Source organism: Glycine soja, chromosome 5 (genome assembly GCF_004193775.1).
Source record: "Glycine soja cultivar W05 chromosome 5, ASM419377v2, whole genome shotgun sequence".
Taxonomy (NCBI): Eukaryota; Viridiplantae; Streptophyta; class Magnoliopsida; order Fabales; family Fabaceae; genus Glycine; species Glycine soja.
The window spans coordinates 41,596,697-41,722,320 of record NC_041006.1 but is presented as its reverse complement, the minus strand read 5'-3'; the positions used below and the strand labels follow the sequence as shown (position 1 = coordinate 41,722,320).

Below are 125,624 nucleotides of genomic sequence, written 5' to 3'. Positions count from 1 at the left end.
GTCAATTGTGACCGCCTTCGGTTAACATATCAACTACATTCTCTTAAGTGTGAACTTTCCTAAGCAAAACCTGACCAGATGTCGTCAACTCGCTAATCTTGTAGAACCTCACATCAATGTGCTTGGTTTTAGCATGATACACCTGATTCTTTGCCAAGTCAATAGCACTTTGTCTATCACAATGTAATTGAACTTCACCCTACTCAATGCCTAGCTCCTTCACTAGCCTTGCTAACCACACAACTTCCTTGCTAGCCTTTGCTACCGCCATATACTCCGTTTCAATTGTTGACATTGCCACAAGAGATTGAATATAGACTTGCAACAAACAAGCCCATCTCCAAGAGTAAAAACATACCCTGCTGTAGGTCTTCTGTCATCCAGATCACCAGCATAGTCAAAATCCACATATCTTGCAACTGAAGGACCACCCTACTGACTACCAAACATAATATCATTGCCTATTGTAGCCTTTAGGTACCTCAAGATCCACTTCACTACTTCCCAATGCTGCTTGCCTGGGTTAGACATAAACTTGCAGACTTGGTTTACAACATGTGCCAAATCCGATTTAGTGCACACCATAACATAAATCAAGCAACCAACTATATTTGCATAGGGAACCTTTGACATGTATTCCACCTCAGCATCTGTCTTCAGACATTGATCTACAGAAAGCTTAAAATGTTTTGCCAATTAAGTACCCATAGGCTTTGCATTGCTCATGTTGAACATGTCTAGCACCTTCTCAACATAACCCTGCTATTAGAGCCATAACTATCTCAATTTCCTATCCTGTGAATCTCCATCTTGAGAATCTTCTTGGCAGAACCCAAGTTTTTCATGTCAAACTCCTAGCTCAACAGTGATTTCAACTCATTCACATCATGCAAATGGTTACCAGCAATTAGCATATCATCAACATATAATATTAGAAAAATAAGAGTCATCATCAAGGTTTCTCACATAAACACGACAGTCATACTCACATCGCTTGTAGTCAATTAGAAGCATGTAGGAATCAAATTGTTTGTACCATTGCCTTGGAGATTGCTTCAATTCATACAAAGACCTCTTCAACTTTCAAACCAACCGACCTAGTTCACCTATACTAAACCCTTTTGGCTGCTCCATGTAAATTTTCTCCTCTAGATCATTGTGAAGAAAGATCACGTCCATTTGCTCCAAGTGCATCTCATGACTGGCTGCCAAGGCTAACACTATCCTAATAGAAATGTGTCTCACGACTGGGGATAAAATCTCATCATAATCAACCCCCTTCTGTTGTGCATATTCCTTTGCTACTAAACGAGCCTTAAACTTTTCCCCTTCTTTTGCACTTTTGACTAGTGTTGAAGATCTTTCACATGGAGTAAAAATGAAAAAGTTGAGCAACTTATAGGTGAGGAGAAAACCTATAAACCTGAACCTTAAGGTTTTGAATTAAAATGCGGTGTCAGATTCACGTATATGGTTACTCATGGCCCATTGGTGTGAATCTCCTCGATATTTATCCCTTGATTTTCCAACAATTGATATCAGATCCGATGGTTTAACTTGGTAATGTTGATGAATTGACAAGTGCACCAATGTGTCCCAAGTAGTAAAGTTAAAACAAAAGTCCGAATATCAAATCCATATGAACTTTGTTTGTACTTAGATAAATAAATATTTTATTAATAAAAAGAGTTAAAAAAAATTGACTTGAAAATGTTATGAGAAAAACAATAATTTAAGTTAACAGAAAATTAAATCAAACATGAGGAGAAATTAAATAAGAATTTAAATTAATTAATTAAAAACATAAAAGATGAGAAAATCTAATATTATTGTAAAAGGAAATTCAGAAAATGAGAATGTTGGAAACTTAGCATACGAGAACTACTCTTTGATGTAATGTTAAAAATTTATTGGCTACACGTTGATAGCAGAAGCGAATCCAAATATAATATTGTTATACAACAAGAAAACTGAGTAAAAGGCACACCGTTCTCATCTTCTTTGGTTTCTTTGTTCTTTCCTCCATTTCCCCTTTCGTTCGAATCTCTGTCTTCGTACCGTTAGGCCCATTTTCTTCCCGCTTGTGCTTTCTGGTCTGGGGCTGATACTCTGATTGTTCATTTTAATAATCTGTTTGAATCATTTGTAAGCTTTGATCTGTATACATTATGATAATTGAAAAGGATATACGGTATATCTTTTTGATACTTAATGCATTGCCCGCCTTTTAGTAAATTTTGCGGGCATAGATTATATAATGACTTTTATGAAATTATTTTGTAATAATTGACTTTTATGTTAAAAATAATTAACTGTTTTACCAAATAGAAGTTTTTTCCCCGGGAATACAAATAAGTATACGAAAAGTGAAAATGTGAAACTCAAGGGCAAGAGGATTCGACGGGGTAGTCGTTGCTATGTACGTAAGACCATGGGGTGGGACCAAATTCCCAATTAGTAATCAAATCATTTCATTTGATTAATCACATGAAACTTTGAGATTTTACCCTTTGACTCGGGTTCTCTCAGCTCTTAATGTTTGAATACGTTAGACCATTCAAAACTAAGTTGAAATACCAGCTAGTGTGATTTTAAGTAAATATTCATATGTTGGATCCTAAGTTGAGGAACTGATTGAGTTAAAACAACTTTATATAACTTTTTGTGTTGAATAAAAAAAATTATACAAAATTTTATTACTAACTTTTTTTGAAATAAAAACTTTCAAATATAAATGACGAGGTGAGACTAATCTTAATATATCAACAGCTTCCCAGTAAAGCAAGTATAGCACCATAATAAAAAAGGCGGGTAACGGGCAATAACTAAAGAAAACATTGAGTATGAAATGATACCATATGAATCAATTTTTTCTGTTCTGTTGGGCTGCTTCAGCATACTGCTCTGCAAGTTTCTTTACTTTCTCGCCTTCCTTTATGAGAAAATTAGCATTCTTTGCTTTGGAATGATATTTCATAACCTTCTCAGTCGTTTTTGCAACAGCCCACTTGTATTGGTCAGCCGTGATTACACCACTCTTGCACAGTGGTCTGATGTGCTCCTTGATGTAAGCTTCTACCTGTACAAACTCCAGCATTATTACGGAAATATGGCAATTATACAGGAAAATATAGAAAAGGAAGAAAATAAAAATGATAGTACAAGCTACTGCATATTAAAAAAAATAAAGAAAATAAGATACTTATGGGAATATTAATTTTGCAATACCCTTTTAGTTACATGATTTACAGAGTCAGTCTGCTTAGCAATGACATTAGATTTCTCTTCCTTCTTTTGGGAATTTTCACCACCCTCAGACACATTAGAAGATTTGTCAGTGATGGTAGTAACAGAAACTTTTTCTGTGAGATTCTCATTCTCAAGTTCTGAAGCATTTACTGCATCGTCCAAGACCTCTGTTTCGTCATTATGGCAATCATTGGCCACACTTAGATTTTCTGTCTTGCCATCTCCAAGTAATGATCTTGATTCACTGACTGGAAATTTTTTTATAAGTGGTTCTTTGTCTGGGCCATATAATTCTTCAAATTCTGAGTCAGGTGGCTCAACAGCAGCCTCACAGGGTAGGAGCTCAGAAGAAACAGAAGGCTGGCCCATCTCCTCATCAATTGTAGAAGCCCTGTCCCTAAGGACTGCATCATTGTGACAATTTGGTGAGCAGGATGCATCTCCTGGCACTTCAATTCTTTCAGACCCCTCCCAGTCTGCACAATCCAAAGCGATATCTGACTTTTTCAAATTCATCGTGGAGAAAACAAGTTTCACTTTTGACTCATTTTGCTCTTGTTTTGGATTTGAGACCTTTGTAACACTAGCACCAATATAATCTTCATCTTCCAAATCATACTCAAAATCACCATAAATATCCAGATCAGGATGAGAATCTAGTTCAAGTATATTATCAGGCCCTGACATATCACTATTACATGTTTCTCTGCTCTCATGTGGACTGCTAGGTGGGGAATCAGACAACAGACCAGCATTTTTCAAGGCTGTTTCAACTTCCGGGTCAGTTGAAAGATCATCAGTATTAAGTTCCGATTGTTGATCAGTAAGCATTGCTGATGAGGCTGGTGGACTTGTATCTGTGGCTACATTGGTTTTTGTGTTATTTGTGCGATGCAAGAGCTCTTGTGAACTAAGGTTCAAATACACAAGTTTGCTGTTTGATCTGTCAGCAACTTCTTTTTCAATATTAACTGCATCTGCAACAGCTAATTCTGTATCTGCAGTTCTGCGAATCACAGCCAGATTTGTGTTCCTCAATAAGCGCTCTGTCAGGCGGTAAAGCTGGGCCTGCACAAAAGTAACAAAGTTTAAGAGGGTAAAAAAGTAACCAACAGAACTGTATACATAAATAAAGCAACTTGAATGAATGTTGCACTCTATGTCTGATCAGTAACTTGATCTTTTGGAAATAGCCATGCTCCATTACTTAAATGTGATTCAACTCCACTAACATGCCAAATGAGGAACACAATTAAATTATTCTAAATTTGTATAGTGTTCACCAGTTTTAATCCCAACCCTGAAATCTGGCAACCAGTCAATCCATGACTTTTATCTATTGAAAATTAATTATTCAAAGATTTAAGATTCTATCACTTTTTCTGAAAGGAAACTTTGGGTTGCATCACTCATCAAGTTATATTAACAATGGAACAGGAATAAAGGAGAGGGATGGGAAAACCAGTGGCAATCAGATGTTTGTGTTAAACATTTGAATACAGCAGATAACTAAATGCCAAATTTAGTTCCAAAGTAAGCTGAAAAGAATAACTCCCCTAAGGAATTGGAACTTATTTTCTCAAACCCAATGTCACTGTGAATTGCCATCTATTGGTGCCTTCATTAACTTATTTTTATTGTTTTTTTTTCATCTCAAGTTTTCTCCTCTAATCTAACGTGTAAGTGTAACATAAAATGGAGGAAATGAAAGGTACAGCATACCTGCCTCACTGATATAGGAATTTTATTGTGGCGACAAGGTGCCAATACTGGTCTCATATCAATTGGCAATTGGGCCTACTCACAATAACAGAAAGAAGTAACAGTGAATTGCCATATACAATTTCTGACAATGTCAAAGGTAAAATAAAACAATTTTATACAAAACTAATAAGATCATTTACATACAAGCAAAGGATAATTTCCTTTAAAAACTGCATTGTCTTCCTGATTTCCATTTGCTGTGTTCCTGCTTGTGGCAGCTGTTTTCCTCGCAAGAACCTCCAAGGCCCATTTTCTTTTATCACTCTTCATACAACCTAATTTAAGGCCTAACTCTTTTGTGCTAGTTTTGGCACCAGCTGATGAAACCGATGTCCTTTCTGAGTGATTGTTTGAACGTACTTTACCAGAAGTTGAATTATCACCAACTGGACCATGTACAAGCTTCTTATCTACTTTTTTTTCAGATGAACAAACGCTGTTCTTTGATAAAAGATTATATACATTAGTTGCTTTAGTATTGTTATCAACAAATAGATTTGGTGCTTTGTCTGATGGGTTGTTATGCTTAGTTTGCTCCGAGTTAGCAATGGTTTTAAGCACAGAGAGAGGTTTGACATCCTCTTTCCGAGGGAAAACAGATGTATCTGCTAAATACAACCTGGAAAGAATAGGATTCTTGGCCTGACATTCAGAAGCTTGCTTTGATTCTGGACTGTCTGAACCTTTTCTTAGTAGATCAAGAACTGATTTTAAAGTTTCAATCTTTTCAGGCTTTGTAGCTCTCATGCAACGATATTTCCAAAACTCAATTTCACAGTCCCTATCCCACGCACGCTTTCTTCTTCCATTGGAAGTCCCAAAAATTTTCTTGGTTAGATTTTCACGCACTTTTCCTTTCTGCAACATTGACTTCTTTGCCTTTATAGCTGCAGGGGATAACTTGTTTACAAGTTCAGTTTTAGGCCCTGTTATAGCAGCCCTAAATGCTTCAAGAAGCTTGGGATCAAAATGGTTATCCTCAAAGTTTATAGAGGATTTGTTACGGACAGCTTCTCTAATTTCTTGCCTTAGATTTTGAACTACCAAGGATGATTCTCCATCATCAGAGACTCTCTTCATGATCTTTTTAACCCTCAACCCAGCCATATTTCCTTTGTTTTCAGATAACTTGTCACAAGCATTAGTGTCAGTACGTCCCTTGGATTGCCTCCGGTTTGTCCCTTTAACTATATTCATTATATTTGATTTGACAATGGCCTTTGTTGGAGAATGCTTTAAAGCAGGGCATTTCTGAGCATTTTCTAAGGGATGAGCATCTGCAGAGTCATTAGTACTGGTCATTTGACTACCGGTAGCTCTAATTTTCTTTTGTCCAATTTCATCCGGAAGTTCAGGCTTGTCATCTTCTTCTGGAAGTTCAGGCTTGACATCTCCATCATCAGCCTTTATATAAACTTGCTCATCACTGTGAAGTCAAGGACAAAAATCAGGGAAAAAGAACAAAGAAAAGAAAGTCAAATTTTGAACTCCTCATGTGATGAACATAAAACAAGTAACAATTAACACATTTATTTCGACAGAATATGCATTTAAATATCATAGACAATTGGTGCAGTTTTAATAGCACACAAGAGTATCAAGAATATCTAGGCACCAGCTCCTATGTCTTTCTGTTTGATTATGACTATTAGAAAACATCAATATTCAAAGGGCTCTTTGCAACCGGCAGCACCACTTTCATGATGATATTTTATGCCAACAACTACATCTTTCAGGCTTTAGAATAATATACGACTTTCTATCTATTTTGTTAAGAAGTGCCCCATTAGCTAGGAAAATAATCTAAGTAGTTGTTATAAGACTTGAGCAACCCTCTCCTCTCGAGCTAGCTTTTATGATTGAGTTAGGCCTGGTCCATTTAATGGAAATACTTGATTTGGTAACTGTTAAGAATATAGGCAAGTATTATGGATTAAGGAAGCAGCGACTCCTAAAATCAAGGGGTGACTAATTGGGAGCTTGATTCTGGGTGGCCAATTCCTATTAATTAGGATGTTGATTGCAGGGTGATAGATTGACAATTAAACATTTGTATACCCTTAACCCATCCTTCTATTATAACAGATGCAGTAGGGACACTCCCCTTTCTTGAGGTGTTGAGTGTTAGACACGTTAATTCCCACACCAACACCAGTATGGCACATGTTAGACACTACTCATTCAATGTTCACTTAAAAAAAAAATTATTGACCCAAACATACTATATGACTCAAACACTCAAGTCAACACCTCCATCTCCATATGGACAGACATTTTAAGAAAACTAGTATTATAAAAAAATATTTAGTTTTTAGCATTAAGAAAAAGTCACTTTAAAATGTAATATAAAATATTAAAAAACAATGTCTCTTAGTATGTTTTGTGAGGCTCATTATAATAGAAAGGTGCATATACAAGAATATACAAATATTGGTTACTATTTTAGATCTTTTATGTTTCTCATATGTATGTGTGTTTTATAGAAGTGTCCCACACTCCCACTATCCTATATTTTTTACATTGACCATGTCAGAGCATCTGTGTTAGTGTTGGGTCTAGTGTCCATGTTGGAGTCATCTGTCAGAGTATAATAAGCATGAGGAGTGAGGACTAAGGCAAAGTGTGCTTCATCCCACAGCATTTTTACATTCTCTCTCTCTCTCCCCAACACAATGACCATGGAAAACTACTCATTTAATATGATATGATACAAATTTAAATCATTTCTTACCTATAATCAGTATGCTTTCTCTTTCCACCAGCCACTCTGGCATTGTCCTTACAAGCATTGGCTTCAATTTCATCTCCTGAGATAATTTTATTATCGACATTATAAGGTTTAAAAACCGGTATAAATGCTTTGAAGCCACCAATATGATCAATGGTTTCCCACAGTCCAAGTGTGGACTAAAATAAAGAAAGCAACAGGAATAATATTCCCTGTATGGTGAGTACCTTTCAAAAAACATTCTTCTGAACTCAAGCACAGGACATCAGTTGCTTGATCTTTTGTTTCATTCTTGTCTGCACTATCAACTATAAGCACGTTAAGATTATGACAATCAGTCTAGCTTACAGAAGAAGAGCACAAAAAGTTGATTTATGATATACTTTTCATTCAACCAAAAAGCTAGTGATATACAATTTAATTTACCAGATAAGAAAGAGCCCACTGACAAACCAAGTTGAAGACCCATTTCAGATTCAATTCTGGATGGACTAGTTTTGGTAAGGGACTCGTTGAATAACTTGGTTCCGTCAAAGCCACTTGGGTCATCCCTTGCTCCACTGACACTTTTCTTTAAATCATTATGCACTAAGGATTTAGAAGTTATGCTACAGGATATGTTGTTTGACAAAGACAGTTCCAGTTCTTCTTCCTCCATGATTCGTAACGTATTTGTCTCTGTCTTCACTTCCCCACTTTGCTGACCATTTGTGTCAGACATTAAAATACATGATTCAGTCATTGGGTACCCACCAACTTCAAAAGACAATAGGCTTTTCTCACTTGTTGCCGGAACCCATATTGTTTGGTCAACCATTGAAACAACAACAGCTGTCTCTCCTGTATCAGCAACAGACACAGACACTTTTCCTGAAAAGGAATCCTCAGCATGGCATTCACTGTTACTATTACGATTATCTGCATTACATTCCACGGTTGTCCTCTCTACTGAATTGGATGTTCCTTTAGAAACTTCATCAGCAACACATCTAAAACAAAACCCTGAATTAGAAGACTAAAAGATAGAAAAATATATCAAATCAGCAGCAACACATCTAAAACAAAACTCTGAATTATAATACTAAAGGACAGAAAAAAATATCAAATTTTGTCAGCAAACAATTTTATAATTCATGTGATGGAAGCTTACCTAGGGATTTTGTTAAAGACACCCCTTTGCTAGTTAGTTTTATTTTGTTATTGGATAAAACACATTCTTTTCATAGTTAATTACATCGTAAATAATTTCTCTTTTGTTTAGATTACAATCACCTGACCATGTTTTCTGTCATAGGGAACCATAGACTTTAAATTAGCAGCTACAACTTATTACACTCTATATTACTATTTATAAGATAGTAGCCAATATGTACCAAGGATGTTAATAAATACAAACCATATTGAGCTTTGAGATTAAAGGAAAAGAAAAAGCAATTAGAAGAACAAAAATACCCAGCAGAATGACCAGTTTACCTGGGGCATAACCATGTACTGTCTGATGTACCTTCAGTATCAAATCCCACACAGAAGGCATGATACCTGTCAATAAAAGACACCTATTAGACTTAACTATGCTTCTAACAGTGTTTGTTATGAACTTATCACAAATACTTTGACAAGTTAAGAAACACTTTTTTCTGCCAAATGTCCCTTACAGATGAGGTCTAAGCCTAGGCAAACATGCAATTACACATAGCTGACCAATCCAACCCCAACATCCTAGTCATAAAAGATAATAATAACCTACTGAAATTTTAGTCAATGACATCTTAAACAAAAACAAAAATCATTTCAAACAATATATCTGAAACCTATTAACCTAATCTGTTGATTTAAGTTTACCATATATCACATGAATCACAGGCTATTGATGTATCGAGATCAGAATCTCCTTCAATAGTAGCCAACCCATTGCGAACCTTGCAGCCATCACCATCCAAGCAAATAACTGCCTACAAAATGATGAAATACATAAGGATTAGTGTTATGCATTAAATGTTCAAAATGGCAAGAATGTTGACAATAATATTAGTCCATGAACAAATTATCTGCAAGGATTTTCGTTATTTAAAAATGTTGAGGAATTTATAAATGTATTAATTGTGTCGGAGAATCAACTTATGATAAGAATCAAAAGATATTTGCATAGAGGATATATGCTCATGCAAAAATACAAGAAACACTAGAAGTCAAGATTTTTTGCCTGCAATTCTAAAATTATATTATATGGAAAAAAATTACATTTTCATCAATGTAGTAAGAGGGAAATGACAGTGTGTTATTCTTCTCTTCAATGGACCAGTCATCATCTCTGCAGTCATGAAGGAAAACAGTTAAGATTATATAAATTTATTTACTGCAGAAACATGATCAAACTGTAAAGCATTTATTCAAAATTGAGTAATGAAACTGTGAAGAATTTACTTAAAATTCAGTCATAGTGATGGACGGCTAGAATTATGCAAAATTCATGACTTTCAACTCAAACACCAATTCTGAAAATCCTAAGCTTAAATTGAGTAATGAAAATAAGGCTGTCAATCATACACACATAATAGAGGAAAAGTTACCTGAAGAATGAATCATCTTCAACTTTATTGTTTCCAATGGTATCATATACCTTCACAATCATGAGTTTCACATGTTTAGTCAAGCACCAAATTTAATAGTATTTTCAAGGTATTAGATGCATTAAAAACACAAAATTTCATAATAATATTAATCAAAACAACAAAGTAAATGGCCTAAAACAGAATTAATAAAGTGAGCAAATTCAATTGTAACCTGAAGATTTATACTAAAGCAATGAAGATAAAGCAGCATTCCGCAATTTTATATCACTCACTGGAACACAAGTGATTAACTGAAACTCATTCTGGCAAAGTGGGCAAAGATTAGTGATAGTAGCCCAGTTGTCAATGCATACAAAGCAGAACCTGTGAAATAAATGTACCGAGTCAAAATTTCAGATATTTCAACATACATACTGAAAAGTGAAGAAAATATTATCAACATTTAATGGGACCAAGTGGAGGAAAAGAATGAAAATTTAACATAACGAAATCATGGCGCAAACTAATAGAGGCTCTCCTACAGGCATGACGACAATCCCCTTAAACATATACATTCAACCAGAAGACTCTTCTTCCAAAAGGTCATATAACACATTCCAATATAAAGAATAACTGCACTAAGTAAATTGGAGAGGCTAATGTTACACCAGTAACCTTAATGCTTTTACTAAGATAGTATACTATCAATGGACAAATACGTAATACATGAGGAAAAGAAGCTGAAGTTTACACCAATGAAAAATGACCACAGAAAGAGTAATCTACTACAATATAAAAACAAAATCTTCTAATGGATACTGGATAGTATAGAATGTCTGTGTATCTGAGAAATCCCTTTCATTTGGGAACTTACGTCCATGAAAATCTTCACATTACAACACCACTTTTTGGCATAACTTCCCCTACAAAGCAGAAAGCAAGTACAGAAGGGGGGGGAAAACACAGGGAGCATAAGCAATAAGCAATAACCAATTTAACACAGTTTAACCAACATCACCCATGTCCATAGTTCCGGAAAGATAACTAGGCCTGATCACGGTTCTGTTATTCTTACAGATGAGGCGTAAGGCAGAATCAATAAAACAAATTGGCACTACCGAACCAACGAGATCGAGAAGATGACAATTAAAAGAGAAAAAAGAAAACAAATATGTGAAGTCTTTTTTTAAAAAATAGATACCAGTGCTGACAGCAATCCAGAAGTCCCCTGTCAATAACCATATCCATACATATTCCACATCTTTCCCCTTCAACAGCTACATCATCCTGTTAATTAAGAAATACTAGGTGTTCGGTTCAGGTGAAACATATACCATAAGTGAAATTAAAATTATAATAAGCTGGCATGAAATTATCAAAGCTGCAACAAAAATAAGCGCAAGCGAGGGTTTAAGAGGCATTTCATAAGGTCGAAACTATGCAGAAGAGAAGAGAGCGATGAGCTTACATTATCGTTGGCGTAAAAAGCGTCCTGCGTGAGTGTGAGCATGTCACTGGTGACGAAATCCGCTTCCATTGCACTAATTTCACTGTGAACTTTGCGTCAATTAGAGAAACGAATTCTCAATTGGAAGGAGAAAGAGGAAAAGGAATGCGATGAGAATTGGTAGAGAGAGAGTGTGTTTATTAACCGACTAATAATTGTTTAATCCATTACCTGTAACTGTAATTGAAAAAGTGTATATAAAGGGAATCGGTGAAGAGAAACCACGTTAGTATTTGGGTTCAATTCATCCGATCTGCCTCCGAAACGTTTTGCTTTGAAACTTGAAAAGCTTAATACGTTGTCGACGTCTTAAGCATCACGTGAGCATTGAGCGCTTTCGCACCTCCTGGACATTCTTTTTTATTCTTAGGCCAGTGAGAATTCAGTTTAGGCCCAAATGATAGCCCTATGCATTAGGCCTTAGGCTTTGTCTTTCTGCACCCTTCAAAAGGTCATTCTACACCCCCTTCCTTTTAATATTTTCAAAATCCTTAAACTAATCTTATACACATATGCACTTTATTTTTTTATCCATATAATTCAAAGACAGGTATTAGAGGTTTTACAATAACTCGGGCATCTCTTTCCTAAAATATTTGCGGCAAGTCATCTTAATTCTTTTGAGTTTTTTTTCCCTTCCTTGTTGTTTACATAAGAATATATTTTAACTTAGTTATAATAAAATAAAATGAAAATTTGCGTTTTTGGTCCCCTATTTGTCTCTAATTTTGATTTTAGTCCACCTTTAAATTTATTCACAAATTTAGTTCCCCAATTATGTTAAATTCTGTAAATATGGTCCCCAAACTCAAATTTAAACGTTGATTGTTACAAAGAAATATTGACTATTATGTATCACATTCTGATTAGGCATAATTGGGGACTAAATTCATGAATAAATTTAAAAGAAAAATAAAATTGAAATTGGAAACAACTAGGGAACTAAAAATGTAATTTTCCTTAAAAAAATATGTTTTCATTTTATTTTTTTAATACCCGTTGTTCTATTTTTTACATAATTAGTGACAAAGAACTTATTTGTATTTTTTTTAAATGTATGTATTTTGAGAAAAAAATATATGAAAATAATAATAAATATAATGGACAATGTGGTTAAAAGAAATCGTTATTTAAAAAAATTAAAGACAATAAATACAATAGATATTGGTCAAAAAATATTAAAACCACCAATAATATAATTTAAAACGCTCTCATTTTTATCAAATAAAACAACCAAAACTCACATAACAAAAAGTCATAGTCCATGTGAAAAAAATACTAGATACTCCCTCCGTCTCATTGTAATTATCGTGTAAGAAAAAAAAATCAAAATAATAATCATTTTAACTTGCATTGTAACATTAATTATTTTTTTTCACTTATATCTCTTATGATATTAATAATATGATTTACAAAAACAAAAAAAATAATTAATGACATAAGTTTAATTTTATAAAATAACTATTTTCTTTCATTTATTTATCGAATTTTCTTATCCTATATAAGACAACATAAGTTGACAACTATAATGGGATGAGAAGAGTAATTCTTATTTAATAAACCCTAAACCCTAAATATAAAAAAAACTAATGCCTACGATCTTAGTCTCTAAGTTATGTTAAGGTGTCAGCAACATGACATATAAAAGAAAAGATTGTCAAATTAAGAAAGGTGACGTTTTAACCACTCACCCCCACTTTAGTTCCTATTTAAATTATACATATTATTATAATTTTCATTAATACATTAAACAAAGTCATTAGTTTAGTGATTAAATATTTTGTTAAATTGTGGGGTGAGAGGTTCAATCCTCACCTTTATTAATTTGATAATTTCTTTTTTATGTTTGCACGTCATATTACCATGTTGTGAACTAAAATAAAACTTGGGAACTAAAGATCTGGCATGCTTGAGTTATTGTGAATTTCCTCTATCTTATTAAATGATGTGTCTATCAAGCCCATTTTCGTATAAACTATAAAGTGTAACGTTGAATATCATAAACATAATAATATTTACAAAGCAAATGGTCGCAGTGACTCAGCACGTAAATCAATCAATTAAAAGGAAGAACGAGGATCCAATCGTGCGAATGAAGCTGTTATAGGTCTACTTCTGAATATTTCTGTACCTTTGAAGGGCACAACCATCTATTCTCGTTTCTGTAAGTCGCTTTTATACCATTTAATGGTCTATGTTTTATTATTCTTGCTAACTAAATTCTAAGATGTTTGCACAATGTATTCTTCAATATACGAGGACGGTTATTACTTAATACTGGTCATCATATCATGTCATAGCAAAGATTCACTGCTCTTTTTTGACTTTTTTTATTTTTCATTTCTTTCGAATCATTAATTCATTGGCATTCGATAATATCAATGGAAGTGCAATTAAATGATAAGACAAATGATCAGATGTTATCAATAGGGATGAGAATAGGTCAGGTCAAGTTTTAAAAGGTCTGAATCTAATCTACGATTAATTTTTTAGGTCTGAGTCTAGTCTATAATCTATCAAAGACTTTTATTTTGACTCAGTCTGATCTTTTTAAAAGCTTAGTTTGTCTTGATAGCCTATTTAAAAACATTCTTCACATTAAATCTTTAATATTTCTAGTTATTTTAAAAAAAAAAAAAAATAACACACCTTCTATAATAAGCTAAACAAAGCCTTAATATATAATTTGCCTTAATTTTTAATCTAACGTTAATTTAGTTGGTGGTCCTTAATATATTAGCTGCTTTTGCTTGAAGAAAGCTAGACCAAAGACTAAGCAAAAACTATCCACCATTCTTGCTTCGGAAGCATCCTGTAAGCAGAGAAAACAACATTCACCTAATTTACTATTTTGAGCTCTTTTTAAATCCTACCTCTTGGAATTTTCATGAAATGCACCATGACTTTGCTATCATTATCAATCTGGTCATGGCCTTTACGTTGTAGTTTATGCCTTTATGGCATGCCACTTGTCACTAGACCTAACTAGTACCTCATGCTGTAAGCATAGGACTACATGGGAGGTGTTAGTTCTTCTTGTTTTTGCAAGTTGTCATGTCAATATGTCACAGCATGCATGATCTCATTGCAAACTGCTAGGTGACAAACCAAAATTTTAGCAGCATATGTTGTGCACTCATGAGTTACTTAATTATGCTTGACATTTTGTGAGGATATACATGTGAGTTTCCATATAGTTTCACTCTCAGGTGCCCTTTACCGATTGACAGTTACTGTGAATGAGATTGAGGCTTTGCTTTGCACGTTAAAGAAGCTAACTAGTGCGTTGTTGATGATGACTTCCTTCACAAGGTATTTCCATTTAAGCTAGTACTAGTAATAGGGATTCCATTTTTTTTCCTAATTAACTAAATGAGCTGATATTAATATTGCTCAATGCCATCATAATTTATTAGCATTTTGATAGAACTTAAGTTAGAGGTGCCAAATTCATGAAGATTTTTACCTGCAGGAGGAGTTCCATCTTGCACCTTTTCATAATAGTAGCAAGCAGAATCTATTTGCAGGTAGGGTGCGTACTTGTGCCAAATCTTATTTATTTTTCTTATGTCCTATTAAGTGCACGAACATTTGTCCAAGAAAAATGATAAATGGTTACTTTACCAAATTGTACCAATATGAGGTGCTTAGTGTTACTTGCAGTGTGAGAAATTTTACTTTTGCTACTAGGAGAGAGACAGAAAGAGAAGAAAGAAGTTAGATATGAGACGAGAAATAAGATTAAAAAAAATATAAAAAGTGTTATAAATGTTTATATAAAAACAATATATTATAGTTTTATTGGTAGATGACTTCTTTTTCAATTCATCCACATATAGTCAGTCATTCATAGCCTAATTAGTCAACTTGTCGTTCATCACTTTTCATATTAATTATTTTTTTACAAAATAGCAATTCTGTATATACGATTGTAATAATGATGAAAAAAATTAATATTACTACCAAGTTTTTGAATTGATCACCGAATATCTGAAAGTTAATTTGAGTATCAAGGTAACCATTATATGTGTTTGTGATGTGCATATTAAATGAAGACATGACTCTACAACTTAGCAAAAATTAATAGTAAACATGTTTATCGGCAAAATGCAGGTATTTAATATGTTTGACACATCAAGCGTAATGGAGTAATTGGCTTTGGGGAATTTGTTCGCTCACTGAGTGTCTTTCATCCAAATGCATCTGAAGAGAAGAAAATTGAATGTATGAAATTATTTGTCTTTAATTATCACATAAACCAAATGTTATTTCACTTCTATGATTTTTTTTGTTATATAAGTTGAGCAGAGCTTTGCCCTCTACTTTAGAGTTGCATTTAGCTAAATTTCAAAGTAGTTACTAAAAGTGCAAAATGTTAATCAATTCACTTCATCTTCTCATATTTCTTCCTTTCTCGTATTTGCACAAAATATCAATTTAGTCCGTAATTGTACTAACTTAATATCATTTTTTTGTTACAACTAACGTGCGTAATATCAAATTAAACACACACTATATTAATAATTGAAAACTATTAAAAAATACAAAACTATTACAAAATACAAAGGTAGGTCTTATTTTTTATTTAATGAGCTCTTTATTTTGTAGTGTTTAATAAATTTCAATTAATAATATTGAGTGCGTCTAGAGGAATATATTAGAAAGTAATTTATATTTATCTCCAACAAAAAAGCGTAGAAGTGTCAATAACGTTCGTCCAAGTTGCCTTTCGGATAAGTTGAAACAATATGCATGAAGTGGGTGTTAAAATATGAGGAGGAACAGTCGTGAAGGAAACGAGTAGCAGTGTACGTACGATTGCGATTCGAAGGCCAAAATAAATTCAAACTTGAACGTGTTCTTGACAGACAACTATTGACTGGATATAGTAAGTAGTGTTCCTAAGTAATTAAACTTTTGTTGTTTTTCTTTGCATCTGCAGAGAATGCTTGCTTTGGAACGTAGGAATTGGAATCAGATTCGCGCCTAATTACTGAACTGATGGGGGGCAATGGAAAAATGACCATTAATTACAACGGAATATGACTGAGGGGCATATCACGTCACCTCATTCACCTGCCCCGGTCGTCGATCTGCACTGCATGTGCATCGAACAATTCCTTATCTCAAACAAATGGAGAATAGAGGCCGATCCACTTTGGTGGCACATATCGCAATACTCTTTTTTCCGCAAATAATTTATCCAACACTTTGTGTGAAGATGAAAAAGAGAAAAGACAAATTAAGTGAATTTGGCAGGAGGATTCCTTTCTGGGGTGGTCAGTAAGTATTCATGAACATTGCTATTCGTTAAGAAAAAAATTTCAATACAAATTGTAACGAAAAATGGTAAGCCAATCACATTGCTATTTGTTGTTTAATTAGAAAACATCACGGTGGTTTGAATAGGCAGCCAAATAATAACTGGCCATGTAATTTGATAGGTCAATAAGTTTATTTATTTTTATCATATTCCACATATCCTTGATTAATATTATTTATTTGAAACTAGTCTCTTTATTAACAAAATAATACTTTGGGAAAGTTAAAAAAGAATATAATAAATTGTATTCAAGCTCTCCTTCATCTGCCACAAGCCTTCTAGGCTTCAATTTATAAAAGGAAAAAGCAATGTGAACAATTGTTTTATTTTTCAATAAAAGCATGCACCGTAAAACATTTTTCAAAGCATTCAAATTAAGTTATTTGCGTTGCAGGCTATAAAGCTAAAGGAGGTTAGTAAAAATTTTCAACAAGTATGGTGCATTTACCGTAACTTTTTGACTGGGCCCTAGAGAGACTTTTTAATTATTGGCTAAATTATCCATCTAATCTAATTCCTATAACTCCCGCTACTTTAATCCTTATACCTTGATATTTAATGAAGATTGATCTCTTTCATTACATCTATGTTAACTCTATCAAGGTATAGTTAATGTGAGAGACATATATGAATGGCGTAACTAAAATTAATAATTAAATTAACCAATTTTAAGAATAAGTTCCTATATGAAAATTAAAAAAAGGTGGGAGTCCTTATAGTTTTTCTTTAATAATACAAAAATATTCCGATCGTTCCCATGGAGAATAAAATAGAATTATTTTTTATAGTACGATCGATGCAAAGCAAGTACTACTTAACTATGTATCAAGTCCTCCCCGCCCAGAGTATAGGAACACAAAGAAGTCTAATTGATGGGGTGTTGTTGCACCAAACAGCGAGTCGATCATAAAGATCCAGCAGTTCTTGCTTCCCAAACCTATTGTAAGCCTTCTTTCTAATTTTTACATTCATGGTCCAACATTGCTGTTCTGTTTTTAATCAATTTCTTATTCGTCCAGTTAATATTTCTGAAATTGAAGCACTGTATGATCTGTTCAAGAAATTAAGCAGCTCCATCATCCACGACGGGGTTATCAGCAAAGTAATTAAATTAAGTTCATATGTTCAAGCTAAAACATGCACCATTACATCGACGCTCCGTATGACTTGTTGAAATTTCACACGCACGATACATATCTTTATCTTTTTAACGCTTACAATGACTCTTCTTATGGGGATATATGGTAGTACGTATACATGTTAAACAATATTACAACATGTTAATAGCGTGTGAAATTTCAATAAGAAACTACTGGTTGAATCAAATTAATTTGCCCTTTACTATATATAGTTAACATTAATGTGGCAGAGGCTTAATTATCAAACAGAAAAATATATATCATGAATATTATGCAGGAAGAGTTTCAGCTTGGCTTATTTGGAAGCAGCGAGAAACGGAGCCTCTTTGCCGACAGGGTCAGCAATTTTAACTCTTGAAATTTAGAAAACATCGTGTGATAACTGACTGTAACAAAAATAGGATGATATGTGATCGGTGCAACAATTGATATTGATCTTACAATTCACTGCTGTTGTCTAAATATGTTGACAGGTCTTCCAATTATTTGACTCAAAAAATGATGGGGTGATAGAATTTGGAGAGTTCGTTAAAGCTCTCAGCGTCTTCCACCCAGCAGCGCCACAAGCACAAAAAGCAGATTGTAAGATTTCTTCTCAACTCGATCAAGAGAGTGTGCATGTGAGTCTGCATGCCTTAATTTGCATTAATCGAAGCCTTGGTGTCTAATATTGTGGCAGTTGCATTTCGACTCTATGATATAAGTCAAAGAGGCTTTATTGAACGTGGCGAGGTAAACAACATGAACTGTGTCAAGCATGAGTACTTACCGTTACCCTAATACATCTTCACATGATTATATCATCTGAAAATTTTGTATTCATCTCTCTTTTTAAATTAGTAAAAATTTGTATATATTTAAGAGGAGAGAATTATAGACAAGATTTCCACATAATATAATAATGTCATAATGTAATAAATGATGAGTAGAGATAAATACAAAAGATAATGTTGTATAAATATTATATATCTTATACTTTTCAAAAGAACAATATGCTATTTGGTACGCACGAATCTCGTTTTTTACAAATGTCACGAATTAAGCTATGAGAGCAGTATCATTTTTAAAAAAAATATGAGAACATTATTGTTTGCGAGGAATTAGCAATGGATTTGCGACAGACTGTTTCCTCGCTTGCCTGCAAGTTTCTTGTAGTGATATAAAATAAGCTTCAGTTAGAAATTACCCTCTTACAGATTTTATGGAAATATTTTCGTACTAATGAGCATCTCCCTTTTCAAAATATGTATGGAAGGTAAGAGAGATGATCCTGGCACTACTGAATGAGTCAGATTTGGTTCTGTGTCATGACATTATTGAGGTCATAATTGACAAGGTATCGGTACTTTCCTTTGGTTGCTATTTAGGTTTATATATTGTTGAATCATATAATATGGTGTGATTTATTATATTATTAAATTTAATTTTTCATTTAAACTTAAGAATTTTTTTAAATTTTATTTATTTTTAATTTAATGTGTTTTAAAAAGATATTTTAATTTTTAATTAATTTCTAATCTTCCTAATTTTAAATCTAACCTTCCTGAGATCTATCAATATTTTCCACCGTTGCGTCATCATCAGCTATCAGAGCACCGACTATTTGTGTTTTACTCGGCTTCTTCTCTGACTTTAGCATATTCAAGAGAAAAATCGTGGGTTATGGAATGTGAAGTTTTGGCCATGAAATTCAAACTGGTCAAAAGGAAAGTCTACTAAACCAACGGTTGATGAGTTTGGAGTTGAAGTAGTAGTGGCTTGGATCATGTCATTGATATGAGATTCAGAATTTGACAAATTAATTTGGGTTCCCTCCAAAGCTGTTCACCCCACTCGAAGACAAGGAAAAGTAATTATTTCTAATGTAGCACGGGACATATATATAAGAAGGAGAGCTGAAGTTTTCAAGCACGGGGGAAGGGAAAACTTGGCTTTCAATTTTGATGTTTGTGGACAAATGGAAAGAATGACTGGTCAGGGGAATCTAGGTTCTCTGTTTGGACGCAGGGAATTAAGATTAGGGGAGTTCGTGCTTAGATAGGTGATGACCCATAGTGGGAAAAATTTATTAAAAAAAATGCAGCTAGACTTACAATTAATTAAGAAGACTGGAAATTAGTTAGAGATTAAAGTATCTTTTTTAAAAAATATTAAACTAAAAAAAAAACAACTTCAAATTTATAAAAAGATTCTTAGATTTTAATTATAAAAATTAAAAATTAAACTTAATTATCTGTGTAATAAAATAAATCACGTAAGATTTTATGATTGAACAATATATAATATAAATTAATGTGATTTGTTTTAAATTCACATCAAAATAACTGTGCTTTCATTTATCCTCTATTTAATTTCTCTTCGTTCTTTGGGGATTAATTAATTATATTTTCTTAATTAAAACATATGAAAAATCTGGCAGCTGGGATTTTGTGATTAAATATCTACCCCTTTCCATTATTGTTACATTGCACAGACCTTTGAAGAAGCAGACTCAAAAGGAGATGGAAGGATTGATCCAGAGGAGTGGCAAGAATTTGTAGCTCGAAATCCATCCTTATTGTTGAGGAACATGACAATTCCCTATTTGAAGTAATATGCTCTTTCGATTCCCTTTGATCATAACTTTCCATCCTTATTGTTGAAGTAATATGCTCTTTTTCACAGCCCTCTCTTGAGGCTCCCTACCAATAAACAGAATCTTAAATCACACCGAAAGCTTGCCCCCACATAACAAATTAATTATTCAACCGCTTATTGCACATATATAACTTTATGCTAAGCTAACGAGAGTATATATACTATCAATGGAAATCACCTGTCGTTATTGTGTGTCCCCCTTTCAGCATTCAACCGATGCCCCCAATGGATGGATAATTTTAAGTTTTTACTTGAATCACTAGACCTAAACTTTAGCTTGGCATTTCAACCTACGCAATATATATGTTATTTGACTTAAATGTATAACTCCGATCCAAGGCTTCCAGAGAACTATATTAGTTTTGGATTAAAATATATTTTTAATCTCACATAATACTTTTATAATTTGTTTTTTTATTCAAAATAAGTTTTTAATAGTCTTTTTTTATTTGATATTCATCATATGTTAATATGATAATATTGATTCATACTCCATTAATCAATTTGATATTTCTATAGTTAAATTCTATTAGAATGCATTAATAATGTAAATATTTTTTTAGATTATTATCAAAACATGAATGGTCAATGTGTCGTATATTATAATATTATTGACTTTCACAATAATTACTTTAAAAATTATATATATTTATAATAATTTCTAGTTATAAGTTAATAATATAAAAAATTATACTAATAATATATGAAAATTAAACTTTCTATAATTTACATGAATTTTATGAGTTTAGTTTTAATACATTGTTGTGTAATTTTGTTATATTATCAACAAATTAAATATCAGTATGACTTTAAAAATTATTACATAAGTTTACAATCTTATCATACATTATTTTAGGATAAATATCTTCTATAAAAACCTAAAACTAAAAGTATATTTTGCATTAATAATTTTAATCATCATTAATTGACAATTATTTCACGCCCGCAAATTTCTTTTAAATATATTCAGAATTTTCATGTGACTAATCTTGTTTTTTTTTTATTGTAATGTTATTCCTTGACATGGTTGGTTTATCCACCTACTCATTTGTTACTTACTAGGTTAAAATAAGATTGATTATTAAAAAAATGTTATAAAAGAATTTAAAATTATTCTAGAAAATTTTCAAAACTTCATTTTATTCCTGAACGATTTTTCAAATTAGAGCTAACAGTAGTTACTGGGCCTTGCAGGGATCTTACTACACAGTTTCCTAGTTTCAAGCTAACATCAGGCATTGAAGACTGTACGAGCAGCTCATCCACTGAGAAAGATATCATCTTAGAAGGACAAGTTCAACGGTGTCAGCATTAATATTGCTGCGCAAATAAAGGAGATAACCATTGCAGAACATATACACAATTCCTGTTAGCAATACATGGAAATTGTCCATTGTCCATTATCATAGTGGTCGTATTTGTAATTTCAGCCTCATTGTATTTGTAATATTGCGCAAATTTTTTTCTAACACTTTTAGTTTTTCATTAATTTAAAAAAAAAAACATTTTTAGTCCCTCTAAATTATTTTTATCTATTTTGAGTCTTTCATTTATTTTTTATGTTCCAAATTAATCCCAAATATACAATAAATAAATGACTAAAAATAGGTAAAACAAAAATTAGTTTTGAATAATAAAAATAAACAAAGAGATTAAAAATACACATATATTTATAGATCCATTTATTAGATTCTCGTTAACATATTCACAAGGGCTCGCTCAATGTTAAATTTAAATTTGAACTTCAATTTCGTCGCGGGTTTGTATCTTATTATTTTCATAAATTAATTCATTACTTGTGCAGTAGAAAATAACTTGGTTCGTGGGAATAAGAAAAATAATACATCGCATTTAAATATAAATATAATTTTAGTATAACTTTTTATGCAATTTATTGTAATAAAACCTTAATTTTAATTAAATATTATTAATGATATTTAAAGTGTTTTATTCAAGATTTATAACATATTATGCCGTGAATAATAAAAAAAATACAGTACAGTAAAAGTAGTGAACAACATTAACCAGTTAACACATGTGCGACTGCCCCACCGACCATAACGGTCAAAGAAGAACAATGACGACGTGAAAACTGAAAAATAAAACATTATTCTGCAAACATGTTCCTGCACTCCTATCGATGACAATTTTGTTTGTTTTTTACCTGGACACTGGACAGTGCTCTTTAAAAAATAAATATTTCTTCCTGTTTCCTATTCATTCATAAAGTGTAATCACAAAAATGCAAGAAAATTCATGATCTTTCCGTACTTTTTTCGTTTAGTTTATTTTAAAAAATAGTTATTTATTTTTGACAAATTTTTAGAAAAATAAAAATAATGATTGTTTTCTAAAATTAATTTACACTCAAGAGAGCACTTAATCAACCATGAGAAACACAACTAAAAAAGTTAAATTTCGACATTTTATGATAATTATGAGCCATCACTAAAATATGCATTGTAAATTGTCGAATAGTCTATAATGATGGTTTCGTAATTGTCTTAGTAGGTAAAGAATTTTAAAAAAATTATGACACAAAATTATCTTAGAATCATAAAATCGTCTTAATATATATAATATTTTAAGACGGTTGCTAATATAACCATTTTAAAATGTATGAGATTCTATGACGATTTTTGATATAATCATCTTAGAATATCATACATACCAACTGTCTTAATATGTAAAGGATTTTAAGATGATTATGCAATTAACCATCTTGAAATGTTTTATCTTCTAAGATAATTATTGATACAACGTATTAAAATGCCATTCATTTTAAGATAAATTTTGATCTAATAGAAAACTTTTTTTTTCCAACTATTTTACAATTATTAATATCCATCATCAAAAGTCATGTACATTTAAGGCTTGTTTGACAAATAATGTATGTTAAACATACATGCATTTCATTATGTGTGAATCATACAAGTTATGAAATAACTAAAATCGTATTAATTGAGAAAACTTTTGCTATACAATTTTTATTATTGACGGTTGAAAAGAATATACAAACTCGAGTAGCATATATGTTATATAATTTGTATGTACACCTCATCGTAATCGTACAAACTAAAAATATATGATCTTTAAATTAAGCCTATCTTACTTTATTCTACACGACCGTGATAAGAAGTTGACTTTGGAAGTTGGTCTAACATATCTTAAAATCCACTTCAGAGCATTTCAATGTTGGGTTTAGCCAAAAATCTGCTAACAACAACACCAACTGCATGTGTTATATAAACTTTGCATTGTTCCTTCACCAGATAATATTATCTTTACCAAGAAAAAATCTGATTGAGTGCATGTTTGGACATAAAGGTGATAAATATATATTTGAGGTAAAAGTATTTTTATAAAAAGGTCAAAATTATTATTTTATTTTTTATTTTATTTTTACCCGTTAGATATATTACAATAATTTTATTTGTAAACAAAATATGCATTAAGATATGACACATAAATATAGAGTTCGCATTAGCTAGGCTCGAGCTCAAAAAAGAATAATTGGCATATGAGGAATATTTGGGCCAAGGAGCATGTGAAGAAGAGTCATCACAGTGAAAACATATAAATAAAAAGGTTGAATGATGTTGGGGCAAATAAAATCTATTCACCTTTGTTCCATTACTAGACTGCATCATCAGTGATAATGCAGATCTCAAAGTCATGGGACACCAAATCCCATATTCCTGTAGACATTACTGAATTTTTTAAACATTGGTTTGCTTATATCGAAAGCTAAACCTATATTTTAATTTATAAATTGAAAGTATTATTCAATGAATACGATCTTTAAGGAGCAAAAAGCAAACAAAAATTGAGTGCATCGGAAATTATCTCGTGGAGACAAAATAAAGCAAGTATCTATTTCCTTGGCTAGTGCTTTTGTGAACATGAAGGTATTTGCTAAAGACGCTGAACTTGAATTTCTAGGAATTAACCAACGCAAAGCCAAATCCGTGATAGATACACTACCTAGCGTTGATTGCAATGGGATGTACCATGCACTTCGCCAAATGAGGATATCCATTAACCTTCTAAAATCATTATTAGTCTACAATGCCATGTACCAAACTTAATTTATTGTTGTTTATTTTAAAATAGAAAAAGAGAATCATAAGACAATGAGGTTTAATAGTATTTTTGTTTCTCTACTGTACCAAATATGCAATTTTACTTTCCTTAATTTCAATTATTCTCATCTATTTTTATTTTTTAACTATTTAAATTATTTCTCTTGTCTCCAAATGTTATCGAATAATTAAAAGAAATGTAATAAAAGCATAAAGTATAATTAACTATATATATTATTTAAATAAATATAAAAATAGAATGTATAAAATATGATGAAAAGCATTTTTTTTATTTTAATAAAAAACAAATTCTTTATATATCTTCCTTTAAAAATTTATGCAACTCAATGATATACAGGTTTTTAAAATTGGATCAGATATGGAATCAGTGAAAATATATATTGATCCAAGGTTCAATAACTTAATTTTATTTAAATTAATAATAATTGAATAATATTATTTTAATTTTTAATATAGTTTATTAGGTAATATTAAAAATCATAGCATAATATTTATATTTTTTTATAATTTTATTAATATTAAAAATCAAATTACTCATCTAAATGTCAATACACATGACATATAATATTCAAAATAAAATAAAATTTATAAGATAAAATATATTTTTATTCTTTCTAAAATTTTAAAAATTCGATTTTCATTTCTCTTTTTATTTAATATTTATTTAATTTCTCTTTTGACCCTTCTAGTTTTGCAATGGAATTTTTCAAGCGCTATTTAAATTATTTTTCATCTTGAAAGATCAAAAGTGTACTTTTAAAAATTAAAAGACAAAAAAAATAGAAGAAAAAACTATAATTAAATTTTTAAAATTTTAGAAGAACTAAAAATATATTTATTTTTCTTTATTTGACTTAACACGTTTCACTATCGTTTCTTAGTTCGACATTTGTACGGTTTACCCTCGTTGCAAGTGCAATGTTCGTGCAACGGTCACATACATGCATATAAAAGTACTACACTGTCAGTTTCCACTTTCCAAGTTTCAACTTTCAATCAATTGATTTTTTAAAATATAGAATAAATTTTCAATTTAAATATAAACAAAAAATGTTAAATTAGTTTATCTAATTTTGTTTACTTTTATATAGAAAGATATTCATATTTCTTTAAGTATCTGCAATCTTATTTATTATACATGATACTCACATTTGAATTAGCTTAATGGTATTTTGTAAATAATAATATTATATATGATTGAATTAATTAAAATTTGTTTATTTTTTAGTGTATAAAAATTGACATCTTTTTCTTACATTAGAGTCCAAAATGAGTATTTAAATAATTTTTTTCTTACTAGTAGGAAAATTTTGGATTAGTAAGGACTAGAGAGCATCTTAAATTTTATTATTGTGTTGAAACAATTCAAAGATTGTGATTAATTTATGGTTTAATTAGTTATTTATTTTTGTACTTGCATTTTTTTAATTTATATTTAAAAATATTCTTATTTTAGTTTCTACATATATTATTTTTAAAATTTTTTAGTCTACACATATTTTAAAATAATATGTGTAGACTAAAATTAATTAAAACAGTATTATAATAACTAAAATGATATGTTTTTAAATATAAAAAGTAAGAAATAGAGTTTTTGTGACAAGAGTTAATTAGTCATTTAGTAAAATGGTCCTTTATTTTTAGAACAAAAGATCAGTTTAAATAAGACAAATGACTAAAATGGTTATTTAGTCATTTTTTCAGTCTTCTTTTGACATGACGCAAGTGCATATTTAAATAAGCATTGTCAAATAAATTTTAAATAAAATTAATTTTAAAATAATGTGATTAATATTTTAAAAGTAAGTTAATAGAAAAAATTTAATATTTATTTTTATTTAGCGTAAAGACTACCTAAAACTATTTTAATTGGGAATTAATTTTGAATTAAAAACATTTATTCAATATTTGAAATATGAATATAAATACTTAACATAATTAGGGCAGCTAGAATTTTAGCATAATTTTAAAAGATTTAACATAAAATCAAACACACATTAACAATGATTTAGTTTGAACGAAAGATGAAAATATAGGGATAAAGAAGCATAGACATAAACACCTATATCTAGTATATTTGAAACCTTAAGAGAGAAAAATAGAAAAATAAAAAAGAAGAAATGGTGTCAAATAGTTGTTGTTAATATATGAGGGTATCCAATTATTGTTCATTACTCAAAAACAAAAGAAATAACTTGATAAAAAAAAAAAAAAAAAAAGCAAGCAACAAGGATCATGTTCCCGTTATAGGAGAAGGGTCAAAACTGTATAAAAGGCAACGGCTACAATACCCTTCACCTCACACTCCTCTCCTTTACAGCATCACTGGTTTATCGGACCAGAAAAATTCGGCCCCTCACTTGTGTGTTGTGGTAATAACACATAACAGACCGCATACATCATTATCGGAAAATTCCACAATCCCATTCCTCTTAATTCTTCCACAATTCTTCGTCCTCTCTGCAATTTAAGCTCTTCTTTCTCTCACTTTTTCCTTTGATTCTTTCCTTTTGGTAAGAGTCCTCTCTCGCTCGCTTCCCTTTGTTCCACCATTCCTTCGAGAGTTATTTTTATCTATTATTGTTGAGCCCCCCACAACTCACACAACACAATTCCCTTCTGGTACCTCAAGAAACAATTCTTTTTCGTTTTTGTTTCAGTCCCATTAGTTGAACTACCTTGTTTGTTCTTACTTGTTTTATGGATTTCTAACATTTGTTCCTGTGATATACCAATTCAAGTAAAGCAGCAAATAGGTAAGGTGAGGAATTTTCGAACCAAAAACAAACAAAAATTTTTAAAAAGAAAGGAAAAAAAAAAAGTGATTGGATTTGAAAGATGTCAATTGCTTTGAGTTCAGTTTGCAAAGAAAAGGTACATTGGGAAGGGCAACCAGGACATTGTTCTGGCGAGCCAATCTTGATTTACCTCACAGTGGATGGTGCTGTGACCCCAATGCGTGTGTTTGAGTCTGATTCCATTGCTTCGGTGAAACTGAGGATTCAGCAGTGCAAAGGCTTCGTGGTGAAGAAGCAGAAGCTGGTTTTTAGTGGCAGAGAGCTAGCTCGCAATGGCACCCTCATCAAGGAGTATGGTGTCACCGATGGCAATGTTCTTCACTTGGTTCTTCGCCTCTCTGATCTTCTCTTCATTGTTGTGAGGACCGTTTCTGGGAAGGAGTTCGAGTTCCACATCGATAGACACCGGAATGTGGGGTATCTGAAGCAACGCATTAGAAAGAAGAAAGGGGAAGGTTTCATTGATCTTGAGGATGATCAAGAGCTTTTCTGCAATGATGAGAAGCTCGATGACCAGAGTCTCTTCCATGACATATGCAAGAGTGATGATGATGTGATTCATTTGATAATTAAGAAATCGGCTAAGGTTAGGACCACACCAATTCACAAGGATTTGAATCTCTCGGTGGAGGCACCAGCTAAGAGAGTAAAACATAAATGGGAAAAACATGTTCAGATAGCAAAGGTGCCACCTGATGTAGGTTTCTGGTTGGAGCCAATTATTGTGAACCCTAAGATCAATTTTTTTCCTTTCCTTTGGGACATGATAAACTCCACATTTGAAGGTTTGAAGAAAGGAAATCACCCTATTAGGTCCTCTGAGGGCACTGGAGGGACATACTTGATGCGAGATTCAACAGGTCAGGAGCATGTTTCGGTTTTCAAGCCCATGGATGAGGAACCAATGGCGGTGAACAACCCAAGAGGTCTTCCAAATTCATCTAATGGTGAAGGTTTGAAAAGAGGGACAAAGGTTGGAGAAGGAGCCTTGAGGGAAGTTGCAGCTTATTTATTGGATCATCCCAAGAGTGGACCGCGTTTGGCGTCCGGTGAAGCAGTGGGGTTCTCTGGTGTTCCCCCTTCTGTTATGGTGCAGTGCTTGCACCAAGAATTTAACCACCCAAATGGGTTTGCTTGCTCCTCAAAACATGTTAAGATTGGGTCACTGCAGAAGTTCATGAGTAATGATGGTAATTGTGAGGACTATGGACCCTCGGCATTCCCAGTGGAGGAGGTGCATAAGATTGCTGTGCTTGATATAAGATTGGCTAATGCAGACAGGCATGCTGGGAATATATTGATCAGAAAGGAGGCAGATGGCCAGATAAAGCTCATTCCTATTGATCATGGCTATTGTCTACCAGATAAAGTAAGCATTTCTTTTTCTTATTTTTGGATTCATGTTGAATCATCTAAAATCACGTTGAACTACCAGCTAATACGATTTTAGATAAATGCTCCTATGTCTGGTACTGTGTTGAAGAATTGATTGAGTCAAAAATCAATTTTCAATTGAAATAACTTTTATTTTTACTAATATTTTTATTTTAGAATAAAAGCATTCAAACACAAATTATTTCAATTAACTCATTTTTTACCATTATAAAAATCTTGCAAAATCAATTTCATTCAAAATTAATTTTTTTTAAGTGCTCACCCAAACACACACTAATTCCATTTTTTTCCTGAATTTCTGCTATTATTTTGCATTCCCCTTTTGGCATCCACAGAGCTGATTAGATGTGAGAATTTGATAGATACTAGGAATTAGGGTGTTGCATTGATACATCCTAGTCTACTAGAGGTCCACATCCTATAAATTAAGATTTTATTCTTACATAGCTTGAATATGGAGTAACTTCATTATTCTTTCTGCAGTTTGAAGATTGCTCATTTGATTGGCTTTACTGGCCACAAGCACGTCAGCCTTACTCTCCTGAGACTGTGGATTACATCAATTCTCTGGATGCTGAAAAAGACTTGGAACTTTTGAAATGTTATGGATGGGATATTCCACTTGAGTGTGCTAGAACACTTCGCATTTCCACAATGCTACTAAAGAAAGGGGTTGAAAGAGGCCTTACTCCCTATGCAATTGGAAGCATTATGTGTCGGGAAAATTTGAACAAGGAATCTGTCATTGAAGAAATTATTGGGGAAGCCCAAGATTCCTTGCTTCCTGGCATGGAGGAATCGGCATTTCTTGAAGCCATCTCCCAAATCATGGATTACCACCTTGATAAGCTTGCAAACTAGACTCTCTTTTTTTGAGTTATAGGTGTATTTGTATGTATGTATTCAGTGAGTGAACTAGTCCATTTTGGGATGGACTGCAGGTTTGCATAAATTATGACATATATATATATATATATATATATATATATATATATATATATATAAATTATGGCTTGATGTGTCCTGGACATAGGCCTCAATCATGCTCTTGTCTATTTCTAGCTACTCGAAACTGTTTCTTCGGGATTGTATTGCAATTTTGAACAGAAATCAAAAGGTCTGAGCAAGATTGTATTACACTGAGGTTTCATCTGTCATAGTGGGAGTGTACGAGGTGTGACAAAGGAGCTGGATCTGTCACGTGTATATAAATAAAAAATGTAATGTTAGGTTTCAACCCTAAAAAAATGTAATGTATTATAGGCTTATGAAATGAATATATTATATTTTTTTCTCTTCGAAAAAATGAAATGAAATTTTTGCTACTTGCCCGCATCCTAGTTGGGCTTGGGCCATAAGAAAATGGAACAAACAAAATATAAATAAAATAAAATATAAAAAGTATGAATATCACATAAAAGTATAAAATTTATCTTCTATCACACTAAGGAAACACAACCTTAGAAAGAGAAAAAAAAAAGAAAGAAATATGCAATGATATGTATAATAAGTGAAGGTGTCCACATTATTTTTTTTTTCTCTTTATGCTTGTGAGATGCTAGGCATATTTTGGCATTATGATCAGATCTTGATTCACGAAGAAAAGCAAAATAATTCTACTAGCGGTCAAAAGTGAAAAAGATAATGACAGCCATGTGGTCTGGTCATGATTCATTATAATAACATTGATTGTGCATAGTAAAGGAGAGACGCCAATTTGTGGTTGAGACGTAGTCGTCTAGTTGAGGTTGTTCTTGGGTGGGATTTCGCCGGTTAGAGAGAGAGTATACTATGTAAAAACACTTAGATTGAATATTAATCATAACTTGGAATTTATTTTGATGGCTAAGATTAACAAATTAATGTACACGACTTGTTTAGTAGTCATATAATTATTTATTAAGTTTTCATTTTAATAATCCATATATATTTTTAAAAAAATGACAAGCTATAGTTGTGAAAAAGACAATAAATTTCAACTAAGTTGACAACCTCAACAAGCTAAAGTATTATATTGAAGAAATAGGTAAAAAAAAATATATATATATGGGGGGACTATACCAACACCCATGAGCAAAGAGGTATCAACAAAATCTATATAGTTAGGAAAATGTAACCTATTGTGCATATCATCAGCTATACAAAAAGAGGAAACAGAGTCCCACCAAGTGAAAGTATTAACTGTAATACCATGGTCAACTAATTTGTCAACGCAGGTATTACCTTCCCTGCAAATATGAGAAATCTGAAAATGCATGAGTGGTCACAAAAAGGCTACTGAGGGAACGATTCCTGAGTTTCCAAGGGACGAGAATAGGTTTGGTGAAAGATTGAATGACTAAAGTCGAGTTTGTTTCAAGCCAAAATCTTACCCAAACCTTTTTGCCAAGAAGTTTCAATGGCCAAAATAGCTCTCCACAGTTGAGCAATGAAAATAGCTCTCCCAGGATGCCTTTTGGCAGCTCCATCAGAATTCCCTTTAATAATTCATATATTATAATTGTATGGTTAAAATGTTATTTGTACATATTTTAAATGACAATTGTTCTATAGAATGAATAGAAATTGAGAAGAAAAAAAAATGAGATGAGAGAAGTAGAAGATAAAAAGTGATTTCATGTTATTTGGTTGAGTACAGAAGTAGAGAGGACAAAAAATATTTGTGAGATCCACCTAAAAAAAATCCTCCTTTGATAAAGAAAAAAGAGAAGAAAAAGAGTAAAAAATTGTAAAATCTACTAAAATTATAATTATAATCTTTTTAAAGAAAACTATATATACAAAAATAAATATTTTTTTTTTATAATTTTTTCTTCTTATTTTTCTATTCAACCAAACAAGTAAAGAGAAAATTTAACTTTTTTTCTCTCTTCTATTTCATTTTTTAATTTTAACAATTCAAACACATTAAAAATCAACTCATTCTTTCTATCCGACTTCTTTTCTCTCCACTTCTTTCTTTATCCAAACAGAGGCATAGTGAGAGGGATATACCTAATGAGAAAATTATTTCACATGCACAATCATTTTTAAAACTTAAGCATATTTATAATAAATGTTTAATATTAGTAAATAAAATGCATTGTTTATTTAGAAATGTTTCAACGTTGCACGAAAATCAATATAAAAGTGATGAAATAAAAAAAAAAAAAGAGAAATTGAATGAAAATACAAATGTAAACCAGCTAGCTTTCCATCACGGAGCTCGATTGCCCTTTAATATTTTGGTACAGGTAGTGCACAATTGTCAAACCAATATCTGACACCCTCAATATTAGTCTTCCAAAGGTCAGGAACATTAGGATGTGTACAGTGTCAAAAGCTGTCGTATTAAAATATAGTCATATTCAAGTACCACTTTTTTAGGTAATATTCATATAGATTTACTGCATTATAAATAGCAGTATAATTTTAAAAGAAAAACAATTATCTGTTAGGACACTCATTTAATTATAATTTATCATATATAATAAATTTATTAATTTTTAAAATAATTTAAATATTAATTTGTGATTAAATGATAATATAAATATATAAATATTAAAATTTAATTTAAAATATATACATTTATAATAGAACAAATGTAAAGAGAAGAAGAACTAACGGATCCTTTGATTTGGTATCTGTAGCCCCTTGGGTGTACTCAGGGGCAGCACCTGGTCATTCCTTGGGCAGGAATTAGGATCATTTGGATATAGGGCGATTGAGCCTTAAGCAAGCACTACGAGGGACGTTGCATAACAATTGGGGAATAACGAACCATGATACGTGTAAGGAAATCTCAGACTAGGTAACTACGTTGTGTTGTGTTAGTTATCCGTAATCATTTTTGAAATATCACTACTTAATCAATACGCTTAACAATATATAAACCTAGGTTGAATCCTAAAGAAGATAAATTATACCATGGTTTATTTCAATCTGTTAATAGAAATCGCAGCAAGTTGCTTTTAATTCTAAAGAATTCTAGTGCGGCAAAGGGACCACCGCCATCACTTCATGTACTCCAACAGCAAATAGTCAACAAAAGTGTCCATAGTTCACTTCAATACAAATATCTTGTTTCGGTAATAAACATCAATTTATGAACCAGAAAATACACCTTTTAATGCATCCTGTCGTATCTTTATTTTCTTATTAGAAGAAATTCAGAAAATACCAGAAGGACTAAAGTTAAAATAGTTTCCAAATATTCAAAGAATTTTAATATTGTCTTCTTAATCTCAACTTGACTATATCACTTTTCTTAAAATGATTTTGTTTTAGAATTAAGAGTTCTTTAAAAATTTCTGAGATATTTAGTAATTTTTTTTAATTATAGTATGCTTATAATCAACTCTTAAACACAAAATGAGTAACTTTACATTTAATTATCAGAAATCAATTTCTACCTATAAAAGTTAAAAAATATATTTACATATGCCTCGAAGGAAAAAAATGCTACATACTTTACTAATGAGACGTGAGAATATCTAGAGATGAAATTATGTTATGCTATTATATATGTTAGACTCTTGTTTGTTATAAAAATATAAACAACATAATTTTATTTTTAATTCTTTAACTAATATGTAGACATAAGTTAATATTTGTGTACTCTATAAAGTAATAAGAAGGAAAAAAGAAAAGTCTTGTATCATCATATCTTAATTTATTTTCTTAAACCATGTGGGGTTTAGTTTTGGTCTCATCCTTAAATCATGCGCATTCACATCCCCATTCTCATCCGCATCCTGCTCTCAACATAAAACAACACTCTGGCTCTCCCTCCACCGCCCCAGGCCATGGCGGCCGGAGTCTCTGCTCCGCCCCCCGCCCCGCAGGCGCCGAGGCCAAAGCGGCCTCGGCCTCCGTCGGGGCGCACCAACCTAGCCTCCTGCGTGGTGGCCACCATCTTCCTAATCTTCATCATCATCGTTATCCTCATTGTATACTACACCGTCTTCAAACCCCAGGACCCCAAAATCGCCGTCAACGCCGTCCAGCTCCCCTCCTTCTCCGTCGCTAACGGCACCGTCAACTTCACTTTCTCCCAGTACGCCTCCGTTAGAAACCCTAACCGTGCCGCGTTCACCCACTACGACAGCTCCCTCCAGCTCATCTACTCCGGCAGCCAGGTCGGCTTCATGTTCATCCCCGCCGGCGAGATCGACGCTGGCAGGACGCAGTACATGGCAGCCACCTTCTCCGTCCAGTCCTTCCCCCTCTCGGTGCCGCCCAGGATGGGCCCCACATTGGCCAACGGCGACGGAGTGGGCTTCAACTATGGGCTTAGGGTTGAGCCCACTATGGAAATCGAGTCCAAGTTGGAGATGGCGGGGCGTGTCAAAGTGTTGCACTTCTTCACCCATCACGTTTATGCCAAAGCCGGTTGCAGGGTTGCCATTGCCGTAACTGATGGATCTGTCTTAGGTTTTCACTGCTAATTCTTCTTCTTCTTTTTTTTTTTTTTGTAACTCTAGACTTTTTAATAGTAAAAAAGTAAAACTGTAATTGTTACTTGTTAGTCATGTTAAGTAACCAAACCCAAGGCGTCACGATTAAAATTGTAAAGATGATTTTCAATTTTCCTTCTCGAATGCAAAGTTTCGCCATTTTGTTTGTCGAATTGGGAAATTGTGGCGTTTCTAAAAGAATTTTTTTTCTAGTTTAGAACCAGAAAGTTGTAAACTATTCATTTTTATTTTATAGAACAAGCCGAAAGACGAGAGGGGAATAAGACATTTAATTTATAATGCTAATACGTGGATACCATAGGAGAAGAGAGAAAAGTATAAAAAATTGACAAGTGATACAATGTAGTAAAGAAAAGCGAATTAGAAAATGTGTTGATAGTTAGAGGGTAGCAATACTATTTAGAAAGGAATATGGGTTAAGAAATGTGAAGATTATTTATGTATGTATCTTTGCTTTATTGGTATAAGTTAAAGCTTAAGTAAAGGGTCGTAGGGGGAGGCAGCAAGTGGAGGGGAATGATGAGTTTGAAAGGCGGGGAGGGAAACTTTATACTTTTTTGGGAAGTTAATTAATTGTAGGTTAAGCAAAGTTGGATACCATGCTTGATAGTGATACTAATTTGACTATGTCACGGCTTTTGTATTGGTTGTGGGCATTGGAATCAACTGAATCAGATTTGGGTGAGAAAAAGAGGGTTGGGGCAGGCATGGCGTAGGACCGGCTCTATTTAGGGATGTTGATTTCTGTTGTCTGTTTTTCCTCATATGTTGATGGCCATGACATCTTGAAAAACAAAGATAGAAATACAGTAGCACGTCTACTTGTATTGATAATTATGTCGGTCTTTTTCTACTTGATTAATTTATTTGGATGCGACTTTATTGAAACGATGTAGTTTTTTAAATATGATAAGTTGTAATTCTAAATGACAAATTGCAAAAGATAAAGTGTTAACAGTAATATTTATGAATTGTGAAATACTTCCTCCACTCTTTTATATAAGAAATAAATAATTAATAATCAATTTATCACATATAATAAAAATAAGGATTTTACTTGTATGTGAAAATGGCCGTTATAAATAATCTTAGGTGACATTTATACAATTAAATTAATTTGAGAGAATAACAAATTCACATTGTAATTTTAAGATAAATTTTTAAATCATAATTTATATCTAAATATTGTAAAATTGAATTTTTATTGCGACAAACATGTTCTCGCAAGAGTTGTTCACCTATTTTTCCTTTATATCATCTATGAGTGTGACTTAGGTAATAAACTTATTTTCTTTTATATTTAGTAGTATTCTCAAAAAATTACATGCTTGTCAAGATATTGAATTGATGAGTTAATGATTGAACCATAAATCACTAATTCAACCTGTTTGATTTGATATATATGAGAAGAAGAATCAACTTATTTTAAGAAGAATTATTTATTACAACAATTAGATTTATTGACTTTTATCGATTCAATTATATTTATATATTATTAAGATTCTCAGTCAATAAATTATCAAATTATGTATATTTTAATATATTTTAAAAAATTTATGTTATGTCTATTTAAATTTATACAAATCTGATAGTAAATAATATTGAATTAATATAAAATTTTATACGTAAGGATACATTTTTAAATGTAGGGATCCATATGATATTTCCGAACCCCTCTTTCGGGTGGATATAAGGGATCCCGAGCTTATCTTTTCACATGGATTTCTAGCCATTTATTATTATCATCTAATATAGCATTAATGATCATTAGTCCTTATACATTCTTCCAAAGGACTTGTTCATTTTTAAGTAAAATTCATTATTAGTGATGCTTGTACATTTTCCATAACATCAAATTTGACGTGATTTTGTTGCATTACTCCTTGAACTAAATATGGTAGTGTTCTAGGCCCCTCATCGTCCCTGAATAATAATTAAAAAACTTTTCATTCTAAAAGCGAGGTATTTCCACAATTGAATTGTAGAAGTCATGTGAATAGTTTCTTGAAGAATGAGGTTTATTACAATAGTACCCTACATGAAACCTATCTTAAATATAGGGATCCATATGATATTTCTAAGGTTTGTTTCCAGGTGGATACAAGGATTCCGGGCTTATATTTTCATGTTGATTTCTAACGATTTATTATTATCATCTAATTTTAACATAACAATCTTTACTCGTGATACATTCTTCTAAGGACTTGTTCGTTTTTACGAAAAATTCGTCGTTAGTGATGGTGCTCGTACATTCTCCATAACATGAAATTTGATGTACATTTTATAATTACGTTTGTCCATATGTGTGTGTCTTATAAATTGAAACTACTGATACATTTTTTGTATCATTATGATCCAGGGTTATGTTGGCTTGAATATATTCCTTAACATAAATTATACTCAGGCATTTAAATTGTGAGCAGTTTTGTGTTTCACTTATCTTATTTTTGAGGCTGAGGGACCAAAGAGTCGTTGGTGAATACTATGACATGACATCCTTGGTTTTGTTTCTGTTTTGTCTTACCATATGATGCCTAATGTTCGACCGATCCTGTACACCAAGGATCGTGTTCTCTATGAACAATTCGATAATGCTATCCAATTTCTTATAGTCTGATCCCTTTTGTTTAAGGGATTCTGCATACAATCTCCTCCCTTGGTAATCGGAGATGATATAATGAATAACAGAAAAGGTGGAATAATTCATTCTTTTTTTGTGAAAAGTACTCAATTTTTGCAAGGATGTTTAAGAAACAAAATAAAAAAATAACGATAAATAACACCCCATATTTACTGAGATCACAAGCGAACAGTAGCAATTCTTACTGAAAAAGGCTGACATCGAGGTCAATTGAGAATGCCAATCTAGGCCCATCGACTAAAAATTTCCCTGCAGGTATAACTACGTGCTCCTAAGCTTTATCAAACAAAATTTCAGCCAAATACTTTATATACAACATTAATCATTAATGAACAAAGAATAAGCTAATTCGAAGACCAACTGCTGTTTTGATTTTCAACAATAACAATATAGTATCATTTTTTTTTTCTGGTAAATAAAAGTTAAATGCTTTAAGGCCGAGAAGGTTTCCTCAATCCAAAATAGGCCAGAGCTGTAGAAGTCACAACAGCCACTTATCTAACAATTTATACAAAATGACAATTCAATCATTCATAATTTACCTTGATCATTCCTAATGAATTTCATCAGTCTATACAAAAAAACTAGAACCAGCACCCCCCAATGTATCACAATAAATAAATAACTACAGGAACTATTTGTAATTGTAGAGCTTGCGTTCTAGCTGCAAGTCTGGTTTCCACCACTGGTGAATCCCATGGGCTTCTTTGAAATCACGCGAAGGAGTAACATTAACTGTCAGAGAAGCTGAAGGAATGAGGTGAAGGGGTTCAGATTCCTTCCCAAATGCACTCATCAGTAGGCCACCAAGTGAATTTTGAGTTGCTAACCTTTCAATGACGCCTGCTCCAATCTCATCCATTTTTCTTCTATGTTCAAAGTAACCAATATACTCTGAGCAGATATGGTCAGATGGATTCACAAACAAACCTGGGACCCAGGCAGCCAAAGCAGCAAATGGATCAACAGATAAATCCTTCGGCTGCTTGGCTTGCATAGCAATGGTGAGTCCAGCTGTTATCACGCTGCCCGCAATTCGAATCCCATGTTTCACCCTCTCATCCTTAATTCTTTCAATTGGAGCAGATACAAATGGTGGGTTGAAAAGAAAAGATTCGATAAACATGCCATTCTTGGCCATGGTTTTCCCAGTGAGCATTGCCATTGCTGATCCTAGAGAGTGTCCAGCCAACCAAACATTTGAATCACCTACAGTTGCTACTGTGTTTTGAACAGCTTGAATAGCTATTTCAGAGCGGGAAGTTTGATGAAGCCCTTGCTTGATAAAGTGGATATCCAGCTCAATATCACGAGAAACTGAATGTGATTTGGTTAGAGTTCCTCTAAAGGCAATTACATAATGTGGACTTCTATATAAAGTGTCATTATATTGAGATGATGGAGGCCTGAACTCATATATTGCACCAAAGATGGAGGAATCAACATCATCTACTAGGGGACGGAGCAGCTTAAAGTGAAAGAATGTCCACCAAGGTGGTGCAAGAGCATTTTGCCCTTCACGTTTTTCTTGCCTGTCCCTTTCTAGAATGTAAACTCCTTGGACCAAACTAGCAGCAACTGACATTCGATGATATGCATTGTCCCTGAAATAGATGATATACTATTTTGTATAAGCCAAATTCTTCCAATAGGGGGGCAAAAAACACAAATCCTCCTATACAACTATCAGAATTCTAAAGAATTTCCACTATCGAAGCTCTATGCAAAAAGAATGTATTAGGCTTTAGAGAAACGGAGTGCTTGGTAAAAAAAAGTGCAGTCTAAAGAAGAAAAATAGGTCTTGAAGGACACATACATATCCTCTCTCAGAAACAGGATTCGGTGCATTTATGCATTCATGTCAATATTGGACTGTTCAAATTTAGGATGCATATTTAATATTTTTAGTCTGATTTATGAGGAAAAAAAATGCGAATAGTCTAATCTTAATCCAACCATTACAATTAGCTAACTGCGTGAATGTGTTAAATTTCAACCTGCAAAGAATCAAAGTTCACATATTCCCCGATGTCTAGATGAGAACACAAGGGTTATGTTCACATTAAGGTTTTAAAATACGGTCCACAGCCATGATTTCAGTCACAACGGTCAAGGCTTTTGTATTCAACACAACCGCAATTGATGTTTCATCAACTGCATTTATCAGAAGTTTTTGCAGCATCAAGGACCACAACCAAACCGCAATTTAAAACCTTTGGTGTGATATTAGTTTCACCATATTTCCCTGATCATACACCGTTATGTATACAATCACGCAACTGATACTCACATCAGAAATCATACATGGTGAAGAAGAAACAATCTAATCTAAAAGTACACAAATACACCCCCCCCCCCCCCCCCCCCCCCAAAAAAAAAAAAAAAAAAAAAAAAATTAAAGTGGGAGATTGGTTTGATAGATCTTACCATAAGACATAAGTTAGATGCAAAGGTCCTGAGAGGTCAAAACTTTCTCTCTCAGATTCCATGGCTTCCTTCTAATGGTAACTTGAGAAATTGTGAAAAAGGAGAGAAAATAGATCGGTACTCAGTATCTGTCAGCAGCTGAAAAGCAATTAATTGGCCAGCATAATGATATTCAGTCAAATCAAATAAATGGCATGTTTGACAATATGAGTTTAATTTTGAAGAAGAAAAAGCAATTCAATTTCACATGAATATTATGGTGCATTCCACACTGGAGATTCTATAATTGAAATTTAAAGAAGATTTGAAATTCACATAGCATTTGTAGAAGGACGGATTGGAGGAAGCATATTCGCATCGCAGCAAAGAAAATGGAAATGGAAGTTAACGTTAGAATCACGATGCGAATCCGAGTCCGAGGATCTCCGCTTCAACCGCATCGCAATTTTGTGTTAAATAGTCAGTTCACGTCGTAGGGTCCAGTGATTCTCCTTAAGTTAGATTACATTAATGTTTTTTTGACAGCTAAAATAGTGTAAAAATAGAGAAATGAAAAAAAAAATATTAACTTAAGTTAAAAATAAAGGTACAGAGAAAATGTTATAGTCTCTATTATCAAATAATAATGTTAATTGGTAATGTCATAATAACATTAAGATTCATTGACTTTCCTAGTTGATAAATTGACTGTGTAAAAAGTAACATAAAAAACATTATAAACTTCTAAAAAATCTTATTTACCAAACACTATTAATAAAGTCAAATAAAATTGTACTAACATTTTCTGAAATTTTTTCAGATTGCAACGTAATATCAGTTTTGTATTTCTACAATAACTTTTTTAATTATTTAGAAAATATTAAACTGACTCTTCACACATTTTACTAATTTCATAATTATTTGAAAAATGTTACATCATATATCCCGGTCATTATATATATATATATATATATATATATATATATATATATATATATATATATATATAATATGAAAAAAACTTTCAAACTATGAATGTAATTTACTCTTCTTTTTTTTATTTTATTCTCCTTAATCTTAAGTATGTAGCCTGCCCATAGCTTTGAACTTTCAGGTTGGAAACCAAAGGTTTTGCCAAGAAATCTTTTTAAAAATTGGCTTCAAAGGATCGTGACATCTAGTTGCTTGCTAATACAAACACCAATTCACCGTCAGCGACAAAGGACATAGTTTTCTTCTCTCATGATAGTTTTTCTCATAGCATTTGCCATCGGCAATCCCATCAATTTACCATGTTAACTTCAGATATTTTATCCTTTATTAAAACAATTTAAGCAATCTACAATATATTTAAGTAACAAGCATAAGTTTATTCTAATAATGAATAAGTCAAATAACTTATATTTTTATTTGTACTTAATTTTGCTTCAAATTAAAATATTGATTTAACTTTTTTTAATTAATACGTATAAAATATTAAATATTATTTAAAATCATAATAATTTAAAAACGTCAACAAATATAAAACATTACATAAAGTTGATTTTCAATATTTTCATGTTCAAAGTACTTCTAAATTTTCCTTGCAAAAAATATTTCTAAATATGCTCTTCAAATCCGCTTGAGATTGACGATGATTTTGTTTATCATCACGAAAATTTGATTTTTTCTTTGCAACATGTTCAAATAAAATCGAGGCAAGAACCATTAAATACTTTGTTGGTCAATATGCCATTACTTACTTTCTCGTTCATCTTCAAGCAACTTAAATTACCACAATGATTATTTAATAAGATATTCATTTGTGTAAATAAAAAATAAATATTTATCATTAAATTTTATTATAACATCAAAATTAAAATAGCAAACAATTTTTTAAATAAAATTACATGACATTGATACGCTCATCTATGTGACGTGTGTGAGAGAAGAGTAACGACAAGTAATTGAGTTGAGTTGGGTAATTACTCATAAAATTGTTGGCTCTACAGATATAATAATATAGAGAAAACAAAATTGTTTCGGGCAACAAATGAATCCGAAGCACCATTTGTTTCAAAGAGGAATGGACAGATTATTCATACTGTGATTTGTGAACACATCTGAATCTCAAACAAACAAAAATGGGCAGTGGAGATTTGGAAGGACTGAAAAATGAAAGATATAGGGACACTCAATTATATATAACCCAAAAAATCATTTTTTTTCCTTTTTCAGAATCGTCTCATCTATTCAAGAGGACAATGCAACAGAATAAGATGAGAATGAAAAATGAGTATGAATAAGAAAATAGTGAACAATGATAATGACACTGCTGGCTCTCGTATAAACGTGATTTGACATACATATCTCTACTTAGACCAAGCAACTGCATCTATTTCAGCTTGTGCACTCCGGTATAACTCTAGTCTCTTTGCGAGCGCACTACGTCGTTCCATAATTGCAGGATCCTCATTCAGTAACGAGGACAGACGCTTGATCTGCAAAGAGGATTTATGCAGACAGTCAATACTTAATTTTTTTGGCCCATATCAAAACCAAATATATAAGAGAGAACTTAGTTAATGTGAGCAATAAAAACTATAAATCCAGATTATATAATATAAGTATATATGGATAATTAAGATTAAAAACTAATGGTTACCTTTCTACGTAAAAAAATCATGTGCATTTATCTCATGTCTTGTGAGAACTAATTATTATTAGTAAGAAATAAGAACAATAAACATTTTTTTTGTAATAATAAACATATATTATTTGATCACATGTGAATGATTAAGATTAAAAGATGAATGCACATGACTTTTCAAGGAAGAATAAATATAGATCATTAGATCTTATTTGGATGATCAAAATTAAAAGAAACATATACATAAATGATAAAACTTTGGAAAGGAAGATTTATTCTTACCTCCATTTTGCCTAGCTCGGTAAAAAAGTGATCAAGTAGACTTCGTTTTGCCTCCCGCACTTGACAATAGACGATGGACTTGGGAATTGAATGCCGCAGAGTAGCACAGACCATATTGACATATGACAAAATTGTGGTTCCTGTTTATACAGTGTGAGTGTGAATGTCTGTAGTTCAATGTATTTCGATGGACATACCATATCAAACTATGAGAACAAAGCTGTAGTATAACAAGTTTGAGACTGCAAATGGTAAGACTTACCAATTCGCCTTAGATATGAATCATTATATCTATCAAAAATTGAATGTGTGGGATTGCCACCCTTATCAACATCTTGAGGAAGCTTCCGAAAGAAATCAACAGTCAGATAGCCACACTCCATATCAACTAGCTGCAGTGTTGCTCTTTTGCTTTCATCCCTCATTCTTTCGAGTGAATCAACAGCTGCAGCCCCAACCTCAACCCGGAGACCAGGATACTGCTTCAAGTCCTGTAAAATCAGCCAAACTATGTATTAACTGGGAAAATTGTGAACCCTATAGAACTAAGAATTAATGGAAAGAAAATATTAAAGCCCATGTATATGTAAAGTAAAAGTCAGTAAAATTCCAAACCATCTTAGTTTAATCATAGATAATTACAAAATCATGAAGAGGTCAAAGGTCATCAGTTCCACATTAAAGACTTATCACCATTACTTTGGAAAAGATAGATGCATTAGCATTCACAAAACCAATACAAAATTCGTCTAACAAGGAAAGGCAGGTTCATTGTTATGGAAAAGCTAAAACCATTTGAGAATTGGCAAAGAAAATACTGAGAGTTAGATATTAATGCACAACATCTCCAAGCATACATATCTTAATACTTGATCAAAGAAACCCCCCAAAACAATGCATGTTTTCAGATTCTAAAATTGAAGTTTTATCATATTGCTATACAATCATCTATACTCTATGGTAGTAAATGTTGGATTTTAAATGGACAATATGAAAAAAAAAAAAAGTGGTAGTAGTAGAAATAGTATGCTAACACAATGGCATTGTCTTAAGAAAGACAATGGAAGAAATTATTTAAAGAATCCCATGATGTATCTTTGAAATTTGGTTTTTAAATGAACTAAATGCCATTGTCTGATCCATATAGCCAACCTCACCTATTGGGATAAGGCTGCTATTGTTGTTTTTGTAAATGATATTAAAAACTGCACTTTGTCACTAGAACACTTGTAACAAACATCATTGACTACGAAGTATGAAAACTTATCAAACACAAATACAGCAGCAAGAAAATACAAAAGAAAAACTAAATAAGTACTGCTAGGAACATACCAAAGTTTCACAGTAGCTTTGTGAACACCAAATACAGCATAAAGATATACAATGGGAACATAAAATAAGTACTGCCAGGAACATACCAAAGTCTCACTCATAGCTTTGTGAACCAAGTCCTTTAACAGGGAGTGAACCTGGAAGCAATCAATTCAAAATGACACTTGAATGAGCATGAACAGTGGGATCAGCAAAAGATTGATGTAGAAATACATAATACTTCAAAACATCAATTTTGAAAAATTGACCAATTTACAATTTTTTTACTAGATTGAAGATGAGGATAAGATTTTAGTGATTTTATCTATCCAATAACGAGGCTAAGTTGTAAACTCAGAACTACAAGGAAAAGGAGTGTGCCCTTTAATCAAGTATTTTATTTGACCACATGCTTTCCACCACCACCATCACCAAGACCAGAGATCTCGATAAAACTTTGTGGTACAAATAAATTTCCATTGACGAGTGACTATCAACGGTTAAATTTTGATAATTCGAATATGAATATCATACCGCATCAACAGCTGCCTCAGCAGGGCCCCTAATAGTTATTAGAGAAGATTCAATTAGACGGCGGTATCCTTGTTCTGGAGCTATTAGATGAGGCTGATACCCATCAGCTTCTGTAATAAGTTTCCTTATATTTTCCATTGAAAGCTGCTTATCAAACTGCAACCTTTTTAAAGCAGCAGGGAGCTGATTGTCAAAGACATTATAAATTTTATCACCTCCAGGCCGCCTGTAGGAACATTGCAAATTATTGAAATTAGTTTGAATCCAAAAATGAATGCAGTATGGAGTTAACTTTGAAACAGAGAAATTTCAAACTAGAATACAAAAATGTAACACGTACACGCCATCAAGATGGTCTTTAAATATTTGATCAAATGAGCGGCATATTTCCATGATAGCATACAACTTTCCCTGCATGTGATGGGCAATGTGTCATTAAAAAATTTCACTAAAACACCAAGCTTGAATCCCTCAAAAATAGAATCACACTATCTTCCACCACCACAGCTACCATAAATGAGTTCATCAAAATCAATGGCGATATTGTGGGAATGGATATTCACAGACATGCACAATGACAGAAGTTAAGAAGGAAGGACAAGGCCTTTTGAGCAATGGACTTCTTAAATAACCATGGTTTTTAAAACTGAAAATTAATAGTTAAAAACTGGTTGAGCAAAGGAGAGGAAACTTACCCCAGCATCAGCTGCAACAGGTTTTCCTAAACGAGTTAGTTCAGCTTCAAGTTCGGCAATTGTTTTGTTAATTAGGGATTGAATGCCAGGAATTTTGGACTTGATTACTGTCTCCAAATGCTGAAATATAAAACCAGAGTTACATAATTACAAAAACAGTACATTTTATGATGCTACAATTTTCATTTTATACCTTTGAGAGCATCTTCGCCAGATGTTCAGAACCCATTCTGTTTGCAAGGTGTTTATATTCAGGGGTACTATTAAAGTACTCACGTTCTCTACGCCTAGCAGCAATCATGTCAACATTCTTGTTTATGTCTTGTTGTGATCTATTCACAACACCAATCCAGGGAAACTTTAACCTATATGCTCTTCCTTCCAATATCTGAGCAAGAAAAAATGTTATACACATCAGTATTCATCATGTATTTAATTTTTTTTCCTTCTTAGAATGAAATATCAGCCTTACTGCCTATTCATTGGGGTTGTCATAAATTTGAGAGGTGACTGAGGATTAATGAAACTATGCTCAATTATACAGTAGAAAGAATATTTTAACATGAAAAATCAGAGCCTTGTAGACACTTCATCCAACTCCTAATCAAATATGACACAATGACTAGAGTCCATTGAAATAAAATAATTCTGTTAAAATAACACACATGAATTCAGTTTCAATTGAAATCAAGCTCATATTGCCAATTAAGGAAAAAGCTCACAGTCAATTTGGGTGACTGATTGTTCCAATAAATGAAGATCAATCTCGGGAAACAGGGGAAACCAGTAGAGCAGCATTCAGGAGGGAGGTATCAAAATCTAATTTTTCATATTCCATAGATAATAACAGTAGAAATATAAAAGATCTTCATGTGCCTTTCCATATTGTTGAGCATCTTTGATCTTACAATGAATTATCACCATGCCATTTGTATTGGAATTATGTTTGACTTACATCAACAGCATCAGTACCCTTGTCCATAAGATCAATCTTTGTCAAAACTCCAATGGTCCTATCCCCTAAAAATTTGAAATCAATAAACCAAGAATTAGAACACCAACAAATTACTGCCTTTAAGCTGTTCACTTCAACTAAACATTTTCAATAAACCAGCAATGTAAACAATTAGAATCAAGATGAGAATTTGGCTCCTCTATAGTTAAGGTGGCTCTGCCAAAGCAAGGCGGCTCACTTCAAAGGATAATGTGTAGTTATAACTTTTGATTTTCTTAATTGATAATGTGATAAATATATGCATATGTATAACAAACTATTAAATTTTTAAAAATTCAAAAAGCTAATTTTCTAAAGTGCACCCCTCACTTTAGAGGAGCTAAATCCTCATGGTGAAACTTACATTGTAAATATATAACACGCTGAATCCCAGTAAAGAATGAAAAACTTCATTAAGTGCATGCAACATGAACAGTATTCAAAGATGATAGAAAAGATTAAAATTACCAGTAGGGTCCACTTCACGGGAAATTTTAATTGCATCGGATGTCGCAAGATCTTGATTGGCTGGTGAAATAGCCAAAATTATACAGTTCGGCTGCACATTAATCTCAAATTCAGCACAAGCACATTTTCTTACATGGAAATTTTTTTTTTCAAAAATGTCTACTCTATGTTTTTGCACAATCAAAAGGTCAGAAAAAATATAAACTAGGTTTTTACACAATCAGCGAGCTTTCTAAGTTAAATTTCCAGATATGCATTATGTTTGTAAAAATAAAAATAAAAATTGTTACAGGGAGGTAAATATCTATATGCTCGCTTGTAAATTTTGTTCCTTAGATGTACTATTTCCAATTACAAGCTAGAGCATTCAAACGAACCCTACCTTCTCAATGTAGGAGCGAACCATATCCTCAATGTCTTTCACAATACTATCCGGTTGACCCTCTATTTTTTTGCAAAAACATCCGTTAGTATCTCATGCATCATAAAATTTTAAGAACTCTCACCATCTGTAACCATGGACAACAGAGACATGTCAATTAGTTGCTTACCTACAGCTACTTTCGTAAGGCCGGGAAGATCAATGAGCGTCAAGTTAACAACTGCAAAAATCCAAGGGGTCACCCCGAAGTCAAACAAACAGACGTTACAGATCGCAAGATAATGCTACTAATCATTGTTCCTGACAGATCAGATCTAAGATAAAAATGTAGGACGATAATATAGAAAAACGAATTTCAAACGCACCATTAGGAGAGTATATACTAAGATGAATGGGAACACTCGAAATTTGTTTGGTTCGTCCTGTCTCTCTATCAGTTTCGTCCTGAATCTCCTTCCTCACAGCAACTACACAAATTAGAGATTATCACTAACAGCCATACATAGGAATAAGCATTCAAATCAAGCTTGGAGAGAGGCATATACATATACATAAACAATAATACAACCATTTATATACCTATTTATTTAAAACAATAATAATAAATAAACAAGAGGCTGAGACAGAGAGAATAGAAAACTACCAAAATCGGTGAACCTCTTCCTCGGGAGGTGGAGGAACTCTGCGTACTCCCTGCTTCCCTCGTCAATCTTGTGAAGCTGCAACACGAGAGGTCGTCGCGTAACAATGCCTGCAAAACGATTCGCACGCGTAAGTTTCAAATCACAAGCATCGATTTAAGGCAAACAGAGAGAGAGCGACGATGACCTGATCCACGAGGTAAGAAATCTTTGCCGACAACGCTCTCCAAGACGGAGGACTTTCCTGAGCTCTGACAGTGAGACAAACACGATTCGATATGAATCGTTATGAGATGAAAAGAGAAGAGAGTAAGAGAGAGGGATCGGAGGTGAGACCTGGCCTCCGACGACGGCGATGGCGGGAAGAGAGTCCCATAGTGTGGGGAGTGCACTGTTTTCTCCGTGGTCGCCTAAGGCGGTGCAAGCTCTCTGGATTTTGTTGACCAAAGAGATTAGGTTCTCCATTTGGATTTCTGAGATCTATTGGCTGGATCGGGTTCAGATGTAGATCGCCGGTGACGGTGACGGAGAGAAGAGAGAGCTAAAGCGTTGTTGGTGTCTGTGGAACTTGGTTTGAAAAGGGACGTGATGCCAATTGCCAACGGGATACTCGCTTTTACGACGGTCTTTTAATATACCAATGGAAATGGATTTTACTGATTCCACCGCTATATTCTCGCTTCCGCTCTCCTCTCTCTAATGGAATTTACTTTTTTTTTTATTGTGCTTAATTATTAATTTTAAATTTTAAATAATTCAATTCCATTCTTAAATTTTCAAGAGATTCTTTTTATTTTTTAAATTCTTAAAAATTTAAGAATATTAATTTATTTATATAAATTTAAAAATTAAATTGATTCTCAAATTAAATATTTAAAAAAAAATTAGACTAAATTGAACCATTAAAATAATCTAAACAACAAATTGATAATTAAGTCTTAAATTGATTTATGTAACTACAGTTGTTAAAAATAAAACCCAAATACTTTCGTTTTTAAATATTATAAAAATAATAAATAAATAAGTGAATAAAAACAACTTAAGTATTGAGGAAAAAAATGTCAGAAGATTAGTTTACGATTCTTATGTCGACAATAAACAGAAAATTAAAAAGTATAAGTGAGACAACTACTTGTATAAGAAAACGAGAAACTAAATTTAAATTATACAATCTATAACATTACACCTAGGTGGGAACTTTCATTACCGATTCTGACCTTTTTCTCTTGATGGGCTTTTTGTTGGTCTTGCGAGCTCGTGCTCTTTTTGGTGGGCTATTTAACCATAACAACAATTTTTTTTAAAAAAAAAAACTCATGTTACTTTATCTTTAAATTTTATTATTTTATGATTTAATTCAATAACCATAATTTACTCTTTCTCATCTTCTTGTAATAGTTATGTTATTTGTACAACAATTTATAGCATAATATATTTTTTCTCTTTATTACATCATTAATCATATTCTCTTTCTCCTATCTTTCACTATTTCCTTCTTTTTTTGTTGTTGTACAACCATTTTTTCTCTTCTCATGATAAAAGTCTTTTTCTGTGCTTGATTTCTCTCTCTCTCTCTCTCTATATATAAGAAGCATATATCAAGTGAAAAGAAATATTTATATGAAAGAGTGAAATGAGTAAATTAAATTTGTATAATATGCATAAATTATTAGAATTAAAATTTATTTAATGATGATGTGACAACTTAAAAAAGTTACACAACTTTATCTTTTAATTTTAATAATTCATAATTTAATTTAAGTTTAATAATTCATTTGATTTCATAGTTATACAAACTTTATTTTTTAATCAATTTACTTAAAATTATCCATTTTAATCCTTATTCATACTAGTTATAATTTCATGTAATCCGTATTAGTTTGGGGATATTAAATAAAAGAGATTAAAAATGATACGTATATGACTAAAGAGATTAAAATGCTATATAACTATATATAAGGACTCAAATGGATAGTTTTAAATTATAGGGAGTAAAATATAAAATCTATGTAACTATAAGTATTAAATGACTAATTTAACCCTTAATTTAATAGTCATAATTTACTCTTCTTATTCTCCTATAATAGAGTTTTCTCACTTTACATGCCTTATATATTTGATGTATGATGTATTAGGTAAGAAGCATAATTTTAAACCACACAATTATATATAAATGCTTAAGATCAAAAAATAATTTAATAATCATATCACTCATCAAAGAAGTCACATAACTACTAAGAAAATTTTAGCTTAATCAATTGAACATGTGTGTTAATTTTTGTAAATTCTTTAATACTTATCTTCAATTTTTAATAATAAGGAGAGGTCGCATAAGTTTAAAGTTATGGTGTTGAATCTTAAATTAGTAAAATATTTATAAATCCCATTAAAATGTACATGAATATGTGGTAAGCATGCAATAATATTCATTGAGATGAAATGGTAAGGAATTAAAGTATACATTCATATCGTTTAAAAATCAATATAGATAGATTAGAAAATAAGGGAAATATATTCTTCATATTTTCATTTAATAAAAATAATTTTAATGCTTTTTTATAAATTATAATTTTGGTTCCCTTTTTTGTGATTTTAGTTTTCACGTTTTAGAAAATCTGCAATTTTAGTTTAATCTGAACTTTACATATATTTTTTTATTTTAATTAATGAAATTACTTTTTTTTTATGTCACTTTAAAAAAATATTAGTTCTAAATCCAATTGGAAAAAAAATAAAAGTTAGTTATGAATTCTGCTATGTTAGTTATTACAGTAAGGTGATGGAATCGTGAACTTTACATATATTGTTTTATTTTAATTAATGAAATTACTTTTTTTATGTCACTTAAAAAAAATATTAGTTCTAAATCCAATTGGAAAAAAATAAAAGTTAGTTATGAATTCTGCTATGTTAGTTATTACAGTAAGGTGATGGATTAGCCTGGGTATACTTTTTTTTTTAAAATATAGAAAAACTATGGATATACATTAACCCAATGAATATTATAGCGTATAATTTATCCCTATTCCTTCTCTCATTTATTAATTACTGCTTATATATCTTTATGGTATCAGAACTTGAATGATCAAGCATAACTCTGCCTAGCTAGTATCTTATCTATTACATCCTAAACCTCAAATTAGACGAGGAAGGGTGTGTTCGTTTTAGTATTAACAAGTCTCAAACGCTAGCTGAATCCAATGTCACAAGATTCTTGGATTGATCTAAGCATGCATAAAAACGTGTGCTGACTGCAAACAAACACACATGAAAACTATCTTACGTGGAGATAATAGGCTGTTGCAACAATCAAGGGTTATCAGCTGCATAAGCTTATATCAGAAAATTGAGGCCAAAAAGGTTATTGAATGAAGAACATGAACTAACTAGACAGCAAAAGCTAGAGTACCTAAACTGGGAGCAGCAGGACAAACAATTAGTGTCTTTGGCTTCTAGCATCAATGGCACCGAGTCTTCACACAAAAGAATGGTTGGAAGATACTTCAAACTTAACCTTTTAGACCAAAGCCAAAATCAAACAACTAAAACTGAAACTAAGTGTCTAATAGATAGGAGCAATATAATGAATGACTATAGTTTTGAAACATAATCATAGTAACACGAATGGGTAAGAAAAACTATCTGTTTTTGAAACAAAATTGACTATAATGACTTAGTATCGTCTTAGTCTAATTTAAATCTCCAAATTGATAGTAACACGAATGGGTAACAAAAGCTATGGTTTGGAAACATAATCATATTGACTAGTCTCAGCATAGTCAAATATCAATCATATTAATTAGTCTAACTATGGTTTCGAAACATGATCTTATTGACTTAGTTTCATTCAGCTTAGTCTAATTTCAATCCAAATTCCAAAGCGCGTTGCATAATTTCTCCATGACTCATTCTTCGCATCACTTTCCAAGATGCCGTGATGTAAAACTTCAAGTTGCACCCTCCTTAGTATGTGCTTTACAGGATTAAATAAAGTAGAAGGGCTTGTCTCTAATGGACAGTGTTCACCTTCTTGAACGGATCACAAGCTGTAGAGGTGGCCAAGGTGTCCATTCAGCTCACAGTTGAAACACCAATAAAGCCCTCAATCCATATATGCATATTGACCCTTTCAACAATGATAATATAGTCTTTTTAACTTCAGTATGTAGATGTACACAAAAGAGAAACATCTAATTTGACAATCAATCACTTGAAGCTTGACTAAATATAGATTCCTAGTCGTGACTAAATTTCCTCATTGGCTAATAAAATTTCCAAGGTAACTAACACCTTTTACTATTATTTTCTTTGCATGCCCCGGTTGGCACTTCAAACTTTTCTAGACCAAACCAAATTATTAGTATAAATTCACTCCTTCACATTCTCTTATTGTATCTTCCCTCTCCTTCGTTCCTTGATAAAAAAACTCAAAACTCACGCTTGTAATCTTGTTAATTAAGAATGATTCGCACCATATTTGCTTGCTTTAATGGAAAAGTATCACATAAAAAAGTGAAAGTAGAGCCACTGGAAGTCACAAAACCAGTTTACAGAGATGAGTTAACCAGAAAACAAAGGCCAAGGAAGGCAGTGCAGAAAACTGTCCGGTTTGCAGAATCAGAACCTACCATTTTGGGAGAAGATAGTGAAAAAGAGTTTGAGAAAACAAGGTTTGGTAGTGGTAATGAAGTAGGAGAAAAAGAAGAGATGAGAGTGAGGATTAAATTGACAAAGGAAGAAGCGGCACGGTTGCTATCAAAATGCAACAATGGAGGAGTTCTCCAATTCAAGGATGTTGCTCATGAGCTTGCGTTCCTGGTTAACCGAGTTAACATTGTGCCCGATGCACAATGCTAACTTCTTCATTTGGATGAGTGATTATTTATTGCAACCCTTCTCTTTTCCGTGTAATTATTATGATTTATTTTTGTAAAAAAAATCCATATATATTATGAGAATTATATTCTTTTTTCATGATATTAATGTCCACGAAACAATGCATAAACCTCATTTCATGGTTGCAGGGCTCATTAAAAGTAACTTAAGCATAATTGTTACATTAAGATACTCTTAACTGTTGGGAGTTTGCATAGGTCTAATATTGCTGAAATTAACATCTCCGGCTTAAACCTCATATATGAAAAAAAAATCATTAGAAGAATTAGATTGCGAGATTATGGCTTCCTCATCCGACGATAGTTATAAAAAAATCCAAGAGAAAATAAAAGGAAAATCAAAAGCATATAATGCTATGTAAAACTTTATTATGGATAATGAGGTAAGGTAAGATTATACCGGTTAGTCATACTCTATAATGTGTGGTTTAGATTTACAAAACAGGATGCAGTCATGTTCATGAAGAACATGAGAGAATACCCATTCAATATTCTGTGAGTTGGAACCTAAAGAATCACTAAGTAAACTAAACCACTACTTATTTACCACTTTATTATAATTCATAATAAACTAGGAAATGATTTAACTTCCACCTTAGAATAGCTAAAGAAAAACTTTAGGGACCTATTGGGCGACAGGGTTCAAAAAGACCCCAAAAGAGAACATATATACTATATCCGACAATCATCGACATCAATTGGAGGAATCTGCAGATGCACCATAGCCATAAGGGTTTTTGCTAGCCCAATTCCATTGATCGCGGCACATATCATCGATGCTATATTTAGTCCTGCACGGCGATAAATTTGTGAGAAAAAAAGAAAAAGGGAGCGGAAATAACAATTAGAGAAACCTTGCCCATTTTTTTATTTATCAGAAGACGAAAACATTTCCATGTGTAATTAGTTGCAAAATTGAAAAGACCGAAAAGAGTTTTGAATAGACGTGAAAGTATTCAGTCATTTAATATCGTGGCGGTGATATTCACAAGGACGGTGATGACTTAATTTGGGCACGGATTGTGTGCTTTTGTTGGTTTAAATGTTGCCAGCCTAGGTGGTTTCTTGCTATTTGGTGACATTCTTTCTCTAAATAGTGGGTAACCATTTATTGTGGCTGTTGTGGTTTACTTGTAAACTGCACAATCTCTAATATAAATTTTCTTTTCGCTGATAAAAAAAAAGGATGGTGATGACAATGAACAAAATCATAAATGTTCAGTTCAGGCAGAAAACTGAGAGCCTTAAGTTGAGCTAAATCTCATGTCATGTAATTATTCACTTTGAAGCAAATTAATACTTACTTCCAATTAAGTTCTCTTTCCGCTTTCTCTGTTGATGCATAAACAATTTCAGCATCTCCAGGTCTCCGACCAGCCATTGCAAGTGGAATTTTCTGAACATTAATAAATTGTAAGATTATATTAGTCAGGTACTGAAGAATATCATAAACAAGTTGGTTCAAGATGTTTTAGGTTTATCTATTTAAAACACTTAAACATGAAATTGAACAGATCCGTTGCGTAGGAAGGGAAGATGTTTGCTTTCTAAAATTTTAGTTGCCCCCTTTCATGTTGTTGTGTCTACCAATCAGAGAGACAAAACATGTAGTTGAGGTTCAAAAGAATCAGGAATGCACCGGGACAGATGCATGAAAATTGACAGTCCAAAAAAACGACTAGGTTTGAGTTTGATTCACATTTCTTCCATTTCGTTGTATCTTATCAGAACACATGATAATAGAGATTTAGTATGTCAGATGAATGGTTACTCTATCAAATTTGAAGTCCCGGGAAGAAAGAAAAACAACGAAAATGAGAACCAAATTGCATTTATATAAAACTGCCAAAAAATTGCAGCAAGGTTTATAATATACTACATAGATAATAGATAATAGATACAAGAAAAGACATGAAGTTACAAGTCTGTTACCTTTCCAGAGGCCTGTTCAAAAGCGTTTACCATCTCCAAAACAGATGTTCCCTTTCCTGTTCCCAAGTTATAAACCTCACAACCTGTATATACAAACAGTACAAAATTTTACCAAAGTAACATGACGACAACAACAAAGCCTTATCACACTAAGTCAGGTCAGCTACATGGATCACAGTTCGATTGGATAAAAGACCAGAGTTTCAACATAAAAAGAAATCCAAAACAAAAATGGCCAATAGGAAAATTTATCACTGCCTTATAGAAATTAATCATTCAATTCACATTCACAATAATTGCTAATGCCAGAGTTTACCAAAAGAACACAGTAAGTTATTAGAAGAAAATAATAATTAGGAATAATACCTATTTTAGGATCATTGAGTTTACGCAATGCCGCAATATGCCCATCTGCTAAATCAAGAACATGAATGTAATCACGAACCTGAAAAAAAAGGTCCGTTCTGTAAGATTCTTGAAGAAATCTAAGGCAGATCTTAGGAAATGGGAATATAGGCATGTAAGAATGGCCAAACTGTGACTATGGTAGCTCAGGATGTCCAGATCATCAAAATATTCCAAAAAAGTGTATTGTTTCAGGATATTAATCAAGTGTTAGTTGTATCAGTTATGAAATGAGTTAGTTAGTTAGGTTGTTACAAATGTTTATTAATTGTTAATGACATCTCTAATAGGCCCTATAAATAGAGCTCATATCATCAAATTAATGGGATATCGCTGTGGAAGTCTTATCTTATTCTTATGATTTTTGGCCTCGTCAACTTAGGTCACTTGTATCTCTTCTCAATTTTCTAATATGTATAGGGTGTGTGTGAGCATTGCATTAAATCTTTCAAGGAAAATGTTCACTAAACCAAGTCAAAAACAGTGAGAACATACTCCAGTGCCGTCAGTTGTTTTATAATCGTTTCCAAAAACAGTCAATGCAGGGCGTCTGCCAACTGCCACTTGTTGAACAAAGGGCATGAGATTGTTTGGAATTCCACGAGGATCTTCACCAATATAACCACTGGGATGTGCACCAACTGGGTTGAAGTATCTCAACAGTATAACTTTCCAATCAGAATCTGCACGGTAGATATCACGACAAATTTCTTCGATGATAAGCTGAAAAGAGAAAAACTCTCATTAGATATCATTGTTAGTATTCAACAAATTATAATTATGAAATTAAAATGCAAAACCTTGGTTCGTCCATATGGGTTTGTTGCTGACAAAGGGAACTCTTCGGTACATGGGACCTCCTTTGGCCAGCCATATACAGTTGCTGAAGATGAGAACACAAGCTGAAATCATTCAAAGAAATATAAAATCAGTTAAATAATCAGATTGCAGCATCAAGAAAATATAATTAATGCGTAACCAATTCCACAAGACACTTCAAAATAGCAGGGGATAGGAGAGGAAAAGGTCTACACTTCATCATAACATGAAGCTTCTATTTATTTTTTTAAAACAAACGGTTGCAATTTAACGGTTGACACTTTCCCACTTCACTGCCAGTACTAAATGAATATGACATTTATGACCCATTAAGGACCCTGATTCCGGTCTCACAAATTGAAATGCTATGAAAGTGTGACATATTCATGAATATAATTATATTTGTCAATGCAGTTGAGGCAAACCACACAAGACCCAAAAAGTAAAAAAAACAAATGAATATACCTTCTTGCATCCGTGGGCAGCCATGACTTCAAATAGAACGATTGTCCCTATCAAGTTGTTGTCAAAGTAGAGCAGTGGTTTATCCACGCTTTCACCCACTGCCTTAAGCCCAGCAAAATGTATCACAGCATCAAACCTGCAGGAAAAAGACACATACATGAATGAAAAACAGTTACAACTTAACAAACTAGTACAAGAAAACATGAAGCACCGACAAAGAAAAGAACAATCATTTTTTTCTTTTTCAATTATAAAAATTTCTGCCAAATCCTTACTTATTGGTTGAAAATATTTTCTCGAGGGCAGCTCTGTCCCGCAAGTCTAGCTGCAGCAGGAAAAATATAATGAAGAGTTAATCATCACCTCAATAAAGTAATTGTATAGATAATCAAAACCAGAGTTCGCAACTAAACAGACAAAAAATTGGCTTAAAAAATCACAGAAACATCAATTGGACTTGAGAGGGAGAAAAAGAAACATACAAATACGAGTCTAATTGGAAACGAAATTAGACATCATGGAAAGTAACTGAGCAATACTTCCTACTTTCTTCGGTGTGCAAACTTATTCCTTATAAAAAAAAGATCCGAGGTAATATTGGATTTGGATCTTAAACTCACATCACATCAAAAAGTACATTATGTACTTGTCGGGTTAATTGTGAAACAGACAGAGCTTCGTATGATTATGAAACACTCGTGATTTTAACATGTCACCGTCTGTTTATAAAACTATAAACTATGGAATAAAGCGAAGCGCAACACTTTTGCTGCTTTTACCTGTCGGTGGGGCCCACCACAATTTACAAAGCGGAATAGGCCCCGTAAAAAATTTAGAAAAAGCATAGTATTACTACACAAACCCAAATATTGAATCCAAAAATCGAAAAAACAAATCTTAAACACAAATCAAACAAACAAAAAAAAAACACAAAATAAACCAATTTTGAGGGCCGTGCAACCAATCAAAACAGAGTTTTTCTCCGGCATACCTTGGAAAAGGAAAGGTTATTTGCGAATTCTCCGGCGAGTTCCTTGACTCTGTTGATGGCGGTTTCGGAAGAATTGTCGAAATTGTCGACGGCGAAGACATGGTAACCGCTGAGGAGAAGCTGAAGGACGGTGTGGCTACCGATATAACCGGCTCCTCCGGTAACCAGAACCGATTGGGAAGGCATAGTGGAAGAAGCGTTTGGCGAGAGAGAGAGAAAAACGGAGCGAGCTAGGAAGATGATAAGTTAAGTGAATGAATGAATGCGTAGACGTAAACAGAAGAGAGAAAAAGAAGGGTGAGTTTGTTACGTGCCAGGACGTTTTTGGAGCAGGCGAGAATTCTGTGAGTGACACGTTCATAAATAAAGTCGTAACTTACTACTTATATAGCCAAAATATCACGTCATTTTCTTCTTCTTCTTCTTCTTCTTCTTTTTTACAATATTTATTTTATATTTTGTAGTCGGGAGTTCCAGGTCATCCACGTGGAGTTCCAGTGTGTTTGGTTCGGATTTTGTCTTTTGTTTTTCCTATTCTTTCCACTGCAGTCTTTACGATTTTCTAATGATTTTCTTCTTCTTCTTCTTGTGAGTGTGATTCTTTCTTTTATAGGGTTAATGATTGGCATAATAATACATGTTAATGACAGTTACACTCTCTGGTTGGAGTTTTTGTTTGTTGCCTCGGTAGCTATTATATAATGGAATTATGGCCTTAGTTGTTACAATTTTCATATTATTGTTACTGTTTTGATTATATATTGTATTCCTTTTTTTAATTCTTTCGAGCATTATTGTACTCTAAGGATCGGATAATTTATTAATGTCATTTAAAAAAGTCTAACTCTTTTTTGTATTTTTTGGTACTAGAGAGGATTTTTCTTCGTTAAAGGAAAGTTATTGGCAATAAAAGAGGATTGTTCTATAACATTTATTTAAGAAGACATTTATTGTTAATTGTTCCGTCCTTTTATATTGAAATTTCTCTTCGTCTATCAAAATTTAATATACTAGTTAACATAAATAAGCATGCTTATTGACTTTCGACTTTGTACAACAGATATGCAGCGCTTAAAATGTGTAAATCAAACAAGTGGAGCTGTGCTTAACTTAGGTTCAACTCCATTATTTAATGACTTTAATTTGGAGCTGTACTTTACTTAGGTTTAACTCCATTATTTTACGATTTATTTTTTTAATTTAATTAAGTTCAACTTATTCAGTTTATAAATCAAAATTACCGAGTTACTAATTAGTCCAATTTTCAACTAACTTCGAATTAGTTTTGTCAGTAGTTAGCCTTAAAATAATTAGAAATCAAGTTTCGTATGCATGGTGGGTTATGAAAATTTATCCGTGGATCAAATATCAACCCGCTGGGTAACTTTTTTATTCGATATATATCAAAAAATTAAAAATATATATAATATAACTAATAAAATATTAGTAATTTATGGTTTATATTTTAATATTACATAATTACTTATTATTATAAATTGTTTTGTTGGGTGTTATTATTAAGTTTCTAAGAAAACTGTTGTTATTTTTTAGCCTAAATATAAAAATTGTCAAATGATCATGAACAACTAAATAAATATGAATGTATAAAATATATAAATATTAAATTATATCAAGATGAACATGATAATTATTAGTTATTATATTGTTATTAAGTTTCTAATCCAATAGTTTAAGCGGATCAATCGATCCATTGATTCTTGATTGAGTCAATTCGACCAAAATCACCAGATTTAATATATTTTTACAACTATACGTTGATACGATAAATCTAATAATATTAATAATAATAAATTGAGTTTCATCAATTAATAGTGTAAGTATAATGTATTTACTTAGCTAGAATATGAATTTTTTTATCAGCTTATCTGAGTTCATACATTATATAGTCCCTCAAATTGATTGTGTGTGTATTATTGTTCATATATATATATATATATATATATATATATATATATATATATATATATATATATATATATATATATGCCACGTTTTATATATCCCCAGACATAATCGTTAATATCTCTATTCAATATGAGCCAGCATTGATTAAGTAAATTGTGACTCTTTATGAATAACATGAGATTTTACCATATGTTTTATATCATTTTATTTTTTTTATAAATAAATAAAACATTATGAGTTTCACTTTGTGATTTCATGTTACTATAGCTTTTTTGTATACAGAGAATGACGAAATTGACCAATTCACGAGGATAGCAATACTAATTCTTAAATAATTCAAACTTAGATACCATAGTTTGTATATTTTTTGTACTACCTCTATTTTCTGATTCTTTATATAAAAATGGAAATATTTTTATTTTAATTATAAAAATATAAGATTACTTGTAAATCTATTAATTATTAATTTTGTAATACTTTTAAATGTATAAATATGATGTATTTATTGGATTATTAACAATATGAGTCATAATCATTGGTTAAAAAACTTATTCCTTGAACTACAAATAATCTCATTGATTAAAAATAATTATCACTTAAACTATTTGATTATATGCTTAATTTTGAGAAGAAAAAAAGTAAAATTATAAAATTATTAATTATAATTAACTGATTTAATTATTTTTAATTGATTTTGATGAATTAAGTATTATATATAGACACATAACCGTAGTACTATTATTTTTTAATTAAAATAAAATCTTTATTTAATAATTTGTAATATAAAAATTAAATACTCTAATTTTAATCTGACTAAAAGGTTTTAAAAAAATGCATGTGGATGGATGTGGTATGTTTTGCATAACTCCCAAAATCCTATGGTGAGATTGTGACTCCTTCCCGTAGACTTGTGCGGACCAAGCTGACAATGACTTGTTTATATTAGAAAATACATATAAATTTCGTTAACTTTTCAATCAGCCAAGGCTTAGTTAACCAGTGTTGAAATTGCATCAGTTGATGTTCCAACAGTTAATGCTTCAATGCCCGATGTTAACGCTTGGCACTCAAAATATTTGTCTCAAAACTAAAAAAATAAAAATCTTAATCTTTTCATAAAATTTCTTTTTTCTCAAAAATATTTGTTTATCTAATTTTCAAGCATGCACTATACTCCATCAACTAAGTTATCTACTGTTTTCCTTCGGTTCACTTATAAACTAAGTTTTGTTGTCAGCATATGTTTGTAAGTGTCATAAATTATATTTTTAAGGAAGTGTCATAAGTTGTATTTATAAGTTTTAAAAAAAATATTCAACTAAACCGCGAAATATTAAATATTGATTTGATTTGGTTGATATATAATGTTATATTAATCAAATCATACTTAATCACATGTTAATTTTATGCTTGCTGTGAATGACTTTTTTTTTTTACTAAGGGACATGACTTTTCTTTTAAAAATCAAACGAAATCATTTAAATAAAACATAATGTTTTATATTTATAATTCTCTCTTATCACATTAACAATAAAAAGTTTTCATTTAAGGTGTTATTTATATATAGGAGTGGGATTGAATGACACTGAACTCTATTTAAATAAGTTTCTCAATGAGATCATGTAGAAGAAAATAAAATAAAATAAAAAAATCAAATAAGTTGACAAAGCTAAAGTCATTTAGCTTCTAAAAAAATATATTTACTTTATTTTTAACGGGATATTTTTTATAAAAAATCTCCCATGAGATTTTTTTTTCATATTTGATTATTCTATAAATACTTATACGTATTCAAACATGTGTCAGATTAAACTTTAGCCCCAAATTCTATATATGAATTTTTTTATTTGATTCAAATGTTAATATAATTATTAACCCTTTTATTTAATCTACCATCATCACAATCCTATATAGGTGACAGGTGTAGTCACAATAATAATAGTAGCGATGAATTACATAAATGATTAAATTTTTTAACTTTGGAATTAAATAAAAATAGATGACCAAAAATTGATGTCAAAATGTAATTTGCCAGGTAGTGTTATTTGATCCTCACACACGCACACATATTAGTTAGGTAGTATATATCAAACATTAAATACTATAAGGATTATATTTTTCTCTCGTCTTATTTTTATCCGACTACTATATTTTATCATGTGCTATCCAATGATGTGAGACAAGTCTATTAAAATACATATTTCAGATACACATTATTAGTTAGTTAGTATATATCAAACATTAAATATTATAAAGATTTATTATATCTTTCTCTTATCTTATTTCAATCCAACTATTATATTTTATCATGGGTTATTTAATGATATTAGATAAGTTTATGAAAATACATATTCCAGACACACATATAGTTAGTTAGTATATATCAAACATTAAATATTATAAAGATCTATTCTTATCATGTGTTATTTATTTAATGATGTTAGATAAATTCAATAAATACATCAAAATGTTTCTTAAATTATGAGAAAAAATAGTGGAATTGAAGAATTATTATTATTATTATTATTATTATTATTATTATTATTATGATGATGATGATGATGATGATGATGATGATGGTTAAGTTATAATTTTGGTTTTTTTATAATTTTAAATTTATGATGTTAGTCTTTTATTTATAAATTAAAATATTTAGTCCTCTTATTTTTTAGAATAAATATTTTTATTATTTTTTCAATTGATCATCCAAAATTAAATATTGAGATGTGACATATCGATGCTTATATAGATTATTGATGTGACGTTTATATGACAATAAGTTAAATAAAACAGAAAAATAATGATGATAGAAGTTGAACACATGACCTTTATTTAAAGACAAAACAAAAAAAATTTAAAACACTTGTTTTGTTTAGTTAATTTTATAAATACCATTTTACATGTATCATTAGTCAAGAATTATTATTTTTTGAATTTTATAAATTTAAAAATAAAATAAATTATTTAATATTTAAATATATTTAGTATTAAATTTCACATGTATTTATTTTTATTATAAAATTTTATATAAATATAAAATAATAAATTATTATATATTTTTTATTGAATTATAATTTTTTAAAAATTACATAAACTAATATATAGATTATTTAAAAAATTATTTTATGTAATTTATACAAATTATGTAAATTTAAAATAATATATCAAAAATACAAAAAATAAAAATAAAAATTTATTACTTTTTTATAATTAAAATGAAATTTTTTATTATTTACATATAAAAATAAATTCACATAAATTTTCTAAATTATATAAAATTATTTTATAAATATACATATTGAGTTATGTAATTTCTTGAGTTATATAATTGATATTAAAAAATTATTTACTAAATATTCTTATAACTAAAACGAAAATATTAACATGTAAATGTCCTAAAAAATTAGATATTAAAATTTTATTAATTTATATAATTAGAATAAAAATAATTTACATATTAAAAAAATTATGTATTTTGCATAATTTATATATTATTTGATACAATTATGTTAATTTATATAATTGGAGTAAAAATAATTCGTTTTTTAAAATTAATTTATAAAATAATTTATATATTAATTTATGAAATTTAATTATAAATTGATAAAATTGAAATGAAATAGGTAAACTATTCAAAATAAAATATATTTAAGAAGATTTATATGTTAAATATTCTTTTAATTTATAAATTTTTATAATTTGAAAAAAAATTCTCCACTAGTGATCCATATAAAATAATGTTTATAAAGTTAACGTGTCTTAATGATTTATTATCTTACATTTAAATAAAAAGGTCATGAATTTATCTGTTATTATTTTTTTCTACTTTATTTAACCTTTGTCACATAAGTATTATGTTAACGATCTATAAAAATATAACATCAACACTAATACATCCTGATTTAAAAATACTCCTACCAAGATCTTTTTTTATTTTTAACTTTATTTAATCTTTTGTTATATAAGTGTCATGTCGATAATCTACCTAAGCACAATAATACTAATATGCTATATCAAAGTTAATATTTGACTTTAAATGATCAACTGATGAAATAATCAACATTGTTTATTTTTAAAAAATAGGAGACTAAATATTTTGATTTAGAAATATTTCTATTAAAATCCTTTTTATTTTTTACTTTATTTAATCTCTTGCTACAAAAATATGATGTCAACGGTTTTAAGTAAGCATCATAATATATTACATCAAAATTAACATTTATCTTTTGGACCAAAATTATAAATTTAAAATTATAGGAGATTAAAATTATAATTTAGCTTTAACTTAATTGGTGCGTACGCTATGCTCTTTAATTCATTTATGAATGTTTAGCTTTGACTCTAAATGTTAACTTTACAAGCTTGATTCTTCAAAGTCAACATGCTTGTATTTTCAAATAAAAATATCCTCTACCTCCCAAACCTTTTGCCTTTTAGGGATTTCGTGTTCATCGTTCCTAAACTCAGGATTTCTGAATGAACTTTTAATCTAATTTTTTCCCTTGCATGTGTCTTACATAATTTTAGATAACATTAGTACGTCAGATAATAAAAAGAAATGAGACTATATAATCATTTTTATAAAACTATTCATTTTTATTACTCAGTTTATTTATAAAAAAATCACATAAATTTTACTCATTTAATTTTCTTAAAATAAAAAATATAAAAAGTAACAAAATAAAGATACATATGTTTTTAATTTAAATTAAAACATCTTGAGAAATTCAATTCATTTTAAATTATAGGTAAATACATCTTTATTTTTTTTTAATATTTTACACCCTATTATTATTTAGAAATGTATGGAGCTATAATTTATCAAGCAAAACCTTATTCATCAGTAGCAATCAACATGTCAACTTGATGAGGATGATCCTCAACCCAATAATATTTCATCATAAGAAAAGGCTAAAAGGCTAATTTATCTGTTGCCAAATTTGATGATCGCCTAGCAAATCCAAATTTAATGTGATGTATAATTTATTATGTTTATCGTTTGAATTTTTGTCATTTCTTGATTTGAATAAAGTTAGGTCGTGGCTCTATCTCCTTGGAGCTGCCCTCACTACAAATACAATCATCATACGCCAAGTGTCTCCTTTGAGTTCCATACCGGCACATTATAATAGAGTTGGCAACACTTTAGGTAAGGAAGAAACTTTTAGCTTTATCGTTGTAGGACCTTCTCTGCTCCTTGAATTAGTGCCACAGTATCTAGAAGAACATGGAATCAGAATATGAAGAACTCCATAATCTAACCTTGGGAGCAAAACAAAAAGCATGAACAAGGACAGCCCCAAAGGGAATAAAAACCAAAATAAAAGAAGACTGATAAGACATAGAATCATCTGAACAATCATTGTATACAAATTTGACCAAGGCTGGCAATGGTAGTTAATTCATAATAGTTCAATTTGGGGAATCCTATTCAACTTCAAATGATGGAGAATAACATAATTAACATACAATATAGTACGATTAATAACATAATTAACATACAATATAGTACGATTAATTAAAATAGTATAAATAATTAATGAAAACTTTTTTCTTAACCATTTCATTGTAGTTTTAAGGGTATTTCAAAAGCCACAAGGTCTACATTAGTATAGTTGAACATTGTATTTATTATTTATATATCGACTTTTAAAGTGATTGATCCAACTGATAAAGAATTCGGTTTCCATAAAATCTGAAAACTTTTGTCTTATGTGATTTTTTTTCCAAGTTGATGTAAATGTGAAAAATATAGGATGACATCTACCGGTTTGTCTCAGTCTTTAACTCTTGAACATGCAATTTTATTGATTGTTTTTTATGACCGTTTTCTTGATGTGGGATTTGTTTGAACTTAACTTTATCATATTACCATTCCAAAACTTGTGGTATTTCAGAGAAATTATGCATATAGCACATGAATAAATCAACTATTAGGATTAAGTGTATTAGTTTGACAAATAGTTAATTTAATTTGATAACTTGCTAATAATTAATTCAATTGAATAATAAAAATGTAACAATACTCAAAGGGTTGGGTTGGACAATACTTTCAAGTTTCCATTGGATTTACACGTCTATTTTTACTTATATAGGTTCATACATATTAGTAACAAGTGTAGCTTACTGAGATTGGTCTAGTATTGATTTTTTTTTCATGCTTCTAGTAATGAAAAGATTAAATACTTTGCATAAAATCGTAAGTTTAAATCTTGTTATTATCATTGTATACCAAAAAAATATTGGTAAAAAGTGTTGTTTTGGATGTGAAAAGGAACAAAAAGAAAAGAAAAAATAAGTTATAATAATGCAATAAAGATTATACTTAGCATTTTTTAAAAATTTTTTAGCAAAGAACACTCAATAATTTCTAGTAAAAACTTTTAAAATTTTAGATGCGTAACTTGCTTCTCAAAAAATTTCCCGTTTGAGTAAAGAACACTTGTTTGTTAAAAGAAGAGAAGTTGTGGTACTTTGAATAAAGACGATACTTTCAAAAGAAGACGATAGTAAAGTAAGTTACGATAAATTACTAGAAAATTGTAGTTTTACTAGTTTGTCAAACAATAACGTTTAAGCCAAGAGGTAGCATATTCTCTTTTTGGATAATTCATTTTTCAAAAGAAAAAAGAGACTCCAGTTTGACCTGTAGGCTGTAGTATGTAAAGCTTCGAAAATGCCCAACCCACCGACGTTGTCAAATTCAAAATAAGTTCGTTACAATTTATTATAAAATAAATAGGTGTCATTGTGAGAGGTAGCCACGATGTGGTCCTAATTGATTGTGAATAATGAATAATTTGTATTTCAACCTGGGTTGGACTAGCCCTTTGTTTTGCTTTGACCCCTGGGTTAGAGAGCTGCGAGGGCGCATTTTAGTGGCAACAAATATTTGCATTAGATGACAGAGATGATCATATACAATGCAATCCTTCTGGTGACATAATGGTGATTGTTCTAAGACATCAAAATTTCAAAAACTTGCCTGCTAAAAGACACAGGTGACTGGATATTGCTCTTTTGCTCAATCAAGAAAAAGATCATTGGGCTGGGAGGTGAAGCTTGCCTAATGATACAGCACACGAATCAGATGCATCCATACAACTCAATACTTCGTCCAAAGGCATGGGCTAGGAACTAAGAAGTCTTTCAGCCTCATCATTGGCTTCTGCTTGTATTCTCTGCGAGGTAAAGTGAAATGAACACTTACAAAACAAAGCACAGACCAATGCTTCACACCTGGCATGAAAATAGTCTTCGAATAATAGTCTTCGAATTCCCTGATCCCAATGTTAACTATGCTTTGATTTGGTCATGTTTATAAATTTACTGCAATATTGAAGTACCATTTGTAAATTTTTGTAAATTGCACAGTTATATGCTTCGATGACTTTGTTATTTCTGTTTTGGTATATAATACCTGCTTTTATTTTGTATCATCATCAGACTTCTTTTGTACATACCTTGGATATTTAGTTTATGATTTGCTTTTGTTTGGATATTTAGCCTTTGATTGGCTTTTGCTTTGGTTTGGATATTTAGACTTTGCTTGACTTATGCTGTGATTGATTAAGTTTGTGGATGAGTTAAGCTACTTGTTTTGGATATTTTTTGGTTTTGTTCTTTTCTCTTGTTGTTTTTTGGCTTTTTGATGTTGCCAAAGGGGAGAGAAACCAAGGGTAGATTTTATCTAAAAACTAGGCCATAAATTCCAAATTTAAGGGGGAGTAAGGATGAATGCACGCATTACAAATTGTATATCGTTTATCTTATTTTCAGATTTTTGTCATCATCAAAAAGGGGAAGATTGTAAAAGCATATGTTGTATGAAGCTTTTGATGATGCCAAAAAGATGAAAGCTATTCAAGATTGATCAAAGTCAAGATCCAGAATTCAAGAGAATAATTGTTAATCGTTTCTCTTGAATTCTTGATCTTGACTTTGATCAATCTTGAATAGCTTTCATCTTTTTGGCATCATCAAAAGCTTCATACAACATATGCTTCTACAGTTTGTTATGGACATAGCCTCACCAGGATAGAAATCAGGGGCCCTTGGACTGAATTTAAAGGGGCCCACCTTTCTATATACATTAGACAGAGCTGCCACAGCAACAGTTACCCTTTCGCCTTCTTGTGCTGGCAGATCAACTGTTTCAGTTGCAAATCTATGAGTGCGAGTCAGACCAGAAGGGGTCTGCACCTAAACAAAAGGAAAAGAAAGGATAGATGTTAAGAGGTAATATATGTGAGACTTCAGAAAAATGAAGTGTTAGGTAAGGATATCAGTAATTGACAAGAGGTTATTTCAGTAACAAATTAGTATTGAAAGGAAAAAACAAATAAATGAAGCACTAGTCTCTCAAATCTATGAGCCCATTTCCATATTGATAAGAAAAGATAACCAACTAAAATATATTCACTTGTGGAACAAATCAACTGGCTGAAACAATCAATCAAGATGGGAACAAGTAATCATAGAAAAGAAAACAAGAATCAACCAACAGGCTTAGAACATTGTATAAACACGAGAAATGCCGAAAGTTAAAGCTGGGAATGAAACCTTTACCCAGTGCAGGTACCTCCAATGAGGTCCTGGCTGGGGGAATATCACAGCAGAAGTATTTCCAACATTTATTACGACTCAACAGTCAACATTGGCATACAAAAAATTATTTTGAAAGATCATAATTATATATTTTCAGTTTGCAGTGAAATTTTCCACTACTAGACCAATTGGCATGTATTTGTAAAAATAAAAAAGTAGAGGTCTGAAAAAGATAAGACATCAAAAGGTATTCCTTGTTTCACTGGGTGCTCACTACTGAATAATCAACTTAGTCACAAATTTTATAAGTTCTCAACTACAACTATTCATCAGAAGACAACCTACTGATCAGATGTCAAAAGGTGAGTGGAGAGTGCATACCACAATAGAGTGAACAGCAGCAGGAATGCTTTGCTTCATCAATTTCACGTATCTTAACCCCCTTTCCCATGCGGTGATGTCCATGCTGCGTTCGGCAGGAGGTGATCCTTAGAAAAAGTGAATTTTCCATGATCAACACCATACACATACATATTGTATTAAAAAAAAGACAAGCATTGGCTACAACAAAATGAAGAGGGGGAGGGGAGAGCAAACACTGGAACAATTTATGTATGGTGCTTGCCATGGCAGATATAAAATACATGGATTAATAGAAATCCAAAATCAAATAATGAAAAGACTTTTTTTTGTTATATGACCAACCCCAACCTGATTTCTTCTGATTCAATACTGACTATGTCTCCCAAAACAAGTTCGTATTGGCAACGACACTTTGCACAAGATACTATCTGCAGCAGAAATGTTTGTGTTGACCTTAAAACTATCATATAATCACAATTCACAAGTAGTAAAATACAAAAGAAAATCACGAGAGACCTACCCTGTGTTTCATCCAAAAACAGATGTCTAGGATAATCAATAAAAAGATAGTTTCGCAAATCTCAACAAAAGACCATAGCAGAAAATGACTTCGCATTAACAAGAACAACTCACTTCTAGTACTGTACACACTGAAGAATGACCCTCATTGACAACATTAAAACAAACATCCTATCAAGGAACTCGTGAGTAAGAATGGAATAGAAGTTTGGCAATGATGTAGTTGCGTCATCTTTTTATCAACATGCCCAAGGGAACTAGGTTCAGTGTGAGAGGGGAATGTACACAATTTTTGCACACTGAATGAAGCACAAGCATACCCCATCCTTGATAAAAATATGATATATCCACGGAAACAAGGATCAGTGAACTACATAGATAACCAAAGTAATAATAGAATGAACATTGGGCAAAGGCAGGGGAATACCAGAATACCTTGTTGTGGCTGTGCAACACCTACAGCTATCCGACAGCTAGGGCATTTGACTATTTTCCCAAACGGAATCTGCAATAACCAAAAAGGTTAACATAGGCGTCAAAGACAAGTCCAGTCTTTGCGACAGAATATATGCGAAGTGATTCAGTGTAATGCCATTTCCTCAGAGAAAAAAGTGTTGAAGCGTACCTCCTCACCAGGAGAAACGCCGACTTCGCAAATATATCTAATAACCCTAAGAGCGTCAGAAACCCTTAACACGGCCGCTAAACCCTGAAGAGTTGTCGGCGATGATCTGCAAGGCGTCGTCGGAGGAAGAGTTGTTGGTCCAATAAGTTGGCAGCGGTGACGTTGGAGGTTCCATTGTGGCTCTGGCTCACGGAAGCTCGAATGGTTGGGGAGTGAGGAAGTTGAGAAAAATAATAGAGAGGGAAAAGGAGTGTTAGTGTTGGTGTGTTTGGGGAGAGAAGAAGAAGGGTGGTGGAAGGGCAAAATTGGAGTTGCGTGCACCGTAAAAGAATGGAGGTGCGGGGAATCGAACCCCGTGCCTCTCGCATGCGAAGCGAGCGCTCTACCATATGAGCTACACCCCCTTTATTTTTTACCCTAAAAATAACATAAATAAATAAAAATTCACTCTCCTAACAAAACTAATTTAAGAACGTATCAACTGATATTTAGAAAACACAATTCTTCTTCAAATTTGTAAATAAATTCTCATCTAATAAAATTTTATTAAATAAAGATTTAGCTAAATTTTTAACTTTAAAGTGCATGCAGAGACACAAGGTATCTTGTAAAACTAAGAACAAACCTTTTTTTTTTCTTAATTTCTCAATAATTATTTTTTTTAAAGGAAACCATATTCATGTTATTGTTGGTGATTATATTCGTCACAGGGGTTACTTAAACAGAAAATCCAAACGTATTATACTTTTTTTTTTTTTACAGAAACAAACGTATTATACTGATTATGCTACTTTATGATAAGGGTAATCAAAATAAATAATTTACAGTAAAATAAAACCATTTTAAGAACGTATAAACTATTATTTAAAAAATGCAGTTGTTCTAAAATGGTTCAAGATGACTCTCCAAAACTCAACAATCAAATTTATAAGTTCTTATTTAATAAAAGTTTATTAAATAGTAAACATAAAGACAGACACAGAAATTATACAGTAAAACTGAAAACAAACCTTTTACACTAATTTTACAATAATTATCAAATGTTTTAAAGAAAATGATGATAGTATTGCTGGTGATTATTCGATGTAAGGTTACTTTATTTTTTAAAAGAGGCAAAATTTCATTCGAATTTAGGGAACTTTTTATTCGCATTATTTGTTGTTTAGCATGTCGGCATTTTGTTATAGTTTTTTTTTTTTTTTCTTTCTTGGTACAGCCTTATTTTAATTTATTGATTAAACGTTGCTTTGATGGAAAGTTCCATTAGTTGAAGTTAATTTTCTTTTAAACTTCATTCTCCATCGTCAGGGCTTGGTTGAATTTTATTTTGTTTAAATAGATTTTTATGGCTCCTCTCGTCCATAAGTTTGAAATAAGATGATCCTTATTATTAATCTTTGGAGAGAAAAAAGAAGAGAGGTTATAACAGTGTAAGTGTAACACAGAAACCACCAGCACTCTCGATCTACAACTACATCAAGTATATATATATAAAAAGGGTATTTACTGTGGAGACCGAGAGGACGATGAAGAAGTGGGAGACAAGGAAAAAAAAGAAGCAGTGGAAGATGCCTCAGGCGAATTCCTGCACAAGGGACACGTGGCATTCAATCTGAGCCACTCATCTATGCAATCTGCGTGAAAATAATGGTTACATTCGGGAATGCTCCTCAAGGTCTCTTTGGGTTGATATTCAGAGAGGCAAATTGCGCAGGTGTTGTCATTGGGCTTCAGTAAGCGCCCACTCTCCCCAATAAGAGTTTTGGGATACTTGTCAATTGTGGCACCGTCCAGTCCCATTACGAAAGGGACGGGTTCTAGGGAAATTGTCACCGGAAGATCCGCGCTACGTCGACGATTTGTTAGCTTGCCGCAGATACAGCAAGAAATCCCGATTAGACACAAGAGTCCAGGTATTCCCACTCCTATTGCTAACCCATATTTGGCACTTCTTGAAAGACCTGTGTATATAAGGAACATCTCATCATACTATTCATATTAACTGCTGTTAGCTTTTACAGAAGCTTTTTCTTTTTTTTTTTTTGTAAATTATAAATATCTATTTAAAAATTTTGTGAGGTCTGCCTCCAAACTCATCACACTTCCTTTGCTTCACACGCTCAAACAGAACCTTGAGAATTTATTAATAATATTTTATAATCCATGCCTCACGCTTTGAAAGAAACTAACTCATCTCTAATAGTATTTCTTCTAGTTGTTGTCATATTCTTCAACTAATCATGAATCATGCTTCTTGTGTTCTATTATTCTATCACTATCCATGACTACGTGCCAAGTGTCCTAATTTTATTTTAAGCAAACGATGCCTCTAGTCCATTTTCATACAATTGAAAGTCAAAATATCAAATCACCTAACCGCTTACCTCTTAATAAAAAAAACAAGAAAGGAAAACCTCTCACGGTCATAACCCCCCAGAGACGGAAGATCTAGCTAGTAAATATCCATGTTCCCATAATATATTACCGTACTTTGATCAAACTGGTTCCCTCACTCCCATGAAAAAATCTCCTTATTCAAAGTTTGGCAACAAAAAAAGAGACTCAGTCGTTTGAAGTTTGGCAACAAAAAAGGAAATCCACTCGTTCTCACTGGACATTTTCCCTATTTAATTAAAAACATTATTCATATTTGAAAACTCCAATAATATAACACCCAATTAATATTTTTCATTCTTTTCTATCTCTATTTTCTTATCACATATAATTGTTACTACTCAGTACTAGTTTGCCGATCTCTTATCTCTCTCGTCCAAACATATATTGTCTTAATTAAAATGTTTCTTCTAAAATCTAAAGTACGAACGCATTTATTTTTATTTCCTATATATATAGTGTCAACTTCAAGCACAGCCAAACCATTCATTTTCTTTTGTTGGCATTAAACCTGAAGTTGACAAAGCGATGCTTATTTGTTTCCTCAATCGTGAAAGCCACCCCTTACCAACCAAACCACAGATTAGACAAACAACCTCAACCATCCGAAATAAACGTCAACGTCGCATGTTGTTGGGAATTAAACATAGCCACAGAACGAAAATTGAACAGGAAAAAGAAAACACGCGCACAGACGAACATACCTTTGGTGGAGTCCCTAGCGAAACACCGAACTTGAGGGGTTTTAGTTTTCTCCTTGGAGAACCCACAAACTTGGCCACTGAGTGCACAGTTCCTACAATCGGGTTCGGTCCAAACCAAATCAAGATCAGTGTTGAGATCGGGCCAGAAGGGCCACATGGGCATGTCCAACACGGGGAGAGGGACAAGAGCCCGAGACATGACCTGGCACTGTTGAGACAACGAGGGTGACGACATAATAGGTTGCGACCACGAAGCTATGACCGAGTAGTTGCTGTTGTTGCTCAGGCACGAAATTGGCACCAAGGGGTATTGAGACGAGTCCGTCACGTTGGAGGGGCATCGCAGGAAAGTGAGGTTAAAGGGAATTGTCCCATAAATCATGGGGTTTAAAACAAAAGGTGAATCCGAAACCGAAAGGCTCCACTTTTGTAAGAACCGTTTCGGGAGACACCCATCTGGGTCGTTGACTCGGATGCTTTGGGATTCGTAATCGATGCTTTTGACGGTTAAGTTACCGAAGCCTGGGAGGGTGAGAATGGTTTGTGTTCCTCCGTGGAGGCACGAAAGTTGGAAGCTTTGAACTGGGTAATACCTGCAGCCACGATCTTGGTTGGATCCTCTCAAACCGAAAGGGAACTGAATATCTATATCGCCGCAACGCAAGGTGTTGCAGTTGATCTGTTTGCTCCCTCTTGTGCTTTGGAGATTGGAAAGGAAGATGCAAAAAGCACATAATAATATGGCTGAGGGAGCCATTGATTTGAGAGGGTGGGAAGGGGGATAATTAAGAGTGGAAAGTGTGGGGGTGGGTGAGGTTGGTTTCTTTAATTGTGATTCATTAGAACAAGTAACCAAGGGAGGAAAGAAGTGGAAATGGAAGCCCCAAGTCAAATTTTTTAATGAACTACAATTGTCAACAATGGTCAATTCGGAGAATAGAGTAGCAAGCGTTCTTGCGTGGCATTCTCATTGAAATGGTCCCGCACCTAATTGACCAATTCCAAGAGACAGAAAGAAAATGCTGCTGGAGCCGCTTCTCACCACGGATTCACTGCTTCACACTTCAGCTATCCTTAGCGGTGCGTTTGTGCGATTAAACTTTCTTAGCAAAATTTCAGTCTTATTTAGCAGAACAAAAAAAAAAAAGTCTTCCCACACCAGTTGAAACAAAATACTAGAAAAATAAAAATTTCTACAGTATATCTTGAAACTTAAGCTGCACATAAAACTTATAAGACAATTTATGACATTTTTATGGTAAAATACACAAGCAAGATGAATCCCCTTGTCACCCTCAAATTGACACAGCAACTCATCTGATTGATCCTTTTGACTAGTAAAGTTAAGCTAATTAAAGGAATTGTCTAATCATATTAGTTAGACTATTCATGCATTCCACCAACTTTTTTTTTTATATATATAAGCAAATTAAACCTTATTAAACAGCCCACCTAGGCACAAGGAGTTCTGAGGAAATTCCACCAACTTTTTAAATTCAATAATAATAATAATAATATTTTTATTTTATTAACAAATTTCTAGCACATGTTTAAACTTTTATTATTTCATCTGTAAAAAAAACAATAGTTTATAAAAACTATAGTTAGAACATTTAATGGAAAAAATTAGTTAAAAAAATTGTACAAACTAAATTAACATAAAATTTAATTGTTCTAGACCTCAACTCAAATTTGTAATCAGTCATTAAGTTTACCCACTCACCAAACAGCCCAACAATATTTCATTAGATCTAGAGCTCACACAAGGGAGGAAATAAGCTACACAATAACTACATAACTACTCGCAAGGCGCCAATAGATAATTGTGTAACATTGTTCATCAACATCAAATAATTACCTTATCACATAAATAGATCTCTGATAAGACAAACAGTAATATATATGTTAGACTAGCCTATAAAAGGTGACACCATTTACGACACCAAGACTTGTTACATTTTGAAGGATCACAATATATTCACAAAGTATCTATTCATTACTTGGGTTAGTGTAGAATATTGATATCGTTTGTGAGAACGATTTGTTCTTATTCCTTGTTCACCCTCAACATGTGCTTATGAACCTCCAAACTTCTATCATCATATGAGTGAAAGTGGAAACCAAAAGGGACAACTTTGGTAGTCATCATCAATGTGGAATCAAGACAAACATATTTAAAATTTATCACTCAAATTGATCAAGAGATGCAAAATACCCCCTATGAATGGAATGAGAGGGAACTTGCAAAATGCATCAATAGTGTGGAGCTTCTAGGTAAAATAAAGTAAGGGAGAAACAGACATATGCAAAAGTAAAATGATAGAAGAAACAAAGAATATAAAGTGACAACGTGAAAAGGTATTTGCTATAGGAAAAAGGAGTTATGATGTTTGCAATAGCCATATGAACAGGATTGCAAACATTTGGGCACACTCACCAAAACCCTGAAACAAAACAACTACGTTTTAAACAAAATTGAAATTTTGGATTGGTTGTGACTGGAGTTGATTGAGAAAGTGACCATTTTGTTAAAAAAAATTAAGATTTTAACTATTTTCAAAAAATCTTTTAAATATAGCTTGTTGACATGTTTAAATAATTAACTGAGCTAAATATGTTTATAGTTTATACCTATGTTTAATTAATGCAACTGACTTTGCTATCCTGCCATGTCCTTTATAATTTGGGCTTGGTTTGTATCAAATCATTGCAATCAACTATTTGTATGTTTGGGCCACGGCCCACGATAAACAATTTTTATTTTATTATGTATAATTATAAGTAAAATTACATAGTTGATCCTAAAATTATATTAAAAAAATTTAAGAAACTCCTTAAACTAATATTTTTTAATTTAATTCATAAACTAGAAAATTATGTCCTTAAGATTAGTTTATGATAACTTGAAACCACTAATATGATAATTTATAATAACAGTTTAAAAATTTCACATACTCCGCTAAAAGAGTTTACATACTAAAAATGACTTGCTTCTCGAATAGGCAGACAAAGTTTTTAACTAGTAAAAAAAAATAAAAAAAACTTGCTAAAATACATTGCTAAACATAACCTTTATGTATAGAGTCAAAAGAATAAAGTTTAGAGATCAAAATAATAATTAAACCAATAAAAAAATCAAACAAATTAGGATCTCAACCACATTTGGGAAAAATCTCAAAGTAAAAGGAGGCCATAGAAGGACAAGCTAAAAGATGATGGTTCAGCTAGGAACAAAATTAAGCAAGCCGAATATGCACATACACATACAAATTTAGTGGGCACAGAAGAACGGGATAAGAGTTGATACTTGGTACACTATTGTCCGTGTAGGAAACTTCAATTACCAGTGACAAATCAGCCTTTCAAAGTCTCCCACAATGTATAAAGTTAGTGGAATGTAATTTGAAAAGTAATTTCTATATCAAACTGGAACAGAGGACCAAAAGAGCTACCAGTCTGAAAGTGTTTAATCAAAATTATTAGTAGGCTATTTCTTGATTCAATCTTGAGACATTATTTTTCATGAACGATTTTCTATTTATTCACACCTTACAACACAACACTAAATTTCATTCACACCCTATCAACATCAAATTCCTATGAAAAATTCAAGAGGAATCTGTAGAGTGAAAGCCTATATGAAACTTTTGAGAAAGATGGTGCACTGCAACAACTATTCGACAAAATAACAAAAACGAAGAAAACGAAATATAAAATTAAATTAACATAAAAGAAGGAAAAATAAACGTACAATCAAATTAACATAAAATATTGGCAACATTTTGAACTCATGATTATTGAATCTTTATGTGATCTTACCTAGTTTTGCTTGTTAAAATTTTCTCTCCCAGTGAGTTCTTAGGCAAGTCATATTGTGTAACTAATGTAAATATACAGAGCATGTGACCGTTTCTAAACTAGCATAAAGTTCCTTTGAAGAGTCATAGATTATGTTAATAATATAAGGGACTAAGTTCATATTCTATTTTGCTTGGGCAAAAAATGGTTCTCGTATTGAAACCTTAGTCTTAAAAGGATAGCCTAAGCATCCACATCTCGAGTAGAAGAGTACTAACTTGCACCAAGCCACCAACTCCACATTTGTCATATTTTTGGGACCAACCTGCAAACATTGTTCAAGTACCCCAAAAAGAACTTGTCTACCACAAAAAATCAGTTTAATCAATCTCGGAGTGCTCAAATGCTGAAATTGGTTAAGCCAGTTGCTAATTGTGGCTTAATAGAGATCCCAAGGGAACTAACTTGCAGAAATACCAGTTGGAGTGAGCTTTTAAGCCATGATTTGCTCCTACAAATTTGTATTACCAAACCAAGTTTGACTTCCAAATTTGAGGTCAAAAGAACAGTGTAACTCAATTTAGGCCCAAGTCTTAATATGTTATGATGCTGTCCGTTTTCCCAAGTCTTAATACTATGAAGCAAGCAACAAGCTTGAATCAAACAGCTATCCTATCCTGTAGTAATATGTTGTGATGCTGTCCCTTTTCACTCAGACTCATTTGTTAATTGTGTTTGAGGACATCCATTATCCAACATTAGAACAAGATTTGTTAGACTTGGATAGTTGCTAATCGAGAAGTCCCAGCAAATACTACAGAAACTAGAAAGCTATTGATGTAATGAAGTCCCACATCGCTCAAGAGAAATAACAAGCACTGAAGACTGAAGTATAAAACAAGCATTATTTCATTGTGCAAAGCATACCTTTCTCGGCCTTTTGGCTAAGATCAAGTGTAGTATCTGTTCTTATCAGTTTAATATCTGATATGTGGACCATCGGTTCACACGATATTAAATTAATTTTTTGAGGGGGAGGGTCCACTACAGTAGCTTGCTATTGGGGCTCTCATGTGTCGTCCATGCGTTGCACTATTGCACGGGCCTGGCGCACCCCACCTAATCAGTTTTTAAGCTTGCTCTTCACATTGTTTCTCCCCAGTATTAGCTTGCTTTTTACGTTGTCTTGCTCCTTCTAGTTGATTTGGTGGTTTTGAATTCATGCCACTGAATAATTTTTGTGTTCTCACCTAGTTTCTGTTAAAATATTGTCTCCTGAGTTCCTAACATAAGTCTACATACACAGAACATGCTAACATAAAGCTCCTTTCGTGAGTTATAGATTGTGCTAATACGGAGTTAATATTCTATTTTGCTTGGGCAAAAAAGCGGTTCTGCTATTGAAACAGTCTTAAAATGCCAAAAGCCTAAACACCAATAACTTGATAGTAGTGAATTGCACCAACTCCACATTTGTAATAATTTTGGGACCCACTGCAAACATAGTTCAAATACCCCAAAAAGAACATGTCTGCTAAATTTCTGTTTAATTCAACTCAGAATGCTCAAATTGGGTAAAGTCAGTTACTAATTGTGGCCTAAAATAGATCCCAAGGAACTAACTTGCAGAAATCCCAGTTGGCCTAAAACACAGGAAACCATCCTAAAAACCTAAACCAATAAAACCTGCAAAAAAATATCAGAAAATCAATGGTTGTTCCAGTTCAATTGGTTAGGTTATAAAAACCTTGGAACAGTCGTAGAGTAGCTTGAAATAACAAAAGATTATCCCTGTCTAGATTATAAATGATAGCTACAACATCCATGTGGGGCTTTCTAGCGAAGTAGAGTAAACTTGTGGCAAATGTGGGACTTAGCTGTACAGTGTGCAACACTGTCTATATCTATGAGGGACTTACAAATGAAATTCAGTACCTTCCATTTAAGTTTCAAGCTAAAATCATTAACGACATTTTCCCTTTCCAATTCTCATGTGTCCTTAACGACATTTTCTCTTCGGTTGCATCATACAGAGATTTGCAATCAGTCTCAAGACTGTCCCTTTCAAAAGACAATTCTGATTGCTCATCTCAAACACATGGTTCCAATCTAACGCTGGCTGCCTTGAGAAGAAGCAGCTACGAATGTGTTCTTTTGTTGCTGAATAGCTATTGGTTACGCTTGTGCCACTAGCAAAAGACTTGGTACAAATATTTGATTTGCCTAAAATTTAGTGTGTGTGATCACTGAGTTACTATCAAAATATGTCATAGTTGAATCAATAAATTTAATATATAAATATTTATTAAAAAATAAACTTTATTATGAGTTACTTCTATAGTATCCTTTAAATTTATATATAAAAGGAGAGATCAGGTTATACTAAAAAAAAATGAAAGAGTGAAAATTGGCTTGTTTGATAGAGATAAAGTAGCATGAAAATATTTGAAAAAAATATTAAGTCCCACTATACAGAAATTTCCTTCCCTCATTGGAAGAAAGCAACAGAAATAAGTAGAATGCATTAGATGGTGACTGGGAGATGGTATGCAAATTAATATGTGGAATGACTCATGGCTTTGGTCTCATGATACACCTTATGTCGATAGTCCTCATATTGAAGGCCGTAAAGATCTTAGGCTGGGTGAGCTAATTGATCCCATAAACAAAGTATGACGCCAATATGACACATGAATTAGGATAATTTCCCATAACTTGCGTAGAATTTGTAGACCATTTTCTCATGTGATTGTTGGTTACTTTAAATTAAGCTGCTTTTCTGAATATAATGTGTGTCTACTTTCTATTCATCACTTCTACCTCGACATTAATATCAAGAAAAAGAAAATAATTATCTTAATATATCATGCTTTTAATTTGTACAAAATAAAATGTAATAATTGTAGGAGCTAGAAAGAGAAGGATTGCAATCATCCAAATGAAGAAGCTTGAAATAGCTTCCCAGTACTACTACAAATTGATTGTGCCATCGGACACAATGCTAACTCGGTTAACAGGGATCAACACAAGCTCACGAGCAACATCCTCGAATTCGAGAATTCCTCCATTGTTGCATTTTGATAGCAACCGTGCAGCTTCTTCTTTTGTCAATTTGATCCTCACTCTTATCCCTTCTTTTCCTCCCACTTCATTGCCACTAACACACCTTGTCTTCTCACTATCTTCTCCCAAAATGGTAGGTTCTGATTCCGCAAAACGGACAGTTTTCTTCACTGCCTTCCTTAGCCTTTGTTTTTTGGTTAACTCATCTCTATAAACAGGTTTTGTGACTTCCAGTGGCTCTAGTTTAGATTTTTTATGTGATGCTTTTCCATTGAGGCAAGCAAATATGGTACGAATCATCTTATTAACAAGAGTTTTGAGTTTTATCAAGGAAGGAGGGAAGGCACAATTAGTTACTAGATAGGAAAGAGTGCTTGGTTAGTGTTGAGCAAAACGGGTAGGGAGGAGTGAATTTATACTAATATTTGGTATGGCTGAGAGCACTCGCCTGAAGTGTCTACTGGGGCAAACAAAGAAAATATATAATAGTAAAAGGTGTTAAGTTACCTTGGAAATTTTGTTAGCCAATGAGAGGCCTAGGCATCAACCCATGAAATTATTGACGACTAGAAATCTATTAGTCAAGATTCAAGTGATTGGATGTCAAATTAGATGCTCCCTCAACCTTTGTTTTTATTCTATTGATTGAAACCAGGGAACTTTTTCTTCCCTTTTGTTTGCATCTACGTACTGAACTTCAAAAGACTATATTCTCGTTGTTGAAAGAGTCAATATACATATGGGTTGAGGGCCACCCCTACAGCCTGTGACCAGTTCAAGAAAGTGGGACTATGTGGCAATGTCCATTTAAGACAAGCATTTTTGGCTTTGTTTAATCTTGTATTCATGGACATATGGTGTATGAAGGTTTAAGCTATGCCTTCGAAATCACCTCTCCCCTGCTGCTTGATTAGTTATCGTGAAAGACTTGTCCAACTTAATTTATCTTGTAAGTCTTGTGTGATGGCATCAGTGACAGAGACAATTGAGTTATCAAATTAACTGTTTAGTGCTGAGTAACATAGATGGTCAAGAATTGCAATATAATCATGTACCTTGGGATTGGGAGGCTACTTGGAGGGAATACCCGATTTGAAGGCAGTAGTAAATTGGAAGTGCTTCTAAGAAATAAACTATAATTTGTTATATCTTATTATATACTGATACAAGTACCAAATTTAAGAAGAAAATTTGGCATCTATGTTCTACAGACTCCATTATAAAGGACCTATTATTAAAATTAGGCTAAAATATATTTTTATTTTTTTTTATATTTTTAATTATATTGAGTTTGGTCCTTTATTTTTTTAAAAAAAATTTAATTTAGTCTTTTATATCAAAATATTATTTCCAAAACAATGATTTTTTTCGATTTTGACACACTATTTTAAACAATTTATTTTACTAATTAAATATATAAAATTTATTTCATTAGATTCGTATATAACCAAAATGATATTCAAACTAAAAACAATCATAAACATGATAAAATAACGTGAAAAGTGTATTTAGCAAGGAAGCAAAAAAAATTGAAAAAATTTAATGTGATTTTTTTTTTTCATGAGATTCATTTGTTACCCCACTTTTATCACCTTTATGGCTCTATTTGATTCAAACATATAGTGAGATATATACTATATAGTTTTTAAATATGTAAATTTAATGGAACAAGTTTCATATATTAAATTAGTTAAAATAAATTCAAAATTATGTCTCAAAATAAAAAATGATCATTATTTTGAAAGAATTATTTGGACTCACTCAAAAAATATAAAAGACTATTTTTTTTAAAAATAGTAGATAAAACTAAATATAATAAAAATAATATAAAACTAAAAAATGTATTTTAGTCTTAAATATAAAACTTGGTATGCAACAAAAGGGGCAAAAACACCAAAAAGGGTCACTTTTACATTTTATTTACTAAATAGGGGCTGTTTTGCAATTATTTACCTAGGGGGTCTGTTTTTTTATTACAAAGCGCCCCCCAGGAAGGCGCTTCCATGAAGCACGCGACACGTGGCACAACGCGGCGCACGAGGCAGCAGCAGGGTAGCGCCCCTGACACGGGCGCGTCTGGTAGCGCCCTGCCGCTGGGCGCGACTGGTAGTGCCCTGCCGCTGGGCGCGACTGGTAGTGCCCCTGACGCGGGCACGACCCAGACGCCTATGTATTTTTTAAATATATTTTAATAAATTAAGCTGATTAACGATTAAATAATTTAATAAAATATTTGACATGTACATAATAAATAAATAGTTATCACTTAAGGTTTATAGAATACTTATGTCAACATTTAAAATTGATCACAAAAATTAAAATTGTTGATTTTTTAAAAGTAAAAAATAAAATATCTCCATTAAAAAATAATGGGACTAAAAGTACAAATATAAGAGAATAGAGGAACAAAAATTGTATTTTAACAAAATTAAACATTTAAATTAAAAAAAAATACACGCCCCCCTTCCCAGTTCCGTTGAGTCTGGGAGAAAATGTATTTTTTTAGTGGGTCTAAATCTAATTTCTTTTTTTTTTAATGTTAAGAGACGTTTAAACTAAACCAACGTACTGAATCAATGTTTTACTATCAATTCAATGAGTCATCTGTCATATGCTATAAAGTTCCAAACGATCATAACTTTTTTATTTTTTTTTAAGAAACAAAAGATCATAACTTGGAAATTTCATATTTTATAAAGTTATAAAATTCATATTATACCATAGAAAACTTAATTAAATGACAATTTAATTGAGTTTCGTCGTAAATTAGAAAACTTAATTAAATGACAAATATTTTTTTAAATTATTTAATCGTTAATCAGCTTAATTTATTAAAATATATTTAAAAAATACGCGCCTGGGTCGTGCCCGCGTCAGGGGCACTACCAGTCGCGCCCAGCAGCAGGGCGCTACCAGACGCGCCCGCGTCAGGGGCGCTACCCTGCTGCTGTCTCGTGCGCCGCACTGTGCCACGTGTCGCGTGCTCCATGGAAGCGCCTTCCTGGGGGGCTTTGTAATAAAAAAACAGACCCCCCAGGTAAATAATTGCAAAACAGCCCCTATTTGGTAAATAAAATGTAAAAGTGACCCTTTTTGGTGTTTTTGCCCAACAAAAGGAGCATTTAGAAGGTAATGATTAGTTGTATTTCGTAACTACAGCATTACCAAAACCCAAGACACAACAGTGGAAGTTGGTCAAACAATTTAAGCAATCGCGTGTTGAAAATTAAAAACTATTCTTAACTCATTTACGTGGTTAAATTCTGTTTTTTACTTGAAAAAATGCCATCACATTGACTCATTTTCCATTGCTTTCTTATTCAGTCTGTTGAATATCATATCATGGCATCATAGAAAGTGATACGAAGAATAAGTCAGAGAGAAATTATGCAACGCGTTTTTGATTGAAATTAGACTAAGCTCTTCTAAAAAGAAGAAGAAAAAAATTATACTAAGCTGAGAATTCGAAACCATAGTTAGCTTTTACTACCCAGTTGGCCAGTTGTGTGTTACTATGATTTTGGGTTAACTATGTTATTGTGCGTGATATATTTTGGGTTAATGGTATAAAAAGTTTTATCAAAAAAGCTTGTGCAAAAATATAAATTGCAAAACTATTAATTAAGAACATAGTAGTGATACAAAATGGATTCACTAAAGTCAGTCTAATGGTGATGAATTTGATATTTTACATGAGATATTAGATTTAAGATTTGTTGTTGTAATTGAAAATAAAATAATAATAACAATAATAAATAAATAAATATAATTAGAAAATATTGATAGATTGAAGATTTTTTTTTTAAATTGTCCTTAATAAAAAAACTATTATATATAGTAAGACTGTTGAGTTTTGTAATATTTATTTTAGAAGTCATACTTAGAATATTTTTAATCGATAAATGCATAAAAAAAATTATACCACAACTCTTAATTAAAGAAATGAAACTTATAAAAAATTAAAACAGTTTATTAAAAATTAAAATTTCAATTCCAGCACGTCATCAATATTATAACAAAAGAAGAAATAAAAGAAATAAAAGAAGTACTACTCCTTCCATGGATATAAAGAGAATTGTTTTCCTTCCATGGATTGTTAAAGTTGTGATACACATGGCGGCAACCCTAGTACTACTCATTTTATCATATCATATGTCCACAAATTTCGTTGCAAACAAAAGTTTTCATATTCCGTTGACCCTTTTTCGCAGAGCATGGCACGACGGGGTTTTTAAATTTTGTCGTTCCATAAAAGAAAATTGCAAATACTATTTAGATTTTTAGATAAAGTACTAAGAATTTAATGAAATAATAAAAAAATATTAAATAAAAATATATTTATTATTTTATTAAAAGATATAAAAAAATAAGAATTACTTTAAATGATTGTAATTATTATTCACTAATTCAGGCTAATAATGGTAGGAGTTGATTAGAGTAGTAGACACATGAGAATTTATACTCGAACTCGATTTTTATTATCAGCATTTTAAGAATATGATTGTAATAATTTAATAAGGTGATAGTATTTCTTAATTAATTTTAGTGGCAAGAATATTTCTTACTTAATATATTTTAAAATACTTATTAATATTGTACTCATAAATATTAAAGTACCCATCTTAAAAAGTGAAACTCATTTAAACTAATCTCTTAAGTATTTCACTTATATTTTTTTCTCTTTTCTCATAAATAAATAAATAAGGATTCCTACACACAATTTTTGCAAGTGGAATTATTTTTTAAAATATTTTTTTAACTTTTTTAAATTATTATTTATATGAGTATGCTGTTATTTAAAATTCAAATACATTTCATTTTAATTATAGTTATTGTTATTATTTTCAAATTAAATTTTTATTTTAAGTTCTAACAAATTTTACTATCTTGAAAATATTAGTATTATAATTTTATTGTTATCTTGAAATTTAAATCGAATTGGATATTATTTTATATTGATTTAATTTATTGAAAAATATAATAACATAATTTTAATTTATTTAATTAAAATAAATAATTATATACAAAAATATCTATCCAATGCGAAAAAATCAATTTAGTTATAAGCCAAAATCAATTTAGTTATAAGAGAGTTACACCAAATTTAAACCGTTAATGCAATGCGAATGCAGGAGGTAGGGTTTCAAAATAGAAACAATGAGGGGTATTTTGATCTTTTAATGTTTTACTCAAAAAGAGGGGGTAGAGAGATTAAAAAAGTGAGTGGGACTATCAAATCAAAGACCATGTTTATTGCATATTATGAGAGAGGCCCTAATGTTGGGCTTGTCTAACGCAATAAATCGATTGCGAAATGGGAAAAGTGCGTTTGTAGGAAGCAGCGATGGGTGGAGCTCAGGCGTTGAAAAGAATCCCCCGCATCAAGTTTCCAAACAGCCTCTGCTTCCTACTTTTATTTATTATTATCAATTCATTCCCCTTTATTTTTATTTTATGTCTAATTTCCATTTAAGCGTAATCTGTCCCCTATATGCTTTTATAGTTTTAAGTTTATTCTTTCAGATGAAGGGGCTAATTCGTGCATGTATGCCCATGATAGTTAAAAGCTGTTGTCTAGAATTATTGAAATTAATATCTCATTTACTCTGTTTAATTGCATATAAGGATTCATCATGGACAAAATCGTGTTCTCTACCCACACCTCATCAACAACATTACTAAGGCATGGGATATGGCTAAGTGGTTGTTTGTTGTTGTTTTAAAAATTGGATCAGAGATTCAATAGTTTAATTGTGATTGAACCGTGGTCAACAAATTGTTGATTATTAAATACATATTTTCAAAACTATATAATATATACTAGATAGCAAACTAATGTAAAATTGTTAGAGAAATAAGTTTAAGTAAAATTTTAATCTAACATAAAAGAATCAAATTACATGTTTATTACCGGTGCAATATTCTGAGAACAAAAATCTTATCATTTCTCTCCCAACAAATTTGAGGGTAAATACTAATTATTTCAAACATGAAAAACTTTACCATATCATAATCAACTTCAAACCAACCAATTAATGAATACTATTGCTATCTCATTCTCATAGATTTGCACACATCAGGAACTTTACCTTATCACAATCAATCTCAAACAAACTAATCAATGGATACTATTGTTATCTCATTCTTGTAGATTTGCACACATAAGAAATTTTACCATATCACAATCAATTTCAAACAAACCAATCAATGGATACTATTGTTATCTCATATTACAAAAATCATAAAAAGCACAAGATTCCCTTGTTATGAAGAATAATGAACAAGTGGAATGAATCAAGCGGGCCCAAATCGCTTAATTGTAGCAAGAGCATGAAAAATTGAGTGTTTCTTATCACAACCTTTTTTTCGTAGCGGAAGCTTTTATCAATATATTGGTCTAACAAAAATAATTAAAGGGTTTAAATTGATTATTTCTAGAGAAGTAGATGATTTCCCTGAACAAATTTTTTATTTGGTAGGTAATATGATAAAATTACTGCGAAAGTTACGAACTTAGAAATGAAGAGTAATTTGAAGAAATAACTTTATATCTTTGTGTACTGACTCCAACTGAATTGTTTGGATGAAAGAAATCATTTTATCTACTAATCATAGACAAATTGGAGTATTACCAAATGATGCACGTATTGCCAATGTCGTAGATATAGGTACTTTGAGAATGTCTTCTTAAACACCAATGGCTCTGATGGGCAGTTTTACTAGAGAATTTTGTAAAGTTCAAACCTTTGAAACTGATTGAAGAAGGTAAGAGTTCCCAGAAGGTGGAGAATGCAAGATCTTGAAGACAATTAGAATTGTTATTTACGAACAAATGTGGGAGCTTTGAGGTGTGTGACTGTGAATGACTTGCACACATAAGAAAATTTATGCACAAACGCGGGAAGCAAAGCAATGCACCATCTCTCTCTAGAATTTTAGCTTCTCTCTCGTGAAAACTCGCATCTGTGTCTCCCCATGTAGTATATACTGCAAAGATTTTGCTTTTAACGAGCAAAGCAACAAGGCAACAAAGACAAAATTTTGAATTTCTTGATCAGCAAGTTTCCAAGTGAAAAAATACTCCTGAAAACACGGTTAGGTTTTTTTTCTCCTGAAATTATTAAAATACTCATTTCAATAATTTTTTATATTCAATTTTTATACACTTTCATTTATACTAGTGTTAACTAATTAAAAATCACCCTGTTATAATTTTTAAAATAATTATTATAAAATCAGATATTGCACGTACTTAATAATAATTATTAAGCACTTAATACACTGTGTAGTTTTAAATCCAACTATTAGAATCTGTTAAATTTAATTTTTAAACACGTACTTATCTAGACATCAATAAGGGATATCAGTTAAAATACCCAAATAAAAATGTTATGCTTCTAGTTATCTAGACACGGTCACCATGGCAGCACCGCTTATACAGCATGAAAAATAGGATTTATATGGAAATTTAAATTTATGGCATTCTATAAGCTAGACCTGTTATTTCAAATCTAATACCATAGTAGGAGTTTATGTTTTTTTTAATGATTTAAATATATATATATATATATATATATATATATATTATATTTCGTACCAGTAATTTAACATTTTCTTATTTTTATTTTTGCAATTTTTTTTCTTTATTTTAGTTTCTGCATTTTTTGTTTTATAATTTAACGTTTTTTTACTGATTAAAACACTTACGGTTTAAAGTGTTATCATAACACTTTAAGTATAAAAAGCAAAACAAAGAAATCTTAAAAAAAGAAAATGATTTTTTTTCCAATGTATTTAAGCCTTTTTTTAATTAAAAAAAATACGGATTTTGTTTTGATCTTGTTGAAGAAATGTATGCATGGAGTCCAGATGTGAAGGACATAATAATTATTGTTTGGGGGTGGGGAAAAGGATGGGTAAGTGTGTAATTTTGGTCCGTAAGACTAAACCGAACCGAACAGCCTCGTTTTACTCTTGGGCTTGGAGTCACTTTGTATTTCCTCAAAGGAAAGTGTTCAGTCTCCTCTACCAGACCGAGTACGCAACTCTTTCCCTCTTTTCTCTATTCTTAAATTTCACTTGTTACTTGTAGCTGTAGCTCTCGTGCATCATGTTCTATTTAATTCATTATCTTACGATCCTCGCTCGTTCTCGATATTAGGGTTGCAATTGTTGATCTGATCTAGTTAATACTTCTGATTGCGATATGCTTTGCTGAAATGACCTTGGGCAAAAACACAAAACTGGTTAGCAATTTATGACTTAGTTAAGGAAGTCATGCCAACGGTGCTGTTTTAACATTTTGTTGTTGTTACTGTTTCAGGATAAAGCGCGCTTCACTCTTATCATTACTGCCATCCTTTCTTCTTTTGGAAGGTCAATGTCATGGATGACGGTCCTGCAAAATTAAATATCATCCCTGATCATTTTCAAGTTCCAACAGCAAGTATAGAATCTCCTGAGAGCAGAACATCATCTATTGCCGAACCTGGAACCGATCAATCTTCAAGGTATTGTTTCCTGTCTATAAAGAAAACAATAATGAGAACAGTTATTAAGAGACTTTCAATTTGTTTTAAATAAGTTACTCAATCTAGCTTAGTTTAGGTCCTCGTGCCGTCAACGGACTCGAAGTAAATTAAGGACGGCTTTCATGTTGAACTTGTTTACTCCACAGCGGCTGTCATGGGGTTCCAGTACTGGAGGTCAGGAAAAGGTCTGATTTGAGCAGCTTTTATGCTGTGCATCTTTTGTCGTTGGTGAAGGTTCTGTTATATCCTACCAACAAAAATTCATATTCTGTAGGTTGAGCTAACAGCTGCAGAATTAGAGTCACTTCGATCGGAGCTTGCTGATATAGCAGAGAGGGAAGCTCACTCGAAAGCTCAGTGAGTGATGTGATCCTCAACTTTGGGAATATTAATGGCTTTGCTGTCATGATGTGTTATAATTGTTCACTAAGTATTGAAGTCTAGATATGTGTGAATGTTTAAGTATTAAGAACAAAATGAGGAATTCCTTTTGCTTTCATTGTTCTCCATTTCACTCCTTACAAGTGATTCTTTCTGGTGTGTTAGAGATAGCTATTCTCTAGTCTTATATGGAGTGGAAATTGCTACATTGAGAATTGATGTGTTTTCCTCAAATAATGATATTGTTAAAATAATTTTGTTTAACAATTAACACAGGTTGGAACATATTGATGAAGTTTTGCGGTCTGCTCGTCTATCTGGATATTTATACATTCGAACTGTACTGACTGCCCACCCTACACCAGTTTATGGTTCATTAGTTCGAGCTTTATTATTTATTTCACATAACAAGCTGAACTCTCATTTGCTTTTGATCTTTCTATGCAGAGATGGGCAACACTACCAGGAGAACCTCCACCTTTAGATGATACTGAAGTAGATGATTGGCTTCCTCGTTTTGTCGTTCTCCATGGAGCATGTATATTTTTATATTTGTTGTGTACAGGTAATGCAGTTGTGTTCCTTCCGACAAGTTGTAGTTCACATTTTTTTGCTTTAATATTGATGTAGGCAAATCTAGAGCAGTAAATCTTTGCTCTTTGTTTCACATTCTTCTTCCACACCTCTCTAGTCTTTGAGTATATAATACAGACATGTCGATTCATCTGCTGAGGTTATACTCTTTTCGAATATGCTTGTAAGTTACAAACATTTTTATGCTGGTGCTAGAATGTGCATGAATGGGAATCTAGTGGTTGGAATAGGATATAGATACAAGTATCATGAACTTGCTGACATGCAGCGATTCAGCTGTTTTAGTTAGGATAACTAATGTGAATTGATTGCTTGTAGGAATTGCTATTTCATCACAAAAGTGATGGAATGTCTATTTCATTTTACCAAAACATAGATGTAAATAAAAAGGAGCAACCTATCCAGCACACTCCTTCAGCTCTAAAAAGCTTTCAGGCAGATTTGAGTTATTTAGGACCCAAAATATAGCACAGGCTGACTTGTTTGTCAACCCAAAAATTTATTTGGTTCAAATTGGTCCAAGTGGCCAAGCCAAGCTTATTAAACTTAAAAATAATTTTTTTATTATTTTCTAATCAATTACTCTCTCTGTTCCAAAATAAATGTCATTCTAGGTTGTTTTACAATTTATACTAATAAATAGAAGAGAGTAGTATGCAAAACTAAAATTATTATTAATTACATTGAAAAACTAAAGTGATATTTATTAGGGGTATTAGTGGAAAAAACCCAATTAATATTACATTGAAAAGCTAACATGACACTTATTTTTTTTCAAATGTGACACTTAATTTGAGACGGAGGGAGTATAACATACCAAACATAAAAAGGGAATGGAGTCATTTTTCATTCCATCCACACCAAACACAACATGAGAATGAATATTTCATTCCCAATTTCCCACTTCCATTCCTTCAAAATTATTCTATCTAACCAAATATGAGCTTATTTTTCATCTTTGAGTGAACATGGTAATACTAATCAGAACATCAAAATTTACTGGGCTTAGCATTTTTTGTCTTCTGTAGATAAATTTCATTTGTGGTTTTTCCAATGTGGGTGAATGAGAAATGAAAGTATGGAAACCTCCTTTTTTTTTTTAACTGAATATTGGAAACCTCTTAATCACCAGATTTGTGTGGAATTCCTTTTCAATATTTTCTTTTAATAAATTCCTCACAATTATGGAACATTCCTTCTCTCCATTGGCTAGTACCTCTTCCGGTACTTGCTTTAAGTTTGTGATTGGCATTTTTCTTTCAAATCTGCAGCTTAGTGAGGCTTCATCACCATATTGTTAAAGATGTCTAGATGATGTTTGAATTTTGAGCTGTCAAGAATCAACACCCAAAAAGTTTAAGCTATTAGAAGATCTGAGAATTCTTTTTATCAATATTTTTTAAATTCCCTTTTATGTCAAGGGCTGGACAACCACAGGCCCAATCAAATTAACATAGAGGAGTAGGAGCAGCTGGGAATTTATTTTTGACAGCTTTGTCAAGGAGGTCCATATCATGCTCAGAACTATCCAAAATGCTTAAGTTATTTGGAAAAGGCTTAAGTTTGTTTTTAATCAATGTCTTTGAAAAGAAAATTGCAAATGGTTAGCTCAATCAAATATATTTTATTCTAAAGCTTTCAGATTGCCTTTCATTTACAATGCATCATGGCATGCTTGCTGATTAAGGGGAAAAAATTGCAGACCTAAGCCCCCAGGACTCAACCCTTCTATCTGATATTGTTGAGGTAAGGAGATTACCATGCTTTAAGCGAGAAGATGGTGAAATTCAATATGCCTTTTGTATTTTAACTCGTCATGGATTGCGCTATGAGTGCTCAAGCAATTCTAAGATACAGGTGTGTCCAAGTTTAAGATAATTTGATGGTATTTATTACTATTATATTTCAGTTTTTACAGTCTGAACAGATTTTAAGCAATTTACATCCCTGATACAGTTATGATCAACTTCTAAAGACAGTCTGTATTCAATCACTCATGTCATCATGTCAAATGATGTAGTTTACCTCCATTATTCTTCTTTCAGGTGGCCTCTTGGTTATCAGCTTTACAAAGTGACTGCAAATTGGAATCTGATACATTTTGCAAAGCTGACTACAAACTGGAATCTGATACATCAGTTTCCAATGGTTCGATTGAGATGTAACATAATTACACCTTGTTTGGTGAGTTTAAGCGGCTTTGTAAATCTAAGCTACTTTGTAAATATGACAGTAATGTCTTGAAGTGTTTTCAGTAAGTTATTAAAGACTAACAATTTATTTGTCACTTTTGGCTCAAATCGGGACTTGAACTATCCCTTTTTTAAACCTTGCAATTTTAGTGACCTTTCTATAGTATGTAAACTAGAGTTAGGATATCTACATAAGAAGCATAAAAAATGAATTCTTATACCTGAATAATCAGTATTGTGGCACCTTGAGGGGAAAAAAAGAATAAAAACCCTGCATGAAGGGTGGTGGTTATACTTCTGTGTTATCTGGTTCATGGCCAGCATTATGAGTTGTTAGTGTCTAACTTTCATTATCTTCCAGGGGGGATTCTGATAAACTTTTTATTGTACTGTAGGCATATAACTTTGGTGTACTGAGCGTGGTTGATGGCCGAGAAACTAAAAGAGGCCTTGTATATCTTTGAAAACACAGGGCAATCTGGACCTGGAAAGCTTTTGTAACTGTCAGAAAAGGAATGACAGATAGGAAATCACATTTTGCCAACATTTGTGGGGGATTTGTAGACCTAATCTGTTGTAATCTGCAATGCCATGGCACCCTTTCTTGTTGTTATAGCCATAGGTACAATTTGTAAATCACCATCCAACCCGTAACCAATGGGAAAGCACTATTTAAGGAAGATATGAGATCGGAATCATTTGAGGTGTTTGTTTTAAGATAGATGGTTTCATTCCTGTGAATAACATTCTTACATGCGAGTATATTAAAAAACATTACTGGGTTTTGATTTAATATTTTCCAAAATATTTTCAAAATTCAAATAATGGGATGAAGAAGTGGGAGTGGGAGTAAAAGTTGATAGTTGGGTTATGTGTCATGGGAAAGACATACCCGCCTCCCCAGTTATGTAGAGTTCACGTAAATAATCACATTAAGTTGTTAATTATGGAGTATATCTGAGTTGGTCATCATCTAATTCTTCTATTAGGAAAAGCACGGGTGCAAAAACTAAAAATAAAATCTGAAGGGAGTGGTACCTTTTAGCTATTACTGAGAGAGATACTTCTGGCTTGTGTTTCACATCCGAACTTGTTCTTTCCCCTTTAAGTCTGTTCAGGGAGGAAGGTACTAGACATTTTAAAAGGTGAGCAGTTATTTTGTACAACACAAGCTGAGAGCTAGCGGATTCATTATATTTGTTATTATTGTGTTGCATATCATGTGATTGTGAAGTTTATATTAGTGTTTATAGATAGAGAAAGATCTTTTAGCCTTTGTCTTTTTTGAAGTGTGTAAATCAATGAAGTATCATAGATAATTTTATGGGCAAGACCAGGATCCCTCTACCTCATTAACAAACCATAACAGTCCTTGTTAGTTTCTTCATTAAGAATAATAACTTACTTATTATGACTATTGTAATAATTGTTTTATATTCTGTAATAGTTCTTTATTATCAAACAATTAACTATAATAGGTAATCAAATCAATTTATACTATATGAGCCACGAAATATTTTCCAACAACCTTTTCGTGGAGTCATTATCTACAAGTAATTTCTTTTATTTACATAACTGGTTCCCTACCTGTACCCCTCTTTTCTCACCCTTTAACCTAATCAGTCATTTGATTACGCCTCTATATTGATATTTGATACTTGATAGAGTGCCAAACTTGTTGGAAGTGTCTCATCAAGAAGCTTATATTACCACATCATCGTTTTGAATAATGATAAGTACTTGTGTGATTTGATTTCTTTTGCGGTATCCAATATAATAAAAATATGTGATTATATTACAAAATCAATTCGAATACAAAAATTGGTGTTAATATTTTTATTTGAACCCGTGGGTTGCATGGGTTGTTGGACTAGTATTTGTAACGACTGGGATCATATATAGTTTATAGTTAAGTAGGCACACAGTGAAAATCTTTATAAGGAAGCCGCTGTAAACGTTACAAGCGGAGAGCCGTATCAATTCGCTTTTCATTTGTAATGTGTAAAGCAGGCATTGCAATATTACTGATTTCTTTGCAGCTAGAGTTTAATTTATATTATGTTATCCTATGCATTAATAATATGATACGATGAAAAAATATTTTCTTATTAATATGATTTCACTTGGAGTCTAAAATATACATATATTTAATATTAAATTTCAGCGCCTATGTTAGGTGAGAAAGAAAAGTAGAGATGTGAGGAGTGGATCTGATTCCCCACAGTTTGGGCTTAGGTTAGGTTTGACCACAGCAGTAAAGTCAGTTAATTACTCCTCCTAACTACGTGTGCAGAGAAAGACCACACATTATTAAGCAAAAAATGAAAATGAAGATAAAAGCAAGGACCAAATTGCAAAGCCAAAAGAAATAAAAGAAGCGATAATCCTTGAACTGAACCTTCACCGTCGCATATTTCTGTGCCAACAAAAGAAGATGGCCTCACAGGTTTGCAAAGCTGCTTCCAGAGCCGCGAGGTCCCTTCTCTCCGCTTCCAGAGCCTCCCGTAATTACCTTTCTCTAACGAAGCCTCATTCTTTGTATTGCCTTAACTTTATTTTGATTTAAACCTTTCATATACCCTAAATCTTCATGATTTTTATCCACAAAGAACCTTGATTTGTTATGGTTCTGGTAAGGATGAGGAGTAACCAATTGTAATATAAATGTGGGAATAATCACTTTTGCAGATGGACGTGCGGTTGGGGCTGCTACGGCTGTTTCATTGAGCTGCAAAGTGCCTCTTTTCTACGGAAAGAACGGTTCTGGAAGTGGTTCCGCTTCATCATCATCATCATCATGGATTTCAGGAGCACTTGCTCTTCCTGCCGCAGGTTTCGTCTATACTCAATTAATAATAACACTGTTCAAACGATACGTTCACTTTTTCCACTACTGTTTAGTTTCATCGTCACCAATAGTACATATCATATATCCTGCATTCCACTATGTTTTTCTACAATGCATAAATCTGAACCATACAACTAAAATGGACAGTTACGATCAGATTTAAACCAATACATCCTTGTTTGTCTATATGTAAAAGAAGATGCCGATTGGGGTGTCAATATATATATATATATATATATATATATATATATATATATATATATATATATATATATATATATATGCATTTTTGTTGTAAAGGAAGAGGAGCCTTGTCCATTGCTTAACAGTAGCATTGTGACTTCCGGTACCTTTTCTACATCAATATCACTGTCTGTGCCTGGGGATCAGGTTAAATTTTTTTATGTAATATATTATAGACTTTATTACTTCCCTTAGTATCCCCTACAATATTGTTAAACTTTTTCAAAACTTCAATCCGTGCTTATTCTTTTAATTTTTAATCCAGTCCTGTTAGTTTTTAACAATTGACAGGGGTTCCTTGATCTCCATCATGAAGTGTATTACATTCTAACAGATAAATCATAAATCACTTGGAAAAACCATGCCAATTTTTCATTCTGTTTGCCTTTGCCGTGTCTATCAGTCCTCCTACAAGATTGCATTGATTATAATATATATATATATATATATATATATATATATATATTATTTTGATATCATGGTAGTTTACACCAGTTAACTTTGAACAAAGTCTCAACGATTTGCTATATTTGTCGGTGGGTTCTCGATGTTACAGAAATACTATTACAGTGTGCGTCCTTTAACCAGATATTTTCATTCTGCTGCTAATTTGATTTTATTTGTTTTGTCTCGTAGCTTACATGTTCCAAGATCAGGAGGTGCGCGCAGCTGAGGTACGCTTGACATTTCTCTAACTGCTGCATTTCCTTGTCTGTTTTTCACTCCTATCCTTGCTTGCGTGCTGTTTTTCCTTGACACGATTATAACGTGCAAACCATACCATGTGTCTACTTTTTCTTACTCAGCTGGAGCGCACTTTCATTGCCATTAAGCCTGATGGAGTGCAGAGAGGGCTGGTAAAGTGAAAACTTCATTTCTTGCACTTCTTTATCATTTGTTTGTGAAACAATGGGAACATGCTAGTGCAACTTTTGTCTGCACATCTCGCTATATGGTCCCCACTTTGATAAATTATTAGATGGGGTCTGAGAACATTATATTTTCAAGTTTCAACTAATCTCCACAACATGATACCTAATGAATTTTTATTAATTTTTTTTTAAATTAAAAAACTTAAATGTATCACACACATATTAGTTGAATCATGAACGCGAAGTAGTCCAAGATTATCTAATAATTTCTCTCCCACTTCCCTGTCTGAGGTTTGTTTAGGTTTTTCTTACCATTTATTTTTTCTCTCTATTTCAGATTTCTGAGATTATATCTCGTTTTGAGCGGAAAGGGTACAAGCTTGTGGGGATTAAAGTAGTGATTCCTTCAAAGGAATTTGCCCAAAAGCACTATCACGACCTGAAAGAAAGACCCTTCTTCGATGGGCTGTGTGATTTCCTTAGCTCTGGCCCTGTTATTGCAATGGTTAGAAAATATAAATGACTAAACCAATGACCTTAGGAATCAAACAAGTCAGTGTCCCTAATCGGTCTGTTTTTTTTTTTTTCCAAAAATTGATATCATAGGTGTGGGAAGGACAGGGAGTTATTTCCTATGGCCGAAAGCTAATTGGAGCCACAGATCCTCAGAAATCAGAACCTGGAACCATTAGGGGTGATCTTGCTGTTGTTGTTGGAAGGTAACTAATAACGTGTTTGGTTACAAGATGTGGTTTTCACGTTTACTAAGATGCTAATAGTTATAATTTTCACATGCAAAATGTAATTTCTTACTTCTTAACGGGTTCCAAACATATCATATAACTGTTTTAGCCAAGAAACGTGCTAGTTTAGTTTCTCTTTACATAATGCATTGTCCATCATTTGGTGATCTCAAATTGATTGTTGTTGTCCATGCCTGCAGAAATATCATTCATGGGAGTGATGGTCCTGAGACTGCCAAGGATGAGATTAAGTTGTGGTTTAAGCCAGAGGAGTTGGTTAGTTTCACTAGCAATGCAGAAAAGTGGGTTTATGGTGTCAACTGATTCTTTCCCTCATGCCTTGGGTTTTCTATAACAACTGCTCAGTGAGTTTTTGAAATAAATTATTTGTCAGCGGCAATACTAATGAACTCTGGAAGCCACAAATAAGCGCGATTGAGAATAGTACCAATAGGAATTGCATTATTTTTATATTTTATTAGCCGGGTGAAGACAATGTGTGACATTTATTATGCCAATACTTCAAAATGGGTTAATTGGCCTTTTGAAAGGAGTTGAGGATGATTTGTTCATCCTATAATAGAAAAGGTGATTGAAAATTGAAAATAAGATGTCTTTCAAGGGTATTAGCTAATAAATTAATAATATGAAGTGTTATACTTTTTTCTTCTTAAATATGTTTTTATTCCTTTAAAGTTAAAGTCATTTTCTTTTTAATCCTCTAAATTTAAAATTATTTTTTAGTTCTTAAAATTCACATAATACTATTTTTAATCTTAATCCTCTTGTATACAATTCGTGACAATTGTTTATCATAATTAAGTCCGTACAAAAATAAAAATTCATTAATTGTTTTAAAAATTGTTTTATTTTTTTTGTTGACTTGATCTTGATATTTTAAAATATTTTAAATTACTAGATAATCATGTTTTAAAATGTAAAAAAAATTAAATTATGACGATAAAAAAATGTTAAAATTTATGAATCTCTTATTTTTTATTTGATTTATACTTTGTAGAAGGACAACAAAGAACATTTTATGGATTTAAAAAACTAAAAAAGATAACTTTTAAATTTAGAGGACTAAAGAAAATAATTCACATTTTAGAAACTAAAAATATATTAAAGTCCTTTTATATATAAAAAAAAAATCACTTATAACTTTGGCCTTTAAGTGGGGACGGAGGGTGCTTAGAAATCATCTCTGGAAGGTGGTTGGCGACAGCATAGTTGGAAAGAAGAAGAGAAATGGTGGTAAGATGTGACAGGTACACTTTAAAAAAAAAAACAATTAAAAGAGATAATGTTATCATTTTAAAAAAATATCAACAATGTTGGTAAATGATTAGGTCTCACAAGGTTGCAGACTAAGGTTCCATTTCTTTATTTGGAGAAAATTTCGTATCTCAAAAGATTCATTTCTTACAATTAGTCGAGAAATATTTTTGGTGCTCATAATGTTTTACTTAATACATTTTTTTAATTAAGGAGATAGGAAATAAGATAAATAATTTAAATATAACAATTTCCTTTGTTTAGGTGTATTTTAGTTAATGATTTTTTGTATGAACAAAATATTTATGAATGAATACAATAAAAAATCTAAATAACAATAAATTATTTTTAATAAATATTTATTGTTATTATTATTATTATTATTTTAATGCATTATATGTTGACTAATTTTTTATTTAAAAATGTTTCCATCATAAAAGAACGAAGTGGATAATCTAAGAATATTTGAGAAATTTAACAGAAAATTATTCTTCCTTATATGTTTTATTATCTTCAGAAACGGATTTTTTTAAAAAAATTCTAAAAATTAATTAGACCTTTTTCTAAAACACAGACACACATATATTTAAAAGGGTGTTTAGTTTATGTTATATGTAAATACTTTAAAATATATAATTATAAAAAAAATTGTTTGAAATTTATTACATCGAACAAACTTTAATTTTCATGATTTGAATTTCACTACTTTTTAGTTTGGGTCCATTTATATTTCCTCAAATCTTTTATATAAGAAACAAATAAGTCTATTTCAGGTAAACCTAGAATATCTCCGAAGACTAAATTTTTGAAGTAATTATTTTTATTTTATTACTACACAAAATAATCTATAAAATACCAACACTCAATCTTATAAAGTTATTTAAAAAAAAATTAACCTTATTTTAAATTTAAAAAGGCGTTAATTATTGTAAAATAAAAATAAGTACATCGAGTATAATTATTTTTTCTTAACTTTGGTTCTGAGTTCTCTGACCCAAGACCTTTTCTGCATGCAAATGCGCGTGATATCTATTCGTGACAGTTGCTTTCTTTTTTCTCCAACGCATCACAAAACGAAACAAAGATGGGGAAGATTTGTACGTTGGCACAAACTTTACTCCTACAAATAATTATAGACCCATAAAAAAACCTCGTATGTATATAAAAAAAATGTTGGGAGAAATAAAATTCATTTCGATAAGAGTAATTTTGTTGAATTTTACTTTAACCATCTTAAAAGTTATCTAAAATTTCTTACATACATTACAAAAAATTAAACTCTTTCTATAATTTGTCTAAAAAAAAGTTTAGTAGGGACAAAAAAAAAAAGGTAATAGATGTAGTTAAGAAAACAAAGAATAGAAGTGAAAAGTAAAATAAGAGAGAATTAATATATGGAAATGAGTAAGTAACTAACTAGCTAGTTAGCCGAGAAAAAATGCGTAGTGATCTGAAAAGGTTGACCAATAAAATCTATCTTTCACGTAAGTTTTAATTAATTAAGGTTACAAACAAACAATTCAGAAGAGAAGAGAAAAGATAAAAAGCAGAAGAAAAAAAGGGTTCATCTCGATCGGGATGGCAGAAAAGAGGTTCATCGTTGAGGTGGAGAAAGCCACAGAGGGCGGAGAAGGAAGGCCATCCATGGGCCCTGTCTACCGCAGCATTTTCGCCGACGATCTACTTCCTCCTCCCATTGAAGGTCTTAATACCTGCTGGGATATTTTCAGGTATATCACTGTTACTTTCATGCACAATTCATCAATCTTATCTTATTTTCTTAATTTGATTAACACAACACAATGGACACATTATCAAAAGTTCTAATTACATAATATCTGAATTATTATAAACTTTTGATACTTATCTTGAATTTCTATAAATAAAAAAACAATGCACACATTTAGTGCTAAACAGACTGATGGGAACAGTGTCTCAAGCAAGATGATTTGTCTCTAGAGATATATCATAACGCAACAAAACAACAATCAACGCACCTCATGTTACACGCCCACACAATGTCTCCTACGTTAGAGTTGATACATTTTTAATTTTAAAAAGAAGACAGAATGGAAAAATTGGAAAATGATGAAGATTCATTCCATTTTTGGGCTGTACAAGTGGAAGGAAGAGGGACATAGAAAAATAAAGAAAGAAAAAAAAAAGTTAGATGTGACTGTAACAAATAATATGATGACTGATGAGAAATAAAGAGAACGATAAAAAAAAAGGATGTAATGAGATGGAAGAAAAAAAATAGATAAAAAATAAATTGATAATTATAACTCAAAAAATATGAGTTTAATTTTGACAATATAAAAGTTTTTATATTATCAGTTAATTAGAAATTATCTTAGACATGATTTTTAGAATAATTATTATTAAGTTAACAATCTTATTTATATATGATAGTTTATGACTAAATTAAGTGTAAAGACTTTACGTACCTTCAACTGCAAAAAAAACCTTGTTAGTGTATTCTAATGATGAGTGTGCATATATGTTTCTACATGCAATGGGTGAATGGTGGGCTTTTTCTCTATTACATTCAACTGTACTCGGAGTAGGAGGGGGATATATGGGACTTATATTTTGTAGTGATTACCATTTCTGACACTGCTTGTGTTTGTTCAGGATGTCTGTTGAGAAATACCCAGCAAGGAAAATGCTTGGTGTCCGTGAAATCGTGAATGGGAATGTAAACTCTCTTTCTTTCTCTTTCACTTGTCATTATGAAAATGTGTTGCCAACTTTTGTCATATATACTCTTTTGTAGCCTGGCAAGTACAAGTGGCAAACTTACAAAGAAGTGTATGACTTGGTGATGAATGTTGGCAATTCCATCCGTGCTTGTGGTTACGGGGAGGTATGCTACACATGCTTATTTTCATTTCACCGGAAAATGAAACCATGTGTTTTCTTTCACTTGTTTTAACACTTTAATGTGTTACTCCAATATTTAATTTGGATTCTCATTGCATAATGTGCTGTCCACTTGTTCTGTTATTTGCTATCAACATTGATGTGCTTGGTAGTGCACTTTGATATATTCAGGAAGCCTTTTGATATTTTTTCTTCTTCATATAAGTATCTTTTCTTGCAGTTTGTGTATTTAAGTTTAATTTACACAATTCCTATTTTCAGGGTGTAAAATGTGGTATTTATGGTGCCAATTGCCCCGAATGGATTGTGAGCATGGAGGTACAATTTATTTTGATTTTGATTACACTTATGTTGTCTTTTCTCCATATAAATTTGCTTTCTAATAGCATTGTTCTTTGGAGTTTTTTTATTGAATTTATATTTTGATCTCTGTGTTTTTTGCATTGTATGTTTATCATTGTTTCTATTTTTACTGTATTGTTAAAATATTCTTTTATTAAATGTTTGTTGTTTCATGACTTTCGTCTATTGAATGTCTATTGTTTCTATTATTTGGTGCTCTAAATTATGTGGTAGGCATCCTTGGCTGCCTAGTGATGGCCATTTTTAATGTTGCTAAACTAGCTGATCAGTATTTTCTGACACATTGCAACATAATTGCAGGCCTGCAACGCTCATGGACTTTATTGTGTTCCCTTATATGATACCTTGGGTATGTGCAAGGCTTCTTTAGCATGTTTCTACATCATGGTGATGGATTGACTCAACCACAAACTGATTTTTTTTTTTCATATTAGTACACAAGGTTCACTAATGTCAAAGACCAATCATCTAAACAAATTAATTATTTGAGGAAGTAACATGAATGCTTTGTTTATATATCTAACAACTATTCACTCAACAGTCCTTTAGGTTTGAAGTGTTTATTTCGAAAAATAGGCATCCCATTGTACACTCATATTGATAATCCATTATAAATTGCTCGTGAAATGTTTTAGATTCTTTAACCATGAACATTTGCCATCCTAATATTTTTCAAATGTTAATTATTATGGATTTTGACACTGATATATATACGATTTACTAGGTGCCGGGGCTGTGGAATTTATTATATGCCACGCAGAGGTCTCAATGGCTTTTGTTGAAGAAAAGAAGATACCTGAGGTTTATGCCTATTGAAATTATCTGTTATATTATTGTTAGGACTTAGAGGGATTAAGAATTGCGCAATATAATTTTCTGTTAATAGTCAGTCTATTCTAATCGATATATTTGTTATTGAAATTTTTCAGCTATTGAAGACATTTCCCAATGCAGGAAAATATCTCAAGAGTATGTTTCATTGATTCTCTCCATTCATTCCTAAAATATCCATGTATTTGGAAAGAAACAATTACCTTAGTTTATTTATTAATTAATTTTGTAGCACTTGTGAGCTTTGGAAAGGTTACTCCTGAACAAAAGCAAGAAGTTGAAGAGTTTGGGTTAGCAATGTATTCATGGGATGAATTTTTGCAAGTGGTGCGTTATTCATTTGACACATTATTACTCTTTCTCTTATTATTAGCTGTAAAAGGTTCACTGAAATTCTGAAAATATGCTCCTTCTATAATTACTTTGCAGCATCTGCAATTACTCTTAACACACACACGCACACCCCATAAGAAAATAATATTAATGATATATTCCTATCTCTATCCAACATTTCCTTGTAAGTGGGAAATTCAGTTCAATTCCATACTTACATATGCACATTTAGGGCAAGTTTACTTTGAGAAATTTTTCCTGTTTTTTGTTTTCTCTGCTTCCTTTACAAATCTTCTATAGCAGGAAACAGATTAAAAATAGGATAACAGTTTTGTAATTATTAAAAGTAAAAAGAAGAAATAAGAACAGAAAACATTTTCTCAAAGTAAACGGGTTAAGTTTCTAACTCTCAGCTCAGAAAAGGCCAAGGAAAGCAATGTGTTTATGGATATTAACTGGTTTCATTTCTCATTCCTCATTCCAGTTTTTGATGTCTAGAGCAGGGTCATAATCAGAGTTTTGATCTTCCTGTTAAAAAAAAAAGTGATGTGTGTACAATAATGTATACAAGTGGAACTACTGGTGATCCCAAGGGAGTTTTGATCTCCAATGAGAGCATTATTACACTCTTAGCTGGGATTCAGCAATTGCTGAAGAGTTGCAATGAAAAGGTAAGCTAGTGGTGGTATTTTAATTTGAGTGCTCTAGTCTCTAGAAATGTTTTCAGTTTTAGGATAATGAATATTTTGCTATCCTATCTTTGACTTACCCACCTTTTTCTTGCTTGCAGTTGAATGAAAAAGATGTATACATATCATACCTTCCTCTTGCACATATCTTTGATAGGGTCATTGAGGAGGCAATGATAATGCATGGTGCCTCAATAGGTTTCTGGCGTGGAGTGAGTATATGTGCCAAATCTTTCATTTCTTGATGAAGGCTTCATATGATTATTGAGCTTTATATTTGGCTTTATCACAAGAAAAGTCAAACTTTGTACTTGACACTAATGTGAACACAATTTGTGCAATGGCTGCAGGATGTCAGACTGTTACTGGAAGATATTGGAGAGCTAAGGCCAACCATTTTCGTTGCAGTTCCCCGTGTGCTTGATAGAGTGTACAATGGTAAGCTTTTGCCATTGTTGATAGTGTAGTGATCTTTCTAAAATAATGTGATGTTTAACTGATGATTATCAAAATATGATTTCAGGAAGGACACAAGACTACTCTCTAAATTATTTTATAGTTATTGGAGTAGTCTTTTTTTGTTAATTCCCTTTCTCTTTTTAGTTTTTTTGAACAATAAATCCACAAACAAAATTAATGCATTAAAAAATTCTCAATCTCAATCTGATATACAGGTTTGACCCAAAAGATTTCTTCAGGGAGCTTTATGAAACAGACAATGTTCAATTTCGCATACTCATAGTAAGTACTATATATGTTTCTGTATGTCATTGCTATCTTGGCCAAATCACGACATACCCTGTAAAACTTACACTGTATACGAGTGTTCCTATCCTATGTCAATCAAATCAATTCACACAAAAAGGTCATTTATATTATTACTAGGTTATGTATCAAAATTATTGTTATCCCTCTCCGGGCCTTACAATATTCTGATAAATATTGGTTTTTTTTGTTAGCAAGTTGCATAACATGACTAAAGGGCAAAATCATAATGAGGCATCTCCACTATTTGACAGAATTGTATTTAATAAGGTGGTGAAACTTTATTAATTTTAATTATTCCCCTCCCCCTTGTCACGAACAGCAAGTGTAGCAAAATTGCTGACTAATATATTCATTTTGTAACTTGATCAGGTAAAACAAGGTTTAGGGGGTAATGTACGCATTATTTTGTCTGGAGCAGCACCTCTATCTAGACATGTGGAAGGTTTCCTACGGGTGGTGACTTGTGCTCATATCCTACAAGGATATGGTATGCTCTTGTTAAAATTTGATGAATTCTGTTCACACCATACATTCTTTGTTTTAAATCTTTTTTTTGAAAAAAAAAATATTCATTTACATGAAGAGAAAAAAAAATTACGCAGAATTTGAAGGATTAGAGATCCTCCTAATGAACAAAGGAAAAATAAAACAACAAAAAGTCAATGGAGAATAATCAATTGCTTCCTAGTTAGTCTCATGGAGCATAACTAGATAAGGAAAGATTATCCTTTGATAAGGGAAAATTTGGCAAATGTACCAAGTCGTATCAAGTAATAAAGAGTAAGAGTATTGTTTTCATAAGATATAAGTACCAGCTCACAAAGTTATCACTATTTAGACCAATTTGTGAGCAGAGAGAGTGTATATACATCTAAAAGAATAACAAAACACAGAAAAAACAGAACATAACATCACAACTCATAAGAATTGACAATATGAGGTGAATGCAATGGTTTAACAATACACAGGGTTAGAATCCTCCTAATCCTCTTTCCAAGAAACCTAATATAACCTCAACTCAATGTTTAACTTCCAATTAAAGATCAAATTCAATATTATTGGTTAACCTTACTTCAATTCCTTGATAGTTGTTACTCACATACGGCTTTCTTCAAAACTAAGAATCCCAATTTCTTAGATCTTCTCAGTTTGGATCAAAGCATTATGTGTAAGAATTCATAATATCACACAATTATCAATTCCTAATCCTTTGATATCGATATCTATAGTGATTTACTCCCAAGTTTCAATCTACTAACCAATTTTTCAATTGTTAATGTAAATTATGTCTGACTGAATCCTCAAATTATGACTAAATATGGAAGTTATTGTGATGTCTCGTCACTTCAATTCTGTGCATTTGTCAATAGACCTAGTGTGTGCTTGTGTTGCTATTTAGAGTATGGACTTATTAACGTGGTTTTGTTCAAATTAAAATAGGTCTTACTGAAACCTGTGCTGGAACCTTTGTTTCATTACCAAATGAAAAGGACATGCTTGGTACGGTGGGGCCTCCTGTACCATATGTGGATGTGCGTCTTGAATCTATTCCTGAAATGGGATATGATGCACTTGCAACCACTCCAAGAGGAGAAATCTGTGTGAGGGGAAGTACTGTGTTTACCGGCTACTACAAACGTGAAGACCTCACCAAAGAGGTTATGATTGATGGATGGTTCCACACAGGTTCATTTTTCAGTTTATGTTTGAATAAGATATGCTTCTACGTGGATTGCATGATCATATTTTATTCATGAATGGTCTATTTAAACAGGGGATATTGGAGAGTGGCTACCCAATGGAACCATGAAAATTATTGATCGGAAGAAGAATATATTTAAGCTTTCACAAGGAGAATATGTTGCTGTTGAAAACCTGGAGAATATTTATGTTCAAGCTTCTTCTGTTGAATCTGTATGTCTTGTGAACCCTTCTCTTTTAATCAACTTATCTGCCTTCATTATGAATGATATCAAAAGGTTTGGTTTACTGCAAAGATAGTAACAAAGGTTTTAGTTTCAGCTTCATTTCATGAGCAGATAATGTTCCGTGATATGTTGATATTACTTCTTTTCCAACTCTATTTCAGATATGGGTCTATGGAAACAGTTTTGAGTCATACCTCGTTGCTATTGTCAACCCCAGCAAGCAAGCACTTGATAAGTGGGCAGAAGAAAATGATATAACCGCGGACTTCAATTCTCTCTGTGAAGATTCTAGGACAAAAAGTTACATAATTGGAGAACTCACCAAGATTGCAAAGGATAAGAAGGTTTATGGATATTTCTCTAATTCGTTATATTATACAATATATATTTAACTTGATGAATTTGAGAATTTTTAGAAGAGTTATGTTATTCATACTTGTCTTTTCTCTAACATTTTTTACAACTTCCTTTTCCTTCTCTCTATTACATTATCTATCTTATTATACATTTCTTTCTCTTTTCTTTTCATTTATCCCTTGTGTTGCAAAACAAGTTGCATAAATTTGAAGTTCTTTTCTCAGAAAACTCTTTCATAAATTTTCACATTAATTTGAAATTTCCTACACCGTCGAAGTTATTTTTAGTCATACAATACATGTTTTTCAAGCAAAAGATAATATCAACCATTAGACCTGATAAGTATTTCTTTGAATTTTTTAATTTTGACATGATATATTAATAGAATTACTTATAGTTTAATAGTTGGATGGATCAAATCATTTTGTATAGAGTGATTGAATGTTGTGTGAAGTATTATTCCAATATCAATTGACCCCTACCTTATTATATGTGCTTGTATGTCTGCTGGTATATATATATATATATATATAAATGATGAAGCTTTATGCGATCCTGATTATAGTAATTTGTTTGTCAGTTGAAAGGTTTTGAGTTTATTAAAGCTGTTCATCTTGACCCAGTTCCATTTGACATGGAACGTGGTCTTATGACTCCAACATTTAAGAAGAAGAGACCCGAATTGCTTAAATACTATCAGGTACAAATCGTCAAAAACTCTGGATTTAATTTTGCTTCATAAGAATTGAATGGATGGTGGTTTTCTTTTCCCTTAACTTAAAATGCCTATCAACAAATAAACACAAGTTTAATTTCTATGTATGGTTAGTGTAAAAAAAATTACATAAAAAATTATAGTAAATATGAACTTTAAAGTAATTATTAATTATTGTAAAAGTTAAAATATTTATCACACTTAATAATTTGTAATAAGAAAATTTAAAAATAATAGGACATTCGAATTGATACATATCCACCCTTCAGTTTGTCAAATGCCTTGACTTTTTTCCCATTCAACTGCTATTTAATTTTGCCCCTTTTATTTTTGGTACAAACTTGTTCACCTTTTTAATCTACGGGATTCAGAACTAATACGTTTACGTTTTTAGTTTATGTTTTTAGTATTGACTGCAATTTTGTGTGCACAGAATACCATTGACAACATGTACAAGACACAGAACACGCAGAACAAATCCAGTGCCTGAGATATGCTTTGGGAGCCCACGTCACGGAGACAATTTATTTTATATATGCATGTGATTGAGCTTGCTTTTCCTTTCGGGGACTCTTTAAATGATTCATAGATAGCAAATAATATGCATGGATAGCTAGCTACGTGACCGTAAGGAGCAAAAATATGTTTAGATGGTTTAATTTGTATTTGAAACTAGCATTAAATTATTGCCTCTTCATGACAATAAATATCACTTACTTCTCTTATACAATAGTGAGCAGATTTTCAATATGGGAAATTTTTCTACATAATTTCCTGCAGTCCAGAGTCTTTTTTGGGTTAGGTGAAGACATGAGTTTGTCTCGTGATCAGTTCTATCATTTCCGCGAAAATATTTAAACATCTATTGTGATAAACCAAAATGTTTTACGATATACTAAAGGAAAAAAAAAATCCATGATTTTAATTGTTCATTCTTTTTGTTGTTGTTGTATAATAATAATATTAGTAACAAAGAAGATCGAGTAAGTTTGAGTAGGCTTTTCCGAGTGAGTCTGATTCGCTGATGCTTGTATTTCTATTATTCGTGGGGACACGACCCTTAGAATTGTCCACCCTTCAGGTAGATCATAAGCAACACAAACCCTCAAGAGGTCATTGAGGTATTCAAGAAGTGCACAGTTAATGTTTGTCTCCACGCAGAACCACCCCCATGACTGCAATATTCAATACTATTAAAGCAAGAAATAAAAGCTTAAAAAAAGTAGGAGCAGTGGTTTCACAATTTTATTTTATCTTTTTCACTTAAAAGCCCTTTCAAATTAAAAGTTGTTTGATGATAAATGCAAAAACGTAAGTTTTACTTATAATTATCTTGTCCAATAAAAAGCACAGTGTAAAATTAACATAATTTAAATAAAATTATCTTAATGATGATATAATAGGAAAATAAATGTATTTAAAATAATATTTAAAAATGTCAAAATTACTTTAGTTAATTAATAAATTTGTATATTAATGATAAATTGTTAGAATATAATAATTTTATAATATATAGAATTGTAATAATAATTCCATATTCCATAATTCTATAATATGAAACAGATGATGGTTTAAAAAAATACATATATTACAATGACATTGTTTACACTAAATGGCTTACGGCTTAAATATATAGTTTATACAAATTTATATACCACAAAATATTGCTGATCGAACATAATTTTTCATACACGCTTTTAAGAAGTTAAAAAAAATGGGAAATTGGAATTCGAAGGCTGGTGCTTTAAGCATAAGCCAGCGAAAAACTATAAAAAATTGCTCAAGAGAGCTTACTTTTAAGATGCTCTTTTTTTCATCTTTTCTTTAATAAAAAAGAGCTCCTTTTATTTTTAAGAGCTTCTACACAAAATATTTTGCCTAGCTTTTCCTTAGAAGGAGAAGAAAACCCACAAATAACTGGCTAAACACACACAGAAACCCGCAGAAACTAAGAACCAGCAATCTTTCACATTCCATGTGTGATGTGTTCACCATTGCACTGGAAAAAGAATAACGTGTCAGCCAAATCATGCAATAAAATTACTAAAAAGCCTTTCTTTAACCACATTGCATATCTACATGTTTACTAAGTTGGAGTCAAGGCATATCATTCGATTTCTCTATCAGAAACGTGATTCAGCTTTGAGCTTGTGCATTCGAGTTGCACCTTTCCTTTTGGTGAGAAGCCATACTTATGAAACATTGAATAACATCATACTTGGGCTGTTAATCCTGAGGCAATCTCTGTTCAAATCGCATTCCCTTCCCTGCAAAGCAACCAAATGCACATACCCAGCATAAATAGGAGGACGATATCATTATTTAAAATAAAATCAAAGAGAAAGAATATTGAAAAAATGACAATTATTAAGAAAAACTAGAAAAAATGAACATAAAAATTACCAACGCCATGAGTGCAAACAATTATATGGAAGGAGATTTCTCCACTCAACCCAATTGTTTCTCAAATATTGAATTGCCACTCTCACTACTAGATGCAAGGGGCAAAGATGTAAACTGCAATGCAAGTAACTCGTCCCTGCTATACTTCAATCTTTGATCTATGTCAAAATAAATGAAAAATTCAAATTAGATAATCATATAATACTAGCAACTAAAAGATTAGAAGGTAAATAGAAATTACCAACAAAATATGGAGATAAGGGAATTTGATCTTTCTTCTTAGTCATTTGCATAGTCTTGGAAGTTGATCGAGATGGAGAGGAATGATTAAGTCCGTTTTGATTGACAGGAAATAAGGTACCAAGTTCATGCCTGACTTCAACTTGTGGATGATTTCTACAGAATGACAAGATAGTGTCTTCAGTTAAGAGCCAACAACCTTTGAGGTCCAGCAGTTTCAGAGTTTCAGGAGCCTTAAACATATCAAGCCCATAATTTGTCAATACCGCATCACAAATACTAAGATTTGTCAATTTAGGAATTGATGATAAATAGTAAAGTGAGATGTCTGCAAGTGAAGCACTTTTAAGAGATAAATATCTCAGCTCTTGGAAGCTTGACAAAGGGTATAACGCTTCATCCCTAACTTGCGTATGCTCCAAATTCAACCTTTCTAATTTAAGATTTTGCAGAGCCATTAGAGAGAGCAGGGAGTTCACATCAGTCCTTCCTTGGTGCAGAAAACCTGAGTTGAAAATACGGATAACTGGATAAGAAGCTTAAAGACAAAATATTAAAACTAGAAGCAGAAAATGGAGATACAAACAAAATGAGAGAGATGGCAGGAAACAAGGTGGTGGTTTTGTTATGAAAGATGAAAACAAAAATAGTTTCATCAAACCAAATGGCCCCTTGTTAATATGCAATCCTTGATTTCTAGGACCAACAGCAGTTATTTTATATATTGCAAAAACACCCAATAAAAGTCAATTGATTTCATGAGGTAACTTGAATAAAAGATAAAATATTGAAAAATGAACTGTTGTCCCTAACATATTAATGTAGGACAAACAGGATAACCTGAATATCTGGCTTAATTAAAGATAAGATATACTCTTAGTAGGGTTTCAAAACAACTTCAAGATCAGCAAATAAATAAAATATAAATGCTATCTAATAAATACTAAAACAGAAGAAGAAAGAATCTTTAGAGCCTCATATGTGAATGTCTGCTAGCACGCATCCTATTCTTCTTCCCCAGAAATGCAAAAAAGGAAACGAATGTTAAATACATTAAACACAGACAGGTTTTGAAGCAGTATAGTCTAGCATAAAAGTTTTCTAGCGAGGAGCAGCTCAGTGGTAACATAATAGGGCTCAACCAATAGTAGGATTAAACCAGAGTAGAACATATAGCAGCCACTGCAGGTACGGAACATGAATTTATAAATCATAATAATAGTAACAACTTTGTCAACTAATCAAATACCTTTAATATTTGTATTGCTCAGGTCAACATCCTTTAATGAAGGCATCATACTGATAAATGAGATGGCAGTGTCATCCACTGGTGTCTGAGATAATGACAGAATTTCAAGATGGGGAACATGTCCAGCTAAAATCCCTAATCCAGCAGAACTAACCCTGGTACCACTCAAATTCAGACTTTTCAAGTTTCCACCAGCGCACGCAACCATCTCAACTGAATCATCCCCCATCATGCATGAGCTGAGATTGAGATGTTCTATCACTTTCATTTTACTTAAGAAGAAGAATCTGTGAAAGCTGGAATTGGCCACGTCCAAAAAGGATAGGAAATTTGTATTTGCATATAACAAAGCTTCAGCTTCATTCATGAACATGGCCCCAGAGAGAATAAGCTTTGCCAAAGGAGCTTTATCATCTTCAAGTATAGAATCAATAGTACAGTTACTCATGTTCAGGTATTCAAGAAATGATAATTTAGGCAATTTTGTGACACTGGTCCAAGCAAGATTGAGATAGGTCAACTTTGGGAATGTATTGAGAACAGAAGCACCTTTGTTTGATATTTTACTACCCCAGAGATCAATATAATGTAGCCTTTTCAGTACCTAGGAGGAGGGTGTTTAAAGGGAAACAGTAAAGGATATCAAAAGAGAAGAAAAAAAAATGTATGTGTGTATATATATATATATATATATATATATCAATATTTTACAACCTGAGAACTGTACAGACTCATAAAGCAGTCCTTTACAGCCGCAACATCAGAGGCAGTGCTAAACTGATCCCAATTAAATACGAGACCATAACTAATCGGCAATGATAGAAAGCAATAAATAATGGCTTTGCCAAGATGTATTATGAATTTAGATGCAGAGCATGACCAATGCTGTGCACAAAAATAATCTTAGAAAATAAGAATCGATGGTGTAGCAAACAATGTCTCACTTTTGGTATAAACACGCCAAAAAAAAAGGTTTGGATCCTTTAGCATAGCGTAAGAATTGACACAATTTACAGCATCTAACAAATTTCTGCAGTAATCTATTTAAACAATCCAATATGTGCATCTGGCAGAACAACAAATTCCATAAAAATAGGAAATGTGATCAAGGGCCAAATATATTCATCTCTGTTAGAAAAGAGTACGTAGATTGGTATAGTAGTGATTATGAATTACACTACCTGCAATGAAGTTAATGCGACGTCATCAACAGGCAAACCACCCAAGTCAAGAAGAGACAAGTTTTTAAGCGAGGCGAGAAGCTTGACTCCTTTTGCAGTGACGCTTGTTTCTGAAATACGTAGCCTCTCCAGATTAGGAATGGAAAGAATATGGTTAATTCCAGCATCGTTGACCTTGAAGCATCTAGATAGATCCAACTCCTGAAGGCTACTCATTCCTAAAACCAATTAAGCGCCACGCAATGAGCGATATCGGATATAGTAACAGTAAGAACAGGTGAAGAATGAAGATAGATACAATAATGATACCTGTAATTGGCCAAAGAGCTGAAGTGGAGACTCGATGACAATCGGAGAGGTTCAAGTAGCGCAAGTGACGATATGCTCCCAAATACGCCATCCATTCTGCGTCCACGGAGTTGTCCCCTCTCACATCAACCTCTTCAGCACTATGTTTGAAAACCCTAACACGAACGTAAAAAAAACAAAAAAAAAAAACTATTAGAATTAACGTGAATCATATACACGGTGAAGATGAGAGTACTAACTCGAGGAGAGAGGGGTAAAGGAGGCGGCGGGCGATGAGGCGGCGGAGGAGAGAGTCGGCGAGATGAGAAGGCAAGCGATCGAGACTGCGGCTCTGCATCCGCCATTTATCCACGCTTTCTCTGCTCTCACATGCTGCCTCAATGCAGAATCCAACCAATTCGCTTTCGCTCTTCATCTTCTCTCTCTCTGACTTCTGAAATCGGAAGAATGATATGATATGAGATTACGCGAGTCTGACTTTGATTTCGATTCGGCTAGAGTCAGATCATGATGTTGATTGTTGAAGACGAAACTTGCTTCTTCCCAAAAGAAAAAACCAAAAACCTGCTCATTGGGCCTAACCCATGTCGGTTTATGAGAGCCCATGCTTTGCGGTAAACACATATGGGCCTATTTTTAGATATCTCCCTATATATAAGCGTGTTTAACAATTTTTTATTTTTTTATTTATAAAAAGCGTGTTTAACAAATTATAACTGAATACAAAAAATAATTATATATATATATATATATATTATATTTAAAATTTAAATATATAAATAGACTCTTGACATGTATTTGATGTATTATCTTATATTTTTTAAATCAACTTAATAACTTATCTATTTCAATTTATTATTTTTATTATATTTATTTCTAATTAAAAATTAAATATTTTTTAATCAAATTATCATTATTAAAAATTCATCACAACATAAGTTATTTATCATAAATATAAAATATATATTTATTATAAATTCTAATTATACAAAATAAACAACAAATAAAGTCAGAATAAGATCCTATAATATTTGTCTTCATACCTCTATTTTAAACAAAAAATACTCATAACCAACCTCATACTTGCACAAGTAGAAACTTTAACCCCCCAACTTCATAATCGCTAGATACTTATATATTGGCACTTGCACTTTACTTATAAAGTTAACATATCAATAAAAAAATTACTATAAAAAATTAAAAATTTACTCTTAAACAATCTAAATATCCACACCTAATATTAGAAACAAATAAACATAACATTGATTCATTTAAATTTTAGTCATAAATAAACAACATCACAAATATAACAATCCAACAAATCAATTCTTAAAATTAATGTTTTAATCACTTAATAAAATCTCTAATTAAACTTGAACATCATATAACGATGATGATATACATATATAAATTTATTATTCTTAAATAAAGTAAAACAAATATAATATAAGATGTATCAAATTTAATACTATTTTACTACACAAAATAATTTTATTATTTATAAGTTAATCCAAAATCAAAATATTATTTGAAAGCATATAAATAATATTAGCTTTAAAATAAAAGTGTTAATATAAAATTTACAAACCAAGACATGGTCGTATCTCATGATTCCAATATAAAAAATCTTACATGAAATCAATATGACATATCTTAGTATAATAACCTTAATTATAACATCAATATTTGAATTGAAAGACATAAACTATGACTTTAAAATACTAATTGAATTAGAAAATATAATTATTTTTTTACAGAAAAGAATATGTTAATATAAATTATTTAATTAAATAATGTATTTTAATTACATTAATACTCATATCCTACTTATTCTCACAAAAATCTGGAGATAACACCTACTTCATCTTCAAAACAGATAACTATATTTTTTCAGTTACATATACTTTTGTAGATACATGATATATGTGGAGTTGAGGTTGATTTTGTCATCTGAGTTAAAATATTAGATATTAATATTAACCTAGAGTGACAGCTTATTGAAAACCCCAATAACAGGATAACCAGAGAAAATCCGTTAAATAAAACATAAAACTTCAAATATATATAATTTAATAAATTTTGACCAACAGTAATAACGTGTCAGCGTTACTAGCAATTTTTCGCTACAAGAAAATCAACACACAAAGCTTGTAGGAGTATGTTTTTAGCTGCAGCCTGCCGACAATTCACAGGCAAGTACTCGTTATAGCTGATTTTTCTTGTGTTGGTTATTCGTTTAAGTAATGTGTGTTCCTTCTTCATCTCTTCACATTTTTCATATTTCATTACTAATTTTATCATTTTTTTTTATTTCTCAAAAGTTTAACTGTTATCTCCTGTGTTTGTTTGACTCTCTGAAGCCCACGTGGGCTTATAATAAGTGATAGCCCCTCACATTTGTTTGAGATTAGAGCATCTTGTAAGCAGCGCAAAGAAGCTTCCTCCCAGTTGAAAAATACGTCGCCTAGGTTGTTTTTTTATTGAATCCCCAACTTGTCCTTTCGTTTGTATGATTGTGCGCCTGTTGCAATTTGGATTTCAGTTGTTCTTGTGTTTTCAAGTTTGTGCTTTGCCTCTTCTTAAGTGGGGTTTTGACACATTTTGTTGTAAGACCAATCTTTATTTCAAAGAGTCACTTTTTTCTCACAAGTGTTTTTCCACTTGTGAAAAATTTTCAGGATATGGAAAAATATATAGACAACATAATGATACTGTTATTTTTTGGAAATTATTTCTTTTACTATATTGAACATGACTACTTATAGAACCTAACCCCTGGATGTAATGCCTAAAGAATAACATGTGATAGGAGATAACATTTGAGTGACTACTATTGTTTTTATAGTTTATACACGGCCAGAGAATTTTTGGCCACTCATTTTGAGGGCTATTATGTGAAAGTGTTGCACTAGCATTTAACATTACTCTGAGTAGAATATAAATAGTATTTGAATTTAGATTCACACATCACCGTCTTCGTTGGACCTCAGATATACCACAGGCTGGAAATTTTTCAACCATTCAATTAATTTAATAATCATCAACTTGAAATAACCAAATTAGTATTGCACAGCACAAAAACATAATACTATATAGCACAAACTGTTTCTCTGTAGAGAATACAAAATGCTGCAAAGCTTACAACATCAAACACAGAAAAGACATCCAAAGCTGTTGAAAAATACAAGAGATGACTCTTCTCTGAAATATTGAGAAGTTCACTTTGTTTTTTAAACTTCTCAACAACACTGTTTCACTGTCTGTCTTGTATCACTCACTGTATATAAGTTGTAAAGCGGAGAAGAAAGAGGATGAGCTCTGCCTTTTGTCTCTTCACTCCTTTCTGCTCCGGTCCTTCCATCTTATATAATCTACCTATTTTGATCTAACCTACTGAAATGCAAAATACACAAGGGAAGAAGAAGATTTGACATCAAAATATAGAAGGAAAAACGTAAAGACCCTCTCCTCACTGCACATTTGTATGGCTACACAATCTTACACAACAAAGCAGTAAACCATTCCCATGTCACTCTCAGGCCAACACGTAGTTTGTCACGGAGACATCTGCTGCTGAAGCAGAATGGATGTAGACAAATTCAAGGCTTTTGCCTGCTGATAATGAGCTGAGCCATGATGGGAATGTGTATGAATCACCTGATTTTGTGACACCCCAGATTGGACCATAAAGCTTGGATATTGAAAGATTGAGAGAATTGAGACTCTTGTTAGATTTGTTAGTCACCACTGTTGAGTATCTGTAGTAAGTTATTCCATGGGCAATCCACGAGGTGGTCATTTTCTGTTCAATGGAAATTGGACCTGACCACGAAGCTGAAAGAGAAATTCCTCGGTTAGATATTGGTCAAAACTTACATATCATTTTAGTTTCAAGTATTTCTCAGGTAGTTAACTTAAGCAATAAAGAATGTGCAAGTGAAGTGACTAGCCAAAATAGTACCTGGAGGTGGAGTTGTCTTGGGACTGGGGGTTGGTTGAGGCTTGGTAACAACAGGCTTAGGAGCTGGAACAACAACTGCAAGGAAGTAACTAAAGCTGATTACTATATTATCATCAGTACAAGAATTTTAACAGGAGAGGGGCATAAAGCGAGAATAATGATGGCAATACCTGGAAGAAGCTGGTTATAGCCACCATGACCTCCACCTAGTCTTGCCAGAATACCGATAAGAGGAGCATTGTTATAGGTTGCTGGCTCTGTCTGCTCATAGTTATCTCTTTCATCAGCAAAGTCATCATATGCATCAGGTCCACCAACAAGAGCACCAGTGAGCAGGTTCGGGTCGCTCCTTTTGCTGCTAAACCAAGTAGCATAACCTCCACGGCAGCTGACAAATGAAGGGTTAACCTTGATGGAAACAATGGATGAACCTCTGTGATGAACCCTTTGTGGGAAGTTGCTTCCATAGCCCACCATATAGCTAGTGGCTCTTGGGTTGTCACCAAGAAGATAGTCAACCTGAAGATTTAACATGTCAAGTACTTAGATCCCACTGATATATTTAATGAATGAAACATCAAAGTTCAATTGAAAGTGAATTGAACTATTCACTTGGTCCTTATAGTTGTGTCCATTTTATTTATGTTTTAAGTCCCCATACTAGAAAATTGTATGTTTTACACTCTATACATACATGTCTGCCAACACATTCGAGACTAAAATTTACAGTTTCCTCCAATAAAAATTAAAAATTAAAATAGAGACAACTATAAGAAACCAAGTGAAAGCAGGAGGTGGAATTACCTGAGACTTTGCAAGGGAGATAAGTTCAGCAGGGGGCACATTGCCTGAACTGCACCTCAAGTTTCTACCAGAGGAAGCAAGGTAGTCAGAGTAGACAGTGGCTAAAAATGAGGCACTTGTGACAAACTGCATGTTGTTCCATCTCTGGCGGAAGATGAGGCCACCCGGAGTCTTCTGAACATTGCGATCACCCTTTCCAAGGCACGAACACATGAAAGATTCAGCCTTCTGCTGATATCTCTCGAAAACTGGAGCATGATGCCCAGCTTTGCCTTGCATCAGGAACTGCCAGGAAGAAACAAGGAAAGCTGCTTATTCACTAATGTGTGATGTTTGATATAATACACACAAAAGAAGCTAACCTATGTTTGTTTATTACTTTTTCACTAATTGTTTATAAGATAAAGAATCAATGGTGTTACCTTGGCAACTAATGTCTGAACACCAGCATACTTGACATCCCAACCAAATTCAGTCATCTTCCAACCAGTTCCACCCATGGAATCACCATTTCTTCCAAGGTAATCCAAGTAATACTGATTGTTAGATGCTTGGTAGAGCCAAGCAGCAGCCCAGAGCAATTCATCCTGAACGTTCAATTACCAACACTCAATTAATGGGAAAGTTTTGTATTTGTTCAACTTTAACATAAAGGGGTGAATCAATAAACACAATTATAAAACAAAAAATTACATTGTAACCACTGATGGATCTGTAATATTTCTGGGCAACCGTAATGCTGCTGTCATATTTGCCTCTGTATTTGTCAGCAAAATCAAATAGCTGAAATTGAACAAACCCAGAGAGAGTAAGTTGAACAAGTCCGGATGGAAAAGGAATGGAGTAAAGTCAATCGAGTACCATAATTCTCAATAAATGAATCAATTAATTAACCTTATGTTAAGTTGGTGAACATTTATTAAATCAACCTCTTGGGTATCCTCATTTATTAGATGCAACTAAAATACCAGACGGGATCAGATTCAGATCTGTGACGACAGTAGTAGTAGTAGTATTTTTTTACTTAAGGGCCTTATTGAGATCAGAATTTCAGAAGCATCTTTCTATCTTCACCACTCCAACTCTAATAAATGAATAATTAAATGTAACATGTTTTCCACCTATCACAAACAGTGACAGAAAACAGAAAAGGAATCGAGAAGGTGGTCGAAGAGTAAAGTATAAGGTAGCAGAAAATAGAGGTCCAATGTAACTATTACTAGTAAAAAACCCAATACACATTTTGATTATTTTTATTTTAAGACCCAATACACATTGATGGTAGCTAAACGAGCCGCAGTGGTCGTAAAGTAAATGTACATACCAAACAAATAAGGTGTGAGTTCACCCAAAAATAGCACCGACACTGTACCCACGTGATAGGCACAATGGCAATAAGGAAGTTTCATTTGTGTGATGTGAATCCGTTTTGAGGGGATCAACCGGGGCTACATTTGTACTACGATCTAAAGGGTATGTTATACCGTGACAAGAGGGTAAGTGTGCCCCTTCGCCAACCCATGAGAGACTTGGCCACTCTTCTTTCTTGTCCATGTTCCCATTTAGACATAACAACCTAATTTATTTTAGGACCACACTCATTACTATTATTATTAATAGGGTGATAAAAAAACGAAAAAAATCAAGAAAGAAAACATATTGTTAGAGATTGGGTATGGACTAAAAAGCTCAGTAGGTGATTTTATTTTTAATAAACAAATTTCACTTTTGTCATAAAAAGAATCCATTCACACTACTTTAGTTATTACGTATAAGAAAAAAATAATATAGAGTGAACTCTTGCTCAACAGAGCAAGATTAAGGGAGACCAAAGAAAAAGTTTGGGGGGGTGGAATTAAGAAGTGTACAAAAAGCAATTTGATGGGTCCCAAAAATGCTAGATTAGATACTATCTTCATTTCATTGCTTTTTTAGTACACTAATATTACGTAGCGTTCTGGAGATGTATTAGAACAAAATAATTATTTTTTGACTGCTAAATTATATGAGATTATAAATACTTTAATTTCATTTAAAAAATAAAATAAAAAGCTGTTTCACTTCCACCTACGAATATTTTCTTGTTTTGAAACAAGTGCCGATTTAGAAAATTCTAAAGGATTAAAGAAATCAAAATTCTTTATAAAATAATTATTACTCCTAAAAGACTAAATCATCATTTTTTTCTTGAAAATAAACGCCATTAATAATTTGCATTTTGAAAAAAAAAAGGAATGATTATTGAACATTAATGAACAAAAAGTAAACCATTTTCTTCGTAATAAAAAATCACAGAAAATTTATAAAAAAATAATTCACTAAAAATATGCTTAGTTCAAACAGGAGACTAGGAAGGCAAAGGGATTGGGTGTTCATTATCAAAAGAAGATTAGGTTTAATTTTATTTTAACTTTTTGGGCCATTGCATAAATCGCGGTCTAACCTACGCGGCCCAACTTTGATCGCTCGCAATAACGACTCTGACGAAAGAGCCATAAAAGTGTAACTGCCAATTAACTCCAACCGTTTCGCTAACATATGCCGTTCAGAACAAACAATTCATGCGCACCACGCTTCACTGTTTGTCCACTTTCTACACTACAATGCGCACATCTAATTAAATTATATACCATACGAAAGCGTAAAAGCTAGTAGTGTGTACTACCTGGTAGGCATGGCGGAGGAGTTCGGCGGCATAGGCAGGGTTAGAGCGTCGGAAAACAATGGAGGCAGCGGCCATAGCGGCGGCGGTTTCTCCGGCAAGATCCGACCCGGGATTGCTTGGATCGATCTTGTAGGCATGACGGTCGGTTGTCATGTCCTCTGGCCTTTGCCAACAGTAATGGTCAGTGTTCCCGTCTCCCACCTAATTGTCAAAAACCCACAACACCAACATAAATAAATTACTACTACATGTAACATCTAAATTCAACTACGAACAAAACATTTATAATAAAAAATAACCCCGAACAAATTTACTATTAAAATAACAAAAAAAGGTACCTCTCCGTAGAGAACATTGGGTTGAGGGTGAGCTTTGATGAAGTAGTCCGTACCCCACTTAACGGCTTCCATGGCGTGACCAAGTTCACCACTAGCAGCCATTTGTTTGCCGTATTCAATGATGCTCCACGACATCATCGTAACGGTAAACGCCATGGGTAACCCGAACTTCACATTGTCCCCTGCATCATAGTACCCTCCAACTAGATCCACCTGTATAATTTAACATCAATAATTTGTAACCTGAATTTGGGTGAGGAAAGTGAGAAACTAAACTAAACTAAAAAAAGAGTTGAAAAGCTTACCCCGCTTGCTTTGCCATCTTGCAAACCAGAATGTGCTCTCCATGTGACTCTCTGGTTGTGGGGAAGGTAGCCAGATCTCTGGGCTTCAAAGAAGAGAAGGCTCTTGCTCAGAGCTTGGCCATAGTCATGGCCAGCGAAGGCAAAAGTGGGGAACAGAAGAAGAAGAAGCAAAGGGAACATGCGAATAAGCTTTTCCATGTGGTGAGTGAAACAGGAAATGGCAATGCTGATGAGTGGTAGCAGCTGAAACTTGGGATAATCCCACCAAATTAGGAGGGAATCCTTTAAGGAAAGAGGGAAGTTTCAAGAAAAGGAAGAGAGAGAGGGAGTACGGGGATTGGAAACTGAGGAGCTCGAGGCTCTATATATTATGGAGGGGTGGGAAAAAGGAAGGTATCAAGAACCCCCAAATTGACAGTCGTTTAATAAATAAATAAATGTAAAATTAAATTATTATTTGTTTTGCTGGTAGTATTGTTTTTATTTTGTTTTTGGATTTTGAAGTGGCTGCAAATTGCAATGCAGACGTTCCTGATGATATGAGAATGGGACAATGGCATGTGGCCTTACAGAATGGAGGTCGGTGAGGTTTAAAAGTATCTGTTTTGGTTGAAATAAAATTACTGTTCACTCATAGAGGAATAAAATATGGGAAAAATAACTAAAAAATGGTTTGACTTACTGAATGGAGATTGAGCCAGAATGGTAGTAGTATGTGATGTATTCAATTCTGACTCTGGCATCATTTTATTTCCAATGTGTTTTTCAAATTTTAAGACAATTTCTAGTCAATTTATTTAAAATATTTCTTGAAATTATTGTGCGATTAAAATTCTGGCAAGCAATAACTAAACACTTTTCTCAAAAGAAATTATTTATGGAGGCAAAATTAGAGTGATTAGAGCAAGTCTATTTCAAGGTCACATCACATACTCATACCACATGTGTCAGAGTACACAATAATATACTATTGCTTGCTAGTAACCTAGCAATTGAGCACCAGCATTTTGAATTCAACAAAATACAAGTGTTTCATTAATTCTGTTAGGATAGAAAATACAACCACTCTAAAACACGTGTAACTTTACAAGGGAAATCTGCCGGGGAACTATTCTTAAATAAGATAGGGGGAGAGGGAACAATAACTCTGCAATCAATCAGTAAATTCTTAAATAGACACATTCTATCAGTATAATTTTGTAGTCAATTAATTAACAAATACTAGAACTCCTTAATATTTATGAGTGATCTACTCGTCCATTATTTATCAAATGCTTTAACAAGGGTGGGTAACATTTGTGAAAGAGGGTTATAATAACCCGAAAGCCTCTTTTATATGGTCCAAAGCAAGGCAAGAGCCACATGACATACAAGTTACGTGGGGGTTTGCCATTGGTTTAGTTACTGCAAAAGTGTCAACAATGTTTGACCGGTAACGATTTCCATTTCCCAGCGTTATTAACTTCTCGCCTGCCATGTTTGGTTTCAATGTAACCCCCATGTTCTTTCGATTTGATTGTTCCTTGTTCTATGCGTGGAAAATGAGCCCTTCCGTAATTTACGTGCCGTAGCCCAGGCCCCATTCTATTTAATTATTGATTAGTCTCTTTGTTTTTTATTGATTAGCCTTTGTTTAAAAATTATTTTATTCCTTAATTAAATTACTCATGTTTTTTTCCTAGTGGAAATCTTCACTTTAGAAATTTAGTAACGAGCATGTTTGGATGATTTGAGAATTACTAGTACGATTTTTTGAAAAAAGGTTGCACGGGTTGCAATATTGCATCACTGCAAATGAAAAAGGAACATCAAAATTCATAGATAAATCTACAATTGAACGGAACAATGGCTAGCTAGCATTCTTCCTGACAGATGCATATGATAATTAATTTCCGTAACCTCATATTCCATTTTTGTATACTCTTACAAAAGAAAACGTGTTTGTAGTAAGAGTCAAAATGAGAGTACAAGCAGTTAGATGTAAAATTAATCACAGAAGGGAAGAGATGGTTGGTAGGCGCTTGAGTCACATGTAATGGAGAACACTAACAACTAACAACGAAATTGAAGTAGTTGTACAAGCAACCAACTATGAACGAAATAATTGATACGCAACGCAACGCTGAAGCTTCATCTGCGTTCATATGGTTTTATCTTAGAACATCATCGCACGCAGGTGAAGGACCTGTACCCAGGATTCGGATGCCCGACAACCCGACAACCGACACTCATAGCTATTTATTTTTCGTATCTCAAATTAGTTCTCTATTGCCACCGACAGCATCCCAGGTAAAAATAAGCTAATATAAAATTTAAGAATAATTATCTTTGCACACGTATAATCATTTTTATAAATTTTTTGTTACTAAATTCTGGAAATTTTATATTTTATAAAACTCTGACCACAATGAAAGAAGTGAATTGTTATTTAAACAAATTTAATTGCAACAATGTCAGATATTTTGAATAGGGCATTGTCATACTGGAAGAGTGGAGAGGATTGCTGACGATCAGCGTCAATTCAAAATTTCATCGTACAACTTTTTCTTTTTGGAAATACTTGATCGTGAAAAAGAACATTATTAGAAAAATATAATAAAATCAAATACATATATTTACACAAGAAAATATAAAATTGATTACTATTTTAACTATTAGATTTGTAAATAATAGTAGTTACTGTTGTATTTTTTTTTAAAGTTCACTGCTACTACTGATAAAAAAAAATTCTATAAAGTGCACTACTTTAAAGAAGTTACTAAATCCTGAATTCTTGAAAACATACAAAATGGATTTTCTATCAAATCAATTTGAGTTTAAGAGAACATTTTACTTTAAACTTACTTTACCGCCATAAGTTCAGCTGAATCACTAGGCACTAAGGTTGCTTTTCCTGATTAATGTTTATTTTGATATTTGAAATTTTTTTAATATTTGAAAAAGTAAACTAAGTTGTTAATTTTTAATTATTAAAAAAAAATAGGAATGGAGAAAGAAAATGTAAAAGTAGTATGTGGTCAAAACCAAAAAGTGTTGTCCCCATGTCAGAGCGCTTTATTCCCAACCGCAATCAACGGCCTCCGCCGAAAATGAGATATATAAACTCTCTTTCACATACTCTCACTCTCTCTAAAATTTTTACTAGTACTTTTTAAAAAGTTTTAATTAGCATAGAAAAAATGAAGACACAAACGAATTTGACACGTCATGCATAAGTCAAAGAGGCAAGTTTCCGGAATGACTGAGTCCAGCGACAATTCCCACCGTTGAGTGCCCGTTCTCCAACGTTTTATATGCCAAGAAGTAATGTAAGAGGCTCTTGAATGTTGATTTTCATTTCTTTTTCTAATATATGAATAAAGATATAATATCACACAAAATTATTTTAATTTAATTAGTAATATATAATTATCTAAAATATTTAGTAGAAAATTTATGTCATGTGTCTTACCTTTTTTTTTTTCTTTATGCATGGCACTGCTATTCGATGAGTTAAATATTGTGCAATTAGCTTTATCAATTATCAATTGAGTTAAAAGATAGACATGAGCATCGTTCAACTTTGTTTTTTAAAAAAATAATCACTTACTTTTGTTACTTTTTTCAAAAATAAGATAATAGCTATTCCTCTAAAATAATCTTACCAAACATGGATTTACATATGATCTTCAATGAGACCGCACGTTGCTTGCAGTCTCAAGGTCAGTAAAAGAACAAATTTGAAACAGCTTTAAAGGGTTCATACATAGTACTCCATGACTTCATAAATCGGACAAAGAGATCCTTCCTTTTGTTAGTGGAAAAAAATCACTGTTGGTTCATACCCTAACATTGTGTCCCCAAATTTAAGTCTAGAGTATTTTTTTTTTTTTCTTTGCCTTTTGTTGAGTGCGTTAGGTCACCTTTTGGAAATTTTGGCACTTGCTCCTGACTTTACACAAGACGATATAGACAAAACATCTTTTTTTTTTTTTTCCTTCTTAGTATAGCTGCCTTCCACATTCCCTAGTTGTTTTACACTGACTTCGATTGGGAGCTTACAGAAATTAGAGATCGTCAAAAGTCAAAATTTCAAGTTGCGCTTAGCAACTATATGATCAAGGTGAAAAGCCTAGGTTAGCTAATCAATTGCGTTGACATTGCACTTGGTAGACCAATTTCTGCTGGAAATCCTTTAAAGGTGAAATTTGATTTTGCAAACTAATTCATAATTTATTCGCGGATATGCTGCCAAACATCATGTACGAATCCTACCTTCATCAAAGGGTTGATATTGACATAATGCATCGTAAATTCTTAATAGTATGATACATGCAAGAGGTCTAACAAGAGTGACAACTTAGCAAATGGTTGAATTCGATTCCCATATAAACAGATTGATTATGTGAGCTATCATTTTATGCAACCTTAACTAAAATTTTTGAAATCAATAATTTAAGTTAAAATATATTTTTTGTTTTATATAAAATTAAAAATATTCAGATTTCGTCTCTATGAAAATTTTAGTACATTTCTTATGCTCCTAAATTCAAATCTACATGTAATAATTTATGGTAATTGTAAATCTAGAGATTGAAAATTGTCACAATATCAAAAAAAATGCCAGAAATAAAAGAAAAGTTATTACAAATTACATTTTTTTTCTATAATTTCTGATAATTTTTAACTTTATAAATTGCCATGTAAGTTTCAATTTATCCTAACATTACTAATTACATAGTAAAAGATCCTCAGTATGACACAATAAATATGATTTTGATTCATAGCGAAAAGAACTTTAGTCACAATCCTAGATAGTCAATGTGAAAATTATGAAACAATATCTAGCAGGATATTTTGTTTAGTGTGTGCATAATCCATTAGAAAAACCAACATTTCATGTTAGTTGGATGTTTCGATGTATACTATGTTAGTGATAAAATGAAAGGAAACATACTAGTAAAGTATATGTTACTTCATTGGCGATTCCTTATCTCATGGGTCAACAAGTAGTAAAATTCTATAACTCTATCGATTACTGAAGCAGCGTATATTTTAATTTTTAGATATTGTTCACAATTGCTTTGGATAAAATATAAAATGGAATATTATTTTAGTATTGAAAAAAGTATTATTGGTTCTTTATGATAATGATAATAACATTCGTACCATTAATCTCTAAAAAAATACAACATTTTAATGATAGTAACATTCGTACCATTAACTTTACACCATTTCATTAGAGATTATGCTCAAATGGGAGTTTTGAGAAAGTTAATTCACATTGAACACCAATAGATTGACATATTTGCCAAATCTTTGGCCAAAGTTAGATTTGTTTTCATTAAGGGATCATTTACACATGCATGTGTGATTTGCATAACCATTATACATCATCCCACAAGCATTGACATGCATTCGTCAAACTTGCATCACCTTATCCCTCTGCATTCTGGATATTCCATCTTATGTTGTTTCATGTGATTCATGTTTTTTACATTATCATCATTTATGTTTTACCGCACATTAGTTTAATGAAACCAAGCGTATTCACTTTCTCAATTTCACGTATCTTTGAATTTACACTTTTAAGTTTTAACCATATGTTTTAACTGCATGTATATATGTTTTTAACTCCACAAATATTTGAAGTTTGTAACTTCCCCCTAAAAAATTGTACGTCTTTTATGTTTTATTCATGACGGGTTCTAGCGTGCCTAAGCTTTCCATATCATTTCTTGAAAGAAAAAAAAAAGCTTCCCATATCACGCACAGTTTGACATTTTTAAAGACCTTAGATATTATAATAAAATAGTTAACGGTAGAGATAGTGAAGGTGTAGCAAGTAGACAAAGTATTGGATAACTGCCTTTTTTTATAAGTCCCGTATTTCTCTCTCTCATCAGAGTCTCTCCTTCTTCCTCTAAATTTTCCGTAACAAGTAGACAAAGTATTATATTTATTTATTTTGAAATATATTGTAATATGCTGTGTAATATGTTCCATATTCACTAGATAGTATTGAATTAGATTCAAATATAAATAAATAAGTTTATTAAAAATTTATGTCAAGTAAAGGCGACGATGAGTTCATTTCGACATGTCACATGTAAACCGTTAACCTCTTGTACTCCAATTTAACAAAATAATGTTTGGTTGATAATAAAAACAATGAAAAATCAAGTTATAAAAAAAAAAATCACTTACAAGTTACAACCCTTTGTATAATCGGCAAGCAATAGATAGCAAAAACTTTGCCTTTGACGCGTGCCATATGTAAGATTCATGGGTTCAACATAAAAGTTAGAAGTGTGGGGCTTTCCCCTCAGGCGGATTATCAGCGTGGGAACAAACAACTTTTTGAAGATTTTAAAACTACCAAACTATAATCACAATTATTCTCTCTATTTTATTTTAAGGAAGTAATTAGTTACATCACCTTCTCATGATAAATTATTTTCATTTGACTAAAATAACATTATCTGACCAATATATTCTTATTTCATAAATGATTTTTTTTACATTATTTCATAGATGATTGACTACAGTTTACAATTACAATTA

The 125,624-nt window shown here is 32.1% G+C and overlaps 15 protein-coding genes and 2 non-coding genes across 28 annotated transcripts; 7 read left to right on the top strand and 10 right to left on the bottom strand.

Moving 5' to 3' along the window:
• Positions 1 to 1,843: 1,843 nt before the first annotated feature.
• On the bottom strand, positions 1,844 to 12,114 carry LOC114413463 (uncharacterized protein At4g10930-like). 8 transcript variants are annotated; one of them, XM_028377890.1, is made up of 16 exons: positions 11,972 to 12,114; positions 11,762 to 11,876; positions 11,495 to 11,580; positions 10,587 to 10,677; positions 10,312 to 10,361; positions 9,983 to 10,052; positions 9,584 to 9,693; positions 9,215 to 9,280; positions 8,168 to 8,730; positions 7,969 to 8,049; positions 7,745 to 7,820; positions 5,158 to 6,439; positions 4,972 to 5,046; positions 3,229 to 4,317; positions 2,856 to 3,079; positions 1,844 to 2,130 (listed from the first exon to the last, which is right to left on the bottom strand). In XM_028377890.1, the coding sequence occupies exons 2-15, from the start codon at positions 11,828 to 11,830 to the stop codon at positions 2,864 to 2,866; spliced, it is 3,924 nt and encodes a 1,307-aa protein (XP_028233691.1). In that variant the 5' UTR covers positions 11,831 to 11,876; positions 11,972 to 12,114; the 3' UTR covers positions 1,844 to 2,130; positions 2,856 to 2,863. The 8 variants fall into 8 exon arrangements, with proteins under 8 accessions (XP_028233691.1, XP_028233693.1, XP_028233694.1 ...); XM_028377892.1 differs by having other exon boundaries at positions 11,762 to 11,843; positions 11,972 to 12,113; XM_028377893.1 differs by having other exon boundaries at positions 11,762 to 11,850; positions 11,972 to 12,109.
• A 5,804-nt stretch (positions 12,115 to 17,918) lies between these two features.
• On the top strand, positions 17,919 to 22,390 carry LOC114413462 (calcineurin B-like protein 7). The gene is made up of 8 exons (XM_028377888.1): positions 17,919 to 18,065; positions 18,143 to 18,225; positions 18,540 to 18,599; positions 18,736 to 18,844; positions 18,942 to 18,994; positions 19,518 to 19,598; positions 20,736 to 20,851; positions 22,094 to 22,390. The coding sequence occupies exons 1-8, from the start codon at positions 17,996 to 17,998 to the stop codon at positions 22,212 to 22,214; spliced, it is 693 nt and encodes a 230-aa protein (XP_028233689.1). The 5' UTR covers positions 17,919 to 17,995; the 3' UTR covers positions 22,215 to 22,390.
• Positions 22,391 to 27,299: 4,909 nt separating this feature from the next.
• Positions 27,300 to 30,501, top strand: LOC114413461 (phosphatidylinositol 4-kinase gamma 4-like). The gene is made up of 2 exons (XM_028377887.1): positions 27,300 to 29,169; positions 29,679 to 30,501. The coding sequence occupies exons 1-2, from the start codon at positions 27,841 to 27,843 to the stop codon at positions 30,054 to 30,056; spliced, it is 1,707 nt and encodes a 568-aa protein (XP_028233688.1). The 5' UTR covers positions 27,300 to 27,840; the 3' UTR covers positions 30,057 to 30,501.
• A 3,371-nt stretch (positions 30,502 to 33,872) lies between these two features.
• LOC114413460 lies at positions 33,873 to 34,803 on the top strand. The gene has a single exon (XM_028377886.1). The coding sequence runs from the start codon at positions 33,980 to 33,982 to the stop codon at positions 34,619 to 34,621; it is 642 nt and encodes a 213-aa protein (XP_028233687.1). The 5' UTR covers positions 33,873 to 33,979; the 3' UTR covers positions 34,622 to 34,803.
• A 2,892-nt stretch (positions 34,804 to 37,695) lies between these two features.
• LOC114413458 (GDSL esterase/lipase At4g10955-like) lies at positions 37,696 to 40,190 on the bottom strand. Of its 4 annotated transcripts, none has more exons than XM_028377884.1 (3): positions 39,967 to 40,190; positions 39,720 to 39,857; positions 37,696 to 38,896 (listed from the first exon to the last, which is right to left on the bottom strand). In XM_028377884.1, exons 2-3 carry the CDS (start codon positions 39,779 to 39,781, stop codon positions 37,927 to 37,929), a joined length of 1,032 nt encoding a protein of 343 aa, XP_028233685.1. In that variant the 5' UTR covers positions 39,782 to 39,857; positions 39,967 to 40,190; the 3' UTR covers positions 37,696 to 37,926. The 4 variants fall into 4 exon arrangements, with proteins under 4 accessions (XP_028233685.1, XP_028233684.1, XP_028233686.1 ...); XM_028377883.1 differs by having other exon boundaries at positions 40,035 to 40,190; XM_028377885.1 differs by having other exon boundaries at positions 39,720 to 39,847; positions 40,035 to 40,190.
• A 1,543-nt stretch (positions 40,191 to 41,733) lies between these two features.
• Positions 41,734 to 48,272, bottom strand: LOC114413457 (dynamin-related protein 12A). The gene is made up of 16 exons (XM_028377881.1): positions 47,971 to 48,272; positions 47,822 to 47,885; positions 47,637 to 47,744; positions 47,359 to 47,460; positions 47,163 to 47,213; positions 46,994 to 47,055; positions 46,612 to 46,702; positions 46,105 to 46,169; positions 45,343 to 45,537; positions 45,150 to 45,269; positions 44,795 to 44,865; positions 44,455 to 44,680; positions 44,028 to 44,078; positions 42,872 to 43,100; positions 42,610 to 42,749; positions 41,734 to 42,178 (listed from the first exon to the last, which is right to left on the bottom strand). The coding sequence occupies exons 1-16, from the start codon at positions 48,097 to 48,099 to the stop codon at positions 42,050 to 42,052; spliced, it is 1,833 nt and encodes a 610-aa protein (XP_028233682.1). The 5' UTR covers positions 48,100 to 48,272; the 3' UTR covers positions 41,734 to 42,049.
• A 4,589-nt stretch (positions 48,273 to 52,861) lies between these two features.
• On the bottom strand, positions 52,862 to 57,512 carry LOC114413456 (UDP-glucose 4-epimerase GEPI48). The gene is made up of 9 exons (XM_028377880.1): positions 57,142 to 57,512; positions 56,426 to 56,475; positions 56,151 to 56,286; positions 55,667 to 55,768; positions 55,362 to 55,589; positions 54,828 to 54,906; positions 54,462 to 54,544; positions 53,834 to 53,925; positions 52,862 to 53,320 (listed from the first exon to the last, which is right to left on the bottom strand). The coding sequence occupies exons 1-9, from the start codon at positions 57,325 to 57,327 to the stop codon at positions 53,224 to 53,226; spliced, it is 1,053 nt and encodes a 350-aa protein (XP_028233681.1). The 5' UTR covers positions 57,328 to 57,512; the 3' UTR covers positions 52,862 to 53,223.
• Positions 57,513 to 65,845: 8,333 nt separating this feature from the next.
• LOC114411403 lies at positions 65,846 to 70,385 on the bottom strand. The gene is made up of 6 exons (XM_028375096.1): positions 70,363 to 70,385; positions 69,122 to 69,524; positions 68,932 to 69,001; positions 67,996 to 68,102; positions 67,101 to 67,269; positions 65,846 to 66,248 (listed from the first exon to the last, which is right to left on the bottom strand). The coding sequence occupies exons 1-6, from the start codon at positions 70,383 to 70,385 to the stop codon at positions 66,226 to 66,228; spliced, it is 795 nt and encodes a 264-aa protein (XP_028230897.1). The 3' UTR covers positions 65,846 to 66,225.
• TRNAA-CGC lies at positions 69,453 to 69,525 on the bottom strand. Its single transcript has one exon. It is a non-coding gene; the product is annotated as a tRNA-Ala (tRNA).
• A 98-nt stretch (positions 70,386 to 70,483) lies between the features above and the next one.
• Positions 70,484 to 73,267, bottom strand: LOC114413455 (RING-H2 finger protein ATL20-like). The gene is made up of 2 exons (XM_028377879.1): positions 72,220 to 73,267; positions 70,484 to 71,082 (listed from the first exon to the last, which is right to left on the bottom strand). The coding sequence occupies exons 1-2, from the start codon at positions 72,974 to 72,976 to the stop codon at positions 70,625 to 70,627; spliced, it is 1,215 nt and encodes a 404-aa protein (XP_028233680.1). The 5' UTR covers positions 72,977 to 73,267; the 3' UTR covers positions 70,484 to 70,624.
• Positions 73,268 to 76,940: 3,673 nt separating this feature from the next.
• Positions 76,941 to 77,136, top strand: LOC114413840. The gene has a single exon (XR_003666986.1). It is a non-coding gene; the product is annotated as a U2 spliceosomal RNA (small nuclear RNA).
• A 1,851-nt stretch (positions 77,137 to 78,987) lies between these two features.
• Positions 78,988 to 79,380, bottom strand: LOC114411402. Its single transcript, XM_028375095.1, has one exon. The coding sequence runs from the start codon at positions 79,378 to 79,380 to the stop codon at positions 78,988 to 78,990; it is 393 nt and encodes a 130-aa protein (XP_028230896.1).
• A 7,612-nt stretch (positions 79,381 to 86,992) lies between these two features.
• On the top strand, positions 86,993 to 91,571 carry LOC114413453. 2 transcript variants are annotated; one of them, XM_028377875.1, is made up of 10 exons: positions 86,993 to 87,117; positions 87,242 to 87,326; positions 87,404 to 87,590; positions 87,688 to 87,796; positions 87,886 to 87,968; positions 88,269 to 88,332; positions 88,440 to 88,557; positions 90,289 to 90,443; positions 90,632 to 90,770; positions 91,174 to 91,497. In XM_028377875.1, the coding sequence occupies exons 3-9, from the start codon at positions 87,466 to 87,468 to the stop codon at positions 90,749 to 90,751; spliced, it is 774 nt and encodes a 257-aa protein (XP_028233676.1). In that variant the 5' UTR covers positions 86,993 to 87,117; positions 87,242 to 87,326; positions 87,404 to 87,465; the 3' UTR covers positions 90,752 to 90,770; positions 91,174 to 91,497. The 2 variants fall into 2 exon arrangements, with proteins under 2 accessions (XP_028233676.1, XP_028233677.1); XM_028377876.1 differs by lacking the exons at positions 86,993 to 87,117; positions 87,242 to 87,326 and having other exon boundaries at positions 87,475 to 87,590; positions 87,678 to 87,796; positions 91,174 to 91,571.
• Positions 91,572 to 93,126: 1,555 nt separating this feature from the next.
• Positions 93,127 to 96,159, top strand: LOC114413454 (nucleoside diphosphate kinase 3-like). Its single transcript, XM_028377878.1, has 7 exons — positions 93,127 to 93,282; positions 93,467 to 93,610; positions 94,506 to 94,543; positions 94,676 to 94,726; positions 95,079 to 95,246; positions 95,348 to 95,460; positions 95,685 to 96,159. Exons 1-7 carry the CDS (start codon positions 93,213 to 93,215, stop codon positions 95,806 to 95,808), a joined length of 708 nt encoding a protein of 235 aa, XP_028233679.1. The 5' UTR covers positions 93,127 to 93,212; the 3' UTR covers positions 95,809 to 96,159.
• A 2,019-nt stretch (positions 96,160 to 98,178) lies between these two features.
• On the top strand, positions 98,179 to 106,376 carry LOC114413452 (long chain acyl-CoA synthetase 4-like). Its single transcript, XM_028377874.1, has 19 exons — positions 98,179 to 98,489; positions 99,394 to 99,457; positions 99,536 to 99,625; positions 99,904 to 99,960; positions 100,306 to 100,354; positions 100,730 to 100,806; positions 100,935 to 100,974; positions 101,069 to 101,163; positions 101,673 to 101,840; positions 101,960 to 102,070; positions 102,209 to 102,296; positions 102,533 to 102,599; positions 102,818 to 102,893; positions 102,996 to 103,113; positions 104,067 to 104,312; positions 104,401 to 104,540; positions 104,716 to 104,898; positions 105,492 to 105,611; positions 106,060 to 106,376. Exons 1-19 carry the CDS (start codon positions 98,338 to 98,340, stop codon positions 106,114 to 106,116), a joined length of 1,998 nt encoding a protein of 665 aa, XP_028233675.1. The 5' UTR covers positions 98,179 to 98,337; the 3' UTR covers positions 106,117 to 106,376.
• A 1,045-nt stretch (positions 106,377 to 107,421) lies between these two features.
• LOC114413451 (putative adenylate cyclase regulatory protein) lies at positions 107,422 to 111,553 on the bottom strand. Its single transcript, XM_028377873.1, has 7 exons — positions 111,248 to 111,553; positions 111,009 to 111,163; positions 110,700 to 110,917; positions 109,519 to 110,122; positions 108,271 to 108,774; positions 108,030 to 108,187; positions 107,422 to 107,893 (listed from the first exon to the last, which is right to left on the bottom strand). Exons 1-6 carry the CDS (start codon positions 111,421 to 111,423, stop codon positions 108,075 to 108,077), a joined length of 1,770 nt encoding a protein of 589 aa, XP_028233674.1. The 5' UTR covers positions 111,424 to 111,553; the 3' UTR covers positions 107,422 to 107,893; positions 108,030 to 108,074.
• Positions 111,554 to 114,053: 2,500 nt separating this feature from the next.
• On the bottom strand, positions 114,054 to 119,434 carry LOC114413450 (endoglucanase 6-like). The gene is made up of 9 exons (XM_028377872.1): positions 119,082 to 119,434; positions 118,777 to 118,989; positions 118,439 to 118,639; positions 116,467 to 116,556; positions 116,196 to 116,360; positions 115,774 to 116,058; positions 115,140 to 115,488; positions 114,970 to 115,044; positions 114,054 to 114,842 (listed from the first exon to the last, which is right to left on the bottom strand). Exons 1-9 carry the CDS (start codon positions 119,277 to 119,279, stop codon positions 114,544 to 114,546), a joined length of 1,875 nt encoding a protein of 624 aa, XP_028233673.1. The 5' UTR covers positions 119,280 to 119,434; the 3' UTR covers positions 114,054 to 114,543.
• Positions 119,435 to 125,624: the final 6,190 nt, after the last annotated feature.

Excerpts from the sequence above, each read along its gene's own strand:
- LOC114413460 (XM_028377886.1), top strand. The coding sequence starts at position 33,980 with ATGGCGGCCGGAGTCTCTGCTCCGCCCCCCGCCCCGCAGGCGCCGAGG.
- LOC114413463 (XM_028377890.1), bottom strand. The coding sequence starts at position 11,830 with ATGGAAGCGGATTTCGTCACCAGTGACATGCTCACACTCACGCAGGAC. Across the intron at positions 10,053-10,311 it reads GAAGATGATTCATTCTTCAG|AGATGATGACTGGTCCATTG; the intron begins GTAACTTTTCCT and ends TCATGACTGCAG. Across the intron at positions 5,047-5,157 it reads AAGGAAATTATCCTTTGCTT|GCCCAATTGCCAATTGATAT; the intron begins GTATGTAAATGA and ends TATTGTGAGTAG.
- LOC114413454 (XM_028377878.1), top strand. The coding sequence starts at position 93,213 with ATGGCCTCACAGGTTTGCAAAGCTGCTTCCAGAGCCGCGAGGTCCCTT. Across the intron at positions 94,727-95,078 it reads ATGGAGTGCAGAGAGGGCTG|ATTTCTGAGATTATATCTCG; the intron begins GTAAAGTGAAAA and ends TCTCTATTTCAG. Across the intron at positions 95,247-95,347 it reads CTGGCCCTGTTATTGCAATG|GTGTGGGAAGGACAGGGAGT; the intron begins GTTAGAAAATAT and ends TTGATATCATAG.
- LOC114413461 (XM_028377887.1), top strand. The coding sequence starts at position 27,841 with ATGTCAATTGCTTTGAGTTCAGTTTGCAAAGAAAAGGTACATTGGGAA. Across the intron at positions 29,170-29,678 it reads GCTATTGTCTACCAGATAAA|TTTGAAGATTGCTCATTTGA; the intron begins GTAAGCATTTCT and ends TTCTTTCTGCAG.
- LOC114413453 (XM_028377875.1), top strand. The coding sequence starts at position 87,466 with ATGGATGACGGTCCTGCAAAATTAAATATCATCCCTGATCATTTTCAA. Across the intron at positions 87,797-87,885 it reads GTACTGGAGGTCAGGAAAAG|GTTGAGCTAACAGCTGCAGA; the intron begins GTCTGATTTGAG and ends CATATTCTGTAG. Across the intron at positions 90,444-90,631 it reads CAAGCAATTCTAAGATACAG|GTGGCCTCTTGGTTATCAGC; the intron begins GTGTGTCCAAGT and ends TTCTTCTTTCAG.
- LOC114411403 (XM_028375096.1), bottom strand. The coding sequence starts at position 70,385 with ATGGAACTTTCCATCAAAGCAAC. Across the intron at positions 69,525-70,362 it reads GAACTTTCCATCAAAGCAAC|GGGGTGTAGCTCATATGGTA; the intron begins GTTTAATCAATA and ends TAAAAAATAAAG. Across the intron at positions 69,002-69,121 it reads GCGTTTCTCCTGGTGAGGAG|ATTCCGTTTGGGAAAATAGT; the intron begins GTACGCTTCAAC and ends TGGTTATTGCAG.
- LOC114413462 (XM_028377888.1), top strand. The coding sequence starts at position 17,996 with ATGGGGTGTTGTTGCACCAAACAGCGAGTCGATCATAAAGATCCAGCA. Across the intron at positions 18,226-18,539 it reads ACGACGGGGTTATCAGCAAA|GAAGAGTTTCAGCTTGGCTT; the intron begins GTAATTAAATTA and ends AATATTATGCAG. Across the intron at positions 18,995-19,517 it reads GCTTTATTGAACGTGGCGAG|GTAAGAGAGATGATCCTGGC; the intron begins GTAAACAACATG and ends TATGTATGGAAG.
- LOC114411402 (XM_028375095.1), bottom strand. The coding sequence starts at position 79,380 with ATGATTCGTACCATATTTGCTTGCCTCAATGGAAAAGCATCACATAAA.
- LOC114413456 (XM_028377880.1), bottom strand. The coding sequence starts at position 57,327 with ATGCCTTCCCAATCGGTTCTGGTTACCGGAGGAGCCGGTTATATCGGT. Across the intron at positions 55,769-56,150 it reads CTGCCCACGGATGCAAGAAG|CTTGTGTTCTCATCTTCAGC; the intron begins GTATATTCATTT and ends GAATGATTTCAG. Across the intron at positions 53,321-53,833 it reads GAAAGAGAACTTAATTGGAA|GACTAAATATAGCATCGATG; the intron begins GTAAGTATTAAT and ends ATCGCCGTGCAG.
- LOC114413452 (XM_028377874.1), top strand. The coding sequence starts at position 98,338 with ATGGCAGAAAAGAGGTTCATCGTTGAGGTGGAGAAAGCCACAGAGGGC. Across the intron at positions 99,458-99,535 it reads GTGAAATCGTGAATGGGAAT|CCTGGCAAGTACAAGTGGCA; the intron begins GTAAACTCTCTT and ends ACTCTTTTGTAG. Across the intron at positions 101,164-101,672 it reads GGGATGAATTTTTGCAAGTG|GGTCATAATCAGAGTTTTGA; the intron begins GTGCGTTATTCA and ends TGTCTAGAGCAG.
- LOC114413457 (XM_028377881.1), bottom strand. The coding sequence starts at position 48,099 with ATGGAGAACCTAATCTCTTTGGTCAACAAAATCCAGAGAGCTTGCACC. Across the intron at positions 45,538-46,104 it reads AGGGTACTGATGCTGTTGAT|ATATTGGAAGGAAGAGCATA; the intron begins GTAAGTCAAACA and ends TTTCTTGCTCAG. Across the intron at positions 42,750-42,871 it reads TTCATATCTAAGGCGAATTG|GAACCACAATTTTGTCATAT; the intron begins GTAAGTCTTACC and ends CTGTATAAACAG.
- LOC114413451 (XM_028377873.1), bottom strand. The coding sequence starts at position 111,423 with ATGAAGAGCGAAAGCGAATTGGTTGGATTCTGCATTGAGGCAGCATGT. Across the intron at positions 110,918-111,008 it reads AGCTCTTTGGCCAATTACAG|GAATGAGTAGCCTTCAGGAG; the intron begins GTATCATTATTG and ends AATTGGTTTTAG. Across the intron at positions 110,123-110,699 it reads TCGCATTAACTTCATTGCAG|GTACTGAAAAGGCTACATTA; the intron begins GTAGTGTAATTC and ends CCCTCCTCCTAG.
- LOC114413458 (XM_028377882.1), bottom strand. The coding sequence starts at position 39,781 with ATGGAATCTGAGAGAGAAAGTTTTGACCTCTCAGGACCTTTGCATCTA. Across the intron at positions 38,897-39,719 it reads CATCTAACTTATGTCTTATG|GGACAATGCATATCATCGAA; the intron begins GTAAGATCTATC and ends CATCTATTTCAG.
- LOC114413450 (XM_028377872.1), bottom strand. The coding sequence starts at position 119,279 with ATGGAAAAGCTTATTCGCATGTTCCCTTTGCTTCTTCTTCTTCTGTTC. Across the intron at positions 118,990-119,081 it reads AAGATGGCAAAGCAAGCGGG|GTGGATCTAGTTGGAGGGTA; the intron begins GTAAGCTTTTCA and ends TAAATTATACAG. Across the intron at positions 116,059-116,195 it reads TTCAGACATTAGTTGCCAAG|TTCCTGATGCAAGGCAAAGC; the intron begins GTAACACCATTG and ends TCTTCCTGGCAG.
- LOC114413455 (XM_028377879.1), bottom strand. The coding sequence starts at position 72,976 with ATGGCTCCCTCAGCCATATTATTATGTGCTTTTTGCATCTTCCTTTCC. Across the intron at positions 71,083-72,219 it reads CGCTAGGGACTCCACCAAAG|GTCTTTCAAGAAGTGCCAAA; the intron begins GTATGTTCGTCT and ends TTATATACACAG.